Below are 143,658 nucleotides of genomic sequence, written 5' to 3' on the forward strand. Positions count from 1 at the left end.
ACATTAATATTAATGAGACGGAGTTCATGCTATGCCATATCTATCATGGAGCAAAGATACTCTGATTAAGTGTGGTCTGCAGTATCGTGGGGGCTATTAAGCCCTCCGGCACATCTGGACTATATGAGAGGGTCCGAAGTATTGATAGGGATGCGTGGTTGTATAAGCGTGGTGAGGGGACGAGGAAATTGCCGGCCGTTGAGGTGTGGTGTAATTAAATTGCAGGGGGCGCTTGTGGCGCTAGCGGGCTCCTTGCCACATTTCCCATTGACTTTCAACTGGACGAGGAAGGTCACCAGCAAGGTGTTTAGAGCAATCTCCACAAATTGTTGGACTGAGGCTTGATAATCTCCAAGGCTTTAATGGATCTCAGATCTGTTTACCAAGTGAGTGCACCTTACAAAGTCATTTGGCAATTGTTTTACCCTCTAACACAATAATAGAACTGGAATTGGCTTTTTGATCAATGACATCAGTGGTTAAGTTGATATATTCAATAAGCACGACAACCTTGAGCCTCATAGAATTACTGCATTTGTGTTTGTGTGTGTGTGTGCGTTAGTGCCTGGTGGCCTGTTTCCTACTGTACACCTCAACTGTACAGACAAACTTTATATTACTTTTACAGTAAAGGAATTTGTGCTGATTTTTTCTTCAATATCTAATTAAACAGTTTGGAGGATGTTTAACCTGTAGGATATTTGCAAGTAAATATGTAAACATAAACAACTAAGTGCATAATGCGCACTGTCTGTTCAGCTCCACGTGTGTCTCTCAAACTCCCCAGACAGTTTATTATTAGATCGAAAGTTAGAATGATTAAGGAAATAAAAGTGCTGAGCGAACAGGAGTTTAAAATAGTGAGGAGGACGAGGAGTAGGGGGAGGAGGAGGAGGATATGGAGAGCGCTCTGTACTGTCCTGTCATGTGTAAGAATTATTGAATTTTTACCAAGGCTGGGTAAAGGAGGCAGTGAGTTTGAGGAGGAAAGGGACCTTGGACCCGCTGCCTCTGAGTTGATCTGAGGGCTGTAACGTTTCCTCCGGTCTACTCTCAGGCATTAATGGTTGAATGGATAGGATTGGACATGCCTGAAGACTCAACCAGCCTCTAGATTTGCTCCTAGCAAATCTCAACAGCCTGCATCTTAAGCTCAAATAAGCACTATGGTCACTGCCCTCCCAATAATTTGAACAACTCCCAAGTGTAAGAATCCCTCTCTCGTTTGTCGCTCATTTATCAGATAGTTATGCGGTTTGCTAAGGCATAGACAAGCTAGAGGGAGAGGTAGGGAGGGAGGGAGATTTCACTTCTATAGCCACAAGTCTGAAAAAAGTCGGAAATATGAGACTCTAATATACACATTATTTGAGGAGCCAATAGCTAATAGTTACAGATGGTTATTGCCTATATTGCAGGAGTTCAGTCTCTCTGGCTGACATGAGGAGAGGGGGAAGGAGGAATGAGCAATATGGTTTCATAAGTCTTTAACAAGAACTACTTATGACTTGTTACGCCGCATTGCAGCTCAGAAGCAGTTGTGAAATTTCCACCCTTTGGAGCCTATTAAGACAGGATTCTTTTTTTCCGCCATTTCTTTGTCATCTTAATTTCACTGCAGCAATATCCATAATTCACAGTGATTTGCCCGGCCTCTTTGTCTTTCCCATGTGAAAAAAGTTAAGCAATGGATTCCCCCTAAGTTTCATGAAAAAGTGTCAGATTCTTAGGCGAACAATGAGAACACTATTACAAGACTTGGCACAGAAAAGCCTCAAAGGCCTTGGCACAAAAGCCTGTACAAATTGAGAAGATAGAAGTGCAAACTCATTAGCTTACCAGGTTTCCAATCACAGCATTTTTTTTTATATGCTGGATGTCTCAGTCTACAGAGCTCTTATCTGATGAGAGCCGTTTTGCACAACTTCAAAGGATACAGCCCTGCCTTAGAACTTGTGGCTGATGTCTCCAGCACTGATATATTTTGTCAGAACATATGTATATGACGAGATATGCCTCACCTTAAAAACTCCTCTGTTCTTGTTAATGAAATTTGCCCTGAACGCCCGTCGCCAGAGCATGACATCCGGCCTTGTGCTCGGTGAGCACGGAAAATGCTGCATTGTTATGTGCGGCCACTCGCTGTTCTGAGCCTATTTTGTTCTTCTGCTCCAGTGTGACAAACTTCCTTCACCACACTTTCTTCAAGCACTTTTGAGAGTGTGAATCTATCAGCGGCCATCCAATATAGAGCTAAAAGACAGCCAAGTTATTTCCCAAATGGCAAGCAATTCAGTACAGAAACAATACTTGACTTGGTTTTTAGGGGCAGAAGCAATTGGAAACTCATGAATCTGCCAATTTGATCTCCCCTCAACACGCACTGACTGTGAGGTAAATTTGAAAAGGCCAGATGTGTAATAATATCTGCAAAGTGTTTCAGCCTTGTAACAGGTAGAGGGTGTTTTATATTTGACAGGTGAATACCTATATTTCACATGCAAGCCCTATGCAAAACAGAGCAATGTCTGATGGCACAAAAATCACAAATCCTCCTTTAAATATTCTCTTTGTGATGCAAATGAAGCCCTTGTAGACACTTTTGACTCATCGCATGTGAGCACATTTGATATTTGCTGTCGTCCTTGTTTGCTTTCTGTAAAGCCGAATGGATGTCTTTGCTCCCGCCATATCGAGTGTTTAATCTGCAGTTTGAATATTATGATTGCACTCAATCCTGGATTCATTTACGTAAGTGACTGGATTCAAAACTGCAGCCATACGCACATACATTCATTGCACCCCGGCTATCAATGTGCTCCACTTTTAATCATCCCCCTGGGTACACCATATGGGAGATGTTGAAAGATATACTGCTGTCATTCGAGATTCTGTCTTTTTTATATATAAATGTGCTGCCTTGCACAATGATGTTGTAGGTAAGATATTACCCTATTATCCCATTAAGGTCCGTACCTCAGAATCTGCAGCGTTCATTTTCAGACAGCTAGTCTCCTGCACCATTTTCAGCCTGTTCTGAAAGAAGCTTCTCGGCGAAGCTGCACTACCATCTGCTGGGGAACCTACAGGCAGAGTCAGTCGCAGCAAATGTTCACGTCCTCTTCCACCTCTCTCTCTCTCTTTCTCTCTCTCTCTCTCTCTCTCTCTCTCTCTCTCTCTCTCCCTCTCTCTCACTCCCTCTCCCCATAACAGAGATTGATTTCTCTGTCTGTCACTGATGACATTGTACGACTGCTGTATTTAAATTAGCGTTGGCCTGATAAAAGAGTATAAATGAATCAAATATCCCTGAATTTAAAATCTTACAATATGTTGAAGCACTGTAGCGGTTACCAAAGCCACTCTGATATAGCCTAAAACTGACAATGTCCTGTGACAGCTCCCATTTATGATTAGGCTGTTGTCTGGCAGTGCACTAGAGGAGAGTGCTTGACTCTGTGCACAGCAGAGACAGCCAATAGCCACAGCTGCTTGACTCCTCTAAAAGACAGCACAACACATTATGTAATGCAATTATGCATCAACATTAATAGCAGTCAATTGTGCAGGCAACCAGCCAGCTGGGATGGGTTTATATAACTGCCAAAAATTAACGAATAAAATAGAAATGGGCAACCTTTTCCTGTAAGGATCAAATTCAGACTAACACACACACACATACAGGCGCACAATAACCATAAGTTAGCTTTCTGTTCATGCAGGCCCCCTTGAGACAGTTTAACAAATTGCTATGACATAATTGTAATATTGCTTCCAGTATGTCACATTGTTAATCTGTATAGCTTGGCTTACATTCAGGTGCTGCATATCGAGCTCAATCATTGGTGAAAGTGCTCTCACACAAATTCATTGAATTAAGCCTGCATGCATAAAGAAGATGGAGAATAGCTTTGAGCACTTTGTATGTACAACTTGCATAAAGCATTTAATTTTAGTACATCCGTTATTATACCCAAAGGATAGTTCCATCAGCCGACTGCCCACTCTGAGTATAATGTATAACGTGGATAAAGGATCACTAAAACAAATATGTTAACAACAAATGCTACTTAAATTAGCACACATTATCAAAAGCGTGGGTGTATTCTTTAGAGATATGGAGAGGTCACAGCGTCACCTTTATGACAAATACAGGCCAGTGTAATAAACAAAAACAAATATAGCATTATCCTCTCTGAGAGCTGTAAACAGGGCACATTATGGCAGTCATGGTGAGAGGAGCCTGCAGTGTGTGTCTGTGTAAAGCACACATCCGAATTAAGCATTTCCCTCAGCATCTTAATAGTGAGACAGCAATTCTTGTTGAGCGGTTTTGGATGTGGATGCTAAACTGGCTGGTGTAACACATGCACAGAGACACACAGAGCTGAGACTGTTCAAGGTGATGACAGCAGCGTCCTGCTTCGTCTAATAACAGCCACTCTCCGGCTCCAGAGAAGTGTCATATATAAGTAAATATTTCATTCTGCGGGTGTACATTAAACTGAATCGATTCACATATGTCCTGCACTGATATGTTCCCTGGTTAGTGCTGTGAATAGCAATCACAACCCTGGAGAAGATAAACAGTCTCTGCTGCCACCTACAGGTGTTGAGGGCTACTTCAATTTGTCGGTTTATTCGTCATTCTTAAAAACATCACGGATGTTTTCTACTCAAAGACCCGCAGCAAGCAATATCCCCTCCCAGTTTATGGCAGACTAAAGAATATAAAAACCATCTGACGCAGTAAATACAGCCATTCATTCACAATTGCTTCAAAGAGCGAGTAAAACTCAGATTTGAGGTCTCTCACCGGGAGGTTTTATTTTCATCTCCACCAGGCAGATGCAGTGTGTATGCACATGCCATGGGGAAATGACTTGCAATCTAAACAGCTGTAAATTTCAGCTGTAGCACACAGCCGCGGTCTATGTCAAGATTTTATAACTCAGATTGATTGGAATTATATGATGGTTGCTGTGACTGACTGACTCCACTCAACGGATCTGTAAAAAGGCAAAGTCTCATGCAGGAGCTCGAGTTATAAAAAAAAAGCCATAACAGGTAAAGGCAAGTTTACACAGGGCTGAAAGGACCTATACTTTTTTTCTTTTTTTATATATATATATATATTTTTTGCTTTTTGCCTTTATTTGATAGTACACAGTAGAGATAGACAGGAAAGGGGGAGGCAGAGAGAGGGGGAATGACATGCAGGAAGGGGCTGCCCGACGTGGGATTCGAACCGGGGCGCCATGTGTCAAATCTACTGTTTTATAATAGACAGAATATTGTATTGATCATAAATTGACTGTTGTGCTGTAGTTTTTTTGTTAACCTCTTCATTTTTCATTTTTGGGTTTAGTACAGTAAATGAAGGAATTTGATTTTTTTTTTTTGCAAACACTGAACAACCCATCTCAGAGCAGCTATGCAGAATGAACACTGAAAAATCGGCATCATAGCTGCTGTTCATTCATAGATTTGTGAAAATGCAATTTACCAACAGAAGAAATATAGTAAAAAAAAAAAAATCCGCCAAAATAGGTCCTGGCTGATTTAGCAGTAAACAGCTACTGTTTTTGGTCTTGGTTCAGTTTGTGTGCAGAAGATGTTAAAACAAATTTAAAATGTGTTTAAGGTACCAGTATGTATTTTGTGTCATAAGAACAGGAAATGTGTTAATTGTATGGCTGATGTTGTGCTAACTGTGTGAAGAGTTTTGAAAAAGTATTGAAAAACGGGTCATAGCGATCGTAAAAAACTGTATTTCACAATTTATTTCTCAGAGTATGTGTGGCAAATCACCTATATTTTTTGGCCTGCTGGGCCTGTGGAGCTTGTAGTGCAGTAAAAGCGTATTTGTACAGTCTACTTCAGAAATGCCCTGCGACTCATTCACACTTAAACTGCTGGGCAGCAAACTGTGCAATCATAATCTTCTGATGTGGACCACTGAGCACATTTTGGCCAAACACTGGAGGTTAAGAAGGCTGTATTATTCAATTTTCATGAATATGCTGCCGCTCAGGATGAAAGTTGTTTCCTTCGAAGTGTTGTGCAAGTTAATGTAGTGCAGTAAATGGGTATTTGTTAAATGGATTGGAAAGCCAAGTTCTCAAAGGCAGAACACTGGACCCTTATTAGCATCAAACAGCAAGCTCCTCTAATTCAAATAAGTAAACCTGCTGAGAGGAGGCTTTACAAGGTGCTCATCATTAAAGTGCTGTTAACTGGAGGGGTTTTAGGATTTTTTTCACCAAAGGGAGCCAATCAGGACCAAATCCAGCCGTGATGTGTTTACTGAAATAATTCAGTTTTATAAATCTGAACCTTTTTTTCAAGCAGCAAAATTTTTGCCACTGAAATCTACATTAATTTTATTTCCATGAATATTATCATTAAATGGGCCTTAAATGCCAATCATAACTGAAGATTTAGAGAGCACAGTCAACATATTCAACTTAGTCTTTCAGCTTCATTTTAAGAATTTAACCAGTGTCATACAATTCAACAATTGTTATTTTTAATGATGAACGTCTTGAAGTAAATTCAATTATTGAAATTGAATTAATGATAAGAAAAGATCTTCGACCAGCTCATCGGCAGAAGGCTATTACAATGGGCTTTATGCACAGCTCCAGTACTTCCTGAAATAAGCCAGCTCCTTTATTTCCTGTTTTACATTATTGGACCAACTGATTAATCCAGGTGTGTCTGACCTCACAACAATGGTCAGACACACCTGGATTAATCAGTTGGTCCAATAATGTAAAACAGGAAATAAAGGAGCTGGCTTATTTCAGGAAGTACTGGAGCTGTGCATAAAGCCCATTAAGTGATTAACTTGACATGACATTACATTATTTTGAAAAAATTCTCTCGACCGTTTTGACATATTGTATTTCCCAGCATATATGTTGACACTATAAAAATCCAACATTTTAAATGGATGCGCATGAACTGAACTTGTGTGTGTACTCCCACTTAATAGCTGTGTGACAGGTTTTAAATCTCAGGATCCATTTCAAGACGTATTCCCACAATCATTAGTCACCTGAACTGCAGATGGGAAATGTGTTATTATTACTGGTCTGACAGTTGCAGTAAAAGCTGCACTGATTGAGATGCGTACAACATGATGATGTTACTGGAAACCAAACCTGAGAAGTTGGTATGATATAATCATTGCTGACTGATGCTTACACCCGTTAAGTGTATTGAACCTGTTAAATTGACTTGGTGAGTCATTTTGAAAATGTGGGGGAGAGTAAATGGCTTTTTCTGACTGACTGACAGTTTTAAAGGGAACATGAACAACCCAATTAGGCTGACTTGAAAACACCTCTTATACATTTTCCTAATTCTGTCATTAGATTTTCTCAACGTTCCCCTTGATGACCTTGAATAAAGGCAAAACCCACCAAGTTTTTGGTCATACCAGAAGATCATAACCTACAGCTTAATGAAGTTCAGTCCTCCTGCTTCTGTGGCCAAGGCTCAGCTGAAAAAGCTCTTCATTAAATCAACTTCACAACACCCTGCCAAAAGAAAGAGAGATAAAACTGCAGAACTTAATGTTTTGCTTTCTTTTTTTCCACACTGAATGTGTCCTTGATTCTGGAGGTTGAATTACTTTCTTTCACTAAGTTTATCTTGGGGAATAAACAAGTGCATGGCAGAATAAAGAAATTGTGTATACTTAAAGAGTGATTTAAAAACAATTTTAATTCATCTGATTCAGGCAGGCAACTTTATTTATACAGCACTTATGTAAACCCAAAGTGCATAAAATTAAATTGAATATGCAAACATTCCTCCACTTAAATGAGCCTTAACTGAGTTGGGTTAAATTGAAATAATACCGTTGGTGTTGTTTAAATTAATGAGATGGATTTGGAAATGCTGCCGTTGAATATTTCCAACTTTTTTAACTAAAGATGCTCAGATGAAGTACTAAACTGCTGCTCGCAGCCAATTAGCCTAAAGAGTGCCTCTGCTATTATAAGAACATAATGATATGGTCTCATAAACAGCTCTCGCTTTTAATATTCATATGCAATTTCAGTAAAAGGATGCTGTAAATGCAGGGTGATTAGCGTGCCATATCCACATAGAACCACAAGAGGGCAGATGTGTCTCACACATACATTTAAGCAATAAGGACGCCATGGTGGTGAATTAATCTACTGTGCCCCTGAGCTGACTACAGGTTTTAAAAGACAACCAGGTTTACACTATGTAAAGTTATCTTGCATTGTGTTAATGGAAGATGTTACTGCCCCTTTGTCTTGTGCCTTGTCCTGCAGGCCTGTGTAATACTGCTCAGTACCATAAACACTCACACACTTTAGTTCAGCACCATGGACAGCTCCTGGCTGGGACTGGGTGCTGGATGATGCTCTATTCACCTTGGAGCCTGCATATCACATGAAGTGGTATTTTATTAATGGGAAGGCAAGGGGGTCATTGTGGTTGGTTACACCTTGTCACCCAAAAAACTGGACTGCCATCATGGTGGCGTTACTTTTACCTCCTCTTGGGACTACATCCAATGTGCAGATCCATCTCACAGTCTGCCCACCCACAGTCACAGACCCTATGAGACAGGACAAGTCAAGGAGATGTAGCTATCTGGGATTTCCTCTAACTGGGGGAGGAGGAGGGGGGTGATGGGGGGACAAGGAGGATTTCGCAATCACTCGCCCACTACGACTACGATGGCGTCACTGTACATACGTCAGACAGGGGTGGTACTTAACCCTTCATCCGGGCCGCAAATGAGATCAACGCAAGGAAACGTGCAGTATCCATGGACAGCAGAATAAAGTGTGTTAGTGCATGTTGTAGCGGTCTGTGGTTTAGAGCGTGACCTCATGGAATGTTCGATATTCTATCCGAGCGACGTCGTGATTCGATCTGACCTGCACCTCCGCTCTGATTGGCTGTGGGACGTTCGATGCAGTCGTAAAATAATACACGACAAACGCACGAATGGTGACCGCACAGCGTTTCATCTCAATTAGATACGCAATAGTAGAAACCGTGGGATGACGTTCAAGACATTAAAAAAACGTGGGAAACTGAAAAACCCGTCGAGTATACTTAGATTGTTTTACGTTTTGAATATGTGTATTATTGAAAGTACGGTAACTACATGTCTGTTTATCCTTAAATATGATCAATTATTTTTCATTTCCTGGCCAAATAAAAATCAATATTCAGCACAGTCTCATGTAACTCCATGCTAAATGAACCCACCCCATCTCCTCGACCAAATGGTATCACCCTCATATCACACTACGCTCGATGCTCGTAGGTGCTGCTCCAAGCATGTCCGTATTGGCACATTACACATAGGTTGCATGTGGTTTTAAATATCTCCCACCACAAATAGTCAGTGAGACAACTGGCTATTTGAGATTGTTAAAATTAAAAGATGGACTATACTTTAGCTTTCACTATGACATTGGTTTGTTGTGATTATATTTCTTAATGAAAGACAAAAAGTGCAGTTTTCATTGCAATAAAGAGTATTGGTAGCAAAGTTAAATCCAAAATGGAGTCCACAATAACCCATCAGCCAAGTAGGGGCGGGGAAGTCAGTTCTAAAATTATATTAATTGAATAACTATTTAATAAATAGAGATAATAATTTCACACATACTGCCTTCAGTATCCAATTGTGGGACTGTATATGTCCACCAGGGCCTACAACTGGATGTCCATAGGGTACCACTGTGTAGTCACATTTCATCCACATTGAATGGAATGGCCGTTAAATATGGACACTGTGTTGCAGTAGAAAAGAGACTGATGATGCCCTGTGCCCATGTTAAGCTTATTTCCTTACCCTACCAGTTGACATCTAAGGGTGATCAATAGTGGAGGGAGCCAGTGATGGTGGAGCGAGAGAGGAGGGGGAAGGAGGGAGGGAGGGAGGGAGGGGGGGCGTGATAGTCTCAGCCGCACTGTGAAGGGGGCCGTCCCTGTTGGTGGAGATCAGCCCGAGGAAGGCCCACCTAGTGATCATTTGAAGATATCTCCCTTTTAGACGATAGTTTGACTCGGCCGTGCGACAGAATCATAAGGGGACAAGTCGAAGGCTATTTGTAAACAGGTAAGGACTATTTTATTCCCATTGTAATGCTTAATTATTGTTATTTTATAATCATATAGAGGTCACCACCATTTAAGGACCATGCATGTCAGCGTCGTCATGGGAAGACACTGTGTCTGAAATGACTTAACGCTCTTAACCCACATTCCTGTACACATACATCTCTAATAGCCTAAGGATGCTCTTGCCTGAGTTTTTGTCTGGGTTTGATATTTATTCTGAATGTAAGACAATGCAATGACAAAGATATTGAGGCGGGCACGTATGCAAACGTGAGAAATGGTGGATATTGGTGCATGTAGTAATTGAAGGCTTGACCTGCAACATCCAGGATGGGACCGGTGTCTGATGCAAGAATATCATTTCGATCTGATCAGGCTGCAGCCTGGTGTATTTATCAAAACCTTTCCCTGTGTGTGATCGGGCGAGCTCAGATTACATCCACGTATTTCCACGTTAAAACCGCGATGTGTGCAGATTTCATAGTGGACATCGTGCCTCCCTTCCCCCAGCAACACTGTGCAGCTCTTGCAATAAATGCCACCTTCTAGTGTAACATGTTGTACTGTCCCTTGCTCAGGCCTGTGCCTTTTCCCAGGCGCAGTCCTGTCATCTCGCTGCCACCGAGAGTAGCGTTACAGACGAGCAATAATTAATGAGCGCCGTCACAATTAACCATTTCATTGAAATCTTTTTGCCTTTGAATATTTCATGCACTGACGAGGACGTGAAAAGGGCTTTGAATGCACGAGTGAACAGAGGTTTTTACTACAGCCTGATGGCTGGACTGCAGCTTCCAGGATCTGCCACAGGAGGCGATACTGCCTACTCTCACCTAGCACCATAACGTATGATCCTATGTAACTGACATCCACTGAGCCTCTTAGAAATAGACTGATTATAATCCATAAAAGATGCTTTCTGGTGGTGCAACCCATTAAATACCATTCATGCATACAAATAAAAACGACCACATGTGCACACATTGATTGACAGCACCTATGGTCCATCTCTCCACAGAAGCTCGGCCAAGATGGATGTGTTTATGAAGGGTTTGTCTAAAGCAAAAGAGGGGATGGCTGTGGCTGCAGAGAAGACCAAGGAAGGAGTTGCAGTCGCAGCTGAGAAGACTAAAGAAGGAGTCATGTTTGTAGGTAAGATTATCACAAATCTTTTTCAGCAGGTTATTTGCATGCAAATCACACACACATACACAGATATACACACACCATTTAGGCTGCTAATGTTCCTGCTTCATGCAGGAGCAGCAACAAATAAGCAGGGAGAAAATATTATTATTAGCTTAATGCCGCACTTTTCCATATGTCCTGGAACAAATGGTGAAATTATACACTAATTCCCTATAGTGGCTTGATAAGTAACAGAGTCCTCCTTCCCCCACACATGGACAAAACCAGCAGGCTGCATAACCTATTTGTTTAACACCATGATGCAGCTTCCCCTTAATAGCTATATTTATTTTATTGGATTTAATGTCAAAATGAGAGATATTTCACAGTATAGGGTAAGGTAGAGAACAACTGAATGTAATTTGAGTGTAGTTTATCATAGCAGCAGTAATTTGAAGAATTAGTCAGCCTGCCAGTTGATCAATATCTTGTTTTACTAATGCAGGTTGATGCAGTGTATAAATAATCAGTTGTTTTCCTCATCATGTGGAAATCAGTAATCAAGTATTTGTCCCTGTAAATGTTGGTAGTTCTCAAAAGGATACAAGGATTAGAGTTATTTTTTTGTGGATGATGTGACACGAGGCTCTGAATGTCCTTATGCCCCCTCGCCCCACTTGACTGGGCTACAGGCAGAAGACGAGAACAGGGGTGGGGGTGGGGCAGCAGGATGGTGGGAGCAGCTCCTGCTAGATGTCCATGCATTGGATGGCAGCAGATTGTAAAACAGTCCAAACCTGCCTTCGCCTCCCGCAGGCACAGGCTAAAGGCTTTTGGCCTTTTCAGTGCTGTGAAAATTTAAACTACACAGTATTACATCCACACAGATACGTATGTGGCTGAGTATACGTGGCTGAGACTATTGACCCAACCGATACCACTTACTTTAGATCAGAAAAAAACAGCTGGACCAGGATAAATGACACAAACATGACGTCATGTTGTGTTGATAACGTTACAGAAGAGCAAGTTTCACAGTTGTCATTTTCCAGTCCAGTTTCTGTTATGCTTCATTTGTAAAGGCGGTGTTATGCATAATTTAATTATCTGTGTTGCTGGGCAATAGTTCAGGATTATTCTTTAATGGTGTCAAATCATTATGAAATAATTAAAGTTTAATGTCATGATAACCAGTTCTGTTGTCTAAATAATGAATAAGACTGTGAAATCAGATGTTGAGCATAAAACAGAGAACCTGATTTGAGTCTTCTGGTTTTGGTTTTAATATGCAAGCAAGGCAAATTCTAATTATGTATTACTTATAATGTAATTCTCTTGAGTGGTCTCTCTAACATTTGGTTTATAAAATGTAAGAACACTGGGAGAGAGGTGTCAGACATCTTAAGATGGTTTGTTTTATCCACAATGCAAGGATTTACTGTTATATAAGATATAGAAAAGCAGGAAATCCTCATGATTAAGAGGCTGAATGCAGGTGCGGTTTGGCTTGAACAATGCTTGGTAACTACAAAGAAATGATGCTCATCAATGATCTGTTGATCAAAGAAGCCGTTACTTGACTAATCTTTAAGCAATACAATTGTCATGTACACACACAAATGGGTGTAGTGAACATTATGTGCTTTATTGTTTATGGTAAATATTTTCCTCTATATTGGCTGGCTCTTCCTGTTGGTGTGTTAGCGGTGAGTGGGTGGATCGCTGGGGCTCTAGGACTCAGTGGACCCAGAGCTGCTGCTGGTAGCTCCACGGTCACCAGCTTGTTCCATTGATCTGGTGCCTGGATGTAGGGTCCTCCAGGAGAAGTTGTCCGGTGTGTCTGCAAGGAGATGGAATCCAATTACCCCACATATTAAGCACCATCAGCACAGCTAAACGTGTCACAACATTGTGCAGGCTCGTTTTCATCCCGTGCGTGTTGCGCCCCCCATTCGTTTGACTTTTGCCCCTTGCACGCAGAAAGAGAAAGGAGCGTTTCAGTGGCATCTGTGTGCTTCTGCGTGTTGCTTGTTGAGCATGGTGGTGCCCTAGAAAGCTGCGTATGATTCGCTTGAAGGCCCATCTTGGAGGAGGGGTAAGAGCAATCTGATAGGTCTGTGGCCCACCTTTTGACAGCTGCTACTGCTGAAGACCGCCCACCCAGCTGAGCTGAGCAGTCAGCCTGAGTGAGTGAAGAAGAAGAGGCGGATATGAGAAAAGCCTGCTGTACTAGATGCCATTTAATGTCACTCAGCAGTCTCATTCATACAGTATGTACGTATCCTGCTATGACACAGTGGAGTATTTAGACAGTGCTATTTTAAAACCAATGTAATTTATTTTTTGAAACCTTGCAGTGACACCGTATCAGTGTCACTAATATGGCTCCCCATCTTTTCAGTGTAAATCAGGAAATAATCACTTTTACTATATTAATACCATATTATCCAAGCAACAGCAACACACTCAAATTACATTACAAAAAATGACAAGTTTATTATATTGTTTAAATGATAATAATTTAATATATTTAAGAGTGAAAACTGTTTCTTTTTTTGCGTTAATGAGTCAAAAAATCACACCTAAGAACTCGACTTTCTTTGGAAAAGAGATGATACTTTTTGATATTCTGCCAGTTCTTTTGTGAATATTTGAGTTTGAAATACAGTTTCAACAATTATCATTGAATTTACTCTTTGTTCACTGAAGGAAAAACTTAAATTTTGTCACAGGTTTTTTTTAGGGGATGCTTGAAAAGATCAATAGTCATTTGTACTAGTTATATTACTAATGTATTTCAACACCTACAGCCACCATCCATTTGATTCGCAGCACTTCACCACAACCAATGCTTAAATGGATGGATTTCTTAGATGTATGTTTTGCTGTGAGGCTTGACGTTTGTAGAGATGGTTCTGTACTTCATCATCATTTCATCTTTTGTTTGTAGAGATGGTTCTGTACTTCATCATCATTTCATCTCTCCTCAGTTGGCTTTTAAAGGCCCTCAGGGACCAATAAGGCATGTGACTGCTGCACAGTAGGGAGGATGACAAGGCCTGAGTGATCGGTACCAGTGGGCACACAGATTGCCCAAATAGCTCGATGGAGTTCAGTGGAGATGGATGAGATCTGCCAAAAGTCAGAGAACTGAGCAATGCCGTGTTCTGGGTTTAAATGAGCTACAAAGTTCAATAACTCCTCTCAATAAAAGTACATAGTAAACCCCAAGCGGTACATATGACTGCTCTGTTGTGCCAGCAAAGCTATTGCAAGCTATCAAATCAGAAGAGGCTGCAGCTTCCAATGTGGTCAAGTGGTCAAGAGCTCCAAATGTTGTGACATATTTTTTCAAGACTTTTATCAAATCTAATTGGTCTGCAGAGTTCAAAGTTAATTATGTCAGTGAAAAGGAGGCTGCAGTGTTGTAGTGGGGCTGATACTGTTTTCCTTCCTGTTGGCATCAAAGTGTCATCAATCAGGGATCAGTCAGGGACAAAACTGACCTATCAATCATAGACTTTCTGTTACTACCATTCATTCTGAATGAATGGTAGAAACTCTTTGATGATTAGTTAACCTGCACACAAAACTAATCTTGTCATGCAAAATTGACACCTAATTGCAAAAAAACATGAATTTTCTAACTCTTCCCTTTTTTTTTTGCCAATCTAGGTAGCAAGGCCAAAGACAGCGTGGGAACAGGTACGTTTTTTTTTTTTAAACATTAACATTATTACTGTTGCAGTAAGAACCTTAGTTTTCTGACAGTGACAGGAAACTTCTAACTGGAAAGTGGCAAATTCAATATAGTGAAAGGGGAGGTGGGCAATATGTGAATGCTCAATATGTACAATATTCACTTGGGAAAGAGAAGAGAGCTAAGATCATATGTACGCTTTTAATCTGTCTGCAGAGTCACTTGAGATAATGTTACATTGTGATTGCTTGTGTGTGTGTGTGTGTGTGTGTGTGTGTGTGTGATGTTTTTTGTTTCGTGTGACTATGCAGTGGCTGAGAAGACCACTGGCGCTATGGGGAACATCGCTGCTGCCACTGGCCTGGTGAAAAAGGACGAGTTCCCCACTGACATGAATGTATGTACAACATTACAATCATCAGCATGATTAACTCTGTATTAGTACACAATGTTTCATTTTCTGCCTCAGACAAAGTATGAACTGTGCTCACACACAGCTGCTGTGTTGGGTGAGGGTCTGAACTGGGAGGCCATCTTGGTTTGTATCATGATGCATCTGGGTTGCTCCGAAAAACAGACTGCTGAAACTGAAACATGTAAAAAGTTAGGGTACTTAGGTACTTAGGTATAATTAAGTGAGGGTTTACCACCAGAGCCACAACATGTTATATTTTATTACTGATTAAATGATCGAGTAAGATGGAAACGGTAAAATTCTCATATTTTTTGGTGGTAAGCTAATCGGTAAGTTGAGTACCTGTCCCAGGAAAAGTACCAGGATGTTCAGTCCTCTCTGAGTGTACTGTAGGGTTCTGCAACGTACTGCACAATTACAGTTCTGCATCAAAAATACAATTTCAAATTAGAAAACCCATTAAAAAGGCCTCCTTTAAGTTTCAAAATGAAAAAGCTGCACTCACACTATTGAATGTTTCACTACCACAAAGCTGAGTGCTGAGCTTAGTTTATGCGATCATGACACCAGATGATATCATCAGGATTACTAATTCAAACTTTCAGAGCCAGGAGAAACAGTGATGTATGACAAGTAGATTAAACATCATTTCTGCTATCTGGGGATTTTTCATGGCTGCAATAAAATAACTACAGAACCTGCTCAGTGCATGCTTGGTAACAATGCAGCATCTCACTGTTATTCTGGACTGAGTCTATTAATGTTTGTGCACAAAAGTCTAAGAGTGAAAGAGAGAGAGAAACCTCTGTTGCAGATCCCAGGCTCACTTACAGTTGGCAACTTCTTGTAAGTTGCACTCATTAAAGTTCATTTCATCTATTATATTCCTCAGCTGTCAGCCGGCTCATTTACTGCAGCTGAATTTCTCATACGTGAGCAAACACAATCATGGTTCTTTTAGAAAAATCTGAATTAAGTCGACTTTTGGTGGGCAGCTATACACATAAAACTGGGCCAAATAAATAATTATTATGTTTTGTGTGTGTTTGCTTTAAGCATCCTTGAGCATGAATGGATACTTCACACAGTCTGCACTATACACATAGCTGCCTTCACTCTGTAATAAAGCTTCAGTCTGCTTCAATATTCAGGTGGAGGTCTCTCTGTGGGACTATCAGCTGTCTTCAACACACAGCTTTTCCATTACAATACCCTGCCCCCCTGTTGACCTCTGCTAATGTCACTGCTGACGTCAGTTGGTTCAGACTGTGCTCTCTTAGATGTAAGGGAAGATGGTGAAACACATTTGACTTTCCACAAACACAGAGAAAAAACCAACCACCTAATTTTGACTGATGCTCATTTCGGTCACAGTGTTTTCCTCCAGTGCTCCTCACTGTAGAGAAGCCACTCTTCGACCTGTGCTGTCAGCATGTTGACATTTCGTCTATCTCTGTCAGACTGTCAGTGAAACAGGGAGGTCCTTGTGCTGTCGTAAGCCTTCATCCTTCAGAGTTGGACCCTCTCCACTGTCTCGCTAATCTAGTAAATCTGACAGCCCGCTCTAATAGGCTGCTGGAAGCCACTGTCTGAGTCATAAAACTACTCATTTCAACACCCTGACAACAGAACTGAGCTGCTTTATAGTTATAGTCCTTCTCGTTCATCCACTCTGTTTAACTCTGTCCTGCAGATATTTTACCTAAAGAGACAGAATTTTTTACATAAAATTGCACTCACACTATGATATATCTTTTTTCAAAGTTTTTTAAAACAGGATTTAAAATATTGTCTCTACAGTCTGAACTGTGGAGGATTTACTTTTGTTTGAGTCTCAACTGAATTTAATATTGTGACAAATCAGACACAGAATGTCTGTGTCCCCTTTGTTATGATCATATAAAGAGCCATTTTCCATGTTCACTTCTTCTCTGGCAATGATCAGTGTGATTAGGCGCCTCTGTGGTGGTTTCCCACTGTGTAGCGTTTAAGGCAATGCTAATCGTGTTGGTGGGCTTACAGCAATAACACCAGCTCGATACAGCACCAAGGATTATGGTCTGTTCTTCTCTGACCTAATTGACTTGATTAGTGTTGGGTTTAAAAATAAATGTGTGGTGACCCATTAGTTTTGTTTTCAAGGCTCATTGTACTGTAGCAGGTGCAGCAATGATGGAGTGTGGTCTGCTCCCAGATTTATTGAATGATAAGGCAGGTGATGTTCAACATTTTACACATTCTCAAAAAAATCCCTAAAAATACCAGAACCATCCATGAATTAATCAGGTGTTGTGAGTGTCTGATGAAGCTCATTTGTTTAGAGCTTCAGTCATGTCCAGGAGCTATTGAAAACTCATCAGTACAGTGCAACAGTGTTCCTTCAATTACATTGATGCATCGATACCAGTCACAGAAAGAATTATCCTATGTATAGTAGTTCTGTTTGAAAGAGCAATAAACTACAGTGTCCAGCAGGTTTAGCAGATTATTGATCCTTTGGTTGAAAATAAAACCACAGACAGGAAAGGTGTTAAGTACATATATCTCTTTCCTGTTTTCATATTTTCCAGCCCATTTAGCCCATCTTTTGAATTTTTCCTCTTATCTGTTACCATTACATTCATGTCAGAGAGCTAAGAGTCTGATTGAGTGAAATAACCAGTGATTGTGGATGAGGATAAGAGTGTACAGTACGGCCCCTGGTGTGGCTCTGCTTTAGCACAGTGAAGGTTGGAGCTATATACTAACATTACCATGCTAACATACTTTTAACAACAATGCTAATGCACTGATGTTAAGCAGCACATTTTCTTTGTTCACCATCTTATTTTAGCATGTTGTGTCCTGTCTGGCGAGTCCTGCACATATAGCCACAATATCAGAGACAAGTAAAATACGTTCAGAAAATATGTAATTTCTTTTCCTGTGAATCTGCCCTGTCCTCATCTTTCTCTCATTCTCTCTCTCTCTCTCTCTCTCTCTCTCTCTCTTTCTCCCTGTCTCTGCAGCCTGAGGAGTATGGGCAGGAGGCCATGGAGGGCCAGGGAGAGGCAATGCTGGAGGCAGAAGGGGAGACATATGATGAGACCCAGCAGGTAATCAGCCTACACGACACAAAGCGTCTGCTCTCATGTCTCAGTGTTTGACTTAAAACCATATGATAAACTATATGATTTCAGTGTAAACAGCAGTTTGTATATTATGTCAAAAGTTTGTTTAAAAAAAAAGAATATATATATATACTGTACATTAAAGCTGTGGACTACAGGCAGAGATGAATCCATTCACTCACAGTAGATGGAGACTGATCAGTATTCACCAGCTCTGATGGTTACACATTTTAGCTGTATTGCATTTCAATAGCACTCCACACTTGCCCCCACTTCTGCCCTGCACAAACACTACAGCTCACGCTGAGGTAATTCTTCTTGTCTGTAGATATGAAAACAGAGGGTTTAACAAGCCAATTGCCACACGGCAGGAACAGTGAATATAGCACCACCTACCTACACAGTGTTGGGTGTGTGTCGGGGTGTGTGTGTGGAGGAGGGATAGGAGTCTGACACAGATAGTTATTTTTGGAATTTGGCTGTCAGGGGCGAGACAAACTGTGCAGAACCCATTGCTTTGAAAATAAATTTTAAATAGCCCTAATAGTAAGTAAAAATATCACAGAATGCACATAATGTTGGATCATTATATATACATATATATAGCTCATTGCACCAATTATGATTTCAGACAGACACCTGTTTTATTCATGTAGAATATTAAAATATTCTAAATCAACTTCAGTTGAGGGAAGATTTCTTATCATATTTTACATGATTTGTGATAATGTTGAATTCATCCTGTGCATTTGCTCGCATTTTCTCTTCATTCCCACTTACAGCCTCAATCAGCGGATTATTGCATTAATCAGTTGAAGTAATAAAATGGATATATTTCCTGAGATGCAAATTAAAAGTGAATTTCTCAGAGGCAGTAGCAGATATCATGCATGTCCTCCTCCATCTCTCTCCCACTCCTCTGCATCTCTTTCCCCTCCCCCAACCTTTGCTACACCAGCGATGTGCAAGCTCTGTCTGAATGGGTGTGGTGATGACGCTCTCTGCCTCCTTGCATTGTGGGTAATGTCAGGGTCTCCCTGCATTGCTGTAAATATGGAGACTGAGTGCTGCAGAGTGAGCCAAGCCTTCCAGGGGAGGATTTGGAGATAAAAATCTCTCTCAGCCAGTATCACACCAGGTTTTGTGACAGCATCAGATGACCTAAGACTATTGCACTACCCTGGAGGCTGTTTTTTTATTTATTTTTTTATTTTTTATGATCATGTGTGCGGAGGAGGCGTGTGCAGGGTTACAAGGATGATGGGAATGTGCTCACGACTCGCCCTTGAAGCTGGTGCAGGCTTGTGCTGCCCTCTGCAGGCTGCAGAGAGTCACTGAACCAGCAGAGGAGCTCAGCTGAGATGGAGTGACATCATTATCTTCAGCAGAGTGATATCATGTGTTACCATAAGCTCCCTGTCATATACTGTACATTATTCTTAAACTAGTCTAGGTGTATGTGATTAAGTTTCAATTAAAGTCTTAGTGATGAATTTAATCTGGAGGACATGTGACCTTCCTGTCCCTTAAAATCTGTTCTTCTTTCCCCAGGAGAGCCAGGATTACGAGCCAGAAGCATAAAAGCATCATTCCAAGCCACTATCCAACCAGCAGCACAATAATATTTCTAATAATAAAAAGGACAAATGCTGAAACTATTACAATTATACCCCCGTTGCAAAAAAACCACAAAAAGACAAGCATTCCCACTGAAAAATGTTCTTCCTTCAAGACAAATCTTTTATTATTATATATTGTAAATGTCATGTTATTCATGTAATGTGTTGGGTGTAGGTATTTATTGAGATGTAGGAGTTGTCCTCTCAGTCTCATTTCCTTGATTCCCTCCCAATGAAATGAGACCAGAGCCGGGGCTTGTGACTTTGTACTGTGTGTATCTGTATTTAGAAACGTGCAATAGGTGTTAATCATCTTCCAATGAGACATTGGGAGTTGAAAAAATAAACAATGTCCGGTTGCAAGCAGATATGAATACAATAATATTCCCTTAAGTGTCGACAATGCCTGTTTGTGGGTTTTTTGTTTCTTTTTGCATTTTCTTTGGACATTTATTTGAACGTTTTTGAAGTAAGAGTTTTTTACATTGTATCTTTATAGTTGCTTGTGAATCATTCCAGTAAACTATCTGTTAGAAATGAACAGAGTATTCATGTTTGTGTGTGCGTGTGTTTGTGCGTACTGAAGATTTTATCAAATCAATATATTATGTCTTGAAATCATAATGGTTGTCATATCAATATGTGCTTTAAATTGCAGGACTTGTCAATATTAAGGTTTATGTGTTAAGCCAGACATACAAATCCTCTGTAAATAAAAAGTAAAAAAGAAATACTTTGTTAGTGTTGTTTGATAATGTTTAAACTCACTTTTGGCATTGGTCGCTCATTAGACTTTAAACCTCTTGTAACTAGCTGTTTTTCTGCCTGTTGATCTAAATGAGGATTTGTTATGCATCATCCTCACGCGCTTCCCTTTTTGCTCGCTCTTGTCTGGGGTTTGATTACAGGATGTGTAGAATCTGCTGAGTGGGCTCTCTGGCCCCTGGCAGGACGCTGCCATAGCTGGGATGCCAGTCTGATCGCGCCTTTTTGGGCGGGTTTTGTTTGGGTTAATCCGGCTGGAACGTGCCTGCTCTGTGGTGTCGGGCTCAAACAGAGGGTATTAAACAGCCGCTCCTGCTGCCGCTGGCTCAGACTGATGTGTGGACACCGCAGGGACAAAGACAGGAGCCATGGCCTCATTCAAGAAGTCCTTTGAGGGCCTAAAAAGCACAAGCCACACGGCTGCGAAAGGAGTCACAGACACTGCAGGTACAGAACTCCAGCTATGGGATGGCACAGGGTGTGTGTAAGGTCTGGTGGAGGAAAACCATGAAGTTATCACAATCATTTGTCTTGTAAGGAATTATGTTTGTTTTTGTTTTTTTGTTTTTTTTTATCTTTTAAAACTGTTAAAAAATGATGTGTTTTCAGTGCAGGCAGCTCAAGATGCTGTGCAGCAGGTGGCAGACTCCTCCAAAGAAACAGTCAACACAGGTAACGCTTTCACGTCTCTGTCTTTGAAGCCTCATGATGTTACAGTGGGGCATGTCATTTTCTGAGCAGATAAGAGCTTGAGAGCAGAGCCGGGATGTCAGAGGATGAAAAAACTTTGCTCCCAAACTAACTGTTTAATGGATGATGAAATGAGTTTGTGAAAGGGCATGAAAAATGAAGCAAAAAGCCCACTCATCTGTCAGAGCTGAAAATGTGGGAAGAAGTGCACTTGGAATTACTACAGAACTATTTGTCAACTTAGATGAATAAAAAGACCACAAGAAAAAAAAAATCTCTAAGATGTTTCTTGGTTAAAGTCTTACAGAGTCAGTAACAGTCTAAATTGAATATATTGCATATGAGCTTTTTACAGACACATTATACATATACACTTATTGTGCATTGTGCATGAGTTGATAACAAAAGTTTGACAATCTTGCCCAAACTCTGTAATCTGTCATCTGTAACGACTTTCCACAGCCATGTAGTGATTATTTCTCCTCTGCTTCACTCTGACTCTTTAAAGCTGCTCAAGAAGCCGGCAAACAGACTCAAGCAGCCATAGGGAAAGCTGCAGACAAGGCCACGGACACCATCAAGGATTTTGGACAGAAATTGGAGACCAAATGATCCCTGAAATATGGACTATTCTAGCTGAAACACTGGAGCCAACGTGTCGGATCATCCGTGGGTTATAGACAAGAAGGAATGCAGGAATGGAAGCATGTTGGCATCAGAAAAGAAGTGATATAGTATATAGAGTAGCCTATATATCTCCACACAGCTCACATTCCAAATTGTCTTTTTTTAATTTACCCCCTTACCTTTTTCCATTTGTGTTTCTTGCTATTATACATTTCATTATATGTGACTATTTTGGGCAATAAAAACAGATACCAATGTGTTTCTCAGGTTCATAAACTGTGATATTCTGCCACGTACAGTAGGAATAACACTGTTAGTAGTTGTAGAAGCTCTTTGCCTGCGATGCATCCTGTTGTGGCGAGTGCTCATCAATGAATCACCATGGTCATTATTACCAACACATTGCTGAGAAGATGGCCTTTGGCAGGCTGATGGTTCCTGATGAGAATGTGATCATAGCTGTCTACCTTGGCCCAAAGCAGCACACCTCCCTCCATCACAGTATGCGGTTGCTAGGCAACAGAACTCTGTGGTGGCCGGGGATTGGTGGAGGCCTCTGAATTAATGGTGAGAATACTTCTGTCAGTACACGGTGTTCTGGCCAAGCTGCAGCCCACCGCTACAGTACAACCAAGACGGGGAAGATTCAAATATAAAGGAAATAGGATAAACATCCTTGGTCCCACACAATTACTCGAGGCGAGCAGAATTACTGAAGCTCTAGAGGAATGTGTGTCGCAAAGCGGAGAGGATGGAGGGAGGACTGAGTGTGAAAGATGTGGTGGTTTACAAGTGTTTATTTGTGTGGGAGGTGCAGCTCTGCTTCCTCCAGGCTTCTTTAGCTGTTAACCCCTCTTGTCTTTCATGTTCTCTCACTGTTGCAGCAGTAGCCTACTAAATATTGCACAGATTTCCTCCACAAGACCTGAGCTTGCATTGCGTCTCTGGTCCTGTGATGATCTGCCTCCACAAAACTAAATGTGGATGAGAGGAAATGTCTTTTTTTATTAATCATAACAGCTGTTTACTCCAGCTGATCACTGATTTCTGAGTGGTCACACAAATATGGCCTTTTATAGACTCACACATTACTTTCTTATGTAAAGCCATTTTCATGAAGAGAAATCCCTCTTCAGCACACTTCACCCTCCCATCTGAAGCCTTCACACTGACCACCTGTGCTCGCATTAAAGCTTTTGTCACCTATTTATGCCTCATCTAAAAAATCTCTCCAGCAAAGCTAACTCACGGGTTTATTTCTGCACAGAGTTGCCTTTATGTTGCTATGAGAACCTGGAGTTAATTACTATGATTTACTGATGATTAGAGAGTTGAACAGAGATTTTGTCATTACATTATACCACTCACTGCCAGAACCCGACCGTGGTTTCCAGGGAAACTGTGAATGTGAAGCTTTTCAACAGACACAGCCACAGCCACAGCTGAAAGAGCGAGGATTGCCTAAGATAGATTCTTCTAGAGACAAACCTGTAGCCTCTGCAAGCACTATCAATCAACAGGGGAGATGTGCGGACAGATGTGGGTCTCCATCAGCGCTGAGATTTGCGATGTTTGACGTGCTGAGGTATGTCTTTGATTTCCTGCAGAATATTCGATCCTGTTTGTTTTCATAGTTAAAAATTGCACCACTGCTCTGGATTCCTGCATGTGCATGCTTTTGGGTTTGATTTGTGATTGTGGACTAAAACAGATTTTAGATCCGAGCTCTGTGAGTGTATTCTTAGAGCAGAAAGAAATATGAATTATGATCAAGCAGTAAAATATTTTGAAATATATGAAGCACAATGTTTGAAACGCAGTGCAAGTGTTTGAGAATAGTAAATATCCTAGATTACAGGGGGATATGCTGCTAAAATGCATGTGTATAATTTCCAGCAGTAGTAGCAGTGATGTAACTAACATGGCATCGTCTGGATACTTGACATCAGTATCGTATGACAGAATATTTTTATCACAAAAACAGACTGGTTTTATTCCTTGCTATTGCTGGAGCTCGTTGTTGTGGTTACTGAGTTACAAATTGCACAAACAGTGTGTCATCGCTGTGTTATGCCTTGCAGGTACTTGTACCACTTTAATACAGAGACAGAATGGGAAGTATTAAGGACGAGATGAGGAGTCTCAGAGAGGACCACAAGCCTCGTGAGAAGACAGATGATGGAGAGCATCCAGGTGGCTCAGATGGCAGCGTCGTGCCCGAGGGACCTCAGATAAACACGAGTCAAGAGTCAACAACTCAAGGGGACAATCAGCTAAAGCCACAAGTGAATGTCAGCCCTGCTGAGGAGGGAGGCAATAATCCAATATCCAAAGATCCAGCGCTCTCAGGAGGAGAAAGCAACAGTACTGACTCTATACAAATTAAAGACCATGCCATCCCTCCAACGCAACAACCTGAAACAACAACTATTCCCAACAATGTGACAATCTCTAATAAGGTCGCGAATGATGGTGAAGGAGAAGCTGAAATTCAGAGGGAAGAGTCTCAGGATAAAAGCCCAGCTCAGGAAAGAAAGAAAGAAGCAGAAACTGAGACTATCATGGTGCCTGTGCCGTCAACTCCGAACCCCTTCGCCCCATCTTCCCCTGACCCGCGTTCCCCAGCTCCTATGGGACAGCACCACATGCGCACACAGGTGAGCCTGGAGGTGGTCCAGTGTCGCTCTGCAGCCACCAGCCCCATGACTCCCCCCGAGGGCGGCCATTCCTTCTTCTTCCCGAGCTCTTTTGGAAGATCCGAAGGTGTGGGCACTGACACTAAAGATGCTGAGCTACAGGTGGGTCAGCAGGTGGAGTTCTGCTCGGTCGCTACCTCCCCCATGACCCCAAAGACGCCATCGACCACTGCTTTCCCAGAGCTTATCGGGAGGGAGACTGTACGGAAGGAGGAGAGAGTGAAGAAGAGCGGGGATCAGAGAGAGAGTGGCCAGCACGAGAGTTTCCCTGTGACAAAGAGTCTGGCAGAAGCTGAGTCAGAGATAAGTGCAGCTATGAAATTTGGTACATCAAAGGAACTTGCTGAAGGCTCCAGCTCAAATGCATCTCCAGAGGGCTCTGCCAGCTGCCCAGCTGCTGGGTTGATAGAGTCACAAGGAAGTAAAGGGGATAGTAACCAGCAATGTAAGCAGCAGAGGATGGGAAGTATGGATCAGGACATTACAATCCTAGTGACCCACTATAGCAACGGAGAGGAGGAAGATGAAGAGAAGACTGAGTTATCTCTTTATTCCATTGAGCCAGAGATGGTCAAGATAGATGAAGATGAGGAAAGTGTTGCTCCTGATCAGGCACAGGATACCTCAAACACAAACCCCCCACAGAACAAGACTGAAGAATCATCTGTTCCTGCTGGTGAGATAAAGTCTGAAAGTTCAGAGGTGAAAGATGTTTCCATGACGAAACCTCCTGTCCCTGAATCTCCAGCTCCCTTCGGCTGCCACAACATCCGCACACAGGTGAGCCTGGAGGTGGTGCAGTGTCAGTCTGTGGCTACCAGCCCCATGACCCCTCCTGAGGGGGACCATGCCTTCTACTTTCCAAGCTCCTTTGGGAAATCTGGGGCTGCGGATACAGACAGTAAAGACGCTGAGCTGCAAGTGGGTCAACAAGTGGAGTTTCGCTCTGTCGCTACAGCGCCCATGACCCCGAGGACACCCATCACTACAACTTTTCCTGAGATCAGGAAGGAAGCTAGTGTAGAAGAGAAGATAGTAGAGGAAGAGGAAGATGATACAAAGCTGGAGGCTGAGGAGGACAAAGAGGAAGCGCTTATGGAGGAGGAGAAAGTGAATGAAGAGAAAAAAGTGGAGGCAGCTGAAGAGGACACAAAGGAGGCAGTGCACGGTGATGAGACAGACGAGGAGAAATGTGAGGAGCCGGTCCAGGAGGTGAGCTGGGACGAGAAAGGAATGACGTGGGAGGTGTACGGGGCGGTGGTGGAGGTGGCCGTGTTGGGCACAGCCATCCAGAAACACCTGGAGAAACAGGTGAAGAAGCAGAAGAGGCAGGCCTCCTTGCCTCCCCCTCCTCCACTCAACCCCTCTGCCACACCCCTCACCTTAGAGTCCACCCAGGGGGGCTCGTGGTCCGGTAAAGGCCGGGCCGGGAAGAGAGGGGAGACGGATGGGAAGGTGAGCCGACGCAGAAGAAACCCCTTCCGTCTGCTGATGGAGAACGTGCAGCAGCCACATTGCTGCTCCAGAGCTCATACCACCGAGTGACATGAGAATAAAGCACCAGCTGGCTGCAGGTAAAGGAGAGAAAAAAACATCTGTGAAAGTCATATGAGATCTGACATGTGGCTGTGATGCTCACTGATTCACTTCTATGTGACAGGGTCTTGAAAGTGAGAGTAGGCTAAATCACCTCCTCACACAAGACAAAAAAAGCACAAAAGCATTTAATATACAGTTTCTATGGTGGAGCATCTGTCACCGAGAGGCAGCCATAAGGTTGTTTGTTTGTTTTTTGTTCCTTTTTTCTTGGATTTTTGTTTTTCACAAATCTCCTTGGACTTCTCGCTGTACAGACCGACAGAGTAATGGAAAATGAGGGTTATATATCAGTGTCATTTTTAGCTCTTCTCCTTTAATATTTTTCACCCAGACCATTCAACTGTCCAATGAATCATTCTAGCTGTTGATGCTTCTTCTTTTTTAATGCACCTGAGACAATATGAAGCCATGGCAACCAGCTATCCTTCTGCTTGTAGCTTAACACTTAACAGCGTTGAGCAGGAGAGTGGACGGCAGTGACAGTTTCTGCTTAGGATTTATGGCCTGGGTCATTTTGTTTTGAATGTATGGAAGTTTGAATTGATGGAAATGTTGCCTTGATGTGTGTGAAAGGCAAGTCCCTAAAATTAGTGCAGGCTTTTGTATGTCTTATATTCTGCTTTTAGATTTGGCACAATGACTTTTGACGTTTGTATTGTGAAAAGTATAAAAATGTACTAATGACGAGCACAATCATGATTATTTTAGAAAAGTAGTGACTCCTGTCATTACCGTTTTAATGTGTGTGTTTTAATGCCATGATAAGTGATTCAGTTGTAGTTTATGTGATGAAACTTACTTTAAATGTTTTTAATTCAGAGCTTGTTACAGTGTCAGTGATGTTGGTGGTGTTCACACATTAACTCCATGAAAGTGGGCTAAAATCCACATTTTAAAGATAATTATTTTATTCATAGATTGCACTTGTAATACATTCATTTAGATGTCAGTGAACAATGAAATAGTCTTTTCAATCTGCTGCTTGTAGGACGCCGCCACATCACACTGCATGAGTTTTTATTTCAGCAAGTATCTCAAACCCAAAGCAAACACTGACAAATGAAACATGCATTAGGTTAAACATTAAGACTGACATGCTGTTATAAAAAGATTTCATTTGTATGTGACATTATGCAATATTCTCTTGTTTTTCATTTCTGTATCGTAGCATCAGCTGCAACTAAAATTAGCATTGTGTGTTGGCATTTATAATTTATAATACAGTTTATTTAAAAGCAAACCAAGCACTTTTAAACCATTGCTTATTATATGAACAAAATAAAGTGGTTCATGTGCAACAAACAATTGTTTCCATAGATTTTCATTGTCTTGATGGTGTTTATATAAAGAAAGTTTGAACGGATAAAGTGTCAACATTTGCTCCTTGCTTCCTTACCGAGAGTTAGATGACTGGATCAATAGCACTATTCTCTGAACTGTAAAGGTGAAGGTACAGTTATATGAACTTAGCTTTAAAAAGATTATGCAGATTAAAAAATCAAGTTTAACATTACTGAGTTTTGGACAGAACTAGGCTACCAAAGCTAAGCTAATTGTATTGTAGCTGTGGTTTCATTTGCCACGAAAGTGGTATTAATTATCTTATCTAACTCTCAGCAAGAAAATGATAATATATAAATGAAGATAAAGAAATACATTTAAAGAAAAAAACCCCCCACAAAACAACCAAAATAATAGCATGATGTCGTTTTCATTCAAGGAACGTCTCCTATTTTGGTTTTCCTTTTTGTTTTTCCTCAAACTTAATGTCCCTTCAGATGCTTGCACAAAACTCATAGTGGAATTTCAGTAATATTTCATTATTGGTCAGAGCAGAAGGTTATTTGAAACAAGGCCTTCATGCATGATTATGTTTGATTTGTGATTTGGTCAGCCTGATGACAAAGAGGCAACATGTGTCCATCTGAGGCCTCAGCTCAGTCCCTCTCACTTCATTATTTCCGTTACAGGTCTGTGGTGCTGAATGCAGGGTTGTTATAACCCATCAGAGGGTTGTTTTTCTTCTGTCCCCGCTGGGCCAGAGCTGCACCCAGAGGCTCAATGTACTCTGGTGGCGCGTCATCGTCCTCCTCCTCCTGGATCCCCTGCTAATGAGGAGCAGACACATTTTAGTATAGTGAAAATATTCTCTTTTTTTCAATGGATGAATTTAAAATGGATACTCACCATGATAGGTTTTGTGTCCTTTCCACTCGGAGTCACTTCATCAGTGTAGTCAAGTGAGTTGAGGCTTTGATGAAAAAGAAAAAAAGAATCAAAATAATCCTACAGTATGTAGAAATAAACACCACCTTGTCAAACCGACCCGAAATGACTGCTGTCACCGATGGTGGAGAGAGGTCGTCTTTACCTGACTTTGTCCACATCTGAGTCCTCATCCAGGGCGGTTGTGTCGATGTTGAGGTTGAGAACAGGATTCGCTCTGTCACAGAGTAACGACATGCACCCAGTCAGAAAATAAGTCATACTTTACTTTCTATTGCTCATTCATTGGCTTGGATTCTTTGTTTTGGCAGATGCTAATGTCTCCTCACCCCTCCATGGTGTACTTGTTGGTTCCAGGTACCACAGGACCACCTTTCTGGTTGTCAGACGTCACCATAGATGCAGAGTTCATGGCCTTAGCTGCCTTCAGCTTCCTCTTGTAGCTGTGGTATGAAGTGAGTTGATGAGTGCACAGACCCAGTACCTTAGTGTTTTTTAATATTGGCTGTTTGTCTTTACTGGAAAAGGACAATATGTTTTTGTCATGTCCTCTTCACTTACGTTCTGCGAGTGCACAGCAGAGAGGTGGTGAGGACAGCCAGCACGATGATGAGACCTCCCACCATCCCCAGCAGGATGTACTTTAGAGGATCTACGGCCGCTTCCACCACAGGAGCCTTCCCCTGAAACAGAGGTAGGAAATCTGTCTTAGTGTAATGTTGTCTGAAACTATCATTCATGTACTACAATATAAGAAAAATAGAAACATTTCAATAATTATTTTTTATCTCCATTTATGAATGATCAACTTTTGTTAATATTTATTTCGAACATAAAGAGTTATGTGACATTTTGTACTTCTGCAATAATCTCCACTGTCACTAAATTCTGATTCTTTATAATTAATTGCAGCAACAAAGAAATGTGGTTACTTGAGGCTAATAATTGGGAAAAGTATTTAACAGTCCATCATCAGTGGGTGTTGTTGAATTCTAACAACAGATGAGTTATTGCTCAAGATAAACCAAAAAAAAAAAAAAAAAACCTCCTAATGTGTACATATTATTTCAACAAATGTTTCTTATGGGTCATTGCTTTTTGGTCATTTTTTTTGTCATTTCCATGGATCAGTGAACAAAGACAAAAACAACAGGAAACTCGTGCACTGATGTGCTTCTTGTTCTTCTTTAGTTGAACTCATCTTTTTCAGGTACTCACTTTTCCAGAGATAAGCACATCTCACACGGCACAGTGAGAGATTATGCAGCAACATCAGTGGAAGAGGATGTAATGTAAATTGACTCCAAATATTAACATGAGGAACGTAAATGCTACTGTAATTGAGAATTGAGTTTTAAACCTGTTCATACTTACAATGTACATGAGGCCAAGGTCTGCCAGTATGGGATAGTGCTCAGGATCAGAGACCATCTCTTCCACTTCATCAGAGGTCAGAGCTGTCCCGTTGGAGTAGACAAAATATGCCACCATGACAGTGATATCTGTCGCCCTGAGAGAGGAATTCAAAGACATCAAACATATGATAATAATATATTAATATAAAACACCATATAATAAGGCCAAATCAACAATTTAAGCTATTAAATGTAGAATTCACTATCAACTACTATCATCAAATAAATGTTGATAGATGTTTTCAATGGTATGTTTGTTCTCAGGCACACTTGCACCACCTAGTGGATAAAAACGCTAAGTGGAAAAGTGGAAAGCTAAGGATATTTAGTTTCAACCATCAATGATTTGTAATCTGTGAGAAATATTTTGATGTAAGCTGATTTCACCTGAACTTACCTTGATTCTTCAGCTGTGTCGGCCCTGATAGCAACAACCTCAACAGCAGCTTTGGTAGCAGACATTAATGACCTGGATATGTAGAGATCAGAGAAAACACTAAATACTCAATGAGAAGAGATCCACCGAAAAATCCTGTTGACGGATGCAGAATTTACTGACACATGGTGCAGCCTGGAGAAATGTTTACCTGATGATTTTATCACGATTCTGTTCAACATCAGAGACACTTTGTGTAAATTGCAATTCCACTTTATACGACTCATCAACTGTGAAAATCTGCAATATAAGAACAACACAAGTGTCAACAAAGACTGCAGTTTTTACCCCCCCTCCCCACCACCTGGTGTTCACAAAAACACTTCAGTGAATGTCAGTTGGATGACTCCAGTCACTCACGTCCAGTACGGTGCTGCTGTAGAGGCCGCCCTTATCAGTGGCATTTACTGTCACCAAATACTTTCCTTTCAGTGACATGTCGAGCCCTTCAGTAGTTCTGTGGAAAGTTGAAGAAATCATTAAGCCGTGGACAAACAAGGCAACAAAAGGTACAGACACAAATCTTTGTGGTCAGCTTTTGTCTCTTTGTGAGGTGTGGCATGTCTTCACTGTTGTTTTCAGTCATTTACTGTAATGATGGTTAAAGATTTAAAATCATGTGCCTCTCCTGTGTCACTTGGTTGTTTAGTTTCTCTTTTGTTGATGAGTGCTCATATGATGTCGATGTGACTTTGCACTCACTGTATAATCCCGACATAAATGTTGTTTTGCTGTGTGGTCACAGCCTCGAACAGCATCCTCATGTTACTTGTCTGATTGTTGTTGTCTTGAAATTGGACTTTTGTCACTTTAAATTCAATCTGCCGGTTTATTCCAGAGTCACGATCCGTTGCCTGAGAGAAGCATGAGACAAGAGCAGGTACGTTGGTCACACATCTTGTTACTGTTGTTGCTGAAATCATGTCAGTTTTCTTTTCTTTTCATACTCACTGTGACTCCTGCCACCGAGGTCCCTTTACTTGCACTTTCTGACACCACAACTAATGCACACAGACAATAGATCTGTATTAAACTCACAGGATAACAAACTTTGATTTTCAACCATAACAATGACATAGCAGTTCAATGTAACCCCAAAGTTTTATAGTTGTAGTTTTTAAGTTCCAAGGATGCAAAAGTTGGTTGGTACTTATTCAGTATGTTTGTGCTGACAAGGACAATGAATATGCATCTGCACATGATCACATGACATTGTTCAAATTAACTGTGAAAAAGAGGCAGTTTATTTTAGACCTGATGTTAGATGTTTTCAAGTTGTGACAGTGGGTCATGAGTACACAGCATTTAGTTTAAAATGTCACAGATAAGAGCCACACTCAGACATGCAGACACACACTCACCAAAAACAGCATCTGAGGAAATGAATTCTGGAATATTGTCGTTGATGTCTTCAATGTTGATCACCAATTTACCTGAAATTGTTGGGAGGAAAAACACAGTGAGCCCATATGTGTGACTTGTGAATATTTGATGTTCTTTTTCCATCTGAAAAACAAACCAGCTCTGACCTGTTGTAACACTGTTGTTCTCTCCCTTTTCTGTCTTTTCGTCCACAACCTGAGCCTCCACCACGGCCTGATTACATTGTTCATAGTCCAACGTTTCCTCTGTGTTGAGCCTGACTTCCCCTGATGGATCGAGGATAAACCAGTTGCAGGTTGTCAGGGAGCCGTTGCATCTGCACTTGATGGATTCCAGCTCATACACCAGCGAGTGGTTCCCATCTTTGTCCTGTGCTGTGAAACTCCCAATAGTCTCACTGATGCTTGTGTTCTCTTTCACTGTCACAGGCCCTGTTGGCTTGAACTCAGGCCTCTCGTCATTCACGTCCAGCACTTTCACCACCACCATCACTTCAGCTTTCTTCTGCCCCAGATCTGTTGCCTCTACCCGCAGTCTGAACTCTGTGCGGTTGCTCTCATAATCCAACTCAATGTCTGGATCTACAGTGATGTTTCCCCTGTAACCCACTTCATATGGAAAAGTGCGAATGATGAAGCTGCCGAAGCTGCCGTCAATGATGCTGAAAGAAATGCGGTTGAAGTCTGTCGTCTGGTCCAAATCCTCAGCGAAAACAGAACCCACAAATGCACCTGATTTTAATGGAAAAATTAAATTTAAAAAAACAGCCACACAGTTCTGAACACCGGACAGCCACTTTCAAGATGAAACACTGACCTTTTTCTCCCTCTTTAACAGAAAATGTGTAAGACGTGGGTTGAAACTGTGGCGTGTTGTCATTCATATCCTGCACCAAAAAGAAAGCACTGACTGTTATCATCCTCACCTGGGCCCTCATTTATCAACCGTGCGTACGCACAGATCTGTGCGTAATGAGTGCGTAAGAACATTCCCACGCAAAGTATGGAATTTATCAACTTGTACTTGTGCTTAGGAACGTGCGTAAATTTAAGCACAACTCTGACCATGCGTACACACAAAATCTAGTGGTAGAACAGTGAAACTACAAATATAACCCAGTGGAGGAGTCACAGTGTTCAGCAATCTCAAACTTCACACATGTTCCCTGTTTCCTAATTTAAAAAAATGATCAATTAGTAATTTAGCAGACATTTTGAATGATTGGTGTGAGTGACAAGCTATAAAAGTATGCAGGTAGATTTGTGTCGTTATTATTCAATCAAAAAATATATTTTCAATTAAAAAAACAAACACTTTTTTTCTTTGATTGAAAATGTTTTTTTTTTATTATTGAAGTGAATGTTTTTATTGAAAATATATCTTTTGATTGAAGAATAAAGACACAAATCTACCTTCATATAAAAGACAGCTTTTTTTTTTTATTTCTCAGTGATCTTTCCTCTGACCCAACAGAATTAACAGTAGTTGTTACTTTCTCCTATGCAGCATTTTTTTATTTTGTTGGTCACACCTGCATTTAGTGTTCCAAACAGTATTTTTTGGTTTGATTCAACTTCTCCTACAAGTAACTCAATCTCGGTATCAGAGAAACTCCTCTTCTCCGCCCTCTTTGCCATGATTTTGGTGTGGGGAAAAAAATCCATTCACGCATTATTAAAGGGATTGTTGCTACCATATATGGTCAATTGGGGGCGTTTCTGAATGCAAATGACCCTAACCATGGTAGTTAGGAACAGGTGGGATTTATCATCACTGATTACTTACTAGTGTGCGTACGACCGGTGTCCGCATGTTTGATAAATACGGATTTTTTTGTACTTACACACATTCTAAATTTCATTCCTACGACAGAATTTAGAACCTTTTCTACGCACTGTTGATAAATGAGGGCCCAGGAGTGGCAGCATTATTCCCAGTGCAGCATGTACTAGTGAAGTCTTACCTCTACATTGATAAGAACTGGGACCACAGAGGACAAATGAGGAGTTCCCCTGTCAGTAGCAGTTACGTTGACTTCAATCCTCCCATTCAGCTTTGGATCGATATCCTCACGATCCAGCACACCACTGTTTTCCAACACACCGGTGTTTGGGTTGATGGTGAAGTTGCCACTGTACTGGCTTGGCAGGATTCCATACACAATTTGGCTGTTTGGTGTATCAGGCTCATCTGCATCAGTAGCCTGTCCAAGTGAGAAATAAAAGTAACAAACTAGAAAATTTTCTCTGGGAAATTTTGATAGGGCCGCAGGAGCTACTGCCGGGGTTGCCATCTCTGTCAACATGGGAATCAAACCCACGACCTTATGGTCAAGACAGAGCTGATCAGACAGACACATGATCATATTTCTATAAGCACTGATATGGAGGAGCTGTAATCACATTAAGTTACCTGTGTGTGTGGTAGAGGATTGCACGTGCGCCTATACGCTGGTCTCACATTTGGGCTTATTCTGACAAAACGGTAGCTCCTATCAGAAAAAGCAGCAGACCGTGGTTGTCGTAAGGACTTCCTGAATGATTTGATATGCTTTTGGTGTTTCTACAGTAAATGTTTTGGAAACACTTGCAAGTTATAAACAGGAGTCCCTTCTGCTTCTCTCAGAAAATCTTTGTATTGGAGTCGATAAGGAGCACAGAGAGAGATCGCCGCACTGAGAGGCTCAGTGTTTAAATTCTGTAAATCTCTCTGCTTTGATGAACACATTGTTAGAGACAGAACAAGTGTGTCTACAACGTTGGGAAAAACGATAGTTACGAATCGTAACTCCAGATTCTATGAGTATAGGTGCAGCCCTCTAAGGCGATCGCGCAAGGGATAAACCCACTAGCGATAGCCTTAGAGGGCTAAGCCTATACGAATAGAACCATGTGTGTAGAGTGTAAATTGTGGCCGTGAGGAGCGTGGAAAGAGAAAAGTTTCAGACAACTTCTCTCACTCTAGCCGATGATGTCATGCGCTCTGGCTCAAACATTCCATGCAATACACACACCCATTATAATCGCAAAATTTGAGAAAAAAAGTGATCATGTTCATTGAACTGTGACTAATAAAAAAAATAATACCTATCGAAATGTGGATTAATACACCAATATACAAGACTTGTGTCTACAGTTTAAAGTTTAAATGGAGTCTCTAGGTGAAAGTATACCAGAGCACAAGACAGCAGTAGGCAATAGAAAAAAATCCAATGATTTGTTAGTTTTTTGACCTCCACCCATTCATTCTCTATGAGAAGTTTTTCACAGTTTTTTGTGACTTATGTCACGAAAAATTCGGATTCTGCAGAAAAAAGTAATAGCACACCAATCCCGATTAGCCGTAGTACGCAATTTGACACGTAAGAGGAAAAAGAAGAAGAAAAAATCCACAGTATAATAATAGTGCCTCGGTGCCTTTGCCCCGCGGCCCTAATTCCTTTATATCACACTGCAGTGCCATAAGCATGAGGACACCCTATAGGAACACTACTTATCACTGGTGCACTGGTGAACACTGATGTTGGGCAATAATGTCTGGTGCTGGCTTTCAGTTTACCCCAAGGGTTGGATAGGGTTGAGTTCAGGACTCCGTTCAGACCAGTTTTCAATTCACAGTAAAAATGTTCCAAACATTGGATGATCATTCATGTGGAAGCTGGCCGTCAGTTCTTCCAATTATTTCTTTATGCACCTGGTTTCATGCTCAGGGGCATTTCATGTTGAAACAGGAAATAGACCTCCTCTCACATCAAGACTGCATTGCAGTTAAGAATAGTTCATGTAGAGGCGTCGTTTAGCTCAGTTGGTAGAGCACCCGCCCCATGTGTTGAGGCTATAGTCCTCACTGCAGGCAGCCCAGGTTTGAGTCCCGCGCCGAGTGGCCCTGTCCTGCGTGTCATCCCCCCCCCCCCCTCTGCCTCCGGTTTCCTGTCTCTCTCTCTCAACTAACCTGTCTATTAAAGGCGAAAAAGCTTGCATGGAGAGGTGTCGTTTAGCTCAGTTGGTAGAGCAGGCGTCCCATATGACAATCCTCACTGCAGCTAGCCTATATCAAATCCCGACTGAGGTGGCCCTTTGCTGCATGTCATTCCCCCTCTCTTTGTCTCCCATTTCCTGTCTCTCTCTTGACTATACTATATGATTAAAGGCTGTGCTTTTGCTTGGACTTCCCCATATGAATCAGAGATCCTGTTAAATACAGCACCAACACCTATGAAATGGAAATAATTAATGGTTTGACATTTACCTCTATCTTAACTCGACACTCTCCACCTTCTTCCACAAACACCAGGTAAGAGTCTCTGTTGAAGACTGGAGCCTGGTCATTGACGTCAGTCACTGTTATCTCTACCGCTGTGGAGCCGACTTTATTGTCTGTGTCTTTGGCCTGCAGAGTCACCGAATACAGAGATCTGACCTCTCGATCCAACAGAGTTTGGTTTTTCACATAGATTGCTCCCGTCCGTGGAACCACATCAAAGTATGGTAGTCTGGAAATACAGGAAATTTTTATGACAGCACAAAACACACAGGGTCTGCATTCAAATAGGCAGAGTTACTCTGTTTGGTTTGAGTGTAGACGTACATGCTGTCTGGAAGAAGTTTGTAGGTGAGCTTGTCTTGATCCATCGTGTCAGGGTCCTCCGCCTGGGGAAGAGAAACACAATGAGCCATTCAAAAGTACATGACATGTAGGCTTGAGCGGTCTGAGTGAGAAACATGTATGACTCACAGTTATCGTGCCCACTGTCGTCCCATCGGGAGAGTTTTCAGGCACCTGAAGCTTATATGTGTCCTTTTGGAACTTGGGGATGTTGTCATTGGCGTCCCTGATGTCAATAGTAACTGTAGCAGTGGAGCGGAAGGTGGGCTCCTCTTCATCTACAGCGATCACCTGAATTAATGAATTAAATTGATTATTTCGGTCACACAACACCAACATCAAAATCAACCATTTTGCATGAATAATTGAGCCAGCACATATTATACATAATTGCAACCATACATTTCACACACAAAAAAAATCATACAGTGGCAGAAAAGGGAATAGGCTGAAGCCCAAGGCTTATATTTGCCTGTACACTCCATACAATTAGATTACCTATATCAACAGTACAAAATAATAAGACGAAAATAATAATTTCTGTCATTTATAATTATTCATTATTTTACATCTTAAGGCTTTCTTAAAACTCAACAAAGATCTACATAACTTCAAAAATCTGAAAATTTTAATGTACAAGATCTTAGTGTTTCAGTAGGTTCACAATAGCACACTTTGTTTATTATTCTAATTACTCTTTTTTGAAGTTTAATTATAGGGTCTATGTTTGTTTTATATACATTTCCCCAGATCTCAACACAGTATGTCAAATATGGGAATATAAGAGAATAATATAACATATGCAGACATTTCTTATTAAGAAGTCCCTTGTTTTATAAAGAATATCAATAGATTTGGATAATTTTCCAAACTTATTAGACACTGTATAAATATAATTTATATTAAGTATAAATAACTTAGGTCCCAATACCGAGCCTTGTGGAACACCACAGGTTACTCTTCTGAAGTGTGATTTAGTCTTATTAATTTCAACATATTGAAACCTATTACTTAAATAACTTCCTACCCACTGTTGTGTGACACCTCTTATGCCGTTCCAATTTCTGCAGAAGTAAGGAATGATCCATTGTGTCAAAAGCATTACATGAATCAATAAATACACCAACAGTGTGTTGCTTGTATAAAGCCGTAGCTATATTTTCTATGATATCCATCATTGATGACCCTGCAGCTGACCCGTGGGCACCGGAGGAGGTGCGACCGGCAGCAATGCCTAGCAGGCGATTCCATCTCCCTGTAATCACTACTGAAGTTCTGGTAACCCAGTGACTACTGTGAACAGAGCAGGTGGAGTCCAGGGAAGACTGGAGGACAGCCAGGAAAGACTGGATGACGGCAGGGAAAGACCGCACCGGGAGAGGGCGGCTAGTTACCCAACCCACTAGTACCTCAGAGGAGGGACACCCAACCATAACTACGAAGAATCCTAAGAGAATACAACCCGCAGGCCCGAGAGGCGGGATGAAAGATGGGCCTAATAGGATGGACAACTCCATGAAATGAGGAGAAGACCCTCCAGAAGTGTGCATGCAGATGGGAGAAAGTGACCACATTCAAGGGGTTGTGAATCCACCAGAGGAAGCGTAAGTGTGGGAAGGGCCAACAGCAACCTTGCACTGCCCCGGCAGGTGAGACAAGAGGGACCAAAAGCCAGGTCGAAAACCACATAGCCGATGGACCCAATGTTGCAGAAGGCAAAGACGGCACAGAGGAAGAAGGCCCACTGGTGGAGGACGAGCCCCCATGTGAGTGTGACAGTTGACGGTTCCTGTCACTATGCCTCCAATTGATTATGTGCCCTGGCTACTTGGCCAAGGGGATGTCCATTTGGGTGACTGGTAAGCGCGCATGACTCTTACCCAGGAGGTGTGGGTTCAATCCCCGCCCGGGCCCGCTTCACCTTGCCACATTCTTGCGTTGTTGGCAGGATCCATGTAGCACTGGGGGTGGGTGCATGGATTCCTAATGTGTGGCAGCCTGCGCGGAAGCAAGAGGACGTGCTTGTAAAAAAGAGGGGGAGAGATGTGACAGTTGACAGTTCCTATCACTATGCCTCCAATTGATCATGTGCCCTGGCTACTTGGCCAAGGGGATATCCCTTTGGGTGACTGGTTAGCGCGCATGACTCTTACCCGGGAGGTGTGGGTTCAATCCCCGCCCGGGCCCTCTTCACCTTGCCACATGAGCACCAAGACCCAGTCACCACCAACTCACACAGAACAGAGCCAAGAATCCAACTAGAAAGAGCAAACTCAAATGGCCAAAGTCAAGTGAGGCATATGCATGGCATGGCATATGCTAGACACAGACCTGGTCAAGGAACTGGAGGAAATATTGCAAGGAGGTGTGGAAACCAAGCTCACTCAGGTTGGTGACATCCTGTACCAGGTCTGCAAGGACAGGTTTGGCGAGGAGACCTCCAACCAGAGCACCACACAATACAAAGAGAGAAGGGAAGGAGGGAAAAGGAGATTGACCATCTAGTGCGAAGGCGCCGGCAACTCCGTAAGAACTGGAGGAAGGCAACACAGGAAGAGAAAGAGGGCCTGAAAACTCTGTGGGAGAAGGTCAGACAGTGCTAAAATAAATTGGGGGGGCGTCAGATAAATAAGATAAATAAAGAGCATTGCTAACTTCACATCCAGCCAGAGGGGTGTACTGCAAAGCCAGTTTAGTGGGTTAGCAAGGTACCGTAGATGACCAAATAGTCGCCCGCGTGCAAATACGCGCCTGTGCTCTAATAGCCGCCGGGGTCCGAGCCCATTTGGCATAATAAACGCCGGTTCAATTAAACGCCCAGGCAATGAAGTGTTTACCATAGCCTTGCACAGAAAAAAAAAGTTTTTTTTAACAGTGTATCACCGGCTCTCACCTCTTCTGTCAGTCAGCCCCTCCTCTCGCTCTCTCTCTCTCGCATGCAGGCGGACACACACACAGACACACAAACACCGGTGCGCCAGCGGGATAGGTCGCACTGGACTGCTAATAGACAAAGACAAATACATAAATGCGCTATGTTGAAATTACCGCGATCGACCCCCCCTCCCGCTATCGTTCATAACACTGATCTGACCAGCTCCCTGTGTCGCGGTAACAGTCTTTGTATTTATTGTTTTATGTCAATAACGATGTCGGGAGTAGTTTTGTTCCAGTGGTCCTATGGTGACCTCCTTGTTCTTTGGATGATGGTCTGGTGCTGCTCATTGCAAAAATAAATTGTAGCCTGTTGCAAATACGCGCCCGGTTCTTATAAACGCCTGGGCTCCAAGTCGATTTAGCATATTAAACGCCCGGGCTACTAAATGGTCATCTACGGTATGTTGAGTCTAAAGCCGGGCTCTCCTGTACTACAAAGGTGGCTTCGCAGTACACCCCTCAGCTGAGTTTGGCATGACACAGACGGGAGAAGCGTCGTCTCTGTCCACGGCCACTTGCCTGCTGCAGGATTTTTAAGTCAGGTTGCTCCGGCCCAAGCTCCTTTATCCTTTTTTTTTTTTTACTCTAGCGAATGCCTCGTGGAAGGATTATTTCGTAAAGAAACAACTGATTTTTCTTTTGCTGCGGCCGCCATTGTCTCCTGTTTTGTTTTGTTGTCTGTCTGCTCCGTGTGCACACGGGTGCGTCTGTAGCTGTTTGAGTGACAGGCACGTCTCCGACCCAAACGCGCTGATTGGCCACGGGCGCAGAGAGCTGCTGCGAGAATCTTGAAGTAACCAATTAGAGACCAGCATGAAGTCACATGGAAGCCAAAAGTTTAAGAGCCCACATACACACTCATTAGGCCGGCGACCCTCGCTATTGAAATGTATAAAACAACCCAGAATAAACCCAATATGGAATGGAAAGGCTTACAAATTTCAAAATAAAACCCATTGTATGAGTGAACACTGAACAGATATGGTAATTACTTTTTATTATGTTATTTATGTTTACTGTGTCTACACTTTTTTCCTGAAATTTTGATGGGGGTGGCGCCCTAGCGCCCCCTATTGACCGGCCGCCACTGAGGTCAGACAGAGGCTGTGTTCGAAACCGCATACTTCTCCTACTACTCGTACTACTCATACTAACGATTTGAGTATGCAGTATGTTCACACTGCGCAGTATGCGATTTGCAGTAGGCGAGAAGTTCCCGGATGCATACTAGATTCGGCCGAAATGTTGAGTATACATCATGAGGTCACTACTCATACTCAAACTACCCAAGATGCAACGCAACGTGACGTCAAGGACCGCCTCTTCCTTGCCGGGGAAAAAAAAAAAAAAAAAGAACGGAGAAGGAGGAGCACGAGGTCGGTCCAAACGGCGTTGCCAAGCTAGCCACAGTGGGGACAGGTTCACTTCCTGTTTATAAAGTAAGAGCACTGACGTCATTGTAACGGCTTTCTTTATGGTCAATTGCAACGGGTGCTTTATTTTGACACAGAAACCGGAAGTACAGTGCTCACTACGGCTGGTTTTACTAACGCCAGAGAAGTCCGACTTCGTCCGACTAAAATTGTAAATAGGTGTTATTTTGTCATTTTTTCAACACCATGGGGATACGAAGTAGTACTTTCTCGCCTGAAAATGTTTCAAATGTTGCTGAAGTTATATATTTACAGAGTTTAGAGCTTAAGTGAAATCAGCTTCAGGGCGGCTGATTTCGGCTCGGGCAGGAGCGAAATGCATTGTGGGTTATCATAGTACGCAGCAGTGTGAACGCTCTGCATACTGTATGATCGATTAGTATGTAGTATGGAGTATGGAAGTATGCAGTATGGAAGTATGTAGTATGGAGTATGTGGTTTCGAACACAGCCAAAGACTGTCCAGGCTCCGCAGAGCTGAACGTATCCGCAAGCGTAGCAAATGGAAACAAAAAGAACGAGCCAACTTCTTCAAAGACCCCTTTAAGCATGCCAGACAGCTGCTGGAGGAGAAGAAGAGTGGGAAGCTCGAAACCACCAACTGGAACAGCACGTCAGAGAGCAGTACAGTGATCCAGCAAAGAACGTCCCATTAGGAACACCAGGGTACGTGCCCCGGCCTGCACCTCCAGTTACTGAGTTCAACATCATGCCCCCGAAGCTCAGTGAAGTTAGGCAGGTCGTGAGGAAGGCAAGGTCCTCATCAGCACCAGGCCCCAATGGAGTCCCCTACAAGCTATATACGAACTGCCCTAAGGTGCTAGAGTTGCTATGGTACCTTATGAGAGCTGCCTGGAAAAAGCAACGCATTCCATCCGAATGGCAAAGAGCTGTAGCGAACTCCAAAGACATCAGCCAGTTCAGGAACATCGCCCTGCTGAATGTGGAAGGAAAAATATTTTTCTCCGTGCTGGCCAAAAGGATGACCACCTACCTGCTCGAAAATGGCTACATAGACACCAACTGCCAGAAAGCAGAAGTCCCAGGCTTCCCAGGGTGTGTCGAGCACTCCACAATGATCTGGGACCAGATCCAGAAGGCCAAAAAGGAGAAGACGGACCTCCACGTCATCTGGCTTGATCTATCAAATGCATATGGATCAGTCCCGCACCAGCTGATCAACTATGCCGTGGAGTTCTTTCACATGCCCTCCTGCATCTAGAACATGGTTGCATCCTACTTCAACGACCTGCAGATGTGCTTTGCTCTCCAAGATTTCACCACCGGATGGCAACAGTTGGAGGTAGGTATCGCTATGGCCTGTGCCATCTCTCCCATCCTGTTTGTGGCAGCATTTGAGGTGATCCTCATCGGTGCAAGACAGATAATCGGAGGGATCAGGCTCCCAGCTGGGAAGAGACTAGCCCCACTGAGGACGTACATGGACGACGTCACAAGCCTCCTTCAAACTGCAGCATGTACATCAAGACTGCTGAATAGGATGGACGAGCTGATGTCGTGGGCTCGAATGAGGATTAAGCCCTCAAAATCACGGAGCCTGTCTCTCAGAAGAGGAGTCAGAAACGACAGCACCACCTTCATCGTAGGGGAAGAAAAAATCCCACTCCTTTCTGAGCAACCCATAAAAAGCCTTGGGAGGCAGTACACGGCAGAGCTTTCGGACAAACAGATAGGGAGAACCGTGTTGAAACAGCTCTCAGAAGGCCTGGCAGAGATCGACCAAAGACAACTCCCAGGTAAGTACAAAGTCTGGTGCTACCAGTTCACACTCTACAGGAGAGTGATGTGGCCGCTGAAAATGAGTGAGATCCCCTCATCCACCACAAGTAAGATGGATGGAAAGGCCAACTCATTCATCAGAAAGTGGTTGGGGCTGCCACGATGCCTCTCTGAAACGGGCCTGTTCGGAAGGAACACCCTCTAACTTCCGCTCCAATCCATCAGTTTGGGCTACAAGCAGGAAAAGACCAGGCTCGTTCTCGAGTTAAGAGAGTCTACCGACCAGGCTGTAAGGAATGCAAACATCAAGATTCCGACAGGCCGGAAGTGGAATGCCAAAACTGAGGTCGACAGAGCCATCAGTCGCCTGCAACACCAAGAGATTGTCGGCAGAGTCCAGGCAGGAAGGGCAGGCCTAGGGTGGGGAGAAGCACCATGGTTCTGGTCCAAGGCCAACCGTAAAGAGAGGAAGGAGATGGTGGTGGCGGAGGTGACGAGGATGGAGGAAGAGCGCTATAAGATCAAGGCTGTGTCACAGGGCCGACAAGGAAGCTGGACAACCTGGGAAGGAGTCATCAACCGAAACATCAGTTGGACAGACCTTTGGAAGATCCCGCAGGCAAGGCTCAGCTACCTCATTCGTGCAACATATGACACGCTTCCCTGTCCTCGGAACCTTCACCAGTGGTTTGGGAGTGAGGAATGCTGCACACTCTGCAACACCCCTAATGCAAACCTCCAGCACATCCTGTCAGGCTGTAAGATCACACTCTCCCAGGGATGCTACAGGTGGCGCCATGACCAGGTCCTGAGGAAGCTAGCAGAAGTGTTGGAGGGCCGTCGACAGGGCAGCAGAGGGGTACCACCTGCAGAGAACCACAGCTTCATCGGCTTCATCGTGGCGGCACGGTGGCACAGTGGTTAGCGCTGTTGCCTCACAGCAAGAAGGTCCTGGGTTCGAACCCCCGGCCGCCCAGGTCCTTTCTGTGTGGAGTTTGCATGTTCTCCCCGTGTCTGCGTGGGTTTCCTCCGGGTGCTCCGGTTTCCCCCACCACTAAAAACATGCCAGCTAGGTTAATCCTCCAGTCGGCGCCCCTGACCAAAGGCACTGGCTCATAATCTGGAGTTGGTCCCCGGGCGCCGCACCGTGGCTGCCCACTGCTCCTCAGGGATGGGTTAAATGCAGAGAAAGAATTTCACTGTACTAGCTGTATATGTGACAAATAAAGTACCTTTACCTTTACCTTTACCTTTATCATCGGCTTCATCACGGAAGGTGGGGGGAGAAGAGACACCAGGCCAAAAGAAACACCTAGTCCATTCTCCCCTAACCAGGAGTGGAACATGAGAGTCGACCTGGCTGATGACCCTGCAGCTGACCCGTGGGCACCGGAGGAGGTGCGACCGGCAGCAATGCCTAGCAGGCAATTCCATCTCCCTGTAATCACTAGCCTACTTGCTAAGGATGATGAACGAATGCTCCTAAACCCGTATTGATGGTCACTCAGTAGCTCATATTTCTCAATGAAGTTATCAAGTCTATTTACAAATAATTTAGTAAGTAGTAAAGTTACGGGTCTATAATTTGATACCATATGTTTGTCACCATTTTTATAGATTGGAATCACTTTGGTCATTTTCATTTTGTTGGAAAAATGCCTGTTGACAAAGATTTATTACATGTATAAGTAAATGGCTGAAGGACACAATCCATCACTTCTTTTACAAGTGACATATCAATGCTGTTGCCATCAAGATATTTTTTGTTCTTAAAATTTCTAACCATATCACCTTCACAAACTCCACTAAGGAACATTGAATTATACACCATTTAAATTTTTGTCATCATCTGTAGAAAAGTTAATCTGCACATGACACAAGAATGGCACAGATTGGTAAAGCACCTGGACAAATCATGAATTCAAGAAACGATACATGAGTAATACTATGACCACTGCTGTTTTTAACATTTCTTTGTACCTGTAAAACCATTTGCTGTTTTTCCTCAAAGTCCAGCATTTGCGGCTGCTTGACCAGAAGCTGAACGATGCTGTCTGATGTCGCAATTTGAGGATCCACAGAAAACACATCTTTGTCAGCTCCCTCCAGGGTTAGTCTAGTTCTGGGAAACTGTGACAATACAACAATAATTCAAGTTTAATTGTTATTGTCAGTGATGGTAACTTATGGATGGAAATCACACCTTTAAGCTGATAAAATGTCTTTTTTTTCTTTTTTTTTTTTTCTTTTTTTTTTTTTTTACCTCATCACGATCTTTGACTGTCATGTTGATGGAAACGGACCCTAGCGAGTTCTCCTCGACCTCTCCTGTGAAGTGAGTATCTAGAACACACTTTCCAGTTTCTCCACACTTGTAAAACTCGGGTTTGTTGTCATTTATGTCAGTAATGGTGATCTGTACAGTTGCCGTGGCACTGGCTTGTACCCCATTGATGTTTTGTTTAGACTCTGTGGCCTAAAATACAACAGAGCAGAATATTTTACTGCCTCAACATTTTACCAAAATAAATGTAATTTACAACTTGACTATGACTAGCATCGATCTTTTCTAATTCTCAGTAAGACAAAAAAAAGTATATCCCAAATGTTGAACTATTCCTTTGAATATTGATACATAAGCTAAAGGGACAGAAAATGTTAAATATAGAAGCAGAACTTTTGTCATGAGTGAACTGTACTATAGGCTACTATCACAACTTATTCACAACATCATTTGTTAGAAATAGAGGAAAGAACAACTTTACCTTTACAGTCAGAGTAACAGTATCACCAACATCTTCTCTGTCAATTGGTGACGCCACAGTTATGAGACCACTGTCTGGATTGACTGTGAACAGGCCGTCTTCTGTTGAAGCTGTTGAACAATGTGGAAAACACAGAAACATTTCTGACTTGCTCACTGACTATAAACAACAAGCAAATCAACCAAAAATATTGAGGCTGACCTTCAATGCTATAGATGATCTTATCATTGATTCCTGTGTCTTGGTCTATGGCAGTCACTACAAACACAGAGGTTTCCTGGAAATGAAAAAATGTCAGATTTTCTGAAACCTGAGGTAGCTGATGGTCTCGTCACATTCAAAAGCCTGGCAACTGAACGCAGGCTTACTTCTAGATCTGTGTCATGCTACACTATGAATTTGCAGCAGCATTGTCATATTAAACGGACAGAAAGATACATTAAAAGCACTCAGACACATCAGAATTAAAAGCACATGTCACACATAGAAATGTTAAAATGTGTAATAATGACATTGATAAGAGCCTCATCTCCTCTTCATTTTACTCATCAAAAATGAATTTTTCAGCACATTTCCTGATGCGGCATCTTGAATAAAACTTACCACAGGAGAATTCTCCTCAACTCTGGCTTGATAGGGAGGATTGATGAACTGTGGGTCCAGGTCTGCGACATCAGCAACAGTAATGAAGGACAATGCGAAGCTTGTGAAGACATTAGATTCAGTTGAATGACACTTTCCTCCGCCGTCCTGTGATGAAACACACAGTTGTTATTCTAATCCATTTGTCTTAAACCAACTTGTCTTAAAATATTTTAGAATTAAAGACCCATAAAGTCAATATTGTTGAGTCATTATATGACCATTTAAGGATAATAGATTGTCACATCACCCCAGAGATCCTCACATTAAACTTTTCATATTACAGTCAAGATAAAGATACATGTAATAAGCACTTTGTTCCTCATTCTGCTCTTTCTGATGAACGTCAATTCATGACAACTAAATCATAAAGAAATTTGGGGAATGTGTCGCTGCCAACGCTGATACTCGCTGAGAAAGGCTACACGTTCTAAATCATTGATGTAATTCATGTTAACATGACAAGTGATTTTAACTAGAACTTAGACAGAGATTGGCTAGCACTGAAAATATTTCTAATAATGTGTTTTATTGCTCAAGAGTCTATTCTAATATCTTATCAAATATGTCAGGGAATTTTATGCCAATTGTATATTAATTTATTTTCCTCTCTGCAATCAATCACAATGAAGGAATACTTAAAGCAGAAGTGAGTGATCCGGTCGTTTTCGCTAATGCTGCGTTCCAGGCAGGCTTTTGAAATCGTAAATTACAGCTTCAAGTCACAACTTACGACTTTGTAGCGTTCCAGGCAACCCACTCGTGTTTTTCCGACCTGTTTTACCGGTGAAAGTCACTATAACGGCCACTCGTAACTTCCGACCCGTGAACTCGTACCAGATCGAACTGGTACCACTTCACGGTCGGAAAAATACGAGTTTCCTTGAACGCACCATAACAGTCCTCGTCGCTACGTCACCACATTCACGGCGTTCCTTGGCTGCACACACAGCCCTGCATGCCGTTCTCTCTCCTCATTGGATAAAAACTGTAGGATACGATAAATGTTTTCTCTTCGGCTCAGAGCAGAGCAGAGGGACTGAGAGACCCGTGTTTCAGACCAAACACTCTATGTAAGTGATTGCTGTCGGAAGATATAACTATTTAAGACTTATATTAACACAAATATATCACTCACTTCTGCTTTAAACTGAGTTCTGAACCCATTTGGCCCTGCTGGAGATTTCTCTCCCACATAGCTGTTTCCCTCAGTCTTTATGCTAGGCTAAGATAATGGCCTAGTTATATCAGTGAGATATGACTAAGACAATGGCAGCAACCTTGGATCTTCTGATCTCGACCTAATACTTCAGCAGGAAAGCAACTGAATTCCCCCTTAATGTGAAATTATGGCCTGGAAGATTCAATTTAATGAAATTTTAATGAAATTTAATGAAAAATATCTGATACAGGATATAAATCCTTTACATCAGACTCAATAAATAACAACATACAAAAATTAAACACAAATATACCAACTCATACATAATCACTAAAATACATATAACAAAATAATCCCCAACAATCTCAAGAAAACTACAAGAGAAAAACAGCTTTTTTCTCAATGAACCATGAGATTTTATTAAAAGGTATTTGCACAGATGTTTTGAGTTTTCAGAGATGCTTTGGCACTAGTTCCACTTTTCCTTAATAATGATTAGTATCACTAAGGACAAACACATCAAACCCCAACTAAACTAGAAGCATAATACTTACAGTTGCAGTGATATTAAGCCGATAGAAAGTGCTCAGTGATGTATAATTCAGACGTTTCTCCAATTTGACTTCACCAGTTGTACTGATGCTGAAAAAACCTGATCCACTACTTGGAATAACCTAGAAAACAGAGTGCAGTTGAAGCTTTCAACACATTCATGTAACATCAGAATATAATATCAATTACATGATTTATTGAGGAAGCTTACGTCTTCAATTCTGTACTGAATGGCACCAGCAGCTCCAGAGTCTGCATCTGTGGCGTGCACCGTAAACAGAGATGTTCCTGCAGTGGTATTCTGATCAATTAGATGGGGATAAGAACAAAATAAAAAAGAACAAAATAATTAACACTAAAATGTCATGGTGGGGTGGAAAGCTGTTTTTTCTCTCACTGGAGCATGGTAAAAATCCTGCAGGGATGGAAAAAGTGGTTAAGGAAAAGGTAAAGAGAACAATTAACTTGTGTTTGACTTACTTCTGGGACAGTAGCATCATATGAAGACTGCTGAAATAGGGGTCTGTTGTCATTGGCATCCAATAATATGAGAGTTAAGGTGTCTGGTGTCTGAAAGACATTTTTTGACGCAGTCTGTGAGAATATTGATAGATTTGTATGAAATTGGTGACTAACACAGATTACATGTGACTTACACTATTGGGGCCATCAGAAACAACAACTTCAAGCATCATGACGACATCACTCTACAATGAAAAAATAAAAAAAACAGGTAAAAAATTAACTCAATGAAACAAATTGACATATAATCAATATGAAGTTACTGGCTTCTTCTGGCCTTCTACTACACCATACCTCTCTGTCTAGGGGCTGACGGACTGTTACAACCCCAGTGTCTCTGTTAACACTGAAGAAAGCAGCATTAGGCCCAGAGATTGAATAAGTTAGTGGGTCATTTTCTGCATCTGTTGCATTTATCTGAAATGCAGTTCCTCCTGTGAAAACATCAGTAGAACATGCAATGAAAGATGCGCAGGCGGAAAATCACAGAAATGAAATGAAAACAGTCAGTTTTTCACACACATGCATACCTACGGGGATGTCTTCACACAATTGATAAAGACGTTTCAGGATTGCAGGACTGGTATTTGCTGTCAACACAGAATTGAAGTATTAGTTTGTGAAGTAAATACATAAAGACACAACTGCAGACAAATAAAAATAATATAATATTCACCATTAGTTAAACCAATAAGGCACAACAGTAGAATAGTTCCTCTGATCCCCTCCATGCCTGCAAATAAAAAGAAAAATATCAGTATGCTAACGTGCAGCTGTCCAGTCAATTTAATGTTTTTGTTTTAGTTTTGTAAGTATTTTGGGGGCTTTTACACCTTTAATTGATATGACAGTTGGAGAGTGAGGAGACAGATAGGGTGAATGACATGCAGGAAAGGGCCATTGGGGGAATCGAACCGGGGCTGCTGCAACGAAGACTGTGACTGTGACCCCCAGTCGATTTAATGTTTACCATATCTACAATGTTCACCATCTTAGTTCAGCATGTTAAAATGCCAATATATGGTTTCTGTGGGTTGAACATTAACAGAATACTGCATTTATGACCACACCCAGATGAGTAACATCATGGCACGTGGTGAAAACACCTGCTATGACATGACAATACTAAGTGATGTGCTGTAACCTGCTGTAAAGTTTCATTTCTGGAGAAAGCAGAGCTATCTGTGCTGGATATTCCTCATTATTACTGTTCAAGTTAGAGGAACATTACTAGAGATGCATGGTTTAAGCTAACAAGTAATAGATCCAAATCAAGTTATGTGTTATATTTATGATTCAGTTTGACATTTTTAAAGCATTTAAGGACATGTACAAGTCTTCATAAGACTTTTTTTTTTTTTTAGGTTGAAGGATTTTGCCGGTAGTTCTACCTGGACTTATGTTAAGTTTGTGGTTTGCCCTGTGTTAGGTTTTGAATGTTAAGAGTAATTATAAACTTGATGAAACTCCGATTAAGAATAAATATAAATGATAAATATGAGAATAAAGAGTTTTTAATGTTAAGATTTCTGAGGATGAGTCATAACTGCATCTGACAATCACATGTTGTTTTTTACCACATTTGATCGACGAAACACAATGTCAGCACAGCACATTTTGTATGCCGAGAACAGTTTTGTTTTGTTTGTGATTTCATCTGAGCTAACGTTCACTTTAAAAAGCATAAATATTATTTAAAATGAAGAGTCAGACTTACCAGACGGCGTCCACAGGGAAGCTTCTCCTTTACTGATGTCTGAATGAGACCTTTGGTTCTTGTTGATTCAGTTGATTACTGTGACCCTCACAGTCATAAATATGAATGATTAACATGTATACAAACGTTTCACAGCACTCAGACTCCTCCTTTGTATTTGTGCCTTGAACAAAACCCAAAAGTGACCAGAAAATCTCCAGAAACCAGATCCACTTTGCAAAACACCCACCCCTTGAATGCCCTCACACATGGCTGAATTATGCTGTTTACGCATGGGTTGTAATGAGAGACAGGAGCAGCACTCTTCTCACACCATCATTGGCTGGCCGACCCTGTCATCAGCGATACATGGCAGTGTGCCATGCTGGGTCACCAGTGTCCATACCCGAACCCCAGAAGCATGTGAACCACTCTATTGTCCGATTGAGTCTTTTGTTGTCATGGCAACAACAACAACACTCCCACGGGTCAGGACAGAAACTGAGACTATCATGATGACTGCGCCATCAACTCGAAACCCCTCTAATCCACCTTCCCATGAACCATGTTCCCCAGCTCCTATGGGACAGCACCACATAATGCTATCATACGTGATTCAGTTGTAGTTTATGTGATGAAACTTACTTTACATGTTTTTAATTCAGAGCTTGTTACAGTGTCAGTGATGTTGGTGTTCACACATTAACTCCATGAAGGTGAGCTAAAATCTTTTTAAAGATAATTATTTTATTCACAGATTGCACTTTTACATTCATTTAGATGTCAGTAAACAGTGAAATAGTCTTTTCAATCTGCTGCTTGTTGGAGGCCGCTGCCACGTCACACTGCATGAGTTTTTATTTCAGCAACAAGAATCTCAAACCCCAAGCAAACACTGAATCATGCATTAGGTTAAACATTAAGACTGCCATGCTGCTATAAAAAATGATTTCAGTGGAGCGTCATATTGCTCACTGAGTTGAGCAGGCGCCCCATACACAGAGGCTAGGCCCGCTGCAGCCGGCCCCGGTTTGAATCCTAGTGTACCCTTTGCTGTGTGTCATTCTCCCTCCTCTGCCTCCCCATTTCCTGTCTAGATCTACTGTCCTATCAATTAGGCACACTTGGTGTAGCCGATGTCGATCTGGCCCTCTGCGTTGTGAACCCTGAGAGCTCAATGAGCGCTTGGCAGTCTGATTAGCACATCCTTTATGGGTGAGTGAGTGCACCTCGTTACATTGGCATAATTTATAATACAGTTTATTTCAATGCAAAAAACATTAAACCATTGCTTAATATATGAACAAATATTTTCATGTGCAACAAACAGTTGTTTTGCTTGCTTTTCCTGCTTTGGACAGAACTAGACTACCAAAGCTAAGCTAATTGTGTTGCAGTTGTTTAATTTGTCATGAAATAGTATTATTAATCTTAGAAATAGATACATGCTTTTTGGAAAGATAAAAACAAACAATTTTTGGCCAGTATTGGTCAGTACTGGTCAGAACAGAAGGTTATCTGAGAACAAGGCCTTCATGCATGATTATGTTTGATTTGTGATTTGGTCAGCCTGATGACAAAGAGGCAACATGTGTCCATCTGAGGCCTCAGCTCAGTCCCTCTCACTTCATTATTTCCGTTACAGGTCTGTGGCGCCGAAGGCAGGGTTGTTATAACCCATCAGAGGGTTGTTCTTCTTCTGTCCCCGCTGGGCCAGAGCTGCACCCAGAGGCTCAATGTACTCTGGTGGCGCGTCATCGTCCTCCTCCTGGATCCCCTGCTAATGAGGAGCAGACACATTTTTAAAATTAGACTATAGTATAATAAAAAGATTCTATCTTTAAAAATTGGATGGATTTTAAAATGGATACTCACCATGATAGGTTTTGTGTCCTTTCCACTCAGAGTCATTTCATCAGTGTAGTCAAGGGAGTTGATGCTTCAATGAAAAGAAGAAAAAGGCATAAAAAAAAAAAAAATTAAACATCTCTGAAAAATAAGCTTGTTCTTTAAATCTAAGTTTACATTTAACGGCACTGACAGAGGCTGAAAGCCAGCTCTCTGTCACAACATGCTGTAATGCTCTCTGTGACCAAATGTTCAGGTTCAGGTGACTTTATTCATAGATTTGTTTGTCCACCTGGAAACCATCCCAGTTTATCAAGCAGCACTTCTAGGGAGTGGAGCACGAGTTTGTGTGTCACTGTGAGCCACCACCTTATCAAACCGAGCAGAAATGACTGCTGTCACCGATGGTGGAGAGAGGTCGTCTTTACCTGACTTTGTCCACATCTGAGTCCTCATCCAGGGCGGTTGTGTCGATGTTGAGGTTGAGAACAGGATTCGCTCTGTCACAGAGTAACGACATGCACCCAGTCAGAAAATAAGTCATACTTTACTTTCTATTGCTCATTCATTGGCTTAGATTCTTTGTTTTGGTGGATGCTAATGTCTCCTCACCCCTCCATGGTGTACTTGTTGGTTCCAGGTACCACAGGACCACCTTTCTGGTTGTCAGACGTCACCATAGATGCAGAGTTCATGGCCTTAGCTGCCTTCAGCTTCCTCTTGTAGCTGTGGTATGAAGTGAGTTGATGAGTGCACAGACCCAGTACCTTAGTGTTTTTTAATATTGGCTGTTTGTCTTTACTGGAAAAGGACAATATGTTTTTGTCATGTCCTCTTCACTTACGTTCTGCGAGTGCACAGCAGAGAGGTGGTGAGGACAGCCAGCACGATGATGAGACCTCCCACCATCCCCAGCAGGATGTACTTTAGAGGATCTACGGCCGCTTCCACCACAGGAGCCTTCCCCTGAAACAGAGGTAGGAAATCTGTCTTAGTGTAATGTTGTCTGAAACTATCATTCATGTACTACAATATAAGAAAAATAGAAACATTTCAATAATTATTTTTATCTCCATTTATTAATGATCAACTTTTGTTAATTTTATTTAGAACATAAAGAGTTATCTGACATTTTGTACTTCTGCAATAATCTCCACTGTCACTAAATTCTGATTCTTTATAATTAATTGCAGCAACAAAGAAATATGGTTACTTGAAGCTAATAATTGGGAAAAGTATTTAACAGTCCATCAACAGTGGGTGTTGTTGAATTCTAACAACAGATGAGTTATTGCTCAAGATAAACTAAAAAAAACAAAACAAAACCTCCTAATGTGTAAATATTATTTCAACAAATGTTTCTTATGGGTCATTGCTTTTTGGTCATTTTTTTTGTAATTTACATGGATCAGTGAACAAAGACAAAAACAACAGGAAACTCCTGCACTTCACAACACGCTGTATTATTACTTATGTGCTTCTTGCTCTTCTTTAGTTGAACTCATCTTTTTCAGGTACTCACTTTTCCAGAGATGAGCACATCTCACACAGCACAGTGAGAGATTATGCAGCAACGTCAGTGGAAGAGGATGTAATGTAAATTGACTCCAAATATTAATAATGCTACTGTAATTAAGGGGATAATGTGATGAAAAGAAATACAGACGGCGGAAAGGCTGTCGGAGAATTCAGTTTTAAACCTGTTCATACTTACAATGTACATGAGGCCAAGTTCTGCCAGTATGGGATAGTGCTCAGGATCAGAGACCATCTCTTCCACTTCATCAGAGGTCAGAGCTGTCCCGTTGGAGTAGACAAAATATGCCACCATGACAGTGATATCTGTCGCCCTGAGAGAGGAATTCAAAGACATCAAACATATGATAATAATGTATTAATATAAAACACCATAGCCAAATCAACTATTTTAGCTATTAAATGTAGAATCAACTACTATCATCAAATAAATTGTTCTCAATGGTATGTTTGTGCACATGTATTTCAGGGACTGTTTACTGTGTATGTTTCTTTAGAGGTATCACACTATAGGGAGTTGAGTGTTGGTCTGTAAGAAAGCTTTGCAAGTTGATGAGTTAATAAACATAGCTAACGTTGGATCATGTTGCCCATATTATTTTAACAAGTAGCAACTTGTACAGCACCACCTGCTGGACAAAAACTGTAAGTGTAATAAGAGAAAAGCTAGGGATAATTAAATTCAGCCTTGACAGTGCTTTGTAATCTGTGAGAAACATGATGTTATGTTTGATGAATTTACCTTGATTTTTCAGCTGTGGTAGCGACAACCTCAACAGCAGCTTTGGTGGCAGCAGTCAATGACCTGGATATGTAGAGATCAGAGAAAACACTAAGAACTCAATGAGAAGAGATCCACTGAAAAATCCTGTCGACGGATGCAGAATTTACTGACACATGGTGCAGCCTGGAGAAATGTTTACCTGATAATTTTATCACGATTCTGTTCAACGTAAGCAAGACTTTTTTCAAACTGCAATTCCACTTTATACGACTCATCAACTGTGAAAATCTGCAATATAAGACAAGTGTCAACAAAGACTGCAGTTTTTACCCCCCCTCCCCACCACCTGGTGTTCACAAAAACACTTCAGTGAATGTCAGTTGGATGACTCCAGTCACTCACGTCCAGTATGGTGCTGCTGTAGAGGCCGCCCTTATCAGTGGCATTTACTGTCACCAAATACTTTCCTTTCAGTGACGTGTCGAGCCCTTTAGTAGTTCTGTAGAAAGTTGAAGAAATCATGAAGCCATGGACAAACAAAGCAACAAAAGGTACAGACACAAATCTTTGTGGTCAGCTTTTGTCTCTTTGTGAGGTGTGGCATGTCTTCACTGTTGTTTTCAATCATTTACTGTAATGATGGTTAAAGATTTAAAATCATGTGTCTCTCCTGTGTCACTTGGTTGTTTAGTTTCTCTTTTGTTGATGAGTGCTCATATGATGTCGATGTGACTTTGCACTCACTGTATAATCCCAACATAAATGTCGTTTTGCTGTGTGGTCACAGCCTCGAACGGCATCCCCTCGTCACTTGTCTGATCGTTGTTGTCTTGAAATAGGACTTTTGTCACTTCAAATTCAATCTGCCCGTTTATTCCAGAGTCACGATCCGTTGCCTGAGAGAAGTATGAGACACAAGCAGGTACGTTGGTCACACATCTTGTTACTGTTGTTGCTGAAATCATGTCAGTTTTTTGTTTTGTTTTTCATACTTACTGTGACTCCTGCCACCGAGGTCCCTTTACTCGCACTTTCTGACACCACAACTAATGCACACAGACAGAAAAATGTGTATTAATGTCACAGAATAACACAATGTGTGGGGTTTTTTAATGACAGTTCCAAGAGGGGAAAAGTTGATTGCTGATATAAATGACTATGTTTGTGCTGAGTAGGACAATGTCTCTTTAAATCAGTGGTTCCTAACCCTGAGAGTCAAGACACCTGCACATGATCACATGAAAGATGTAAAGACCTGACAGAAACAAATCTAAAGAAAACTATATTTATATTCACCGATAATAACAATGATAATATTTGTAGATGTTACAACACCATTGATTAAATCATACGTCATGTTGAGAAATCTCTAGACACTAATTACGATTATGTGATACAGTTTAAAATGCTGGAGAAAAAGGAGCTTTTAAGTGGACTTTGAATTGACATTGTTGTGCCACGATGATGTAATTTTTCATGTAGTTACTAACAGCTGCACATTTTTTACTGAAATTGTGAAAGAATAAGTGTTTTTTAGTTGTGACAGTGGATCAGGAGAACACAGCATTTAGTTTAAAGTGTCACAAGTAAGAAAAACAGAGCCCTCACTCAGACATGCAGACACACTCACCAAACACGGCATCTGAGGGAATGAATTCTGGAACATTGTCATTGACGTCAGTCACTGTTATCTCTACCGCTGTGGAGCCGACGTTATTGTCTGTGTCTTTGGCCTGCAGAGTCATCGAATAAAAAGATCTGACCTCTCGATCCAACAGAGTTTGGTTTTTCACATAGATTGCTCCCGTCCGTGGAACCACATCAAAGTATGGTAGTCTGGAAATACAGGAAATATTTATGACAGCACAAAACACACAGGGTCTGCATTCAAATAGGCAGAGTTACTCTGTTTGGTTTGAGTGTAGACGTACATGCTGTCTGGAAGAAGTTTGTAGGTGAGCTTGTCTTGATCCATCGTGTCAGGGTCCTCCGCCTGGGGAAGAGAAACACAATGAGCCATTCAAAAGTACATGACATGTAGGCTTGAGCGGTCTGAGTGAGAAACATGTCTGACTCACAGTTATCGTGCCCACTGTCGTCCCAGCGGGAGAGTTTTCAGGCACCTGAAGCTTATATGTGTCATTTTGGAACTTGGGGATGTTGTCATTGACGTCCCTGATGTCAATAGTAACTGTAGCAGTGGAGCGGAAGGTGGGCTCCTCATCATCTACAGCGATCACCTGCACATGACACAAGAATTGCATGAAACACAGATTGGTAAAGCACCTGGACAAATCATAAATTCAAGAAATGATACATGAGTAATACTATGATCACTGCTGTTTTTAACCTTTCTTTGTACCTGTAAAACCATTTGCTGTTTTTTCTCAAAGTCCAGCATTTGCGGCTGCTTAACCAGAAGCTGAACGATGCTGTCTGATGTCGCAATTCGAGGATCCACAGAAAACACATCTTTGTCAGCTCCCTCCAGGGTTAGTCTAGTTCTGGGAAACTGTGACAATACAACAATAATTCAAGTTTAATTGTTATTGTCAGTGATGGTAATTTATGGATGGAAATCACACCTTTAAACTGCTAAAATGACTTTTCTTATTTTTTCTTCTTCTTCTTCTTCTTAATTTATTTTTTACCTCATCAGGATCTTTGACTGTCATGTTGATGGAAACGGACCCAAGCGAGTTCTCCTCGACCTCTCCTGTGAAGTTAGTTTCTAGAACACACTTTCCAGTTTCTCCACACTTGTAAAACTCGGGTTTGTTGTCATTTATGTCAGTAATGGTGATCTGTACAGTTGCCGTGGTGTTGGCTTGTACCCCATTGATGTTTTGTTTAGATTCGGTGGCCTAAAATACAACAGAGCAGAATATTTTACTGCCTCAACATTTTACCAAAATAAATGTAATTTACAACTTGACTATGACTAGCATCGATCTTTTCTAATTCTGCGCACAACTTATTCACAACATCATTTGTTAGAAATAGAGGAAAGAACAACTTTACCTTTACAGTCAGAGTAACAGTATCACCAACATCTTCTCTGTCGATTGGTGACGCCACAGTTATGAGACCACTGTCTGGATTGACTGTGAACAGGCCGTCTTCTGTTGAAGCTGTTGAACAATGTGGAAAACACAGAAACATTTCTGACTTGCTCACTGACTATAAACAACAAACAAATCAACCAAAAATATTGAGGCTGACCTTCAATGCTATAGATGATCTTATCATTGATTCCTGTGTCTGGGTCTATGGCAGTCACTACAAGCACAGAGGTTTCCTGGAAATGAAAAAATGTCAGATTTTCTGAAACCTGAGGTAGCTGATGGTCTCGTCACATTCAAAAGCCTGGCAACTGAACGCAGGCTTACTTCTAGATCTGTGTCATGCTACACTATGAATTTGCAGCAGCATTGTCATATTAAACGGACAGAAAGATACATTAAAAGCACTCAAGGACACGTCAGAATTAAAAGCACATGTCACACATAGAAATGTTAAAATGTGTAATAATGATAAGAGCCTCATCTCCTCTTCATTTCACTCATCAAAAATGAATTTTTCAGCACATTTCCTGATGCGGCATCTTGAATAAAACTTACCACAGGAGAATTCTCCTCAACTCTGGCTTGATAGGGAGGATTGATGAACTGTGGGTCCAGGTCTGCGACATCGCCAACAGTAATGAAGGACAATGCAAAGCTTGTGAAGACATTAGGTTCAGTTGAATGACACTTTCCTCCGCCGTCCTGTGTTGAAACACACAGTTGTTATTCTAATCCATTTGTCTTAAACCAACTTGTCTTAAAATATTTTAGAATTAAAGACCCATAAAGTCAATATTGTTGAGTCATTATATGACCATCTAAGGATAATAGATGATGTCACATCACCCTAGAGATCCTCACATTAAACTTTTCATATTACAGTCAAGATAAAGATAAGCCCTTGGTTCCTCATTCTGCTCTTACTGATGAACGTCAATTCATGACAACTAAATCATAAAGAAATTTGGGGAATATATCGCTGCCAACACCTCTGATACTCGCTGAGAAAGGCTACATGTTCTAAATCACTGATGTAATTCATGTTAACATGACAAGTGATTTTAACTAGAACTTAGACAGAGATTAGCTAGCACTGAAAATATTTATAATAATGTGTTTTATTGCTCCAGAGTCTATTCTAATAAAGTATCTTATCAAACATGCCAGGGAATTTTATGCCAATTGTATATTAATCTATTTTCTTTTCTTTATTTACTTTCCCTCTTCTCCTCTTCTGAACCCATTTGGCCCTGGTGGAGATTTCTCTCCCACATAGCTGTTTCCCTCAGTCTTTATGCTAGGCTAAGATAATGGCCTAGTTAGGATCAGTGAGATATGACTAAGACAATGGCAGCAACCTTGGATCTTCAGATCTCGAGCTATTTCAGCAGGAAAGCAACTGAATTTCCCCTTAATGTGAAATTATGGCCTGGAAGACTCGATGAACCATGAGATTTTATGAAAAGGTATTTGCACAGATGTTTTGAGTTTTCAGAGATGCTTTGGCACTAGTTCCACTTTTCCTTAATAATGATTAGTATCACTAAGGACAAACACATCAAACCCCAACTAAACTAGAAGCATAATACTTACAGTTGCAGTGATATTAAGCCGATAGAAAGTGCTCAGTGATGTATAATTCAGACGTTTCTCCAATTTGACTTCACCAGTTTCACTGATGCTGAAAACACCTGATCCACTACTTGGAATAACCTAGAAAACAGAGTGCAGTTGAAGCTTTCAACATATTAATGTAACATCAGAATATAATATCAATGACATGATTTATTGAGGAAGCTTACGTCTTCAATTTTGTACTGAATGGCACCAGCAGCTCCAGTGTCTGCATCTGTGGCGTGCACCGTAAACAGAGATGTCCCTACAGTGGTATTCTGATCAATTAGATGGGGATAAAAACAAAATAAAAAAGAACAAAATAATTAACACTAAAATGTCATGGTGGGTTGGAAAGCTGTTTCTCTCACTGAAGCATGATAAAAATCCTGCAGGGATGGAAAAAGTGGTTAAGGAGAAGGTAAAGAGAACGATTAACTTGTGTTTGACTTACTTCTGGGACAGTAGCATCATATGAAGACTGCTGAAATAGGGGTCTGTTGTCATTGGCATCCAATAATATGAGAGTTAAGGTGGCTGGTGTCTGAAAGACATTTTATGATGCAGTCTGTGAGAATATTGATAGATTTGTACGAAATTGGTGATTAGCACAGATTACATGTGACTTACACTATTGGGGCCATCAGAAACAACAACTTCAAGCATCATGACGACATTACTCTACAAGGAAAACATAAAAACAGGTAAATAAATAACTCAATGAAACAAATTGACATATAATCAAAATTAAAGCAGAAGTGAGTGATATATTTGTGTTAAGATAAGTCTTAAATAGTTATATCTTCCGACAGCAATCACTTACATAGAGTGTTTGGACTGAAACACGGGTCTCTCGGTCCCTCTGCTCTGCTCTGAGCCGAAGAGAAAACATTTATCGTATCCTACAGTTTTTATCCAATGAGGAGAGAGAACGGCATGCAGGGCTGTGTGTGCAGCCAAGGAACGCCGTGAATGTGGCGACGTAGGGACTAGTGACTGTTATGGTGCGTTCAAGGAAACTCGTATTTTTCCGACCATGAAGTGGTACCAGTTCAATCTGGTACGAGTTCACCGGTCGGAAGTTACGAGTGGCCGTTATAGTGCACTTTCACCGGTAAAACAGGTCGGAAAAACACGAGTGGGTTGCCTGAAACGCTACAAAGTCGTAAGTTGTGACTTGAAGCTGTAATTTACGATTTCAAAAGCCTGCCTGGAACGCAGCATTAGCGAAAACGACCGGACCACTCACTTCTGCTTTAAGTTACTGGTTTTTTCTGGCCTTCTACCACACCATACCTCTCGATCGAGGGGCTGACGGACTGTTACAACCCCAGTGTCTCTGTTAACACTGAAGAAAGCAGCATTGGGCCCAGAGATTGAATAAGTTAGTGGGTCATTTTCTGCATCTGTTGCATTTATCTGAAATGCAATTTCTCCTGTGAAAACATCAGTGCAATGAATGCAATGAAAGATGTGCAGGCAGAAAATCACAAAAGTAAATGAAAACAGTCAGTTTTTCACACACATGCATACCTACGGGGATGTCTTCACACAAATTATAAAGACGATTCAGGATTGTAGGTATGGTATTTGCTGTCAACACAGAATTGAAGTATTAGTTTGTGAAGTAAACACATAAAGACACAACTGCAGACAAATAAAAATGACTGAATATTCACCATTAGTTAAGCCAATAAGGCACAACAGTAGAATAGTTCCTCTGATCCGCTCCATGTCTGCAACTAAAAATAAAGATAATCAGTAAATCCAGGCAATGCTCACGTGCAGCTGTCCAGTAAATTTCATGTTTACCATATCTACAAATTTCACCATCTTAGTTCAGCATATTATAATTTATTAAGTTATACTTAAGTTAGATGAAAACTCAGAGGATCACCAACATCTGGAGCGTTAATGTTTATTAAAGGGACAACAAGGAGTTTGTATTAAAAAGTCTCATATTAATGTGGATGAATCTACATTAACCACACTTGTTAATGGGTCCATTTTCTATAAATATATTGTTTTGTCTGTTATTTTGTTTTTATTATTAGTGGTTGGCTCGCCCAGCCTTTCCTACTATGGGTTTCACGGACGCTGCCCGGCGAGTCATGGGAATAACGCTGCAGAATTGCCGTTTATGGTCAGGACTACGACAGTATCTGATCATCTTCGAACCTCCGACTTTCATTCTTGATCAATGAAAACATTCTTGGCAAATGTTTTCGATTTCGTCCGTCTTGCGCCAGTCCAAGAATTTCGCAGTGCGCGCGGAGGCTCATGGGAAATGTAGTGTGAAAACACTCCGCTTTCCAGAACTCTTCAACACTTCAAAATTAATTCATCCAATTGTTGTTGAGATATTTCAGTGAGCAACTGACAGATCAACATCTGACATTCTGACTTCAAAGCTTCTCTCTTGAAGATCAAAATTGTGATATTTTTACATTTTATTCCAAAACAAATATTAATTAGTTTACGGTGTAAGATGTATTCAGTCTTGTAGCTGTAGTTATCTGTGAATCGCACAGGACAGAAAACTTGCTCTGATTTCTGTGGGTTGAATTTTACAGTGTAGCTACTGCATTTATGACCACACCCGGTAATATCATGGCATATGACAACACTAAATGTGCTGTCACCTGCTGTAAAGTTTCATTTATGGAGAATGCAGAGCAGCTATCTGTGCTGTCTCCCTCATTAGCAAAGGCGTTGCAAAAGGGCAGGCAACCCTGTGTTCCTACGGCCCCGGGCTGGAAGGGGGCCCCTAAGAGACGGCTGACATTGGTCCATATCAGTGACGGATGACATGATGTTGCCAATCGCATAGTACTCACAGTGCTGCCAACGCAAATACTAAGTTCTTCCATTAGCAGTAGAATAATGCATTTGTTGTGAAATGATAACATTGATACCAACATCAGTTTTGCTGTCAGTAGATCGGCTTGTTCAGTCCAAACTGTTACTCATTTGTATTTAGAAGAGGAAGGTATTAAACATCTCCTTGAATTTTCTGGTATATAATTGTTGCACTAAACAATATGTTAACGTGAAGCATTGAAGTTGTTACTGCAAAACTGAGTCATCAGTGGTGATGGCTTACAGGGTGCCTCTTGGGGTTACCAGAGTGTCTAGAAACACCACTGCTTATTAGGAACATGAGATGCACAAGAGATTATCTGTAATGGATCAAAATCAAGTTGTAAATGTGTTTGGTTTCACATTTATGATTCTGTTTGAATTTTTTTTTTTTTTTTTTTACGGATTTAAGGACCCCTTCGCTTACATGATCAGATCTTCATATACATTTTGCCACTGGTTCTACTGCTTCAGCCTGGACTATAACATTTTATGTTCTTCCTTTTGCTATGATAAGAGTAGCCTAATTATAAACTTATTTAAAAAAAAATGTTAATAAAATTGTTTTAATACTTATGAGGATGAGTCATATGTCACCGGCAAAAGCTGGGTCAGAGGCGCTTGGTGATGTGACTGCTACGCGGATCTCTCGACTTGTAGCCGGATCCGGTGCAGTGTCTGCTGCTGTCTGGGACTACATCTTACAATCAAATGTTTTTGTTTTAGCAAGCTTGATCGACGAAACATAATGTCAGCAAATTAAACTCGCAGCACATTTTGTATGCTGTGAACTATTTTGTTTTGTTTGTGATTTTATCTCAGCTAACATTCACTAAAAGCAAGACACTGACATCAAAAAGGTGAAGTGTAATTTAAAATGCAGCAGTCAGACTTACCGGATGGCGTCCACAGGGAAGCTTCTCCTTTACTGACATCTGGATGAGACCTTTGGTTCTTGTTCGTTCAAGCGATTACCGTCACAGAGTCATAAATGTGAATGATTAACAGGTCAACCAAGGATGTAGGCTACATCGACAGTAAATGTTTCTTTCTGATGAAAAATATTCATTTATTTGAGAGAACTGACATTTCAGTTGAGGTGTGTTTTGTCATAGTCACGCTAGAGGCTCTGTGAAGCTGTAGGCAACATGATTTTTGGTATAATGTTCTATGACAAAGGTGTCAGCAAATATCAAAGTCAGATCAGATCAGATCGATTCCAGATCGAAGTTTTTTTGTTTTGTTTTTACAGCTTCTCGAGATCATATGTGTAACTGGTAAATTATGAGGAGATAAACAAACAATTATTCTACACAGGAATATTATCATGTACCCATTCTGTAGGCCTATATATTCCAGAAATCTGTTCCTTAATATTATCCAATTAGACTTCTGGTTTATGACTGACTGTAACTATAAAACATATCACTGCCATTGCTGACCGGGCAATGGAAACGGGTGTGAACATAATAAAACACTGCCATAGCATGCAGTAAACAGAATCTAAATTTAAAAATAGGCTAAGTCAAAATGAATGAGGGTGTTGTCTTTCCACGTAGACATGATGATAAAATAAGTTCTGATTAAGTAATACTGCACACTTTTTTCCCTTTCGTTTGGACTCTTCATATTTTTTTCATTTCAGTACACAAAGGTATTAGCCTTGTTTTTCATCTGGAGGACCTATGGTATGTTGTTTTAGTTGCTTCCTTATGACTGGGGACTTGGCCTTTATAGCTTTTTAAAGGGATAGTTCACCCAAAATTCAAATTTCACTCATTATCTACTCACCCACCTCATGCCGACTAAGGGTTGGGAGAATTTTCAGGGTCCTCCGTGCCTTCTCGGAGTTACGGGGGGTCCGCGCAGCAGTATTTGTCCATATAATGGTTGTGAATGGTGCTCACTTTTCTTTGTCCAAAAAGACACACCAAAAAACATCCAAATACCTCCACACAGCTCGTCTGTAATGTCCCTCTTGTATTGAAGCCCCGGCATGAGAAATTGTTCCATTGTGCATTGTTCCATTCACAACCATTATATGGACAAATACTGCTGCGCGGACCCCCCATAACTCCGAGAAGGCATGGAGGACTCTGAAAATTATCCCAGCCCTTAGTCGACATGAGGGTGAGTAGATAATGAGTGAAATTTGAATTTTGGGTGAACTATCCCTTTAATAGTAAAAAATATCAAATGAAAAGTGGCGGAAAATATATAACTCGGAGTAATCAAGATCCAACATGGGCTAAACTAACTTCTAGTGAAGATATTTTAAAATTTGGTCACCACGCAAGCAAAGAAGAGAAAATCCCAAAAGACACTGTAGAATTTCTCTTTTTGAGCAGGTGTCAAAAAGGCAGCCACTTATTTAAAAAGAAAAAAGAAAGTAAGAAAAAGAAAAAGCAGTGGCATTCCTTTATAAATTTTCCACACAAAAAGAAGGCAAAATGTATCATTGGCTGAAGACACATTGATCTTTAAAGAGACAATTCGTCATATCAAGACATAATCTGTTATGTTGAGGACTATGCTTGTAGTAAATAAGTCTATTTACTTAGATACAAAACCTACACGATGTTGTCTACTACTACTATGGGTTAAACTGCCCAGCAAAGAAGGTAAATTGGCTTTTGGCAAAAGTACAGCCTATGCTATTATGTTTTTTAAATTATAAAATGTAGCCTATCGCCTTCTTAGAACAAAACAATAACAGCAGGCTTATGCAATTTTACCCACGATATGTTAAACAAATGCTGCTGGTAATTCTGCGCTTTCATTGAGTTAGAATTTCGACTGTATGACATTACTACACAAGTCATACTTTTAGTTGATGCAGGACACCGGTTCAGTTTCTCTGTCTAGGATAGCCTACAAACGAACGCTTGTCAAGGCGACTCTGAACTTTCGAGTCGACTTTTTTCTGTCCATTACGGTAAAAATGGCAGCCCAGCGGATGCCCTCCGCTCTGGAAATACGCAGAAATGGGGGTGTAACAGGGAACTGCAGAAACCCAAAACAACAGTGTGGCTGGATTACCAATTTCAAAACCAAAAAGTGGCGATTACGGAAGTAATTCCATGGGTTGTATAGCCACGACGCTGCGCAAGATTTAGACAGCATGTGGTGATAATGCGAGAGTCTAATGTTTAGCACCTTTTTTCGCAGCAGTGGTGAAATCCACGGAATGTTCCACACGGGGACAGCTGACCATAGGATGCCGCACTTAGCCTAACGAGATGTGAACATTACAAGGAAAATATCAATGATCCGATGCTTGCATATTAACAATCAGGTAACTGCACTGCTCCTCTTGTTATTGCTTGGTCTCGGTTGAATTTTGGAGGTTTACGGTGCGTGTTAACGGGAGGTGGTTAGACGGGTGATTAGGGCTGTCATCCTGCTCAACCTCCAGCCCCTCCTTGTTTTGCTGCTACCGAGTGCGATGTTGTAATGTTTACATTTAGTCCATGTTGCATACCCCTGCTCCTCTCATTAGGTAGCTTTGCATTTGGCGCTTACTTTTGGGTCCGTTCAGAAGGCTATATACAACCCAATGCTTCGAAGTGAAGCAGTCAAAACAGACGGAGACATTATTTATTAACTCTTACTGGACAAACTGGGCCTGATAGGTAGCTAAGGCCTAATAAAGCTTGGAAATTCACAAGTGTAGTATCACATCTATGTTGTTTGGTAGTTGCATTTGCTGTCCTGCAAAGATGTGAAGGAGGAATTTCGTATCACAGTTGATGGAAGATGTTTCTCACTTGATCATGCAAGTGCAATATTACATAACCGACTGGGTAGTCTACAGTAGGACACTGTGGCCTCCAGTGGGAGTCAAAACAGAGTGTAGGCCACAGAAGAGTAAAAGACCTACAGCAAAACAGTATATTCTACAAATTAACACTTCGGCTATATGGGCTGAATAATGAATTATAATGAAAAAATGTACTTTTGGTTTAGACTGATCACTAATGTTTTTACTTAAAAGGAGAGATGCTTTGCTTGGAATATTCTTGGAGAGAGTTTTTGAGATAGAGGATGCTCAGATGACTGAATATTAACTCGAGTTCTCTATTTTCAAACAGTTTGACCAATGGATCTTTTCTGACAAGGCACTTGAAGTTTAAAAAGTTAAAGTGCTTATTGTACAGACTGGATCCTGTCAGTGCTACTGAATAACTATTACTGTTATTATTTCTTATGTATAAATGTTGTGGTGGAGCTATACATTGGATTGCTTTATTAATAATAAAGAAAACTTGTATAACAATGCATAGTATTTTTATGAAATGTGCACTGCAGGAAATATACCTGCTTATTTCAACCCTCAACTATTATTTAAAAAGAAAACACAATATAGCTGCCTATGCAATAGGTTACAAAAACCTTGGGACAGAGTAATTATTCAGTTTCATTGGGCTTACCATAAGGTTTATGGCTATTTAACTAACTAATATTTTAGCTAGTTTTGGTGCGTGTAACCTCACAGGAGCTTATTGTTTATAAACTACGAATAACAAGAGGAACTGTTTGTTTAGATACACTGTAGCCAAGACAGTCTGGATGTCTGCTGTCTGTGTTTGCTGCACCCCGATTGGCCGTTGGGGGGAAGGGGGCGTGGTTTCGTCATAACAATGCATTTCAAGGAACATACACGCGCCAAGGAATGTTTTCTGTCGCTTTGTCGTTAACCTCTGTCGTTCTACACATTTGACGGCGTCTCTCCGCTCACGTGAACGTTGCCATTAACAGAAGGACGTTGATTTACGGTTACCATAGAGAACGGATTCCTCATGCCCCAGTTGGAAGTGTTGTGTTAGCTGGTTAGCGTTAGCAAGCTAATAGCAGCTCGGTCGGGGACATTATCAAAAATCTGTCGGAGGAAGGACCTGTCAATTGATAGTCGGTTATCGTCCGTTTCTACCAGATGATGGTGGTCGCTTACACGCAAGGATAACTTCATGGGACACGACGTTTCGGAGACTGAAACACCTGCCATCTCCCCTTCTCATCGAGCCAGCGAACTAGCTCAGAAAGTAAGCTGTGGGCTGTGTTGTTGGCCAACTCGCATAGCTAAACGTGTCCGTACAATGTTGGTGTTTGTCTGTCTGTGGTGTAACATCTCGGCTACATCAGGAGAATACTCAACACTCAACTGATAGCTCAACACACATCTAGCCACATTTAGCATGCTGGCTAAGTTGCCTGCTACTCATCTGCAGCAGAGCCTCGGTCTGTTTGGACAAAGCGTTAGCCTAGCTTGGCTAAACTTAGCAGCTCCCCTTCAACGGGGGACGTCGAATTTGCTTTGGCAGAGAGGAACCAACCAGCGGATGTAACAACGACAAAATAATCTCACTACCACGGCGATGTATGCTGGACTTTGCATAATACTCTTGGTAAACAATGTAATGGTACAGTGGCCTCCTAAACTGCCTGCGAGCGGTGCGCTCGCCTACTACATCTTTTGTTGTTGCTTTGTCTTTTGAGCACATGGCTTTCCATGTTTTTGTTCAGGCAGGCTACAGCGACCCCTATTTATCCTGCCCCTGAACATGCAGTATTAATTACACTGCCACTTTAGTGTTTCTGAGTACGCCTTTTAGTTTCGCTCTACACATGCGACGGTGAAGTGTTTGTAATGTATGTAAAGATGTGACAACCGAATATTTATGACTGAACAGAGACACATCTGTGACTCCTTTCTTCATCTTACATGGTATGAGTTCACTTATAATTGGCCTAGATATAGGCCCTGATTACGCACCTGTAGCTGACAGCATGCCCTTCTTTTTCTTGTTATTGGTGCTGTTTTAATGTGTCAAACTTACATTGTTTTCAATCAATAAAACACTAATTCACAAGACAAATATTTAACTGACTCAACACAACAGCCATCATTGGGGGCAAATGTCAGCTCACAGGATCTCTCCTGGCAATGTAGAATAAAATATTATTCTGATAAATCGTTACAATGTTATAATTTTTGGATATGCAGCTTCCATTGTCAAAAAGCATGTAGGTTTTTCAGAATCACTTATGTTAATGCATGCAGAGAATGCTAGCAAAAGTACAGTGTGTGTGTTAAATAGGTCATTTCGAATAGGATGGGAGAAGCCAGAATAGGGTCAGTGAAATGCAACAGCGAAATGTAGCCTACTGTGTAATATATAATATAAAACACAAGTGACCACAGGCTTCATTTGCTTTAGTGAAATATTAGATCACAGTTTCTCTCACATATATTCTGAATTTTGGGCTATTTGGGATACAGCTGATTCTATGTTTGATTGATTGGATTTGGATCAGAGACCCAATGCCTTATGAGGTCATCACGTAAACACTAATTTAACTTTACTGGTTTTTCAACCCCTGTTTCAATAGCATGTAAATATAATGATTATATATTTCAACATCACATCATGTCCCTCTGGTTTGTATTATAGGAGATCTGAAAATCAGAATCTCTTTCTTTCTTTTTTTTTTAAGTATATTATTTTTGGGGCTTTTTAAGAGAGGAACAGGAAATGGGGGGGGGGGGGCGGGGGGGGGGGGGGGGGTGACATACAGGCAGGAAAGGGCTGCCCGATGCGGGACTCGGACCGGGGCCACCTGCAGTGAGGACTATAGCCTCAACATGGGACGGCAGGTCTACCAAGTGAGCTAAACACCACCCCTGAAAATCTGAATTTCTGATACAGGACATGTACACAACATGTCACTTGTTTGCTGATATATTACTGGGAAAAACATCATTTTTATTTGGTTATCCTCTGTGAAAAAAAAGCTAATCTGTTTGTCAATTTGTTGTTGTTTTTTCAGGGTTAAGACAATCAGAGGCAACATACAAGTGCCTCCACTGTACCATTTCCTTTCCCAGAGTGTGACTCGTCTGCACGACGTCACCAATGCGACCATGGGAAATAGCAGTAAATAGGCTGCCACCAACAGCCCCCTTAAACCCGAGGAGGTTCCTTGGAGAGCCCTGCAACGCGCCAGTGCATCTCAGGAGAAGGTAAAACACATCTTTGCCCAAGAGTTTTGTCTTTTAAATATTGATTTCATTTATTTTGTAGTGTGCACCTATTGAGATTGTGATTTTTAAACACTTTAAAAACTTTTAAAACATTAACCAAAGGTCAGCTTTTTGTGCAACACACCTTTTATTATTCCAATAAGACTTTTTAAAGCACCATAATTAACCCCTGCAAGAAATGCAGACATACTTAACACTCAAAAACATGACCTGCTTGTTTCCCCACAAGATACACAAAATGTTACTGTTCAGGAAAAAATATTTCTATATTTTCTATCAGTAGTATGCTATTAATTAATTACACACTGGTACAGTTTCATTCATTTTTAGTTGGAAAAACATCCAAATATTACAGTGAAGTCAAATCAGTTGTCAGTGCAAAATGACCAAACTCACTTGTCTTTTTTGTATGGCCACTTGCCTTGAAAACAAATTATTTTAACACTTAAACACATTCAAATTAGGAAAAAAAATGCTGTCCATTTACCCCAGAAGTTTGGGGGGTTTGTAGAGATGATGGGTTGAAGTGTGGCAATGTTTAACTTTTGTCTACATGATCTTACAGCCCGCCAGTGAGACGCCAGTGGGGGAGACGAGACAGACCTGTACTGCACACTTCCCTGGTCCAGGATGAAAACTTCCATCATCTGCTTTTCTCCCAGCATCACCAACAGGTTCCTTTAGATGAGTCCAGACAATACAGCCACACCAGCACACCACCACGCATGCTTCACCCTGCTGCTCACCTGCCCCAGCAGAGCCCCATCATGGTGGATCTACATGACCAGGTAAAGGAACCAGTACAACCTGATGGGGAAAAAGGTTATAACATTTCCTGAGTATAATGTTCTTTCTGCCATGACCAGATGTCATAGTAATGTGCAGATTTAATGTGGTGTAGTTGTATGTATTAAGTTGTTTTTGGCAGACATGCTTCTGTTTAGGCAGATTGAGGAGTCACCACATGTCTCCCCCCCCCCACTTCTTTTCTCAAAAGATGCACCAGGGATCAGTTCCAATATCATACACTGTTACGACGGTGACGACCCATGGATTTCCCATCCACACCGGGCAGCCCCTTCCAGGGTGCAACACTCAGCAGCTCCCAGCATGCTCGGTAATGTTCAGCGGACAGCTCTCTCTGCTCTGCTGCCTTCCTCCTCCTGTGAGTTTAAAAAGGAAGAGCCCAAATGTCAGTGGCATCCATGTAGCACACCATACCAGCCATGCAACCTGTCACTGTTCATGACTAACAAATAAGCTGCTGCTGTTAGTGTGCAGGGTTTGTAATATAGTCCTGATGTTGGCACGATTGCGCCCCAAAAAATTCTGTTGTACATTTAGTTTGTTTGTTTGGCAATATTGTCAGTGCTGTGGTTTTAAGTAATACATCACCTCTGTTCACTACACGCTTTACATGCTTTCATTGTAACTGCCGTACTGTGAATCTAAGGAGTTTGTTTACTTTGGTTAGGTGGAGGCTGCTTCAAAGTGTTCGCATAATCAAATATCCTAAATTGTGGTGGACTGTCATAAATCTATGTCCCTTCTTGTGTTTTTTCTCCTCTCTTCAGCTCATACAGGCATGTACCATGCAGCATATGCCAGTGTCTTATCAAGCCTTTCCACCCCTGATCTCCAGCGAACATTTTGTATTGCACCCAACCCCATCTGTACCCCCCCACCAGCCGCCGCACCTTACTCCTTTGAGCCAGTTTGTCCCTTTACAGCCTCAGCACCCACGCATGGTGAGTAGTTGACATTGTACATGTTTATCAATGAAGACACAATACAGTGCATGTAGGGTGTAATCACTAGTTTGTTCACTTGCATGCCTATTTTGAGTCTAATAGCAGTGTTTCCTTTCTTCTCTTAGCCTCTACAGAGGGTAGAGAATGAAGTTGACCTAAGAGGGGACCAGCACCCATTAGGGACCTTCTCCTACCCTCCCTCTCATCACCCACCAGCGCTGCCTCCTTCTCTACCCCTGCAGTATCTTCCTCAAGAGCCTCTGCATCAGGAGCTTCCCTTCGGAGTGGTAAGACAACCAGAAACATTTTTAGCCAGTTATTTCACAGGGATATTGACAAAGGACAGTCCAGTACACAGGACATCTGATTATTAGAAAGTTTGAATTTATTTTATCTTATTACTATTTTTGTAATTTATACAAGTCTTGAACAGTTCTGTCTACTATATGCAGACAGATGCAACTGTAAGCAACAATAGCTAGGATGCACAGTCATCATACATACTATGCGTAAGTGTATTTGCGTACTTGATGAACCCCACAGGAACCCTGAGTTAAATTTATACCATTGACCACCAACCAGAAGAAAACTTAAAGTTATGTAGACCCTTTTCACAGCAGCAAAGGTGTAACTTAAAACGTCAGTTGCTGCATTGCAGACTATGGAAACTGTCAAACTGCAGAAAATACAAAGATACAGATCAGTAACTTCAATCACAGACTTCAAATTTACGTAAATTCACGGATCTGTGTTTCTCCACAGCCATATCCCCACATGTTGCCCCGGCGAGTGAGTGGACAGAGATACCGCTTGCAGCAACCACTCCCCCCTCCTCCACCCCCTCCATCTTACTACCCAGGCTTCCTCCCTTACTTCCTGTGAGTGTCTGCCATTATTTCTTTGATTTTAAAGTGCCAGATGATACCAAGTTACAGGCTTCAGTGATCAACTGGTCTACTATTATTTATTAGAATACTGCAGCTGGGTGAGTGTGCTGCCTCTAGGATTTTCATCTGTGCCATCCAGAAATGAACAGCAAAGTAGCAGAAACAGTTATTAAGTTAGCATTCATCAATGGTATTTGAAGGACCAGTGTTGCTTGTGATCACAGTGAAAGCTTGCTCAGTAGTTCATGTCTCTCCTCCTCTGCTCAGGTCGATGCTTCCTGTGCCTCCAACAGCAGTGGGCCCAGCCATCAGTCTAGATCTGGATGTGGATGACGTGGAGATGGAGAACTATGAGGTTAGAATTTGGTGGATTGAACCCAAAATATGGTTGCAAACTCCCCTTTGTTGTTGAATATTGATACTGACATCAATCTGTGTTGCACTCATTTCAGAGTAGGACTGTCATTGCAACCAGTGTTCTGTTGTCATGCACAAGATTTAAGATTTAGCCTGTGCTCCCTAGAAAATAACAACAAACACTTTTAATGGAAGGTTTCTTCTTTCCTTTCTGGATTGTTTGATATCTGAAAGGTTAAAGCTGGGACAATATATTTGCTTTCTCTCTGTAGGCATTACTGAATCTGGCAGAGAGGCTTGGTGAAGCGAAACCACGTGGACTCACAAAAGCAGATATAGAGCAACTTCCGTCCTACAGATTCAACTCAGAGAATCATCTATCTGAGCAAACGCTGTAAGCCCACTCCTCACCTTATTAATGAGTCTCACCAGTTAGATTCAGTCCTTATAGATGCATCTTCATCCTGCTCATTTCCCCCTTTTCTCTTCCAGGTGTGTTGTATGCTTTAGTGACTTTGAGTGTAGGCAGCTACTTCGGGTATTACCTTGTAACCACGAATTCCACGCCAAGTGTGTGGATAAATGGTTAAAGGTAAGTTGATGCCAATTTCAAATTTGATTATTTTACCCTTTTGTTCCATTGTTTTGTGTGAGTACTGTCATAACCAGTGGCTGGTGTTCTTATACTTGGATGTTGTTTGCACTTCCAGACCAATCGCACTTGTCCTATCTGCCGAGCCGATGCCTCGGACGTACACCGGGAGGTGGAGTGAGAACTGTCTCTGAGTGCTGAACTGGAAAGCTGTACACACCAGAGTTTGTCCCAAAGCTGGGGACACCTGCCACCTAACCTGCGTCCTCCAGTAAATATAGCTTACCAACCCACTACTTCTGCCCCCTTCCTAAATAATAAGCAATCCAGGATTGTTTCTGGAGCCTGTTGTACCTCTGCTGTGCTTCATGGTCTGAGTCTCATGAAACCCACTGCCTATTGCAGCCTATAGCCAGAGTCCTGGGATCGCCAGCCAGTTCTTTCTCTGCCCCCTCGTTGCAGATTCCAAAGATTTTCCCTACAATGCATTATTTGCTGCTTTTGTTTACAGGGTTTCATTTTTCTTTAATGGATTTGGTTGTGGTGTTCATGAGTAGTGCGCTTCTTGCGTTGGAAGAGGTGAGCTGGGAGCCTGGAGGATCATAGGCTGGACACCTTGTGCAGTTAGCAGAAAAATAATAGGAATACTTCAACATGGGTATCTGTGTTTGGAGGCGACGCCTGACCATCATAGATGCATGTTTCTGTAGGTGTTGGGCAAAGTGACTTGTTAATAATGTATGTTCTGCAATAATGTATTGATAATTTCAACAGTTTTACCCCTTATTTGTTTTAGATTTTGCCAATGCTATTGTGACAGTGTGACTTGCTGTGGTTACATGCAGATTCTGTTAAGCCTGAGGTTATGGGACATGCAACTGTGGGGTATCTTCTACCCCAGATAATCCACTCTGGAACACAGATCTGTACAAAAGCAGTCATGGATTAATGGACTGCATCTTTTCGAGGTCATCTGGCATAACTGCACAAGTGCTACATCCACCCTCCACGTCAGCATTGTTCCTCTGGCAAGTGTGTACGCGCGTGTGCATATTGTGTGTGTATGTTTGTCCTGTTCACAGACCCAATGCATTGTGTAACCACTGGATACAGGGCAGCATGCTAGGATTTGCATGAACTGTTGATTCAGACTAGCAATATTTTAATCAAGCATTGCCACCAAAATTATCAAATTTAAGAAAAAGAAGAGACAAAGAAGCATACTAAAAGAACTGCTTGCTTATTCAGAAAGCGCCATGAGGGAAGACTAGCATGTGGTTCCAACCCGACTGCGTTAAAGGATGGGAGTCCTCGTCTGAAGGCTATGCTGATGCCATAGACCTCCGGAGGCCTGTGCAGAAAGCAATATGTGCAGTGAGTGGCGAGTTTTAAATGAACATTTTCTTGCCCTTTTAGGAAGACTGGGCTTTTTATTTCTTTGTGAGCCAAATCCAATATACAGATATAGCCTACTGTTCAAGATTTCAGATCTGCCTTCTTATGACCTTGACAAGCACAAACCTATTACTAATCCTGAAAATACTTTGTCATTTCCACTTGTTTTAAAGGTATGCCGTTTTTTTTTTAGAAAAAAGAAAAAGGTTTATTTATTGGTTTTATCTTCTAGAGAAAATACATTGAAGGAAACAGTTGGAGCACTAACAATGTTTGTGTATGGTATGTGTTATATTCTGGTAACTTGGTCAGGTCATTGTCTTAGGCCATGGTAATGGTGTTGTAAAAGAGCAACTGTATGTATAGCTTCAGTGTGAATGCTTTTAGATAAACGTTTGAAGACAGAAGAATGTTTAAAACCATTGTAGAAGTCACTGGTGACACTCCCTGTTATGCCAGCTGTCTGCATCCCACAGTGATCAAGACGGCCTTCAGATGACACAGAGCTGGAGTGTTCAGTAGTGTAGAAACACTGTTAGACTTCTAGTTCCCTGCTTGTGTTCACTAAAAAAAACAGGATATATTTGGGGTGGGAGGGAGAAGAGCAACAAATGAACTTTTGCTTTGGATTCACTCTTATCTCTTAACTGCCCCAGTAAGCACTAACAGGCAGTTGTAACCTTTGCTTTTATGTGTAAAGGGATCTTGCCTTTTTCTTTACTTTTGTTTCTTAAGTGAATGTGAGTCTTTGATGTGTGTGCCACCTTCAAGAGAAAAAAAGAAGCCATTTAATGAGTTAAACCCACAGCTCTGAGAATTAACCTATGTGTACATATCTATTCGCTGGCATATATTGTAAGTTAAAAAAAATCACTCAGGGCCTCTCGGTATATAAAAAATAAAGGAGAACAGTCCATTTCAAATGGAAAGGATGCCATGAAAAGGGTATATCTGAATTTAGTTTGGTCGTTTTCCTCAGACCATAAATAATTTAATGTAATCAATTATAATATTCTGTTTTGTCTGAAATAGTAGATATTACATCATTTAAAGACAGGCATGCAAGAAAAAAAGATCAGTAAATATGTTATTGATATTCACTGAAAAGAGGCAATGTACACTGCAACTCATTACAAGTGTATTATTCAAACCTGTTTGGTTTTTGTTCTTGTACTCAAACCATATGTTGAAACATAGCGGTTGTGATCCCATTTCTAAATGTGCGGCGGTGCACACTATCCTACCTAATTCACTCCCAAATCTACTTCAGAGGTGTTTTGCATGACTTAAAAAAAAGTTAAACAAGTGTGTTATAGTGGAGGATATCTCAAAATCTGGTGGGGACCTATTTAATGGTGCACAATATGCATGCTTGTCAACCAGATCCCAACTGATTTTTAGCTCTAGTTGGCTTTGGGTTCTGGGGGTTTGGATCTTAACGCTCAGCTGATAACTGCCATGCATTGTACTGCACACATTTGTAATAGAACTGAATGACTACAAGATTTTATTGCGCTAACTTCATTTTATAGAAAAAAAAAAAAAACTGGTCTTGATTCCAGAAATTCTTACATACATTGTGTTACTGTTATTGCCCTAACGACTGAAAATAACATGCTCTGAAACTACTGTAGTTTATCAAAAGCCATAGTGAAAAGGTGCTAGATGTTCTGCTTTTAGGTATGAAAACTCACTTGCGTGAATGCAATAGTTTGTCATGGATCCCATGTATTCTTAAAGCATGTTATACTAATACCCCTAAAACAATGTCAGTGAAAATCAATATAGTTTAAGGGATTATTAAAAAAGAATAAAGTGTTGTCATACTTATTTCAGTGTAGTACTGTACCTGCCTATCAGGCTCTTCCTCTCAGTGTATCAATATCTTCAAATGTATTGTTCACATATAGATACCTTAATTCATGTTGATGTTAGCACTATTATTTTTGGAGTAAATATCTAATTGACAATATCCAGCTACCCTGTCAAATGAAAAGAGAAACTCCCATTAACGCCTAGGTAATGAGGTAATTTTTAACGACAACTGAGAATAGAGTCTTGTAGTCTTTCTGTTAAGAGTTATTGAATAATCTCACAGCTTGTGTGGTGCAAAAATGTGTTCCAATAAGCAGCTAAAATTTATTTAGGATTTGTGATTGATTGCTCCGTAGATGCCATTTATTGTTTACCAATGATTTTTGCTGTGGTGGGATAGTGGTTTACTGTTCTTACTCTCCCTGGCCTCTAGGGGTCCTTGCCTGAACACCAGACTACCCACCCGCCAACAGAGCCAGGGGCATGTGTTCTGTGTTAGGCAGATATTTTGCTTTGGTACTTGCACATTTACAGTTACCTCATTTTTTCCATGTTTGTATTGGGGGGTGGGGGATGGGGGAGAAAACGACTAATATATATTATATATAGGAAATGGTTCTTATTAATGTTATAATTTTTCATTCCATTGGAATCATATTGTTTGTAGCATTTAACATAACTAGTTAGTGTATTATATATACATCTGTATACTGTTTGAAATTTTTAAGATTTGTACTTTTTTTAAATGAAAGTTGCTAGTTATGCTTTACCAAGTAGTGCAATCATATTTTTTTTTAATTGTTGTGGCTGATCTGAGAGGGTTGTTCACTAATAAATGTATGATGTATACCAATATCACACTTGTTGCAGTTGACTTCAAGAAAATAAAAGGATAAAGCTGCAGTACTTTAAATAAAGTTGACCCTCAGTGGACTTTCAATGTGATTCTAGCAAAAACAAACTTTAAAAACTACCTAAAATCTTCCACTTATCAAAATGAAAGCTTCTCTTCTAGTTGTTTCCCCACAGACAAAAGAAGTGATTATTCAATGCATTTTGTTACAACAAGCAAGTCGTACATTCGCCATAAACCTGCGTTTTTAAAATGTTTTTAATTTATAGTTGGAAAATTACATCTTTACATGAGCCCATTTAGATGTTACAGGCAAAACAGGCATCTATGAGTTACCACAGGCACACTATGGGCAGACTTGTACTAGACTAGGTACAGCCACATGTAAAAGCTGTGGCCTCTGTTAAATATCATCTTTTTAAACTTCATGAGCTTGAGGCAGTCTGCTTGACATAGTAACCAACCTGCATTTGGTCATTTTATGACACATGAGTCAAAAAAAAAAAAAAAAGAAGTTCGGTAAATTTGAAGGTTTTAAATATCTAACTTATGTACAGGTCATGGCTCATTTATAACAGGGTTCCCATATTTCCTTTTTGTCCAAATCCATCAACCTGCTCCCTGAAGTAATACATTTGCTCTCCACACCACATGGATAAACCACAACAGCAGCACCATTCCAAAATAAGACCACCTCTGTGCTCGTCTCTCACTGTGGAGGAAGCATGTGTAAACTTAAGGCAAAAAAGGGTGTTGAATTAGGACAAATGGAACAAACATCAAGTCTGACAAAAAAAAAAAAAAATAGGCAAGGCATTCACACCATCATGGAGATCCATACGTCTCCATGCTTTATCCTGTGTGTATCAGTAGGTATTAAGACAACCTGCCTTCCTCAGTTGCCCAGTTGTCATTAAAGTAATTTGGGATATGGTTCTGGTTTTGCACAAAGCTATGCTACTGTTTCAGTATATTTCAGTAGATGATTAATCCTTTGATGCAACAATTACTGGTGAGGAAGGACAAGAATTAACAGGTAACTAGTACAGACAATGGAAAACAAACTTCTTTCTCCACACCGATACAAAGATGAGCTCAAGGAAGGACTTCAAGAAATATTTATTTGATAAAATTCAAGACTTTCCAGGCTACTGGGAACCCTGTAAACACAACTGAACAAGGACTGAATGCAAGGTGGATTTACTCTTTCCAAGTCAGGATTTTATCTCAATGATCCCCTTGTGCATAATGGCCATTCAACAAAAGAAGAAAAAGGACAAAAAAAAAGGGGAGGAACAGGGAGGGAGGGCATCAAGGGAAAATGTGTTTCCATGTAGAGGAGGCATGTCATCTATTAATCGTCCGTAAGGTCCTGAACAAAAAGGACCTCGGAGCGGCTGAGTCCTGCCTCTTTCAGTGTGGGTGGGTTGGGCTGCTCCTCAGTCGGGAGGCAGGGCAAGACTCGGCGAGGGAAGTTTGTAACTATCTGAAACTTCTCTGGGGTTTCTTTCAGTGAGAAAAGGAAGTCGTATATTACCTGTGGAAGGAAAACAGGCAAGTGAATGGGCATGTAATTAATTTCTGAAGCAACAAAAGTATTCACCAAGGAGACATTCTTCCAATTATGGGTGTCAAACCATGTGGTGTTGACTGCATGCTTCAGCGTGCATGATTTTGTTCCAACCCAAGACTAACATTATTATATGTGGTGGTGTTTGGCTGGAATGAAAATCTTGTGTTGCTTCACTGTACATGGTATCATGCAGTGATAAAAATTAATTCTACGTAGCTTCGACAAAACCTGAGTTCCTTGTCAAACCTACTGAAAACCTCTGGTTAAGAGAAATCCACCTGGATACTCACCGTCAGAGACTGCCCGAAGAGGAACCGTCTCTCTACTCGCGTGTCATTCGGCAGTTTAAACACTATTTTGACGCTCTCTGGGTCATCTGCAGGCGGCTCTGGAGGAAGACATTCTGACTTCCTCTCCTTCTCCTCCTCGAGTGTCTGGAAGTCACAGCAAAAAGTGACAACATTAGGGAAAAAACGACTTGTATTGAAAATAATTATTGGATGAGGTCTCCCCCCTGTGCAAATTTGGCATTCACAACATGAATGGAAAATGAGACTCACTCTTCGTCTCCGTTCCTCAGCAAGAGCACTTTGTCGGACCTTCTCCTCCTCTTGCCTGCGCTGCTCCTGTTCCTCCCGTTTCTTTCTGTCCTTCTCCTGGTCGGCACGGAGGGAGGCCAGATAGGCCTCATCCTGCTGCTGCCTTAGCACTTGGGTCTGGTTCCTCTCCTCCCTGACACAAACACATTATTCTTTAGTTGTACACTAGTTCCTATTGTGGCACATTGGCAGATTGCGGCATTAAACACAGAGCTGCTTTTCAACGGTAACCTCGACAGTCATACCTTAGAACACATGACTTTCACTTTTCCTTTCTTTAAGTGACTTGATTTATTCCTCATACCGTTCAAGGCGCTCTGACATCAGATATGTTTGGTTGGCATCCATGATGAAAGTAAGCTGATTGATGAGGTCCTCTGGCTGAATGAGGCCCTCGAGCCTTCCCACCACCGTCATCTTGCGGTCCTTCAGCATTATCATGGCCAGGAATGGATAGGTGTTCTCCCGCAATGCCTGAGAAACTGAAACACACCCAAGTATTAAACAGTAATATCACTGCGTTACACAGTGCTGCTACCCAAGCACACAAAAATACATGCACAAAACAAATCATATCCCAGTTTAGCTCTGTGGTAGCCCACAAGCAAAACATTTCTATCAATCGCTCATAAACATATTTTTTCATGATTACAGTAACCCATGTTACACTGACAGCTAATTCACGACAAATGGTGTATTCAACAACAGTGAATGTGCATACCTCTGTAGCCCTCAGGTTTGCTGGTTGAGCATGCCCAAAAAAGCATTCGTGTGTTGAGGAAAGTTATGACCTCTTCTGTACATAACGTGGAGCTATGAGATACAAACAAAAAACCAACAATTTGAAAGACAATATCTTTTTTTTCTGCGCAAATGTTTACAAGAAACAAAGTTATATAAAACATTTAGCTATAATAGTTTTCTAACCATGTGGGAAAATCCCAGTAGACTTCACAAAACAAATTCTAGCAACTGTACAAAACTTGGCTGGCAATCGTAGAAATCAGCTGTGTTACCGGCAAAACTCGTCAGTGTCTTGATGATCATCCCCATGAAGGTACACTAATAGGTAGCGGAGTTCCCGTTTGGCATCATTCAGCGCCTACACGTGTCAAGAGTAAACAAAAGCAATACAGGATGTTGTCCATTTACCTTGTTGGGGCAGAAACAAGATACATATTCCTTTTCCTAATCGTATGTTTGCACATGTCTTTAACTTACCTGGCTGTATGTTCCCTGGTAAAATACAGGGTGTGCCTGCCCATACTTCTCCTCAAAACTATGAATGAAGGACACAACATCTCCGACAGGGTCTGTCACACGACCACGAGGATCTGGCCTGATGAACCGCAGGGCAAACCTTGAAGAAGAAAACATTGTAGCGATTACATTACATTCCTCTGTGTAGCGTAAGTAGCAACTACAGTTTAAAATCAATGTGCTCAAATTACCTGAATATGTCCAGGAGTGTGTAATATGTAAATCTGAATGGCAGCATTATCAAGTAGTAACTCCATCCTAGTAATCCCTGAAAAGAAGAACCAACAGCCTATAATATATATATTATAAACACATAAAAACATTATAATCACACAGTCATCTAAGTTTCAGTATCCGTATCTGAGTGACACCGTACCAATGAAAATATTGACTAAGAAAGAATAGGCAGAATGTCCCAAGTGTCAAGCCTGAACAACAGTTACGTCAACTATTAAGACTGAACAGGAACCATGTATACTTTTTGGTGTGAAAATAGTCAACATCGAAGCAGAGATATTATCCTAAAAACCAATACATGAAAGTGTGCTGACCTACCCTGGGTTGTGGCCTTGACACGATGTAACTATATACTCTATGGTCTGCTGTATTGACCTGCAATGGTCTGGATGGTGGAGGGTTAAACACACTGGGCACTCCTTCCTGCTCATTAAGTCTGTCTTGTACTGCAGCCTGAAATGGACAGAGTTAAGCCCATCACACTCAAGTCAAGTCCTTCATTGAACTGAGGGAATGACAACTCAATAAGAGACACACAACACATTTCACATAATTAATTTAGAAATTAAAGCATTAAGAGTCATCAAAAAACAACAACTGATGGTTAATCCTCAGAGACGACAAAAAACACTTTAAATTACCTCTATGTTCCAGTTATGCTGCTCTAATGTGCGACGACATTGGTCCATAGACTCCAGTCCAGTTAGGTCCTGTTGAAGAAATACAATCAGATTGAAGGCCTCAGGTGCATCAGACCTGCAGGAAGGTACGTTTGAACACCCACAACCAGGGCTTCCCCCCCGTAGCTCATCTACTACAGCTTCACCATGTCAAGTTCCTCATGAAAAATGTTAGCAGGAAGAAACCACAAAATAACTGCGGTCAGCCGAGTCAGGATCACATTATTAATATGGCAGATTAACTACCATTTAGTTACACAGCTAACTAACGTCAACATGAACAGGGAAAAAAATCGTTTATCCCAATGCAGGCTGACGTTAAAGCATAGCTAGCTCTCAAAACATCAAGATAACACTTTTACTAGCTAGCCCTTTCACTGACAGACTGAGATCACACAACAGGCCTTGACACGAAGGATGGGGATAACTGCATTACTCTCATCGTTATAATAATTACCGATTCCGCTTAATTTCGCCCCAAAACAAACAATTGTGTCGCTGAGAAACTTCAGTGACAGCTCGATCATGACTGTTGTGCTAATGTTAACTCAGCAAGTGTTGGAGGGAGCGTCGGGAGAAACCCCCGTCAGTCAGCCAACTGCACGGAAAGTCAACATTTACATCGGGAGAGCGAGCCACGAGTGATTTGGATGAACACAGTTGAACCGGGTATACGCCTGCTAGTGCAACAAAACCATCGTTATGATGTGTAAGTCCACCCATTGGCCCTTGAAGTAAGCTAACTTGCTAGCTGGGCTAATGTTAGCTGTGGTTGCTAACGTTAGCTGTGGCTCCAGTTGACGGCAACATTAAGGGGAAACGGTCCCGAAGTTGACTGTGCGAAAAACGCTTCAAGTCGCGCGGTTTCCTCTTTTTTACAACGAGTTAGTAACAACAGCAGCGTAAAAGAGTATGAGGTTTCACACAGAAGCATGTTAGCGGTGTATTTGAGCTGTCCCCTGACCTGAAACTGGAGGAGTTTTTCGGTCTGCGCCTGGGATAATTCTGGCTCCTCTGGCGCCGCCATCTTACCTCGCCAATCATCTAGCAAGGCGTATCAACGTCCACCGTCTTTTCCCGGTGCGAGGCAGCCGGGCGCCCGCAGCCTCCGCGGGCTACCGCCACCTGGCGGTCTGGATGTCCCCACGTCGGCTGCTCAAAACACTGCACTTCTGTTTCAGACAGAGACCGCATGAAAATGAGACTGAGGAAATACCCACTATGCTCCACCGAAATTCACCCGTTTTTCTTTTGTTGGTTTGCAGTTCTCCTTTTTTTTTTCCATAATTCCTAATCATAGTGTTGCACGCTAAGCAGCCCCAACCTGAGTTTCATCAGTCTACAAAACATTTCCCAGATGTGATGTAGGCTACAGAGTCACTGCTCTCTTGAGTCGAGGAGATGATTGTCCTGGAGAGCAACAGCTTCCTCCTGCTCTGAGCTCTGTGATCTGTGAATGCCGGACTCATGAACAGAGATGTAAACCAGCTCCGAAGATTCATTTAAAATCATCTTGGCCTAAATTATATTAATCAGAAAAGAAGACTCTCAATCTGTAGGCTAAGCCTGAAGGACTTAATATTGCCCCCCATCTTCTCCTTCAGCTGCACAACAGCATTGTTCAACCAGTCCTGCTCTACTGCTCCACCTGCTTCTTTTTTTTGTGATCAAATGTTTATTTAACAAGAATACAAGTTACAACCAAGAAACATGACTCATTAATTGACAATAGAGACAGTACAAAATTGACTGTAACAACTAAATCACAAAATAATAATAGTGACAGTGTAACCTTGCACTTCAATAAGGTGCAAGAAAAACCAAAACAAATGTGCATAAAAATGATTTAAAAAAAATATATATATAGCCTATATATATATATATATTTAAAAAAAAAAAAAAAGGACAGAGAAAAAGACAAGGAAAAGGAAAATGGGCACCACCCCCCACCCCAACAGCACACTCACAGTGGTACGCTCTCTAGAACCCTGATGGAGTGTCCACCTGCTTCTTCAGTATGCTTTCTGTCACAAAGCAGGTCCTAAACTCACAAATTTAACTTATTTCACTGCCAAGATAATTGGTCTCCCAGCACCCAATTTAACTTATTTTACTGCCAATATAATTGGTCTCACAGCACCCAATCTCTCAGAGCTCAACAGTGAGGCCATCATACAGACAAACCTTACTGCCCTCTGGGAGCAGGTCCAGGTCCCGAGGGTTCAATAAATAAAGTTGCACTTTGGCAAAAGCCTGGTACCCAAGCCCATAGCAGCCCTAAACGAGGTGCCTCAGTGACAGAACCAAGTCTTGACATGCTGTATGTATTGTTTTAACCTTCTGTCATAGGTATGGTCCAATGCAGGGGAAAATAATTCCCCCATGGGACGATTTATCTAGTAACTAATCTAGCATTACTTTTTGGGGCAACAACTTGGTGTGATGTAACCTTCTGTGAAAGAGGTGTTTTTCTGTGAGGCAATGAGGATGTTTCATGTGAACAGCAAACTCAAAATACTGTGGTGTTCTTTTATGAGTCAAAGTTACACTATCCCACGCCTCCCGTCTGGTTCCATCAAGCCCTTCTCAGCTTTCTCATACACACATCTCATAAACCACACACATCTTGTACTATGTGAGTGAAAATGCATTTATTTGGCCATTGGTGTTTTGAGTTCCACATGACTGATCCAACAGAAAAGGAAAATCCAGATGATTATGAGAATGTAAAAGTTGAACTTGTAAAAATATCCCCCCCAGGTTGAATTGTCACTGTGGTAGTGTATGTATACCAAAAAACAAACCAGACAGGATAATTTCCGTTTCATATTATAACATCAAGAAGGGATATCAGAAAATCATCAGTTTCACAAAACAGCGAACTGTTGAAAAAAATGAAAAGCGAACTGTTGAATTGAAATGTGTCCTGATTTCAAATGTTGAGTCACTCCGCATCACTTTTTTCCTTCTACCATAATGATGTGGTAGCCAAACTTAGTCTTGACTGGAGGGTCAGTGTAGACAGGTTTATCCATGGAGCTGGTAGGTAGGGCAAATGCTGCATCCTGGAAAGGTCCAACCATTGATCCCCGAGTCATCCACCCCAGATCACCCTGTCATCAATATAACAGTCATGGTCACCCAAGCAGAAAAATAGTGAGTCAGCATGAGCAACACAAGTTTAATTGTAAGAAAAGTCCCTGACACCCCAAAGTTTTCCAGTGCACAAGAATACACTAGTGTAGGTGCTGTGATGACATGCAGGTGTGAATAAGCAGGTACAATTACACACTGTACTTATTTAGTAATGACTTGAGGACTCATTATGAGTTTTAGGCCTGTATATTATATGACATCTCCAAATCCAAATTGAAAGACGCTAATGCCTGCATTCAGATGCAACTTCTGACTGCAGCCATGTGCTGGGTTTTCCATGCTTTAGGGCACTGATGTAACCAAAAAGTCAGTTTCATCATCATCAGATCCTACTGATCATTGGACGGGTTCAACTCCCTTGTGTATAAATCTCAAGAATGATGGTGTCCAAAATAGGGCAAAATACAAATAATGGGGAAGGATTTGAATCAAGCAATACAGAAGTAATGGAGCTGAACCTGACCAAAACTGATTATATCTGAATGATATCTGAATATGAGAACATGCTCTTACTCCTTGTCTGGCTTTGTCTTCACTGTACTGTGATGCTACTTCACTGAAGCGGACACCAGATTTCAGTTTCTCCATCGCCTCCATGCATTTGCCATGTTTTTCACAGAGGATATGTCGAACCTGGGGGAACACAGAACATGAAAGCACAGTTTGACTTCCAGGAGTAAACAACAGTGAAGCCCTGCAATTATACACTCACTGAGCACTTAATTGAGACCTTGCTTGTTACAGTTTTTCTCGATTGCTAAGACACATTTTTCGAAAGCTTCTCTCATTTTCTCTAAACTGTGAACACAAACCCCAATTTTCAAGCTACATTCACAAAACCTCAGACTCTTCTTGCAAAACCAAACTTTCACCTCAAAACAGTTCAATCTGTGCCCAAAAATCGTGCCCCAAGTCAATCAAAATTAAAAACACTACTGAGCAGTCACTAAACACTACATAGAAAAATAGAAAACACAACACTCAGCACATGAAGCTGTAGAAATAAATGTTTATTGTTCACTGTAGGCTAAATGCATGTTGCAAAACAAAAAGCCTGTGCATTTACTGTAGCACTTCTCTCCTTCCCTTTCTTTCACCCTCCTCCCTCCCTCCCCACATCCATTTCATCCCCTTTTCCTTCCTTATTCTCTTTTCTTCCCAGTTCATCCCTCCCTCCCTCCCTCATCCTTTCTTCCTTCACCCTGTCGTCTCTCATCTTCTCTTGCAAAACAAAAAACCTGTGCATTTAGCACTTGTACATAGTACAGTAAAAAAAAAAGTATAAAAACCAGAAATCCTGTGCATTTTACACGTAGCACTTGTACAGTACAAAAACAAACAGAAATCTTGTGCATTTAGCACTTGTATGCAGTAAACCTACATAAAAATAAAGTACAAAAATATAGAAATGAGAAGTGCACACTCAGCCACAGCATCATTTCTCTGTACTGGATCAGGCCACAGGACTTCATCCTGAACTAGCTTACAGTATATGTGCCCTCACATCATTGGACACAAGTGTGATCAATTTTGAGTTGTTGTGTTCAACCGGTGAAACTTGTGCTTTAGTTGTGTTTGACTTTTGCCACCTGTGCTCAGCATTTTGCAACACAGGTGCATCACAATGAAAATGTGTTGGTAAGATGTGTCTAAACAGGTGAAAAGTGCTGATGGTTTTGCCATAAGAGTGACTGATTCAATCAGTAGGTTCAGGCAACTGAGAATTTGGTTCAGACAACAGGGTTTATTGTTTTAGCAATCGAGAAAAACTGTAATACATGCAGGCCAGAGTTTCAAAGGAATTTCCTAAACGATGACCAGCTGAAAGGGTTGGGGGTTAGCCATGGTTCATTTCTTCTTAACTCGTCTATCTATGGACGGGAAATTTTATATGGTGCACACTTTTCTTGTAGATGCCAGCGAGGTGCTAAAGTTCAACTCAACCACATAGTCACACCATCTTCAAGATCATCATCACCACAATCATTAACATCATCATCATCATTAGGCTATAACAGCCAGCTCACACAGTGACGCTGTGGGGGAAGGACTGACAGCGGCATGCGTGGTCAAACTTCCCCTGCAGCACCGCACTTGACCTCAGCGGAAAACTATGGATGAGTGGGCTATTACCTTTACAGCTGTGCCGCCTTTGGGTGTTTTCTCTTTCTTATCGGCGTCTGCACTTCCTGAAGCGGCTCCTGCACAGAACGAACCGAGTGTCACAACACAACAAGAGTAGACCTAATGTACTATAATGTTACAGTAAAAACAAGCAGCACAGCACTACCCGACGACCACAATCACCACTGTCACAGTAAAAACATGTAAGTTAGGCTACTGCAGTTCAATGCTACAGACTAAAAGCTCAGAAATACGCAATACAGGACAAACAGGACATAGCTGGCAGTCACTGACCTTTACCACCCTTGCCACCTTTACCCTTGGGTGGCATTTTTTTGATTAAAGTAAACTGCAATTCAAGAAAGAATTAAAACAGGAAATTTAACAGCACGCGCTCATGCTCTGTTGTGATTAGCCGTGACGTCACACCGCTCTTCTTCTTTAGATAGTTATTGGCAGATTGCAGGTAGTTAATTCTCCACACCGCCACCTAGTGTAGTGACCCGACATGACACCTTATAAATGTGTTTTATCTGTCAAGGTTTGACTGTGTATAATATAATACATCCATGCTGTGTATGTGTATGCATGTGTGAGCGGGTGTAGCTATGAAAATAGTGCTGGGCTGGTAGGGGAAACACTGGTGTTAGTTATTAAATATGTGTTAGCCTATCATCAGTTCAGTTATTCCATCAGCTCATGTTTAAAGTTAAGGTAAAGAAAAACACTATGCCTATATAGGTCAAAGTCATCCTCTCTGTTTATTTGTCAGAAGGATTATCTAGCCCATCTTGTGACATGAGGTGGTGATGATGCTGCAGCAGTAGCACACTTGCTCTTTGTGGGTGTTTCTCAAACTATAGCCTAATTAATCAGCTGTTATAGCACACTTTTCTCATCAAAGCCAGCGAAGTGCTAATGATGAGATTAACTCAAACCACATTGTCACACCATCAACACCATCATCATTAGGCTATAACAGCCAGCTCACTCAGTTGACGCTGTAGGAAAGATTGATAGTGGCCTGTGTGGTCAAACCCGCATCCTGTACACAAACTGCTGTCGCAGTACTTATGAGTCATCATTTATCATAAAATATGCTGATGATTCAGTGATCCTCAGTCTCCTGCAGGACCATGAGATGGGCCATGGTCCTGTTTTGGATAATTTTGCTGACTGGTGTGAGGAGTCATTTTTGCAACTAAATGTTAGCAAGACAAAAAATATACGGTTTGACTTCCGTAGAAACTGTCCTACCATGCCACTAATGACTATAAAAGGGTCCCCAGTCGAGACAGTCAGCCAGTATAAATATCTTGGGACTATCCTGGACGAAAGGCTGACATTTGAGCCCAATATGGACAGAATCTGTAAGAAGGCCAATCAAAGACTGTTTTATTTGAGAAAGTTGAGGACTTTCCAGGTAGAGAGGTCCCTCATGAGAATGTTTTATTCATCCTTTGTCAAGTCTGTATTCACTTTTTCTATGATCTGCTGGTTTGGTAACCTCAGTCTAGCTAACAAAAACAGGCTAAGCAGTATCATTAAACAATGCCGAAAGATCATTGGCACTGACCTTGATGATCTACAGTAGGTCAGATATATCAAGTCAGGTGTGTTCATAGGGCAAAGGCCATACTGGCAGATCCTGATCATCCTCTGAACAAGGAGTTCAGATTGTTACCCTCAGGAAGGAGGATGTCTTTTACTAGGAAGGCCAGGTCAAACAGATACTTGAGATCATTCGTCCCGTTAGCTGTTAAATATTTGAACCAGCTGTAGCTGATGATTTGATGTGACTTGTAGGCTCGGTAATAATTTTTATGATGTATCCTGGTATTTCTATTTCTTGTACCGTTATGTATTACAGTAATATATGATGTATTTCTATCTATTTATTGCTACTTTATGTGTTGTATCCGGTGTGTTTATTGTGCCAACTGCACACTGAATTGCCCCCTTGGGGATATTACATAAAGTAGCCTAAATCAATCAATCAACCTTCCCTATAGCACCGTACTTAACCTCAGCGGAGTACGCTATTACCTTCACAGCTGTACCCACAAAAGCCACTGCCATCACATATTTTTGGCCTGTGCTATCTTTTTCATGCCATTAGCCTACTTATGTAGCCTACACATTTGTTTTATTTAGCTATCTAGCTAGCTAGATTTTTAATTATCATTCACACCATGAAACATGCAGAAAGAGATGCAGCTACTCAGGTCTCAGTAGCCTACTTAAGTAATAAAATAAATAAACAATAAATAAGAACTAACATACTAAAGTAGAAAAGGTCTATATAAGTAAAAGTGAATAAAAATATTTTTAGATGTATCAGAAAGTAGATGTAAGTTCAGAGGTGTGGCTTTGAGGAGCGTTTGCCAGGATCCTGTGGGCAGACATTAGCCTACTTTCTACCACATGTACAAACTCAATAAAAGTGTCAATCTAAGTGCAATAGAAGATACTGTAAGTATCCGAATGTGTTTGGATATGTGTTGGAATATTATTAGCATGTCAAGTAGCTATTTAGCCAACACATAAAGTAATTTAAGCTTCCAATTGAGAAAAGCCACGAGGGGAAATGGCCGGGTGAACGCAGCTTGGTGGAAAAGTTTCAGTAGTTTAAGGTAATGTTATAATATTACTGTAAACTTGCTGATTAATTAGGCTTTCTATAGTTTGAGTAACACCCACAAAGAGCGTACGTGCTGCAGCATCATCACCACCTCATGTCACAAAGATGAGCTCAGAGTCATTACAGTCATTTACATCATAAAGTTTACACCAAAAGGGACATTAATTAGCAATAAGACATTCAGGTATTCTGTTATAGATCATTTCAGTTTTTTGTTTTTTACAATAGGCTACTGTAGATAGATAGATAGATAGATAGATAGATAGATAGATAGATAGATAGATAGATAGATAGATAGATAGATAGATAGATAGATAGATAGATAGATAGATAGATAGATAGTGTGGTATATTGATGTGTTGATGAAAATAAGGGATCGCCGCCGACACGTCTTCACTTGTATTCAAAATAGTAGGCTAGTTTATTACTGTAACAAGAAGAAGAACAGCGTACAAAAAAATGTCGAATCTTGGAGCATCTCATGGTGCCAATGTGAGATCTCTCCCTATGGAGATTACTGATAAATCATTTTAGCTCGCTTAGAGGGGAGCAAATGTAAAACAAAAATGTCTCACTTTACCCCACTCTCCCCTACTAAACACTTTCTTTCAGTTCCAAGAAAAACAGAAGAACATAATGCACGATGTTACAGTTTTTCTCAGTCGCTTTGGTGCTATTCTCAGATCAGAATGAAAGTTCTCATAACTATTAGTTCAACCTCCACAACATGTAGTCATTTGTCCACATCATAGTAGCAGTTTCTCCTTCCTCTGAACAAATTGCAAATGCTTTTGGGCATGTATCAGTTGCTCTCATACAATTCTCTGCTGTTTTACAACATTATCATTTGTTTATGTCATGTCAGTCAAAATGAACTATACTTTTGAACGCTGAATAGTCTTTCCCTATAAAACTAATAGTCCTCATTTCATTGCTTGAGTCATTACATACAAAATTGTTGAACTAGTTTTCAAAATCTGTCAAACTAATTTTAAATGTTGGGAGAAGCACTGTGAATTCAATTATTCAAACATTTCAGTAAGGAACAACAGGTATGTATGGTAACAATCTGCACTGCTGTCATTGTGTCAGGCATTAAGATACAGTGGGACAAGAACATTTTTACATTTACATTTAGACTCACAGCTTCACTAGAGAACAGATTTACTGTATTGTAATGTATTACAGCAACCACAGTAAAGATTTCCCATCTTTACAGTACGGTACTGTACTACAGCATTTTACAAGTAGGAAGCACTTTTACAGTATTGTACACTACAGTAATAATGGTTGATGCAGTACATGTACTGTACATTACTGTAATTTTACTCTGCATCACATAGGATTACAAGACAACCTCACAGAGCTGGAAGAGACTGAGCCCATTACAAACAATGGCATAAGGTTGAAAGAGATGCAATGTAAGGATGACATTACTGTATCTTTGGGAATATTGAATCTGTTTCAATCGCTACAGTTGACAGAGTGATGTAGATGAAAATGTGACTGGAACGTGTGGATGTGCAGGAATGATTTACAGTACTCTGTAGGTTCAGTTACTATATGTACTGCAACATTGTTTACGTAAAGTTGTACCCAAAGAGTGTTTCTTATGTTTGTTGTAGATGACTGTAGTGTATTTTTCCTTTGCACAACGCTGTGAACAAATCAGAATTGCAAAGAGCATATGCAGTAGAAATGTGAAACACATTCAGTATCTCCACTAAATACAGTAATGTGTAACTTTACTGTAGTTTTCACATGGCTGTACTAGTAGTGTATAGTGCTGTCTGGAGCATTTTCAGGTATCATCACTTTCTGCATTGGAAAACACTTAGAGAATAAAGTGTCCTAATGAAAACATGACGAAGCCATTTGACCATCTTGTTCATAAACGATGGTGACAGGACTTCTCATTTTGACGACACTGACAGTTTCATTGACATGAGTACTTGCTTTTGAGGGATGGACAATCCATTTTGAGCAAGTGACGCGCTTTTGCAGGTCATCCACTAGGTTTTCCAGTTTGTGATAATTGTTCTGAGAAATGCACTAACTGTTGTGCAAATGTTAAGAGTGATGTGAGAAAAGCACCAAAGCGACTGAGAAAAACTTGTAAAGCAAAAAGTTCAGGTGGATAATACACTACAATAGATAGATAGATAGATAGATAGATAGATAGATAGATAGATAGATAGATAGATATATAGATAGATAGATAGATAGATAGATAGGCCTAGATAGATAGATAGGCCTAGATAGATAGATAGATAGATAGATAGATAGATAGATAGATAGATAGATAGATAGATAGATAGATAGATAGTCCTGCTGACAAATAAACAGTCAAGAGATGATCGATTAACACAGTGGTTTTCAACTGGTGGGTCGGGACCCAAAAGTGGGTCGCGGACGGCTGGTCAAAAAAGTGAATAATATTTAATGCACACCTGATGTTGGACATGTCTTTTATTTTGAAAAATAACTTATATTGAAAGGCACGCGTCACGTGAACACATGCAGTTGTAATGGTCCTCCTCAGTTTCTTATTATTTGCTCTGAATGCAAAGATATCAGTTTCTTATTAATGTGGCCTGAATGCAATCTTGTTTTGTTTTGTGGGTCTTTATTTTGTGCAATTTGATATTTATTCACTTTTGTGAATATGCTCTGAATGCAGATGCATTAAGAAGTCAAATATATCATTTTGTTGGTCTCCATTTTGTGCAGTTTGATATTTTTTTATTCACTTCCGTACACGCAGTTGTCATGGTCCTCCTCAGTTTCATTCATGTGCTCTGAAATAGGCTACACTTTGCTCAATAAAGAGCTATATTAGTTTTTAAAGGCTTAAAAAAAAAATCTTGGTTTGAATTCTATAAAAGTGGGTCGCGACTTAATGACAATGGGAGAATGTGGGTCCCAGAGTGAGACCAGTTGAGAACCCCTGGATTAACATACATTTAGCCTAGCCTAACTAACCATAGATATACAAACGTTTCTATATCTATGTAACTAACACCAATTATACAACAAGTAGTTCCGACCAAGCAATCTGATTGGTCAATAAGACATTTAGAACGTGCTCAAATCAGCATTACAGCACGGCTGACACATCACTGAAAATATTACTTCGCCATGTCATGTTGTTTACACATCTCCATGGCAACATGGACTTTTCCCCCTTTTATTTTGAAAAACGTCATTTATTACTCGTTTAAATAAATCACAAACTACATTGACCTCCTGTAGGTTGTTCCTTACAGCTGCCAAAGTCACATTTATAGAACAATTATGTTATTTTATTTTTTGTTAATATATTGTAAACTTCCCCGTTACAGCCGAGAGGATTGTCTCCCTCCCATGTGTGTAACGTTACAAAGTCGGAGAGACACGAGTTGTGATCGCGGTGAATATGTTTTTTTAAAATATGGCCTGGAGCTGAATATTTCATTGGATAAAACGGAGGTGATTACCTGTATGTTTTTCTCTCTCCCTCTCTCTTGCTTGCGCCTTTTGGGCTTTTAAATAATCTGGAGCAGAGCGTTAGATATATCGCTCTGATATGGAGTAATCGTTTGGCTTTCTCTATCAGCTGTGTCGGCGACACGGCGCTATAACTTCATTTACATGCAGAGTTTGCGGTTGTAGAAGCTACATCTGTGAAAGGAAAAAAACGGCATCTTTGTTATAACTTGGGCGAGTTTGTGCAGTGTTGATTTAGTTCGGGAAAGTCCGAGACCGCGTTAAAACATGAACGTCAGCTCAGAGTTCACTCATCTGGGACTAGAAAATCATTTCTGTTGCTAGGTCGTTACTAAGGTTCGGACTATTTGCTGTAGAGGTGAACAAGGTTCCATTACACATAGGAGTCTACTGACGTGACTGATTGTGTTTCAGTTATTAGTCAGACCCCATTTATTTCCATGGAAACGGGAAGCACACTCGCAAAAAACTTTACATTTTGAGAGCAAAATGTCCATCAACATGAATATTTATTTAATTATACGCTTTATTTTGTTGGTAATTGTTGTATAATCGCAATATTACCCTCGAGGGTGTGCTTAAACGTAATTTGAGCACTTCGGTGATGCTTGCGGACCTCGGCGCAAGCGCCTCGGTCCTGACCGCATCACCGTCGTGCTCAAATGACGTTAAAGCACACCCTCTCGGGTAATATTGCTTAAAGGGACAACGAGGAGTTTCTATTCGGTTATAAAAAAGTCTCACGTTAATGTGGATGAATCTCCGCTACTCACACTTGTTAATGGCTCCATTTTCGCTAAATATATCGATCTGTCTCTATCGTTATTTTGTTATTATTAGTGGTGGCGGAAATGCTGGTCGAGCCGACCAGCGTTTCCTTCATGGCGAGTTATGAGAATAACGCCGCAGAATCGCCGTTTATGGTCGGAACTACGATGGTATGTGAACCTCTTTGAACCTCTGACTTTAATTTTTGATGAATGAAAACATGAGTCCGTCTTGCGCCGGGTCAAAGAAATGTACGGTGCGCGCGGAGGCTCATAAATGTAGTGTGAAAACGCTTCGCTTTTCCAAAACTCCTCGTTGTCCCTTTAAGTGAACCACAGCACACAGCTGATTCCCTGCGGCGCTGTTGTGCAGTGGTTACCATGACGACAACACTGAACACACACCGACCGTGCGACCGTGCGGTAGCTATATGTCTTGTGTGGCGGCGAGAAGAAGCTGTTTTTGAACTTTGCTTCAGTTCAAAGCATGGAGATGTACGATAAGGTGCTGTGTCTGGGTCGGGGGGGAGCGGCAGACGTGTTCCTGATGAGGCATGTGGAGCGGAAGAGCCTGCACGCCGTGAAGAGGGTGAAAGTGGAGGAGGCACGGTCAGCGAGATCACGGAGGGCTGTTCTCCAAGAGGCGGAAATCATCAGGAGGCTAGAGCATCCTCACATAGTCACATGCAGCGATGCCTTTGTAAACCCGGATGACGGCTTTATTTACATTGTGATGAACTACTGTGACGGTGGGACTTTGGATGACGAAGTGAAACAGAGGACACCAGGGGAGTTTTTCACAGAGGACACCGTGATGGGGTGGTTTGTGCAGGTGGCTATGGCTGTCAATTACATACACACTGCTAAAATACTGCACAGGGACATCAAAACGTCTAATGTGCTGCTAACAAAGCAAGGTGTGGTGAAGTTAGGGGACTTTGGGATATCCAAAGTAATGACCAACACAGCTGATATGGCATCCACATGTGTTGGGACACCCAGCTACCTTAGTCCCGAGCTTTGCCAGGATGTCCCATACAGCTCCAAGTCCGACATCTGGGCCCTTGGCTGTCTGCTTTACGAGATCTGTGCTCTCAGAGCCCCATTTACAGCCACAAACCTCCTCAGTCTGTTGTACAAGATCACCAAAGGGGAGTACGATCCCGTGCCTGACACATACTCAGACAATATCTCATCTTTGGTAAAGAGGATGCTCTGCCTCAACCCAGAAGAGAGGCCAAGTGCGGCCTGCATACTGAGCAGTGCACATGTGCAGGATCACCTAAGGAACATCACAAGCACAGAGACTGACTGTGCTCCAGTGGCTGAATCTAAAGGGGAGAGCTGTGACACTGATATAGAAGAATGCAACACAGGGCCACATGCTCTCGGTCAATCTCACTTGTTGAAAGAGAAAATTCACACTATGCAGGACAGTCTGAGCAATGAGGAGGAGGAAGATTGTGATGCTCTGTGTGTTGGAGGACACACCCAGTGTGACTGCTGCTATCCCGAAGACTTTGATGAGGATGAGACGTTGTCCTCTGGAGAGGAGCACATTGAACACTGCAGGTCTCCAATGAGGAGTGATTCAGCTGAACACACTGGTAAAATTGAGCTGAAAAAAAAAAAAAAAAAAAAAAAAAAAAAAAAAAAATATATATATATATATATATATATATATATATATATATATATATATATATATATATATATATATATATATATATATATATATATATACAGTATATATACAGTATATATATATAAACAAGCATCTTAAAAAAAAAAGGTTCAGGGGGAATCACATCTGTGAAAGCACCAGTGCCATCAACAAAAAGTGCATTCAAATGTATGCTAAAGAAAGAGCACACTTTTTTTTACACTTTTGTTAAGTGGTTCCCCTACCAGGATCTGACGCCTCCAGAAGGTCATAAGATAAATTGGGAGGTTGTGAGATGATGTTGTAGAAGAAAAATTAAACAAAGTGAACTTTAATATGACCACTTTGAGTCTTGAAATAAAATTTTGGTCAGAAAAAACAAGCAATTAGAGACTGTCTGACTCTGGCCCGACTCATAGTTTTGACTCATAGTTTTTGACTCATAGTTTTTACTGAACATAATAATGAAAAAAATGTAAATATATAGCCTAACCAAAATATTATGCACGCCACAAGCTTTTTGTATGTAAATTATGATAGTAACCTTTTTTAGCATTCTGGTGATAATTTGGTAGACAATATGAGCTTGTAAAAATAGAAATTGTTTAATGGCAAAAATAAAATAAAATATAGGCCCTAAATTCTTGTAAACTTTTCTGAGATCACTCAACAGACTTGTTTGGTGTTTCAGAACAAGATGATTATCCAGACGACTTTGAGGAAGATGAGGAGAGGGAAGATGATGACAGTGAAGCAGACTTTGTCGACACTGATGCTCTTCAACAGCCACATGACGAGGATGACTTGGAGGAAGTGTTTCAGCTCCGTGATGCTGGAGGATTGAGTGTTACACTGAAAGCACTGAAGGAAAAGGGTTAAAAACATTTAAAGAGCCCCAAAACCTGAACATTGCAGTGGACCATAATCTTTGGAGATGGACCAGTTGAATATCTGTCAAGTAAAATAAATGCCTCACTGTTCATTTAATAGACACCATGAGACATTGTAAGGCTGATATTATTCAAAGAAAATTGCACCCAGATTAAAAACTACACTGAAAAATGTAATTTGTTGACTTTAAAAATGTTTTTAAACCGATCGCCTCAGAATGAACATGTTAAGTACATCATTAATTCTAAATTGTTTAAGCTAAAAATAACTGTGTTTAGACAACTCATGCCAGCCATTTAAATTACATTCAAATTCAAAGACTTTATTGTCATTGTGCAGTACGCAACTAAATTTACTTGTGGAGCCTCTATAAATAATACTCACATTCACAAAGTGAATGAATGAGGCAGCACTTGAAATCTACTCATTCGCAGTTCAGGGGGCAAGGCAAGGCAAGGCAAGGCAATTTTATTTGTATAGCCCGTTTTTACAAACAGTTTGTCTCAAAGGGCTTTACATGGCATCGTAACAACATCCTCTGTCCTTAGACCCTCACATCGACTGAGGAAAAACTCCATGGAAACCCTTTTAACAGGGAAAAACAGGAGAAACCTCAGGGTGAGCAACAGAGGAGGGATCCCTCACCCAGGACGGACAGACGTGCAATAGATGTTGTTACAGACAAGAAAACAGTTTACAGTTTGTCACAGAATGTGCGGAATATGGAAATGTTAGCAGGGGTTGATGAAGGCAGTCTCTGGTGAGGGGAGGGGGGGGGCAGGGAGAGCCGGTCAGCTCGATGGGAGGACTGGGTGGCAGACTGGTCCATGGGAAGGGAGGGGAGGCCGGTCTAACGGCAGGGGAAGGGGTGAATCTATAATAATCTAAATACCTCGTGGCTTCTACCTCTGCCTGTGACAGGAAACAGTATGAAAGAATGTGAATTAACTGATTTTTTAGAGTGCAAGTGTGGATTGCAGACAGAGGAGCCGGGACTCAAACCATCGGCCTTCTGGTTAGTAATCGACCCGCTCTACCTCCTGAGCCAGGCATGTTTCTCAACAGAAGGTTGTATTAAGTAAGTGTAAGATAGGAGAGTCAACAAACTAAGCATACATTACTCAAGATCAATCTTTATTTTAAGTAAGGATCAAAATTACATTTCACAGTGATGACTTGCATATACCAGGGTTTCATTGTATCAGTTTCTCCTGTCCGTTTCTTTTCCCACCTTTGTTTTTGTCTTTGTTACACAACATTGTGGTTAAACATTTGAAATGAAGCAACTGAGTTTTTATCTCTGACTCAAAATGAGATTAAGTCAAGAATATGCACGCAGCTACCGTATGTCCCCAAAGGAAGTATGTGGTATAAGCAGCTTTCCACAAAGATATTATTTCATCACACCTAGAATAAGAGGCACATTCAGAAACAGACACTGTAAATTAATAAAATATTAGTCCCCAAGGTGTGTCTAAGAGCACAAAAATAAAATAAATCTGACAGACTTAATGTTTTGGCCTGAGATGGTGCATTTCAGTGTCTGTGCTGTTGAGTATGGACATTGTGTTGTCATCAATCACACCTTTCAAAACTAATATGCAATTGATCCTAATTTGGTCTTAAGGAGACACAATCTAAACAGCTATAACTAGTTTTGATGGGAATCTGTACGTTTGCCTCCATGAGCAGGCGGAACTAGGATATGATCAGTAAGTGAGCGGGACTAATAGCTCAGCTATGGTAACTGGTGGCTGGAAAAACTCAACATTGCAAAATGGAAATTTTCTTGTTTATAATTTCCCAGTACAACTGGAGCAACTAGCTCCCTCCAGATTGTAGTTTACACCCTGGGACCAGAAGTGAGCAATTCTCCATTGACCCCCCATGTTAAAATAGCCAACTTAAAAAGTCATAAAGTCATAGTTAAATTAGGGGGTGAATTTTTTTGTACCACAACTGTTTTAGTGTTATTTAGGCTTAAAATTCATCCGTAAATTGAGGCGTAAATTGATTTTGGGTGAAGTATCCCTTTAAGCCTGATGCGTCCGTTTTTTCCCCTGTAATTTCACAAACATTGTTCAGTTATGTGGAGATACGGACAAGTGAAAAATAAACATTGCTAACAAAAAATGTTTTCTATCACTGGTTGTTTTTTTGCCCATAGCGATCTATCACGAGCTAACCTCTAGAGTCAACACCACAGCTGTCATTAAGAAGGCCCAACAACGACTTCACTCTCTGAAAAAGGTCGACCTTCCTGTACCTGCCCTGACCATGTTTTACAGAGGCACCATCGAGACTGTTCTCACATACTGCATCACATCCTGGTTTGGCAGCAGCACAGCAGAAGAGAGGCACAACCTAAATAGGGTAGTGAGAACAGCAGAGTAAATCATTGGTGTGCCACTGCCACATCTGCCGGACATCCACAGAGTCCGTTGTGTGCGCAGAGCAGAGGACATCTTAAAGGACCCCACACATCCCTCTCACAGCATGTTCACAATCTTGCAGTTAGGAAGAAGGTACAGAAGCATCAAAGCATGAACCACTCGCCTGAACAGCTTCTTCCCCACAGTGATCAGACTCCTTAACAAAAGAATGTGAATTAACTGATTTTTTAGAGTGTTTATCTAATGATAACTTTTATTCTCTTTTATTTATGATAATTCATTTTAGGTGTTGTTTTTAATTATACATGTTTTACTTATTTATTGTTGAAATTAATGCACTGATCTTGATCTCGAACGGTGGATGTGTGAAACATAATTTCGTTTTTATGTGACGCATAAGAATGACAAATAAAACCTATCTATCACCGTGAATGTTAGAAAATTACTACTTTGTAATTCATGACTAACTGTGATTAACTTACCAACCTATGGTTTACAACTTGACCATGGCTTTTGTCTCCAGGGGGCAACGATACAATCTATAATAATCTAAATACCTCGTGGCTTCTACCTCTGCCTGTGACAGGAAACAGTATTTTGTGGTACGTAATATACAATTACATAATTTTAATCCTTTTCTGCTCTTTCTTTTCTTTAACAAACTATTCATCATTTGAAGTTGTTATCCTTAACAGTTACGGTGAATAGAAAATGTTGGCTTTTAAAACAAATACAGTATGTACTCAGATTGTTGATTTGTCATGACAGGTAAGGTGTGAAGAAGGGCTTTACAGGAATCATGTTTTAACATTAACATATTTACAGTAGTGCAGTTTCTGGGTACACAGCTTTAAAATCCAGTAATGATGTGGAAATGTTAAGCTTTGAATGTGGCAAGCTCAACGTTCAGTGTTCTCAGCGGAAATGTAAGATTCATGTTTTATCAACACACGATCTCTCATGAGTTGACCGAAGTTTTTCCACACTAAGCAGTCAGCAGTCTCAGGTTCACCCACATTACATTTACTTGCAATACATCATACACTGAGACACACTGAGACACAACAAATTTCCATTAGCCAATACTGATGTATCGGCAAAGATTTTTTCCCTCATTAATGGGTGAAGAATGATTCCCCATATGGTTCCCCATATGAGCAGAAAATCCAACTACGTGAACCATCAGCGATCCGTTTGGGATGGTGATATCACATATCAGGCAAGCACCTGTTTTGTCCACAGGCATCGTCATGGATGGATTAAGAAATGGGGGCAAGAGGTCACAGGACCCCTAAAGCCGGGGCAGCTGTGGCTCTGGGCGTAGAGAAAGTTATCTGCTGATTGAGAACTTTGGAGGAGAATCGAAAGGTTTAGTCGAAACTAATTTTGCTGGAAATTTTCACTTTGAAGACGTCACAACAACAAAACCATTATGAACTGTGTCTGCCTGTGGTGTGGGGTCAGGGTTAGGGTAGGACAGACCCCCTGTCCTACCCTTCAAGGCATCAGTGCCTAGAAACTGTTTATGGCCGTCGAAATAAGTCAGACACTGATACTCCTGAACAGCCGGATTCAAAACCTTGGTAATTCCCCTGCTGTGTACACAATGATGTTGCTCTAAATCATCCACAAATTCACACCTGCACACTCATTTAGCATCCATTGATGGTGTTAACAGACAAAAGCAGCCCAAGTAACTTCCATGATGACAACTGTTGCAACCACATCCACACTAGACAGTATGAGTCACAATCTGCATGTGAGGTGCTTCAGGTAACCTTTGGAAGAAACTTGGTAATTTTTATATACTTTAAGAAATTGGGTGTAATCAAATTACACTGTGGTCTTTGCTTGTGATGATATATTTTCTCATCTCTCTGCTTACAACAGCACTTACCTGAAGTCATTTTAAGCTGTGTGAGCTTCTTCGGGAAATAAGGCTTTCACATGAAAAAGGACCAAACTTGAGAATATATACAGCACTTTGTATGTTTGGAAATTAATTTCAATGGCAATGCACTTGACTGACTCATTGTGAGTCCCAAAGTTGCACAAGGAAATTGGACTTTTGTCTCACTCAGTTTCGCTAAGATAAGTTTCACTGATCCTCATCTATTTTGCTCTACTTTCAGAGAAGTTCTAGATATATAATTAAACATTTAGTCACTCTTCAGGGTTACTCTTTGGAATTCCCCTGAGGATGTGGACATAAATGTAGGACAACACTGTGATAAAAGAAATGAAAGAATAGGGAATAAAAAAAAGAGATAAAAACACCAGACGAAATATACCACGGGAGACAGATACAAGCACAGGATTAAAACACAAACACTACAAATGCGTGTCTGGAGAGGAGGGATTTTAGTTACTCTCAAGCTTTGTGGGACAAAACAAGGTGCAAAGTGTGCCCACCCTTATGTGTAGGCCCAGATGCGTGTTGCTTGAAATCAAATGACCCATTAGATTCAGAAATTCGGAAGCAAGATTACACCTCATGTCATATGGAGATTAAAATCTCCAACAATACAGAACTTGTTCAATTTTACAATTAATAATTTAAAAATTAGATAGGAGAGGTGAGGCCTGACCTATTGACCCCACCTCCATGACTGATGGTTCAGTGTCAAGCACGTGGAGAGCTGTGGACAGGTGGAAGGGTCCTATTAAACAGCACCCAGGAGGTTAACACTCAGGCCTTGTTCAGCACAAATCCTTAGTATTTTTTGGCAAATCTGATCAGGATCAATAAACTGCTAATTGCACGAAAGCAACAGAAATGGAGGCAACTGCTGAGCTGTGCCGCCTGCTGCAATCACCGCTGGAATGACGGAGTTTGGTGCAGGCCGACCAGCGATGTCTTCTGTCTCTCCGGAATTAAATTGTGTCGCGCTGCAAGTGACACAACACCGTTCACATTGAATCGGATCTCTATGAATTTGATCAGTATCAAATTTGAAACCACCTCTGTATGCAGTTTGAATCCGTTTAGGAAAATCGCATTTTGGTTTTTCAAAAAAATCAAACTAGATATAATCTGGATATGACAAAAATCTGATTTGGAGTGGCAGTGTGAACAAGGCCTTAGACAGGTCAGGTGATCGTTTCGACAAAGGCAGATCTGGAAAATCATAGCTGAGAGGTTGTAGTTAAAGTTATGTAAGATAAGATAAGATAAGATATTTAAGATAAGATAAGATAAGATATTTAAGATAAAAAAATGAAATTCATTGTTGGCTCACCCTCATGCTGATGAATACTCCGGAGTAGTTTTTTATTCCTCAAAGTGCATCTGGAGACCCCGGAGAGGGGTTCGTAGTCCAACGAAAACTTTATATGAGAATAATAGCACCAGACACAAAAACGTCCATAAAACTACACAAAAACCTAGTAATATTCCTCCATACTCCTCGTCCACTGCAATCCAAGTGTCCTGAAGGGATATAATCCAGAGTTTACTCGAAACGACGTAATTTAGGACATTTTTACAGCCTTAACAGTCCTGTATTGAATTTGCCTTGGGCGCGCTCTCACGTTCACACGATTCACGCGTGCATCGTGCCCAACACAAAGAGGTCAATAAAACTACACAAAAACCCTCTAATATTCCTCCACATTGCTCGGTTGCTGCAATCAAAGTGTCCTGAAGGGATATAGTCCAGAGTTTACCCGAAACAACATCATTTAGGCAAGTCCGGCCTTCAACGTGTCCTTGCCATCGTGGGGAGGGTACGTGACACGTGTTAGTAATATTGCCAGTGCTTATGGGAAAGTGTAACTGTTAATTTTGCTGAATTTTCATAACAAGGGCTAGAATAGGTCTGTCACCGACTGGCTGACTCACTGCATGATGAAATTAAAGCAGTGGCGGCCAAATCTATCTATCTATCTATCTATCTATCTATCTATCTATCTATCTATCTATCTATCTATCTATCTATCTATCTATCTATCTATCTATCTATCTATCTATCTATCTATCTATCTATCTATCTATCTATCTATCTATCTATCTATCTATCTATCTATCTATCTATCCATCCATCCATCCATCCATCCATCCATCCATCCACCCACCCACCCACCCACCCACCCACCCACCTACCTACCTACCTACCTACCTACCTACCTACCTACCTACCTACCTACCTACCTACCTACCTACCTACCTACCTACCTACCTGGTCTCTGTCATTTCTGTTAGTGGAGTTACGTAATTGCTAAATCTTCAGGGACTGTGGTCAGAGAATCTCCCCCACCTCTACAGATTACAGTAACAAGAAATTATAGGTGGCATACTTTGCCTGCATTGTGAAACTATGAAACAGAAACTATTACAGTGACCACAATCTATATTTATACTGCATCATCGTCTGTCGTCATTAAAAATTTTCAGTGAGAAGGACAGAGGAAAAAAGCAAAAGAGTCCATCTGAGTGCTTCCTTCTACTCTAAAACGGTGCAGTATTTTGGACTTGATTGTGTGTCCCCTCATGTGCAGAGCAGACAACCAGTTTGTAGCGGTGGGCAGGTATCATTTGTATCCAGTTTATTATTTACAGTGTTGTTTTGTATGTTTTGCATGAAACCTGACAATACTGACCTAATTTGATCAGTCCAAGCACTAAGTGATGCATAAGAGCTGTGAGATGCTAGATTTCATTCTATTCCCAGGATTCTCCGAGGTACTGTATAGTAAGTTTGTGCATTTTGATTGAGACAAGGTGTTCAATGATTCCCCTTCATGCATTCAGTAGCTGCACACTACCAACATTTCACAAACTTATAAAAATCAACAAGGCTGCTAATGATATCACTTGTGCAATGTGCATGCACAACACCTCATTCATCAGTGTTAGAGCAGTGGAGCTTCTGCTGTGTTTAGATTGCAGGCAACAAAGATGTATACTAGTGATGTTTCAATTGTTTTAAAATAAAAACATCTGCACAAGCATTGACAATATTAAAAAAAAAAAAAAAAAAAAAATCCTCTCACTGTATTTCAGTGGCCCATGAGATTAGAAGTGTTTAAAAAAAAACAAAAAAAAAAAAAAACACCTTCTCTAGCCGCTGACAGAAACTATGAAGTCACCCTGGTTACGTTGTAGCGTGATGCAACCATGGGCTGTTCTTCCCTGACATGCAGTGAGTCATTTACCTCAAAATAGATACATAGATTTAAACAGTATCACACAATAAACTGTATATTTACGACTACTTATTTGTTGTTTATTTGTGAATACATCTCTTGTGTTCTTTTGGCAATAGACTACCTATCACCAGCCCACTACTATTTTGGTAAAGGATATCATATTACAAAATGCTGTGAAACAGGTTTGTTAGCAGTCATTCATAAAACAGGTGAGGTTAAAAAATCAGCAGCAGTACACTACAGCAAAGAAAGACAAAAAGAAAACAAATGATTTTAAAAATGACTTAATTTGTCTCAACTTTTACAGTAAATCTATACTGTATTACACTGCAAAAAAAAGGTGTGAGTGACGACGGTGAGTTTCCTCTTTTTGGTGACGGCCTACGTATATATAAAGATAGCGATCACATCAGTAGTCACACTTAAGACAACAAACAAGAAGCTGTTAAGGAAGAAAGAGCAACACAAGACTGCAGCATGATGAAGCGCGTATTTTCCCTTGTTGTGCTGTTGCATCTCTGCAACACTATGCCCTTAGACTTAGACTTAAACATGAACAAGGAGATTATTGCCAGCCTGCACACGCTGACCAAACTCTATAAAGAGAACCAAATCAATATCTCGTCTGTGAGTATAATGTGTTGATACCCTCACGCTTTATTTTGTTTCACGCTCTTGTGTATTTGCTTCACCATCGACCAACGACTTTTAATGTCAGGCATTAAAATGTTTATTTTGTCCCTACAGCCAGACACACTGAGAGTGCCATCAAAGCAAATGTGCAACCACGCCGTAAGTATACTCTTAGCACCCTCTGCCCTCTGGATGATCTACATACAACTTTCTTCCCTGTGCCGTATTTCGATGCTCTATGCTTCATTTAGGATGGTATGTACTGTATGTTATTTGATGCAATAGCCTGATAATTCCCATTCATCCCTCCACTCTAGGTTTGCTGTGTTGAGGACTTTAAGAGAGAGCTGAACACCCTGCTCACAGATCACGTAAAGCACAATGACGAAGACTTGATCTCAGAGACTCTTGAGGAACTTACGGGGAACTTGGAAGCTCTGCAAGTTAATAAGGTAAGCTGACAAATATGACTGTGTGGTTTCTCAAAATACACCAACCTCTGACTGTCTACGTTTTGACTGTTGCATCAGTTGTAGGTTTCCAGATGCGACATAGGATAATAACTCTGTTCCTTTCCCAGGCTCTCTGCCAGACTGTCCACCAGACTGTCCACCAGACTGTCCACCTCTGCCAAATGACCAACAGAACCAAACCTTCGGATGTTTTCAACCACTATGCAAATTTCCTCAAAGCACTCAACAACAAGGCAGTGAGATAACTGAAGATACTCACCTGTTCTCTGTTTTTTGCAGTGCAGTTTTACATGATATGAAATGACCATTGAATGTATGGGATAAATGTTTTTTGTGTATGTGATAGACGGTTTTTTTTACAGTTTTTTACACAAATATTTAATTTTTCAAAAAAAGGTTTTCTGTATTTATTACAACTATTTAAAAGTATTTATTTTTATTTATTAATTTATTTGCATTTGTTAATTTACTTGTGATACCAGCAATATGTGAAGAACCATTTAGGCCAGAAATATTGTGCTGCTGTCTTAATAAATAAATTCACTATTTTAATGATACATCATCTCTGAGTTGAAATCCTACTGAATTGTTACTGCGCTTTATTTGGATGCAAAAAATGAATCCACTCAGCATGACATATGCTAACCCTGACACTGTTATAGAGAGGTATCTTACCATGTTACATGAACTAAATTCAGTATTGAAATTTCCCAAAGCATCTGCTGATACTTACATATTGTACTGCCATGGTGGGTGAAGAGGAGGGGGAAGAAGTGTCGCAGGCGAAGAGGACACAATTAGCAAAGGCTCAAAGTTCCCCACCTTCTGTCTGACCCAGAAGTGCGAGGCGTTCTGTGAAAGTATGAGAGAGGTGGCTTTACATGCAAGAGCCAAACAGGAACAGGCAGACACACTGAGCTAAATCAGCGTCAGTGAGAATCAGTCTCTCTTTTATCTATTCTACCCATCTGGGGGAGAGGGAGAGTTGACTCGTTTGCATGGCAGCCCACAAAGACATACATCAACTCTGATGAACCTGCACGAATATACAGGAAGAACATGCAGCGGCACAGAAAAGGGATTAAGCTTTCAAGCATTTTGGCTACCAAAGCAGCATGTCTTGCTTATCATTGTCTTAATCGTAACAGTTATGAATGTGTGTTTATGCTGCTGCCTATTTTCCCACATCAGACAAAACCAACACTCAGGTATTTCTGTCATGACTTGAATGGCTATGCTCAAGAGCAAGTGATGACTTATGGATTACTTGAAAAAATGTTTATGTTGCTTTGTCTGTTGCTCATATCTCACTGTCTAAGTAGTGAAAGTGACTCATTATATTGTAACAAAACAGAGTCAGAGGATCTGATAATCATCGTGTTTGGGGAAACAGGAGCTCAGAGTTCATGCAGCACAAGCAGCAGCAGGGACAGTGTGGCACGAGAGCCTTTGATCTGCATGGGACATGAGAGGAACCGCAGCTGCATCTTTGAACACAACTAGCAGAGCTGGAGGCAGGTGTAGAGAGTCACGCTGAAGAAGGTCCACAATGCACTGCAGCGTCCCTCTCTATCCCTGGTCTCACCTCTGACCTTTTCACTCTGCCAGGTCTTTTATGTCCTCGAAGCAAGGCAGCAGTCAGAGTTTGAGTCATATAAAAGCAGCAAGGAAAAGGGACAACATGAGGCACATAATCAGAATCAAACACAGGGAGGAAAAGATGCTCATTATGGACTATCTTGCCCGTTTTTGGCCCAGATTTAAATGGTTTCAGGAGGAAAGCGGTAAGCAGAGCTCAGACGCCAACAAACTGACAAATTAAATTATATTACTAGTAATCAGTTAACCATTTGGGAGATACACTCACCAGGAGCTAGAATGAAATATGACATTTTACATGATAATATGTGGCATTTAAAGGTGATGTAAACAGAATCAAATCATGTCTCTTAGTCGTTTATGGCTGCAAATAATCTTCATGTTAATTTGCATTTAATTTTGTTTTAACGCACATGTTCACAACATATAATCTATTTTTATGGATCATGAAATTGATCATTAATAATAATAATGATAATAATAACAGTAATAAAAACATTAGCTTAAACCCTTCTATTAGAGTGGATGTTTGTGAAGGAAAAGGGTGAAAGCTGTTTCTTTTCCTCCTGTCAGAAGTACTTACATCACTGTAAGGTGACAGCTGGCATGTCACGATTGTTTCTGCATTCCATGATGCTCTGCATGCAAGATACCGGCTTCAACTAAATAAAACAACCAGGGTTATATGCTGACAGATATTGTCAGGGTTTTTACAAGCAGTGCACAATTTATCGGTTGAGCAGACAGAAATTATGAAGGTGACACTTGTCCACACATGAAGATTCTGGCACTGGTGGGTGAAGTATGTAAGTTCCTGTCTGGGCATAAACCTGTCTTTCAGGAAATCTATATTTCATTTGTTAAAACTCCTAGACAGAAGTGAGACCTATTTTGTCTCCTTCCCAGCTTTGGTTCTCTCCACTGATGTAATTATTCTCTTTCTCCATTAGGTGGCCCCAGTAACACATTGCCCCTGTGTTTGGCCCGTGCCCTGATTCAGTTTTATAACGTGCTTCTTGATTTCATTAAACTACACCACAGTGCAGATTTAACTAGGTCAAATTAAGAGAAAGCACTGCTGATGACAGACCGGTTTAATCGGCACCATCGTCCTTTTTTTTTTCAACCTCTAATCTCTGGAGAGGAGGTCACTTGAGCCAAGTCAAGAGTTGCCTTCTGTGTCACACTGTATAGGCTACACGAGGCAATATAGGAGAACCGGTCGCCAAAGGGTCGCATTCACATGCTTTCATCCCTTCTTCTTTCTCTTGAATGGGACAACGTCAGAGCGCCGGTGTGAAACTGGACCACCGGAGCGCGCGGTCTCCGGCCGCAGACGCGCACTGGGAGGCAGCAGGAGTCAGAGCTCAGCAGCAGCAGCAGCAGCAGCAGCGGTGATGGCTGAGTGACATTTGAATCCTGCTCATTTATTGATGCACAACAGGCAGCGACGCGGACACCATCGGGGACATAGTCGGACTGTTCTTTGGCTTGTGTTTTGCCGGACATGGATGCTGGAATGCCCTTTGAAAGGAGTTTGCCCTGTGAAGTTGTTATTGACGCGATGGGACGTTTATTTTGAATTATTTTTTATTTTTATTTTTTTTAATCGGGCTTCAGCTCACCGGAGGTCTGTGAGTTTAGGAGGTGAGTGTGATGATACAGATTGGGGGAAAAAACGGCATTTAGAGTATGTAATGTACATAAGGAGGTGTGACTCTTGATTTGAGGCATGCCTTAATAATTACAATGCGCTTATGGGGAAATGCTCTAACAGTTAAAAGCAATTAGATTTTTAAATCAGATCATTGGCACTACACAGCGCAGTAGCCTATGCATATGAACAGTGTTTACATAAACAAGAAACCAAAATATAACTGAAATATTTTAAACACCAGCATTTCTATGACAGCTATGAATACAGATAAGCTTTCGTCACACGTTATATAATTCATTTCTTTAATCCACAGGGCTGCTGGTGACTTTAGTAAACAGACAGCATTCCTAAAATTACAGCTGTTTGGGACCAACAAACAGGGCAGACAGAAGAACCCCATTCATTACACCAAGGAATTAAGTTACCAGTAACTATTGGAGCACTGCGGCTCAAATGATGTCAAACCTAATTCACAAAGCCGGACCAAATGTCCAGGACATAGAGGGTTTGACTCAAACATCTAATCCTTCATCATACATCAGAGGACACAATGATGGAGATTTTTTTTGCCTGGTTGCAGCGCAGGAGCCTCCTAGATTGTAATCCGGTGGATAAAATGTAGCTCGACTTTTCAGTATGACTTAAATGAACACTCTCCAACCCACACATGTCCAGGGATGGATCCCAAGAACTTTACAACTGTCATCGACAGTGGGTTCTTGGACGAGGCATCATCGGGCCGTGTCCTAACCGGCTGTTTCCTCTCGCTGCTCATCCTGACCACCTTGCTGGGCAACACTCTGGTTTGCGCGGCTGTCACCAAATTCCGACATCTTCGCTCCAAAGTGACCAACTTTTTTGTGATCTCACTGGCTGTGTCAGACCTCTTGGTCGCCATCTTGGTGATGCCGTGGAAGGCGGTGACAGAGATTGCGGGATTCTGGCCATTTGGCTCCTTTTGTGACACCTGGGTGGCTTTTGACATTATGTGCTCCACAGCATCCATTTTGAACCTTTGTGTGATAAGCCTGGACCGGTACTGGGCCATCTCCAGCCCCTTTCGCTATGAGAGGAAGATGACACCTAAAGTGGCCTATGTGATGATCAGTGTAGCCTGGACACTGTCCGTCCTAATTTCCTTCATTCCGGTGCAGCTCAACTGGCACAAAGCCCAAACTAAATCTTACACCCCTCTCAAAGGGTCATCTGGCTCTTCAGGTTTAAATGCTACATCTTACCACAGCCCAGAGAACTGTGACTCGAGCCTGAACAGGACCTATGCCATCTCCACATCTCTGATAAGCTTTTACATTCCTGTGGTCATCATGGTGGCCACTTACACCCAGATCTACCGCATTGCCCACAGGCAAATCAGGAGGATCTCTGCCCTAGAGCGAGCGGCCGAAAGTGCAAAGAACAGACACGACAGCATGAGCGGAGGGTCCAGCATCGCAGAATCTGAGAGCTCTTTCAAAATGACTTTCAAGAGGGAGACCAAAGTGCTGAAAACGCTGTCGGTTATCATGGGGGTGTTTGTCTGCTGCTGGCTCCCATTCTTCATCCTCAACTGCATGGTGCCCTTCTGCGAGCAGTCAAGCGGAAGGGAGGCTTTCCCCTGCATCAGCCCTACCACGTTTGACGTGTTCGTGTGGTTTGGCTGGGCTAATTCTTCCCTCAACCCCATCATCTATGCCTTCAATGCAGATTTCCGCAAGGCCTTCTCCATCCTGCTGGGCTGCCACAGACTGTATCCAGGAGGCCACAACATAGAGACGGTCAGTCTAAACAAGAAATGACTCATGACTCTCTCACAGCACTGAGTCATCCGTAATGCTAAGAGTACAAGCGTTCCTGTTGAGGCCGGTCTGATCGACTTCAAACAAGGACGCTGCTCACTGTGCTAACTCTCAGTGTGACTGAAGGATACGGTGACCCTATATGTACCCGTGTCCGGGCGAGTGGCCTGCCTGTGTGCAGACTGTCAGAGCGAGCTTGTCGTGCGCCATGGTCACTACACACTCTCTTTGGATGGAAGAAAGTCCTGAAAGAGGGGAGGGAATATTGGGGATTGAGATTAAGACTCTCCGCTGCTGTGCCAGAGAACTGGGAGTGCAGCGGTGCTGACACGCCTCTGGGATAGATAATCCCATGACTGGGCAGCACAGTCCCTAATGCTGTCAGACACTGCTCTCTTCAATACCATCACACACTCGTACACAAACACAGACACTGTCAAAACATGCCTCTCTAAATACAGTGTAGTTGCAGCACCCAGCATGCACACTACAACAAATTACATGACAGCACATAGAAATACCGTTACTCATTACGTTAACATACTGGGCTCTGCAAGGAATTCTTGCAGTAATGCGTCAAACCAAATCATGCTTCTACATAGATAAACAAGTCCATCCACAAGCAACTCTTATATTAAAGCTAGATCGAGAGCAGATTTGATTTGATGTTTTACGGGAGACCTCTGGACACTAATGAAAATGCGACACTGAGAAAGCAGCTTGTCAGTCTGCAGGTTGAAATGTCAAACCTTTTACAACTTTAAACCAAATTTACTCAACAGATGCCTCATATATTATTTGTTTCACTGCTTGAAAGTGTTTTATGGATGAGTGTCTCATATTACTTTGTGTGTCCTGTGTTTTTCATAAACAGCAGCTGATGACCTCTTTTAAGGGAAAGGCAAAGATCTTAAAGGTTTTGAATAGCTTGTGGTGTCTTTACATGTTCTGCTTGTTTTGGAGCTGAAACAGGATTGTAATTGACTGAGTCATGTTTGAGTAAATCTGTTTTAATTTGATCTTTAAAGTCAATTATTAAAGGTGAATGTGGGTTTATTACAACTTGGATCTTATTTGTACAGGTTTAGCTATGATTCCTATTTATTATAATAACATTGTTCTCCACAAAAGTAATTGCTGAGGAAATCTGGGAAACACTGACATCACCACGATGAAATCCGACAAGACAAGAAACACGAGTAGTCAAACGCTCAGTCAAGAAGTAAACCAGCCCACAGCTTGGGCAGATTGCTGAAGCCAATTTATTTGAAAGCAAACTGGAAAGTGAGCACACACGCGATGTCACTACTAGTGATTGTCTTGAAAATAAGACAAGGAACAAACACATTAAGGGTTTGAATTGACAATCACACAATTTAAACAATAGCTTTACATTTAACCTTGATTTTTCAAAATCCAAATTGCTTCCTCACAATTTGACTCACTGTGCACACATATGGTGTGAGTAAAAATAACAACATAGTAATAGGAGTAATAAGACATGCATTGTAGATGCATTTTATCCTGCACATACAAACTGTGAATTTTTACTTCAAATCAATAGTTTCACTTTTCAGTTTGGATCGTAGTTTAAATTTGAAACAAAGACTGAAAGTCTTGGAGCACGATACAAAAGTAAGAATGAAGCAGGCAGTCAGTAAACTGTGATGAGAGTGTGTCTACTCTTTAATTTATCCCATGTCTTTTTTGATTATAATTTTAAAACCTCTGATCTGATTATCTGACTGCTGGCACTTCATCTCGTCAGATGTCATTGTGGAGTTGTCTCTGTGTTTCCAGATGAAGACATGTTTCTAACATTTTGGCAAATACACCTGGTAGCTTTCTCCCTGTAGGGCCTGGGAACCACACAGTAACAAGGCTCCAGGACTTCATTAAAACCACAGCTTGGTGTTGATCTTTTCAGGTGCTGGTATGCTTTTTAATACACATTTGGACAGAGCTGGACTAACTGTTTCCCTGTTACCAATGTTAATTCTAAGCTAAGCTACACATCTCCTTGAAAGGCCCTTAACGTTGCTCTCACCAAGATCATCAGATTTCAGCTTGAAAAGAAGCACTGAACTCCGGAGCATGGCCTTCTTCATTAGCAGTTATCTCTGGCTTGGTGTATTGCATTGTTTTTGAAGTGCTAACCTGCTTCAGGTAGCTAGAGTGAACATTCATGGCACAAACAAAAGCTGTACTGTAGGTGTGTACTTAGCTATAAGCAACCTCTCTCTAGAATATACAGTTGTTATGAAAGTGTGAGACCATTGCATAGATGTTATGTCACATTCATAACAGTGTCACACATAGGAAGAAACAGTGCAGTGTCTGTTTCAATTGTGGAAAAATCTCAGTGCTCAGTGAAATAAAAGTGTATTTGTGCATTTTCATGAAATGTATGTATGTGTGTGTGCGTGTGTGCGTATGTGTGTGTGTGAGTATGTGTGTGCGTGCGTGTGTGTGATTGGCTGTACAGCTCTGACCTCCACACAACAAACTTCCTGAAGCGCATTTCACACCAGAAAGGGTAAAACTTGACGAGACCAGCTGTGTCTCACATCCAAAATTTCACTCTCACATAATTCTGGTGTCCATGTGTGTGTTCAGTCTGGCGACATCATTAGAAAAGTGAAAGTTAGTTTCTGGAGTTGTGAATAATAACAAAGTAGAGCAACCACTGTGATACCTCTTTGTCCCGACTGTTGGATTTGTTTCTGTAATTGTTGCATTAAAGATGTAGCAGCCTCTGATGAGTGACTGGACTCTTTAAACTACACGTGAATCTTGGGTAATAACTGAAACATGTAGACGTGTGTAAATGTAAATTTTAGTTTTCAGTAGCTCAGGAACTTTTTGTTCACATCAGAATTTACCCTATTCTCTTCAGCGGAACCAATATTAGACTTAACTCACAGGGCGACTTGTCTTATGGACTGTCACACAAAATGACACATGACAAAGTTGACTCAATCAATCACACTCAGGTGGTCATCATGCGCTGACCCTTTAACCTCTCAGCTGGCTCTTATGTGACACTTAAACACATGGAGCAAGGGGCACCAGCCTGTTGATCACAAGATCAGTTTCTAAGAGTTACTTTCTAAAAATCCTGAAAATCATAAAATAAATAATTGTAATCACCGGCTGCACAAGCAACTTTACAAGCTTTAGTGAATAAGCATAACAGTTAACAAAGGTAATTAATATGATTTTTTACTGCAAATGTGGACTTTATTTGTGTACCAATGTTGTCTCATACAAAAGCATGATCCACCACATGCCTTTATTTTTGTTGTTGTAATGAAAATCAATATTTGTTTGGAAGTGAAAGTTACATTGTATTTTTAGTTGTGTTTATTTGAAAAATAGACTAATGCACTTTGTGGAGAACAAATAATTATCACAAATAAACAGGCCTCAATTTGGAAATACACTCCAGAATTTCTTTTTGTATTAATGATAATTAATAATTTATTTGGAGTGACACCAAATCAATACGTTATATCCTTAATCTTTTCTGTGAAAGGAGAGCAGCGACAAGGACATGTGATGGATTTAATTCTGTTACTGTAAGATGCAGTTAAACATTTACCCACTGATCAGCTGTTTCTGACAGTGGATGAACGTCTCTATAAATGTGTCTGATATTCCACAACCATACAAATCTCAAGTTGATGTATTTTGATGTGAATAACTACGTTGCACTTGTCGGATTAACATTTTAAAATGATTGGAGAGTCATAAGTGTCTCTTATTTAACAGCTGGGTTTAGAGGATGGCTCTTTTAATCAAATTAACTTCATGTTCATTAGAAGTATAAAAAAACTGTAAATACCCAAATGAGAAGTCTTTATTTTTCCATTTCGTGCACGCACGCACACACACACACACACACACACACACACACAGAGACACACACAGTTGTCCTTTAAAGCCCGCTTTCTCTGGGCCTCGCACTGTCCTTGCCTCTGTGAAACCTCCTCAAGCGTGCCACGGGAAGGGAACAGCAATTAATTTGACTGACATCATTCAGAGTGATGGCTGAGGTGGCGACAAGACAGGGAGTGTGTGCATGTGTCGGTGGATGTGTGTGTGTGTGGTGCAGCAGCGTAACTATCACCTGCTCCAGTGCTAAACCCGGGGTCCCTGCAATGTCAACTGCACTCTGAAAACACACAGAATGAATTCCCTTTTTCCCAAGTCAAGTCTGTGAGATTCTCAAAGTGATACTGTCTTTTTAGATTGGCACATCGAAGAAGTGAAATTAGACATGGCAACTTCAGATGATGCTAATGACTGGCCCTTAGGAAATGATTTGCTGAGACAGAGAGAGCAAAGGGGGCAAAGAGAGACAGAGTCTTATGTAAGTATCAAGCAATGGCAACTTAAAAAAGAGACTCGCAGGATGCTCTCTAAATATCACATAGTCCAAGAGTAGCACCAAAGTCAGACTGCTGTCACATCTATAATGAAGCATCCTCTGTGGCCACATGCTGTCTGCTTATGAACAGGCACACCTGGTCATATTAAAGTAGGTCTTTATGCAATCACAAAAAGAGTTTGCAAAAAAAATTACTCTCCATGAAATATGTATTATTCACAACAGCGTTATCATAATTGCAACAGAGTCTAATGCATTTTTAATACCTCACATGACACAAGCATAACTGAGAGTGAGTGCGTTGGTAGTTCTAAAGTGCGTCAATACGGTCACATGCTGACAGACATGAATGCACTTTGCATGTTGAAAAAATGCCATCCCTCTGTTTGTCTGCGTCTAGCCTCCTCGGTGGGGTAAACAGATGCTCCATATTCATTTTCAACTGACAAGACATGCATGCATCTGGGCGCTGCTAAAACACACTTACTCATTGAGGGGAAATTTGTTCATGTGAGGGCAAAGACAGTGGTAACCCGTAAAAATAAATTCAAAAAGTATGCAACACATATCTGATGTAACCAACAGGCCATTTCATCCACAACTTCAAAATAAATATGCGGTACATAAGCCTCTGCTGGAGACAACCCTGCATATCTTTTGACCTTTAGTGCGTCAAGTCCCTCCATTCCTCCTCCTCGTTTACTCTTGTTTTTCATTCCTCTTTATTATCACACCCCTCTCTGCGCTCTTCCTCCTCCCTCGCTCTATTTACTGTATGTGCTGCGGGCCACTGGCAATGCTAACCCATTCGTCTCTCCAACTGCCTCCAATGGGGCTATTTGGAGAGACACATGGACTTCCGTTACTATCTGCAGTTGGCAGGACGCAAGTGTGTGAAAGAGAAAGAGGATGCTGTCGCACATTAAGGTGGAGCAGAGGTGGATCACATTCACAAGGCAGCGAATTAGCTCTGACGTCACGCTGAGGGTGGGAAGCCTCTTAAGCCACTTTGATATCTCCGAGTTAATCCTGTGGGAGAATGGAGTGACTGAAAAACATTAATTATTTACCCCGAGTTTCATTCGGCCAAATAAATTAATGGGTGAATGAACTTGTAAAGATCCCCAAAAGTATTAAGAGGAAGAAAAAAAAGACAGCAACTTAACTGAATCTTAAACCCACACTGGAAACATTGATTTTCATTTTCATTACAACAGCGATCGGGAAGTGGTGAAACAATGATTTATCAGATTCACAACACTATGTGTGTCTGACAAAGCCCTGTTCTCACTGTTATGAGATGAACTCAGAAACTGCTAAGTAAACATCTCCATTAATCCACTAAGCTAACAGCCACTTTCACATCTGACTGCACTCTCTCTTTTATAATCAGAGGTCACTGCCCCTTCTTCTGTTTTTTCCCCCCACATTTCAGAAATCATCACTCACTCTCATAACACATACAATGCCTGTGTTACATGTCAGAGTCACTATGCAAGACTGGTCGCTTTCCCGCTGTTTTGCTAACCCTCCGCCTGGCCATGTGCATTTGTTTTTAATGAAGCCAGCGAAAAATCAATCCATGGAGCGGTGGATAACGTTATATAACATATACGATGTTACAACGTGTATATTTGTGAAGTCTTAACTGTCATGAACAAAAGATTGCGGGTTTGTGTCGCGGTGTGCAGAGACGAGAGCTGGGATACCGAGGCGGCGGCCAAGTACTGACTACACTGATGTTGCAAGGTTGGTTTTCAGCCATGAGACGCCAGGTGGAGGGCAGAGAGCAACAAGTTAACAAGTTACAACAGTATGTTGACAGAAAATGTCAATGACTTGAGAGGCATATTTCTGCTGGCATGTGAATTTTTTGTAGGCTATTATATTTTGTTTCATATACACCACATGTTGATTTATTCAAATGAGTTAAAGGATAATTACAGTTTTTTACAATCTGGACCTTATTTCTAGCATAAAATACGATCGTTTACTCTCCCAGATAACTTTGGTGTCATTACAAGTCGGTCCGACAAAATTAGATCCAGCCGAGAGCCGCGTATATCCATATAGTGCGAGTACACGGGGCAGCGCAATGCAGCCTCCAACTCCAACTTGCATTATACATATACGCGGCTCTCGGCTGGATCTAATTTCGTCAGAATGACTTGTAATGACACCAAAGTTATCTAGGTGAGTAAATGATCGTATTTTTTGCTAGAAATAAGGTCCAGATTGTAAAAAACGGTAATTATCCTTTAAATTAGTATAATGAGCATAAGTAGATGCTAAAGCTACTTTTTTTCTGCTGTAGTTTGTTCAAAATACTGCCAGGCTGAACTGCATGTAGTTTTACAAGCTACGCTTGCAAAGTAGCTTCGCCAACACTGCCTCTAATGGGCCGAAAATGGAGTTGACCTGGGTTTTTGCGAAATTCGGCCTGATCAGATCCTCCAGAGAAAAAATGACAGATCTGATGTATTGGCCACCTAATTGCTCATATCACCGTCATCTCTGGCCAATAACAGACTGTCAGTGAGGCGCAGCTGAAACATCAGTGAGGCATGTTAAATGAGTACGAAGCCAAGTCAGTGAATGCAGACCAAATTATACAATGAATAATGAGTTGGATGCAGATGAGGCTGTACTGATGAATGGTGTTTTCAATAGGGGTGATGTCCACTCGAGCCACGCTCCGCAGCTTAGCTGGAGAGAGGTGCTGTCTGGCAGAGACACTCGAAGAGGAGATCATGCTGTTAATGATGCCAATGTTAATGCTTATGCTGGTAGGATGCCCCCTGGGCGAATTGCAGTGATGGTAATGCTAATCAGCTAGCTTGTGTGTGTCGGAAGGGGGCGGGGGGGGGCAGATGTGTCTTATCTCTTCAAGAGCACAACATTAGCAGCAGGAACTGACAGAGACAGAGAGAGCAGCAGAGTGATTACTGAAACTGTGCAGGGAAACTGAGAGACAGTTGTCCCCTCCACCTGGGCGGAAGATGGGTGATGGCGGCTGTGTGTCTGTCTGGCCTGAGCCTGTTGGTAAACAGAGCTGATCCTAAGGACAGGACCTCGTGCGCCAACCCGTGTTCATGCAAAACTCATATTCTTACGTTTTGAACATACACTCTACGAAAAACAGTTTCTGAATGAATATTACAGGAACAAAATGTGTAGCTCTGTATTACTCTACTTTCACTTCTCAGTGAAACACCCACATCAGGCAGTGATTCATGCAATTTCTTAAAACCTAACCAATTTTAACGACTCAAGTTACTGTAATCTAGTAAAATCCCGCCTATGTATTTTCACAGTATGTCTTGAAATGAGCTCATCAGAGAACTATATGTGGCAGCTGAGAGGAAAACGTCTGATTGTCAAACAAGATCTCACAAAACTGCAAACAAAACTGCACTGGTGAGTTATTAGGACAGCGTACTGTATCTCTGGCTTTATGCTCTAGTGCTGTTGCACAATTACATAGACGCTGCGGTGGATTAGTGATTTAATCAAAAAGGAAAAGTGTTTTTCCTACAACACAACCTGTGAGAAAAGTTGTATATGAACTGTATGTCTATTAAAACACAACCCCGGGTTCAGTGAAAGATGCCATTAAAATGAATGATGGTATATGAAAGAGCAAATGTTATAACCCAACTTAGCCCAAATTTATGTGAGCCCAATAATTAATCACTGGGGTATCATTCAAGTAAACACCAACAGACCAGTATATGCTGGACACTATTGGAACACTATGTGAATGACTGTAAACCTCAGCTTTTCATATTATCTGTACATTTCAATACATGATTAATAACAAAAGATTAACTGTTGTAAATGTAGTGAATATGAGATGTGAGAAGTGAACCGTATCTTGCAGGACGTGGGGACCAGAGAGGGAGGGGAGAGCAAAAACTAACTACAATCACTGATGGCAAGTCCGGGGAGAATATAAGAGCCTGGCGAAAACAGAGCGGGAGGATAGTATAGAGAAGACCACTCAGCAACAGACATCCCACTCAAGCGATGGCACGGTGACAAGCTGAACAAACATCTCCAACAGAGACACAGAAAGAGCAGGAAGGAGAGGAGGGGAGAGGAGGGAGATAAGGAAGGCGGGCTGGAAAGATTGTTTCTGAGAGTTTAGAGCGAAAGTGGAAAAAGACGGTGACAAGGCGTATGATAAGAAAAGGCTCTAAAGCAGTTGCAGTCCACTCTCTCGCTGAAGGAACACTGAATCTAAAGAAAGGCATGAAAAACTTATATTTTGTTCATCTGTGTTAATTTGAGATAATGAAATTACATATTTTAGAGGGACTATAATCATTGTGGAGAGAAATTGTGGTTTTGATGGCCTCTGAGTCAAAGAGAGTATGAGAGATAACAATGCTGATGCTCTGCTTTATCTATTACTGGAGGATCAGTCTTTTGGATGATCTGATCTGAATAAAAATACACTTTGGCAAAAACAGTGAAATGAGTGAAATAGTTGTACTGTACCACAGCAGTTTAACAGAGGTGAGTGGGAGGCCAAATCTCCAGGTTGCTTCTTTTGCCTGTCATGTGTGAAATCATGAACTTCAACTGTACTTTTAGAGGAGAACAAAGTTGGAGATGATGAGTGCAGAAATATATCACCTACTATGTCATATCAACTCTGGGAGTTGTTATATACCTAAGAATCAAAAACAATTTGACTCAAAGATCTTTCAGACAGACTTATAAAGACGGAAATGTTTGACAAAGATCTTTCAGACAGACTTACTACTCAGGTCAATGTGTGTCCTTGTGTTGGTTGGAATTAGCAGAGAGATGCAGAGAGGACTGATATTTGATGTAATGAGTCAGTCATAGTGATAGGAAGAGGAAAAGACGTGACCAGAGAGGAGAGTCAGGACAGCGCAGCTTCACTCAGACACTCCAGGAATAGAAACATCTCCGACATTCGTTACTAGCAGCAGGACGGTGCTGTGGCTGTGCATTTGTGTTTGGTTTTTTTTTTTTTTTCAATTCCATAGGAGGGAAGCAGACAGCAGACACAATTTGGTCTATTTTGGGAAGGGGCTTGTCAAACAGGAGCACAGCAGGAGCCCGTTTTACCCTCTGGAAAGTTCAGATGGGACCACGCGAGCACGAGCAAACGCAAACGTGTCCACATGCACGCTCACGGACACACACACATGAGACACAGCTGCGAGACTGTGGGAAAAAGGACTTTGGGTCCTTCATTTGGTCACAGTCTGAGAACCACGAAAATAAAACCAAAAAATGGTATCTTCTGTTTCTAGCATAGAACTGTTTAATTAAGCGTCCCACTCCAAGCAGACCTTTTCCTTCACCTTTAATATCACTGAGAGGAAATGTCAGACAAGAGAGGACAGCATGACCGATTGTCTGTGGCCTCTACCTGACAGGTTGATCTTATTAAAGTTAAACACTGCTTAATAATGAACAACAGACCAGGAGAGGAGTCAGTGCAGCCATCTGTTTCTCTACACTTTAATATTACAGCTACATGACAGGAAACGCAGCAGACAAAAGAAAAAAAGAATAAAAAAAACTCAGTTTTCCAGCTGACCAAATGCTCCTATAACCCGTATAACCTGCTGTAAGCCACTTACTGCTCACTGTGAATGTAACAAAGTAATATGACTCCCATAGGACAAATCTCTTTTTCCCTGCTGTTCCTTCACACAGGGGTCAAAGGTTGGGGTTGTCTGCAGAACGGGCTGTAGTTCCCCCGGTGGGGAATCAGTGTGTGTTGCTCAAGGACACAACAGCAGGGTGGATGCTTGTGGGCTTGTACCCAGCGCTCTATCACGCCGCCCTGCTGTCAATTTACCAGTGCGACCGCTGTACTGCATGGTAAGAGGAGCTTTCTAGGAAAACTCGTTCAGAGTCCGACTGTGAGGGCTTTGCTACTGTGTGATTTAATGGGGTAAGACACACAGCCCAGACACTGACACACTCATCATGACAATGTTTAGATGCTGCTTTTTAGCGGGTTTGATGTATACCTTGTTCAGTATATGTGTTTAGTGTGTTAACATGCTAACGGTAACGGCTGATTAGTATAACAAAAGGTAAAGATGAGGTTGATGGGAAAGTCAGGAGTTATGAGTGAGTTAATCAAAATTATGGGACAGATTAGGCTGTAACTAAGATTTCATGAAACGGCAGTAGTTACTATGAAAGATGCTGATCTTGAGCAATTTGGGGTGTCGTGCCCATTTAAACATGTGCATCCTATCCTGTCAGTATAAAAAAATGTGCCCATCCATTTTTTGTGGATTATGCAGGATGTGGTGAAAACCTTGACCTGCGAGTAGAGAGCGAGTCGGCAACATTCACCCATTGCCAAACTGGCGAGAGCCACTTCGCGAACATGGGGTTAAAGGAAACATGTTGAGCTGTAGCCCTCTATTTAAAAATGATTTATATTCAAAGGGTTTACATCAACACCGTGGAGACGGAGCACAGGAGAGGAAGTGGAGATGGACGGTTTTTCTGAGGGTTATGTTAATCTTCTTTAATTGTCCCATCTGGAAGTCTGCTCCCCTGCTTAACCCCACCTTCTGTGTATCAATAATTCAATATGTGACCAGTCAGGGGGGCAAGCTCACTTTGCTGAACTGTATGCCTCCCAAGAACAAGACATAATTAAATCTGGGAAATATGTATATTTTTATTGAGAATTGGTCTCACAGTCCTTTCATACGGGTCAAAATAACTTCTTCCAGCTGGAGATAAAGAACACAATCACAGACACATCGTAGACAGAGCAAGCAGCCTAAATTTAGTTAATCTAAACATCTCTGGAGATGAACTTAAATGGCACGGGTGATGAATTGTGCAGCAACACTTTCCCAAACAAAAATGGAAATGTGGTCATAGCTTCTGCTCTTTCCCATTTACCAGAACTCAAATTTCACTGTTCAGAACATCTGAGGTATATAATCTCTGGTGCGGCCGTCTGTGTGGATCAGTCTTCACATTTCTGAATATCTGGGTGCATATCTCATGTCAGGGAGTGCGTTCTGAAGTTACCAAAGAGCGTTGGAGGGCTAGGTCTCCTTCAGTACAATAGAGGCCATAGGGGAGATTGATGACTCATAGGATTTCAGGAGAGAGAGCGGACACACAGATCTGTGAGGAGACAATAGTGAAGGCTACAGATGGTACTGCTCTGAAAAGGCTGGGACAGGGGGTCTAAACCTCCCACAGGGCAACGTATATGGATGTCACTGCAAGACGCTAATTCAGATGATATTAGCGTGCCCTATCCGGGAGAGTTATTTCAGAATGAAAGAGATCTTAATCTTAAAATGATGGTACTTTGCAGTTTTACTAATCTGGAGGAAAGGGGGCAGTGCGTACTGAATGTATAGTATAACAGTAACCAACATGTAACTTCATGCTGTTCTTTAGTCTCAGGGGTCAACAGCAATACTCAGCCCTGATGTGTTTGTCTTCAGAAGAGCATCGAGACACCACAGGAGAAGACACACATACAATCACGTCAGAGCACAAAACACTGGGTCTGTGCTTTGTAGGGGGTGAGAACACATTCCTACAATAACACCCTTGGAAATAAAAACATAGAAAAATCCACAGGGGTTGAGAGTTGAAGACACAGACAGCAAAACACACAGGGTGAGAGACAGAGAGAGTGCAAAATGTGTGTGTTTCAAGGCTTTTAACACTAGAAAGAAGTATATATAGGAAAACAGATGATATCCAAAGTGTGTTGTTAGGGTTGTTGTTCTGTGATGACTTCTTCCCTTTGTAGCCATCAGTGGCCCAGATCTGCAAATAAAACAGCCATGACCCCAGAGGAAGCTTTCTGTCTTATAACCTCAAAGCCAAAGCTTTTAGGTGTGTCTTTATGTTTAAATAGGTCACGTTTTTTGATTGAGGGAAACATCTCTTGAAAACCAGTTGAAAGAACTAAACAAAAGACAGAAACTGCTAGAGGTGGGATTACTCTGAGCATAGAGGCTGAGGACTGCCTGTGAGTGTGTGCGTGCATGTGTCTGCGCACATGCATGTGTGTTTGAGCATGCGTGTTTCAGTAAAGATCAAGTTCTCTCCGAAAGGAATGTGTCAACTTTCTACTGGAGCTACGTGCACAACAGTTTGAGCAGGCCACCCCTTTTGTCATTATGATCAGCTCATAAATTGAATTAACAGCAAAGTGGTGAAGGATGACTGTGACTAATTGGATTACGGTTGTTAATACCTTTTTGCCTTTCATGTCACATAAGGAGACAGAATGAGACAGAAAAGTAGAGGAGAAAAAGAGAAAGAATGTGAAAATCCACAGCCACGATGTACTGTAGGATAGAGCTGGGATTGTTCAGTTAAAACACACCTGCTCCACAGCTTTGAAGACAAGATGAAAGCATCTGCTCTAATAACAGCACTTTGAAACAACACAAATGTCAATGCCTTGCTCCTCTGGCCTTCGAGGTGTGTGGAGTAACAAAAAAAAGAAAAAAGAAAATCCGCTCTCACACAACCCCACCCCTCTTTTGTTTGTCATATCTCACATTACTGCCACACTTGTGCAGAAGTGAGCCTCAAATGTGTGTATGTTTTTTTTTTTTTGCTGTGCGATGAAGCACGTACTGTATCTCCAATTTGCTCCTGCGTGCAGTTAGATGGCGAAATGCATTTCAGGTTTGCCTAACAGGCAGGGACAGGAGAGGAGAGGGCCGCAGTGAGAAATCCCAAGCAGGCCCCTTCTTCTCATTTAACACAGTGGCTATGGATGCTTTGTTTAGCTTTAAATGCATTTTTAACAATTAAATAGATTCATAAATCATGTGCGGCCATGTTTAATGAAATGCCAGTCTGATAGAATTAATTAGATGGCTGCATATTAAGAATACTGTGAATATCTGTCGCTGGCACAATAAAAAAAGACTCTCAATCAGGTCCCTGCTTATTGTCAATCTGTGCTGAAATGATGCATGTATAAGGACCTAAATGATTCAGTCCCTGCAACACTGCTCTCTAGAAATCCCCAGTCCCCAAACTCGTGCCATTTACCACCAACACAATGGAGCAATGCATAAGAATTTCATCTTTTATTCACCAGGGTACTCATAATAAATTACACAGACATTATCTAAGAGCCTGTATAGCTGTGGGTTAGATAACATGTAAATTTCTATCTGAGATGATTTGTTGTAGCTTAAACTGTGCTGATCTGTCTTTTAAATGCCAAGAATAAGTCTATTAATATGAGAGTAGGGTTGAACAGCAACAGTTGGGAAGCTGCTACATCTTGTGGAGTTATGACAGAACTGCAAGACCTTCTCATTAGGAACAAGGCTGGTATGTCCTGATGTTGGTGATACCTCTTTGAAGTCTCATTTTGAGGCAGACCAGGTCATTGGGTTCACATTTTTTCACTTCTAACGTCCATGGAGATTAACAGACATGTTGGTTGTCACTCTTGTTTTATTTGGCTCTAAATGGAAAGTAAGAAATAGGGAATTAAATCCACTGTCCTCTACTCTAGCATTTTTTCACAGGACAACAACTGTGTATTTTGACTGAGAAGGAGTTATTGCAACCAAACGCTGTTTCAGTTGCCATCCTTAACACTTCTGTTGGCTCTTCTGGATGAAGAGAGTACAAAGCTTGCATGAGACTGTCTGAGAAACTCAGTTTAAAAGACACTTCTCCAAGTGCATGTCCATAAAAATTATGTTGTTTTTTTGTCAAATATGCACATCAATTTTGTGTGATTTTGGTTAATTGTACACATATTCATATTTATGTATTTAATCACTGTAAGAACCAACCTATCTTTGTACCTAACAGGGGTCAGCTGTTCTACTTTTGGCTGTGATTATTTCCTCTACTAAGGTTTCACAATGAAAATATCTGAAACTGGAGGCTGGGACTATGGGGCAATCAAAGCTATTAAATACCTCACTATCAGCCTAATGCTGGGTTTAATTTCAAAATGGAGGGAAGCAAATGGACTGTGAAATATGTGCTAATGGTAACAAGCTTTCTCTAAGTTTACAGAAGGAGACAGAAAGAGAGGAAGAGAGAGACCGTATAATGCCCCATTCTGTTATCTCTGAGTCTACACATATAATTTCAGTGTTGTGGACCCAGAATTAAGTGACAAGCACAATTAAACCGCTGACTGCAAAGGGACAGGCTGGTGTAATGCTGTGTTACAAAGTTCACAGAGAAACCAAGTTCACTGAAAGTATACAGTTTAAAAATACAGCCCACCACACCAGACAAACAAATCTCAGTGCTATCAAAGAGCTATGAAATCACGTTTGCACTTCAGATTATGTTAAATGTGCTATTTAGAGAAAACATCCATTTTAACATAATTTTCCTTAGAGGAAATTTGGCTTGATAAACATTAAACAATAGTGCAGCACCTCTTCACTCGGGCCACCCACCCATCTCGGTATACATGCAGTGGTGCCTGACTTATATGTGAGGTGTACACAGTATTATACCATGTTACCAGTCTCTTGTGTAAAGCTCTAAAGCAGATTAGTAAGCTAAATAGTTCAGTGGTTGGACTAATATGTTTTGGTACGCCATGCACAACTTCATTACTTCAAAGCTTCTTTGATTAATGAAGAGAGAAACTGCACGTAAAGTTTCAAAAGGAAACCAACTTCAACGCCCAGATGAGAAATGGAGCCGTGATGTGTGAGTCGTTTTCCTCAAAGCAAATGATGTGTTATTGTTTTATAAAGACAAAGCCGCCAGGGAACAGTTGAAAGCACAATCACAGAGCAACCCCATGTTAAGCATTTAAGATAGCTACACTGTTGTTAGGCCCAAATGGTTTCCTGTTGTAGTGTGGCCAACTAATCAGCTTACATAATTTAAAATACAATTTTTTTTTTCATAAAATTAGTATGACTCAGCTAACGCTCTAATCTCAAAAACTAAAAGTTTTGCATACCTCATTGGGCAATAAATCTAAACAAGGGCAGGAGGGTCAGAAAAATTGCTCTTGGATCTGGACCATTTTAAGACAAGAGTTAGAAAAACAGTTTTCTGTGTCGGTCTTTTTTAGATGGCATTCTAACATGTAACTGCAGGAAAACGAACAAAAGTATAATCAATAAATTTAATGTTACTCTGTCAGGGCTTACTAAGTGTTATTTGTGACATCTGTGCTGTTTCAACTATGACACATTGAAATGTTATGAAAAGGACCTAGTGAGTTAACTCTGTTGTAAAAAATGTTTTGGGATATGAAATCCCAAATACTTGTCTAGTGATGTATCTTGGGAATATTGAGAAGGTTGTAATGAAAGAAGATCTGTACTTGACTAAAGTATTACTTGCAGCAAGCAAGAAAGCGGTCACAAGAAACTGGCTCAATGTGAACGCTCCAAACCAGGAGCAGTGGCTGGGAATTGTCCAGGAAATCCATGTTATGGAAAAATTGACATACCTGCTGAGACTCAAAGTGAACGTATTTGAAAGGAACTGGGAAAAATGGAACATTTACATGAGACATGACACCAACTGAACGAACGCTAAATGGAATAGTGGACTGAACAGTAGCATCTCCAGACAGTATGTTAGTGTTATTATTGTTACTCTAACTTGTACCTTGTTTGTTGTATTGTTTTTCGCCTATATGTGAAAACTCAATAAAAATCTAAGTGATAAAAAAAAAGAAAGAAAAGGACCTAGTGAACAGAAAGATCATGGAAAATCATGCTTTATGTTGCATTTCCAATGGGGATCCATACCACTAAATGTCAACACAAACTATCCTGGTTGAGTTCACAGCACGGTGAACTACTTACAGAAGACCGCAGAGACAAGAGATCTCAAATATGCCTGTTTGTCACGTTCGTTTGGTGAAGCGATTTTCTGGGAACTTTAGTGCGAGATGGCGTTAACCATCCTGAGTATTTCTGGAAAATCACGCAGAACGAGGTGAGAACGGTAGGGATTTGCTCTTGTCTCCTATATGTGCGTATCCCACAAACAAGCAAAGACAATAAAATAGAGGGTTGAATAAAAGCTTTGTTTTAATGTCAAAACACAGAGAATATACAACTTTTTAAAATGTAGATATGCATCATGAAGCATATTAATCCAAAGCCTATCATAAATAAATATGAGTCACTTGGGAATAATCTGGCTTTCATGCAAGCAAGTGCTTCATCTGACCATAACACCATTGTCCAACTCCAGCCTTTCACCTTTCTCAAAGGAGGATAAAATATCCCTGTATATTCAAGGCTAACAAGCGGAAAATAACCACCCAGGAAATATAAAAAAAGACATATCAAAAGGCTACACTATATGCAATCTGGTATTCAGAACAATAATCACATATGCTCTAATCAATATTCCATTCATTGTCAGTGCTGAGACAGCATTAACGAGCATCAAAGCAGGATCACTGGATGCTGTATCCTCCTTGCCCCTCCATATATGTTTCATAATGTCAAAGGACATTTACAAATTCTCCTTGATCAAGAAGCTCCTGCTCGAGCTCAGATCCTTTGTAGTCAAGTCTCTCGTAAGGTGCAGAACTTAATGACATGCTTTTGTCATTGCTTTTTACACCCACCCAGTTCTTTGTATAATGCTACTTCCTCTCAGGAGAGCTGGAACAGGCCATAGCCGACCTGTGAGGCGTACATGGCCAGATGTGCAGCAGGGAGGATGGGGCTGCGGCTGTATGAGCAGCAGAGTGCTGCCGAGCCAGCCTGCAGGTTAACACTGAGGGGGAAATTTAAGGACGAGAAGCCTGGGTGCAATACAGTCTTGTGTCCTACAACAGCTGCTATTTTGAGTTTCTCCACCTCGGCCTCTTGAAGCCTCTTGGCCTTAGCTCGTCGGTTCTGGAACCAGATCTTGACCTGAGTCTCGGACAGTGACAGGGAGGAAGAGAACTCGGCCCGCTCAGCGATGGACAGGTACTGCTTCTGACGAAACTTCCTCTCCAGGGCCAGGAGCTGCGTGGTGGTGAAGGGAGTGCGAGGTTTGCGGTTGGTTTTGTGTTTCCTCAAGGAGCAGACTGCTGGACTGAGCTGCCCTGGAGGACATGAGGAAAATGAGGCAGAGTTGGATGTACAGTTAAATAATGTATCTAAAAGGGGGTAATATTTAGAAAACGAAATAAACTGATTCAAAAGCAGAATTAAACAATTATCAATTAATTAGTCTATCAATAAAATGCTGCTTCTCAAATTGTTTGCTGCTGTTTTGCAATTCATATCAACTAAACCTGGTTGGTTTATATTATAACAATATTGTTTAAAGTATTACTTTTTATCTTAAGAAAAAAAATGCTAGCAAAAACGACTTAAAACTTTGAACTTCAACAAGCCTACTATAAATAGTTTATTATTGGCCTGTTATATATTTATGTTACTGGAATCATAATTTAATATGTACATTGATTTATAGGCAACGTTTATTAGAATCGTGTTTATTTCCTGAAATTTCACAGCTGTAAACCTAGAACCAGATGTGAACAGAGAATTTGCTCCAGCTTTTCACATCCAAACCGTGACAGATTAGATCCAGTGTGATAGCCTATAAGGCCCCAAAGGTATAAAACGATTATATAAACCAGTATTTAAATTTGCTCTGATAAATTATTTAAGAAAAACCCCGGGGCACTTACGGGGTGGTGTGGACATCGGCATGGGTCGGGATATCCAAGACGCACTGTCCCCTTGTTCAGATGGTTCGGATTTGATAGATACAAACTTTTGAGAAAAGTCGTCCGGCCTTTTCGCCTCGTCATTAATCAAAGCGTCGTCTCCCTTTTCTCTGTCCATCGCACTCAGCGGTCTCCTGTCCGACATGAGCGCCTCGACGCTGAAGGACAGGGAGGACACCTGCGCCGCGCGCTTCTTCGGCCGCGGTGCTTGTACATCCTCATCTGCAGAAAACTCATCTCTCCAGTCTCCGGGGGAATCCATGCTTTCTTTGTCGGAATCGATATCTAATTCCAGTCCAGGAGGCACATCACTTTCTGTCTCGAAGTACAAACATACGGAGTCCGCACGGAGTGAAACTGGCTGTAACTTGTCCCAAGTTGTTGTAAAGTCGACAAAGTTGGGAGCTGCGGAAAAACTTTGGGAGGCAGTCGGGACTTTGAGCCAATGATGTGTCCCGATGCCCGGGGTTGGGGGAGGACTTGTGATTGGACGGTGTGTTTGGGGTGCTCTGGAGGGGATTCCTGTGGTGCCACACCCCCAACCAGACGGCAGATCAGCTACACATCAGCCTCATTTAGCAGTAATTACACAGGGGGACGATTGTTTCTTGAAAATAGCTCACTATGTTTTATCACAATTACTGACAGTGACAAACTGTATTTTATATTCTCTGCAAACGTTTGACACTAAAATCACAGGAAAATAGGTTTGATGCCCTGGATGAAACCGAGGCCAGGTATTTCAAGCTGTTTTCTGATAAACTACAATTAGTCTGGTGGATAGGCTTGGCTGTGTGTCAGAGCAGCAGCAGCAGTGAAAAGCATCAGTGTGACATCAGAGGAGCTGTGTTTGCCCTTAACAAAAGGCTGACAGAGCTCCTAACTCAAGCCCTGACTCGCAGCAGCAATTGTGGTAGTAATCACAATGGTAATCAATAAGCATCATGGTGCTTTTTAACTCTCAGACATCACTGTATGGCAAGCACACACTTAAATGTGCCAGTCAGTTGAGAGATGGATTAGGGTTTCGGGCAGGCCTTAAAATGACTGTCATTACATTGTTATTATTAACACCTTGTAATTAGGTCTGTGGAATCCGGTTCTTTTAACCAGGATTTAACGGTAATGACAGAAGATTGCTACCTTCCTGAGGTGTGTGGCGCCCGCTGCGATTAGTCCCAGTCTCTGCTCTGTCGGTGGAGACAGGGGCGTCTCGTGCCTGTTTGAAGCTCATACCTGTAGGGCTCTGCAGTATTAGGAAACATCAAGTGGAGCAGGGAGCAGCTCTACCCAAACACTGCCTCTAACGACTCACTGATGGGAGTCATCACCGGGAGCAGTGCGGTGCCGTGAACGCCAGACAAAAAGTGCATGGATGTTACATGAACAGTAGAAGGTTTTAATGTCATTCTGAGTGAGATTTGGTGTTCACTCAGCCAAAGAGAGACATGCACTGATGCAAAATTAATGTGCTCATTGCATGTGATGTCCTATACTCCCCTGTCTCTATGTTTCTCTCATGTACTGATGCCCACACGCACAAAGGCCACCTGTGAAGCGACTGGAGAGTGCTGTCCAGAGCTCTGTGATCAGCCCTCAGAGAGACTGTGCACTCTCTGTAATCAGCAGGATTACAGTGGCAACGGGGGCTCCACTCCCCAGCCCTCCACATCATTAGTCTCCATATGAACCAAAGTGTTCGCACACCATGAGCTCACTTTCATGTAAACACATGCAAATCAATTAAGGGGCCTCTCTGTCATTTCACCGTGCTCCCTACAGATAGGTTTATGGAGAGCACGGACACATGCAGCGCTGCAACCTGAGCGTGTATATGTTTGACATTTAAAAGTTAGGATTTCATGAGATCAAGACTCACTGGCAACATTTACGTAGCTGTGAGCTGAACAACTGCAACAACAGAGCATTTCTGAATAATATAGTTTGCTGGAAAATCTCTGAGTTTATACATAAATGGGTTGAAATTGATGAAATTGTAAATAATTGTGGGTTGTTTTTATTGTTTGTTTTTTCAGATTTCTATTTTTTGGTCTGTTTAAAGCAGAAGTAAGCGATCCGGTCGTTTTGGCTAACTTCTTGTCAGCCGATGGAGTTAGCAGTCCCCGCCCTCGTCCCTACGTCACCACATTCACGCGCATCCCTTGGCTGCACACACAGAGAGGACCGCCCCTTTATGCCGTTCTCTCTCCTCATTGGATAAAGGTTGTAGGATACAAGGAAAGTTTTCTCCTCGGCTTACAGCAGAGCAGAGTGACTGACAGACCCGTGTTTCGGACCAAACACTCTATATAAGTGATTGCTGTCGGAAGATATAACTATTTAAGACTTATATTAACACAAACATTCTGCTTACTTCTGCTTTAACTTATGATTTTGTATTTGTTCACTAATAAAAAAGAAAAAAATGCATTGACTTCTTATTCTGAAGTAGAGCATACAGTATCATTGCATGTTACCACTAAATGGTGAGACAGACTGTGGAGAAATATGACAAAAAAAAAAAAATTTGCAAAATTAATGTTTTGCTTAAATGAATACAGTACATGTAATTCAGAGCCATATAAGATAATTGACATGTTTGTGTATTAACTACCACCGTTGCAAATAACCAGGGATGGCCTCAATTTTAAATTATGAGAGGTCAGAGCCAACAGTACATAACAAGCTCTCTATAATCTGTTGGTGCTGCTGGTGCAACCTGACCAGCCAACCAAAGGTACCTAAGTCAGTGTGTCCAGATGGGGCAGAGCAGCAGAGGACCTGAGCTAACATCCTCGGCTCCAAACACTAATTAGCTCTGCTTTTTCTTTCAGCTTGACTTCACCTGCATTAGTTCTGCTGTAACAGTGGAGTTGTATAATACACACATATTCATAAATGTGCTTAAAATGTTGCTACCGTCGAAGTCAAAACAAAGCCCACAAATACTTCATGGTCTAACTCTGGGAGAAGACTTGTTTGAAATCATTCAATCAAAATCCATCATGTGTCATGGTTCTTAAATAGGGAGTGGTCGCATGAGGCAAAAACAATGCATTTTAAAACGGGAAGCTTGCTTCCACTTCAGCCATGCCATTGTCTCCAGGACATGCAGCATCATGATGACAACCCAACGAAGCACACACACAACAACCCACAGACTTTTTCACTGTAGCCATCACAGGCCAATCAAGAGCGAATCAATATTTCATCTGGAGACAGTCAAAATAAACTACCCATAAAAAAAAAGACAGGCACAACCGCGGACAACTTCAAGATAACTGATGTTTAATGTCGTTGTAAGTATAGGGTAGGGTGGATTACAGTGAAAAGTAAAATGAGCTCTTAAGATGTTTTTCCCAAATCTAAGGAGAGGAGTTTATTTGGGGTGCATTTTGGCTTGCATGCCTTCAAATGAGTCCTGTGTTATAAAGCTGACACCCACCACTCCCAGAACTGTTTGTTTACTGAAGCACAGTGGTTACAGAGCACTCTCTTAAAGTGCAGTCCTGCTCTACATATTAACACATGTGACCGTACTTTGCATCAAACCTCACGACAGTATAAACCATCATTAAATCAACTACAGATGACACTGTTGATATGACTTTAGGTTTAATTAATATTACAATTTGTATTCTGTTGGTGATTTATGACGGGAACTAATTAGGCTTTTCTAAAAGTAATTTTGCCATAACAAGAAATGAAAATTGAAAGACGGGGCTTTGGCACTATCGCCGTGAAACAGAGGTAATATATGCACAGTATGACAAAGTCTAATTGTGCTATTTGTTTTGATTTTGACGCAATTCAGCATAACATGGTTATTAAATGCAAGTATAATGTATGCATAAGACATTACATCTTGCCATTAGTGAGGATAAAGGGGAACCTGCTTCAATCTAAAAGGGTAATTATATTCTGGGATGCTGGAGGTAGTCAGATGTGTTTTCTCATTATTGCTACTTCAAGCCCTTCAGTCAATGCAATCATTGCTTCATGGGTAGTTGAATCTTTGAGCAGGTGCATTGTTTTTCCACACACTGTTGTTTGTAGCAAGTCTCTTCATTATATTAAAAAACATAACAACAAATAAGACTAAACCCCTGACTCATGAAAGCATTGGAGGTATATTAGACCCCAATCTCACCACAGCAAATTAGTTATGCTAATGTACAATGTAGCCTACATGTGATACAGTGGTAGACTGTTTGGTATAAGCTGGTAGTTCAACTTTGACTCACAGTTACAGCAAACGGAAACCATGAAAACACTCAGTGATATGATACCACAAACTTCTCTGCAATATTTTCCCTGAAAAGCAGCTGAAAAGTCACACCTCAGTTACACTTCAGAACCAGGGTCTGCAGTTTCAGGAACAAAGTTATTCATGACCCTCCGACTAACTTTCATTTAGGAGAATCGTGTATTACTCAACACAACAGTCCTGCAACTGCAGCAACATAACACTGCCCAATCTTACTAAATTACAGTGGTGCATAAATTTGTATTAAATCACAACTACCCAACCTCAGTATTTGGGTGGAACAAACATTTAAGATCGATTTTTACAAATCTTAAAATTAGCCTTAAGTGAGTTATCTATGTTTAGAAACAGTAGCTGAGGATGGGAGCAGGCATTTGTTTATTTATTTGTTTATTTTGGACATGTCAGTTAGATCAATCATCATCACACATCATCTTAGTTTAAATCATACAATACACATGGCTGAAAGGGAAAGCGGGAGAAGCAAAAGCTTATCTAGTCCCGGCATACTGGTTCATAAGAGACACAGTATTTTATTTTTTATTTTTATTTTATCGTTGTTGTTGGAGTGGGGTGGGATTGAACCACAAAGGTGTCTGTGGGGTTGAATGGAAATAATAATAAAAAAGAATTTAAACACATAAAAGACACAGTATTAATTAACATATAATTACAACCATCAATGGAATAGCTATATTCATCAAGTATATGTGGTCTCCTCTGTCTGTCCATGCAGTTCCTAAAATTGTTAAAAATATAAGCCGAGCACTTAGTGCATCTCTTTACATGTTTCTAAAGAATGAACTGCAATATAGCCGAAACTTATCACATATCGCCCACACACCTACTGAGACTGAGACATCTGAGGCAGAGCAGTGGACTGACTGACTGAACGTCACTATACACCCACAACCCTCTGGTAGCATGACTAAGGATAGTTTAAAGAAAATCACTAAAGAGTTAGCTATATTACCATGTATTACATTTTCAAGTCTATAGGTCAGTCCAATTGGTGAACATATCATATTCTTTGCAGATGCCTGCAGATGCCGCCAGTACTAAAGAGACACATTAGTCTAAGATCTCAGAGTAAGTTTGCTCTTGGCTTGCAAAGGGATGGTGCCTGTTTACGCAATTAAGGCTGATGAAACTCTGTGACAGTGTTTGTTTTCCTGCAGATTTTAACACCCAGAACTCTGCCTGGCTGTGAATATAATTCAGTGCTTCTGGGGAGTCTGTATCTACCGTATATAAAATATATGAGGTATCAAAATCACATCGTGGTTTAACTAATGTCATGGTGCCAATTAAAAAGAAAGGGAAAGATTGAAAGTATGGTGTTAAATGCTCTCAAGCGTGATACTTAATATGTGGTTGCTTCACCTCACAAACACTTACATCAGAGTAGGGGAAGTGAACAAATTGCAATATCTTATGTTAAACGTTTACAAAGAAGGGTTTATATGTAAGGCATCTCCATTAACCATGCCAACCTAACAGCTAAAGGGGTTTTGAGTGGATGGATTTCAGTGTTTTAAGTCATGATGATTGGACTGTCAATGAGTCAACTATTTTGGTCAAGATTGAAACATCTCACCTATTTACATTGTCACGACATATTGCGCAAACACTTCCAGAGAATGAATCCTAATGACATTGCTGAGCATGTTATCATCCTGTTATTAGTCTGGCTACTAAATACTGTTAGCATGTAGCTCAATGCACCAGCATACTAATGTATAGTCTGAAGTAGGGATGTACATGATTAACTACTGCGCTCTGCAGCCGGTTCACCTGCAGCTCCACAGACGAGCTGTTCTTCTCTCTTTAGCCTGGTGTTTGGCTGCACTTTGTAGCCATAAAAACAGTTCAACATTGGACTATCTAGTCGCCATCTGAGCACGACCAGCTGAGCCAGAGCACAGTGGACGTGGGGCTGCACAGCTGTTGGAGCACATGTGTGTGTGTTTTATAAGGGCAAAAAAAACAAAAAAAAACATTGTTGATAGCCCGAGCACAAGCCTAGTCTCAGACACCCAATAGAGTTAACGGTTATTCGGTTAATAATCGGTTAATGAGCGTCGGTTATCGGTCAGAAGGAGTGGCTAGCGAGGCTATAGCCAAAAGATGATAGTCAAAGTGTGTAATGTACTAGCAGCAGCAAACTGAGTTTTTCATCCTGGTACTCTTTTTACTTAGCTTTCTGGAGCATTTTGGTGTCTTTTGATTTATTGTTTTGGTGTTCATCATATCACCAGCTTTACAGTTTTTACTGTTCTGTTGTTATCACTCTGAAAAGGTGTGCTACGGTCCAGCACTAAGGCTAGCCAATAAACATAATGGAGCATTTAGAAGCAGAAAATTCACTCAGGAATTTGTAAAAACCAAAGCAGTGCATAAATGTGAGTGAAAACTGGACTTTTGTTATTCCATAACAACTTTACAAGGAGATAATACATGAGTGTTGCATTAATAAATTTGTTGAAACACTCCATAGTAGCCAAAAAATACAAGATCATTTTCCTGTTAACTCGTAACTGTGGGACTACGAACTAAACTATAAAAGGGTCCAACACAGCACAGCACTTCTGGCTAAGGTGGAGCGTTATCAACACCATAGCCTGTTATTTTACTTTCAGTTCTACTAAAAATGTTTTTTGAGCTTCCATGCTGAGCTTCAGAGTAGCAATACAGCTTTCAACTGTGCTGCTGACATTACCAAGTTCTGTTTCACACTGATCCTCATCAGTCAGGATGTGGTCGAGTACTGTAGGTGTTAATACATAATGTGAGAAGCACCATCTGGGTTGCCAACATTTAAATAAGCCCAACATACAATCTAAGCTCAGAAAGCTGCTTAGAGTCCAAACAGAGGCTTTGCATTTTAGAGTTGCAACAACAAAGATGACTTTATGTAAACACAAACTGACAGCTAAGCCCGTACCACACACAACATATTTATTGCTTTACATAACGTTTCACAGCTCAGTGCCTTTTATCAATCTCTCTCCGACACAACACCAGTTTCTGCTCACTACCTTATTTTCCAAACAGGTCCTGAACAACAAAACCAGCTCGTTTCAAACTGCACAACATCCTGGGGCCTCTGTCCATGTAAACAATGCAGCAAACCGCCGGTCGACAGGCCCAGCAGAGGTACAGTTGCTACAGTCTGCCAGTCTCCTTGCAGACCGCAGCTCTGATTAAAAGGCCTGTTTAACTGCTAATCACCACCCCAACAGTCATTTATCCTCAATGCTGCAGAGACACTTGCAATGAACTGCCTGTTTACATGTTCAAAACCACCAGCTCAGCTTGCTGCAGAACAAATCAGCCTGTGAAGCTTGAAGACGTTTTTCTGACACAGAGAATTTTCTGCACTCACACAAGATGAACGTAGCATGATATACTGTAATTGCATTCCTCCGTGCATCCAAACTGCATTTCGCTAAGGCAACTGATAGCATTACAATTCTAATGCACCTGCAAAGTTTTTGCAACAGGAACTTTTACAGTATACAGCAAGCAAGTAGTTTATGAGTGCAATAGTCGTCAAACTTTTCAAAAGATAAGCTGCTCTTTTAGATGAAAAATGTTTGATTACATCTAGTGTCATGGTTTGAGACCAAGATTAAGTTAAGCAGACCGCAAATATACCAGGATAACACTTAATCATCTGATAAATACGTACATATACAGTACATATACATAGAAATTCAAATGCTACAACAAATATATTCTAAAACGCTAAAATACTTGCAGCTGTAGTAAATATCGGTGGTACACCATCTAATGACATCAAGCGCTCTACGTTATAGCACATATTGTAACTACAGAGGCAACACTTCTGTGAACTTTAGTGAGAACTCTGATAAGGCTGCCATGTTGTGTTCAGGGTAGAAAAGGGTAAAACAACTGGCCTCTAAACACAGAGGCAATGAGGCTCATCAATCAAAACATTAAGAAACTGCAGAACAATTTAAAGTAAATTGTCCATGGTTTAACAACAATTATTTTACAGTTAAAATAATCACAGCCATATGCTGCCCGCTGGTTGATTTTCTAATATAAATCCCGATAAAAAGAGGAAACTTGAAACCTCTGGTGGCAGATTCATCACTGAAACCTCTGGTGAACAAGTTAGGGTCAGTGCTATTATTTTATATTTATTATTTACCACTTTTTTTTAAATTATTATTTTATTAATGAAACATTTTGTAATATACTGAATGATGACAACAAATTACATTTTTTTTTTATTTTTATCAATGAACAGCAGTTGCTTTAAAAAAGTCTTTGTCCAGGTGATTGTACAATGACAATAAAGCTCTTGAATCGTAATTGTTTATCAATGACGTTTGATGATTGTAATGACTGTTTACATTTGCCCAAATAGTGACTGCAGCTTGACACCTTCAAAATTATCATCACTTTGGTAAAAGAAGCTCAGACAGCAGCAGCTTTTAAGCACATCAGCTGCCATGTGTGTTTTTAACACACTTTGCACTCAACTTCCTGATCTTAGGGAATTATTCTCCCATTCCGTGAAACACATTTGGTACTAACACGATGCTTCATTAATACCGCAGACAGATATTTATTCATGCATGGTATACTGTTATCATAAATTGGCCTCTGATATTTTAGTGAGAGGGAGACACTGATACCAGAGTAAGTGCTGCCCTCTGGTGGATAATCACAGGACTTTTCTCTGTGACAATCTATTGGTAATTCCTGTGCCTTGGTGTACTTTGGATGGCCTTAGTATATTCACAGATAAACCATTAAATCTTATGCCACACAAGTTTACAACTTTTGAGGAAGTTGTAATGTTAATATATGGTTAATGTGTGCACACTACTGTGTTTTTCCATTGTTGTTGTGAGATATAGATGAAAAACATTACACACGATACCATAGTGTGTAGGTTTTGGGTTGCTGGTCCCACTGGACTCCCTCTCAGCTGCTTCCCTTGTAAAAGCTTTACCAGTTTAATACCTCAAAATTTCAAATAAATTAGTGCAAAGATTTGAGTATGGACTGTTTTAATACGATAACACTGTAAATTGAACCTTGTGTAAAATACTATTCGTCCAGTTGTTTACAGTCTCTGAACATTGCCACTAAGAACAAACACAGATAAACCATCAAACTGTGTCTTACTGTAACATTGGTTTATCAACACTGCATGCTTAAAGAACTTAATGTCCACTAATCCAAACAATGATAATATATTTTAGATGGAGTACTGCTAACTGACCAGCTGTTCCAGATAGTGCAGCATCATTGGGCCTGGCTGAGAGCGATGAGTCTCTGTCTGATAAAGTGGTTCTCCTCCAGCATCTTGGCGATGGTCCTAAGAACTGTCAGCTTCACCTGTCCACAAAAGGTGTTACAACCCCCGGGAAAAAATGAGAGGTTGGAATAAAAAAGCTTTTTCGTCTAATTTATGACTTGATGGCAGTTTGCACACTGTGTGTCTGTGTGGTGGATGAGGAGGTGCAGATTTAGTGGTTTTATCAATAGGCCTCATTCGAAGCCAACAATTTGACATGTCATAAATAGTAGGAGGAGCACAGGTGTTACTGATAATATTAAAACTGGCTCTGCTCTATTCAAATATCCCAGTAAGTCAAGGCAGTGTGCTGCAGTGAAGTCAGCCATTAAGACTTATTCACACCTGTGTTCTTCCCACTGTGACTTATTTAAATGTCTTTGATAAAAAAAAAATCAATATTTCCAGACTTTTCACTTGACAGAACACACGTTCATTTTGACTTGTACTGGGCAATATTAAAGTATCAGTATTCACCGTATCTAAACAAGATGAATATTTACATAATGAAATCTTATCCAAACAAGTATGTTAAAATAAACAACTAAATATAACACAAATACCATCCAGAAAAAACCAAGTGTACTCTAAACAGTTTTTGACTGAGACTGGTATGTAAACTTAAATGCAGCTGTGGCACTAATGGTTAACGTGTACATCCAAGATGCTGTAAGATGGTGCAATATGCAGTACAGATGGCTTTTTGTCATCCAAACACTTCAAAATAATCTCCATTGGCATTACGAACGCATAGTGATGAGTTGTTATTTCTGGGGGGTTTGATGTGCAGCGGGGTCGAAAGGAACGGACATGTTGTTACCATGTTGGATTTTCTTCTTTTATTTTCCAAACCCAAAATCAACAATCAACAAAATATTTTCAGGTATACAGTTCAATTGTTTAGTATTTTCTCGTGTTGCTCAATATGCTACACTTCAGTATAACATGAACAGGGCCTACCTTTTTCTTCTGGTCTGCTGCTTTGCTAGTGGGTGTCTGGGACAAAAAGAAAGCATCGATGTCTGTGCCAGCACCTGAGGACAGAAATATGAATGTAAATTTTAGTAATTTTAGGCCTGTCTGGCCTCTAAAAATTGGTATTTTTACTAATCTTAACCAGCTCCTTTCTTCATTGCCTAATGGGACAATTCCACTTCTCACTCAAAGTCACAACTTAACATCTCACTCAAAAACAGGCAAAAATCTGCAAAGTCACAACTCCACTTCCAGGTATGGGACCAAAAATTGCGGGTAACATAGGGATGACCCCCGAAAAGGGTGAAGACTCAGGACAGTGTTTTTCTCTTTCTCTTTTTACAGTCTATGGTTTTTCCTCAGTAGACTGTTTTTTTTTTTTTTTTTTTATCTTGGTGAGTTTTTGATGACTATAGAGGTAAAATTTGATGGTTGTTCACATAATTCAACCACTGGTAGTCGGATTACACAGCCATTAAGATAACACTGAACGTTTTTGAAGGGTTCAATAATCATCTGGCACTGATTCACCTGGTTTCTGTTGCACTAACTTCTAGGCTAACTAACTTGCTTGGTTTGAAAAAAACTGTTCATTAGAGAAAGCAGGGAATAAACAAACAAACAAACAAACAAAAACTTCTAGGCTAACTCTGGCTAGCCGCTACAGCTAATTACCCTGGGAGTCTCCTGCCCCGGCCACAGGGGCCACAGGTGTCCTGGGTTTAGGCCGACTTGCTGCGGGCTCCAACACCCGTCCTCCCGGTGTTTTGCCGTCGCTTTTCGTCGCTTTCTTTTTAGACAGTTTGTGAGCGCTGAATTGTGGTAGTTTGACTTTTAAAGGGGACTGGAGGTTTTCGCCTCTTGCCCGCTTGTTGGCGCGCTTTTCCTTCTTCCGGCACCGAGAGGCGGACTCGACCCGGTCCACGGTCTGGCTCGGACTCGGTTGTGGTTCATCATCTCTTTGACTGGAACCAAACCGAGGAACATACGCTGTCTTGACTGGAGACATCTCCCCCCTCTCAAACTACGCACCACTATATATTCCTAAATCAAATAGCCAAACTCAGTAAATTAGCTAACTGTAGTTTTCTCTCCTGGAGTTTGGCTGTAGCGCTGTCAGCCAGCAGGTGGCAGTGTTACCCGGATGTCACCCGCTACATCAGTAAATTAAATAATTATTTACTTACCGGTAGCCTATGTAAATATAACCCAGTAATGTGTTGAGATAAGCTTCAGGTTGGTTTATGGCCCGTCAACCTACAACACATATTCTAGGACCCATAGAGCCAGTTGAGAGTTGAGTAAAAGTAGGCTATATTACTGCACAGCTTTTCAAAGTCTAATATACAGAAAATGAATGAGTGCTATAATAGGCTACTATTAGATTATTGCACTGTGGATTCTGTAATAGTAGTCTATTTAGAGGGGGAGCTAACTGTAATAATCGGGTGTACAGTAAGAAAAATGCATGCATCACATTTTTGAGGATAATTATACACTATGAATGTAATATCTTCATTTGTAATGTACCTTGTAGTTCAGGCAAATATAGTGGACTGAAAACATCTTAGGCCTATTGATTATTACCAATAAAATGAAATTAAAATGCTTAAGTACAGCTTTCTTGGGGTAAACCATTAGGCCTACCTCTAAAACCAACTTATCTTTTGTTAGGCCTAGTGTCATATATTTTTCATATATTTTCAGGGCTGTAAAATCTGACACAACCTAATGACATTTTGTTGCGTTCGTGTATTCTCTTCACAGATAAAATACAGGGCTTTAGTAGACCAGAAGGTTTGCCGAGACAAAAGACAGGAGGTCTGGGTGAACTAAAATAGCACCCAGTAAGGCCTGAAATAAGCCTCAGTCTATAAATACCTCTGACCTGATTCAACCTAACCAACCAGATGTGCCTAAAAAAAAACGCCATCTCACAACAATGGCATCAGGTATGAAGAGGCAGGTCAATTAACACAAGCCTCACAGGAAATACTTAAGTAAGTGAAGAGCCTTCATTGTTTGTGAATCAACATTAAGGGGCATATTTCTTCCTCACAGCTGTTTTATTCGTTCAACATCTCACATTACAAATACTTCAAATGTATGCATACAGTTACAAACAGTTGGCAGCAAATGAATATATGACATTAGATCTTTGTTTTACTTCAATACTACAAACCAACTATAAAAACTGACGTCTTGTATTGTAGCGTAAATTAATCAGGAAGAAAATATAAAAATTGGAACTTACGTATAAATGTCAAATGACTTAATAAAAATCAAAATATCAGGTAAAAAAAAAAAAGTTAATAAATATAACCTTCCCAGCATACAATTAAAAACTATTGAAATTTTTGCAATCAAGTAATACTAACAGACATAATATTCTTTTCATCTGAAAATGTGGAGCACAATACAGCAATTAGAAAAACTAGACACATCAACGAGTTTAACACATCACCCAAAAAATATAACAAAAATCTGATCAAAATGATAGTTATACATTTCAATTGAAAATATAGCAAATGCTAAATACATTATCGACCTAGTATATACAATGTTTTCAATCACAGTAGCATGGTAGTAGCAAAATAAGTAAATAAGCAAAAAACTAAAGTTTAAAAATAAATTCAGGTATAAATTATTTTTTTTCTTGCAGACATCAGTATGAACAATAGGAAACAAATAATGTGTAAATGACTGCATGATTTATATGGATTAAATGACTTACACTGCGGAGATTTGTTTCTGGAAAGAATAAGTATTGCACATAATGGCTCAAAGTTAACTTGCAACATTAAATCACATTCAGGTTATGTCCCAAAGCATGCCACATCACAAAGGGGGGTCAAGTGATCAAGTCTCCTCATCTATGTCCTACTGAGTGTCCTCTACATTACAAAACGCATCCAAAGTGTTGTCACTGTGTAGATTGCATAAACATCATGTCTGTGTAAGGAAGGCAGACTCCATCATGTTAAAGAGAGGCTACAAGAGAGGTGATCTCAAAGAGATAAGGAAAAGAAAGTTGAAAAGGAAAAAGGAGATCTAGTGCATCACATTAGGTCCTGCATTAACACTAGCCATTTTATTTCTGTATTATATTATGCATGCCAAGAATAAGTAGAACTTACAGGCAGTCCCAGAAAGATGATCTAAATATTCAAACAGCTGATATCCACTCCGGTGTTAGAAGGGAACATTTCACATTGACCAAAGCCAAAACATTTGCCCTAATCATAATCTTATTGACTACACCTAGGAGTGAAATATCAGAATATATTTTCAAGACTATCAAAATCAGTTTAGAAAGGTCTTGTCATGCCTGTAATTATGTTTATTAGGACAGAGGAGAATCCATATATGACTGGCTAATGATAGCCTTATTATTATTTTTTTTATTTTTTTATCTACAGAATCACACCAATGCACCAGACAATTTTCAGATTTACCAGCACTTAAATATATAAAAGCTAATTGAAAATTATATTAATATCATTCATTTTCTTTTTAAATTAAGTTTACCATAAATGCAGATCTCTTAGTAACAAAGGTACAAAATTATTTTTCACCAAGTGAAAAAAATGAGGTATTGCAAAAGGAGTTCTCCCATCTGTGAAAAATGTGCCTAAAATGACTATTGAAAAAAATATTTAGAAAAGTAGTGCATAATAAATGTATATATGTTCATGACAAAATAATCAGCTATAAAACACTGTACAAAAATCAGCAGGCCATGTATAAAATAATATCTTTATCTCTGTGACAGCAAATTCTAGCTACTACCATATCCAACCACAACACTTGTGATAGAAGCTCCAGTCATGGTAGAGCGTGCAGTGGTACACCATGAGGACAGCTCAGGGAGACTGGACTGTGCATTCCCATTAGTTTGTACTACATTAGCATGTTAGCTTCCAGTGCTAATATCCCTGACAATATAAAGTGAGCAAATACTACTGCCAATACCTGAGCCCTGAGGGCTGTGTCTTTATTAGCTGAAACCCACAAACTGAAACTCCAAACAACTCCAGCCTTTCATCTGTCATATGACAAGAGGACACAACATTATCCTGAAAACCCTCAGATCAATGTCTGCTTTTGATGATGCGTTTTAGGCCAATCTTTGGTTTGCCCTTTCTGGTTACAAAGTATCCACTTTTAAACCAAGACCTAAAAACTCATGCCAGCAATCCTAACACATGCGCCAGACTGAGGGGAGATTTTGTTTTTTGACATGGCCAGATGCTTCACACTGAGCTGCTTGTAAAACTCAGTCGTCCACCCATCTGAGACTGTGTTCCTCCTCTTTCCAACCCAACCATTTGTACTCAACCTTTGGTAAATGGTACAGTTGTTCTCTAATCCTGCAAGCAAAAAGTAAGAAAATGCACCCTTCTTAAACTCATCTTCCATAGTTAGTATACTGATTTAGGTATGATGAACCTCACTTAAATTTTATGTTAATCTTGACAACAAATGTAAGCAGCTTTGCCAGCTAACACGAAAAGAAAGTACAGTCAAGTCAGAAAACGTCTAAATCCAAATCTAATGCATCCATATGCTCATGCACACTCAAAGTCAAAACATAAATGGGATTTCACTCTCTTCTTAGCATTTACTTCTTTTAGAAGGCCCAATTAAAAAATAAAATAAAATAAAAAATAAATTATGTTTTTTTAACTTAAAAGAAAAGTGCATTTATTTTTCATATCATAGCCCGTACCCCTTCCCTAACTACCCCTTTCTCAGTCTCCCTCCCTTGCCCTCTCGCCTCAGTTCCAGCGGAAGGAGATGTGTCGTGGTCGGTCCCCTCCCTCTTTCACCAGCGGCTTGTGGAACTCGCGACCGGCCCGGGAGTGGATGGCTGCCCAGCAGTACTCGCAGTAGTACTGCAGACAGGTCACATTGGCGCAGAAGAAAGGAGCGAACTTCCCCCCACAGCGAGTGCCCTGACACTCATCACACAGCTGGTCATCCAAGACATATGGCTTCACTTCCACCTGAGATGGAGAGGATGGACGACAGGAAAACTGTTAAAATGGAGGTCGAGAAATATATGAATGCATGCACAGCGGCGCGCTGGCTAGGTGGAAATGAATATTTAACAACGTCCATCCTTCATTTTTAGGACCTGAACAGGAAGCTGCTCACCCGTTTATCAATCTCCCCATGCTGCAGCTGAACAAATCGGGCACTAATGGCTGCAATGTAGCTCTGCTGATTGGAGAAGGCCACTCGTCCCGCCCCTTTTGGATACTTGAGTTCAGGGTCTGTGTCAATTCCTGCGTAACACACTCCCCCATACAGACGATCCATGATCATAGCGAGCTCCACTGGAACGGCAATACAGAGTATAAGTTGGTGGAATCTCGACAATTCCAGTCATAGTAGTGTAGATCTGCTAGAGGTCACCGCACACAAACGCACACATAACATACGCACCTGCACGTAGGGGACGAGGGACACCTCCTACAAAGATAGTCTTCCTTGGGTCCAATGGTTGAGAGCCATCCATTACAAAGTCACTGTCATTTAGGTTCCAGGGTCGAATCTGGACCTAAAAACAAACAAACAAAAACTGTTATTTTCTCAAACTCAAGCTCTACCACAGTGATCATTGGTGGGTTGTTGCTACAGAGCCAGAGTATTTGTTAACAAAACAAACTGTACTGAACTTGGACAGAAATATCAGACACTGGTGCCAGTCTATAATATTCACATTTGTGTCAGTTTTGCACTTGTGCAGCAAGATGGCTAACAAGCAGCATGACAGAATATCACACTCACTGGCTTGTCTTTGATGGTGGGGCTGGAGACACACAGGTAAAGCTTGCCATCCTCCTGAATGCAGGCATCAATCAGAGCCTGAACAGAGCTCTCGTCTTGAAACAGCA

At 41.0% G+C, this 143,658-nt stretch overlaps 12 protein-coding genes across 23 annotated transcripts in view; 6 read left to right on the forward strand and 6 right to left on the reverse strand.

Moving 5' to 3' along the window:
- Positions 1-11,156: 11,156 nt before the first annotated feature.
- On the forward strand, positions 11,157-20,059 carry sncb (synuclein, beta; the record flags this gene model as incomplete). The annotated part of the gene is made up of 5 exons (XM_083981334.1): positions 11,157-11,277; positions 14,929-14,958; positions 15,265-15,350; positions 18,377-18,463; positions 20,030-20,059. 5 exons carry the CDS (start codon positions 11,157-11,159, stop codon positions 20,057-20,059), a joined length of 354 nt encoding a protein of 117 aa, XP_083837460.1.
- Positions 20,060-21,230: 1,171 nt separating this feature from the next.
- Positions 21,231-22,164, forward strand: adirf (adipogenesis regulatory factor; the record flags this gene model as incomplete). The annotated part of the gene is made up of 3 exons (XM_083980281.1): positions 21,231-21,309; positions 21,472-21,534; positions 22,061-22,164. The coding sequence occupies 3 exons, from the start codon at positions 21,231-21,233 to the stop codon at positions 22,162-22,164; spliced, it is 246 nt and encodes an 81-aa protein (XP_083836407.1).
- A 2,126-nt stretch (positions 22,165-24,290) lies between these two features.
- Positions 24,291-26,420, forward strand: gprin1 (G protein regulated inducer of neurite outgrowth 1; the record flags this gene model as incomplete). The annotated part of the gene is made up of 1 exon (XM_083980283.1): positions 24,291-26,420. One exon carries the CDS (start codon positions 24,291-24,293, stop codon positions 26,418-26,420), a length of 2,130 nt encoding a protein of 709 aa, XP_083836409.1.
- Positions 26,421-28,438: 2,018 nt separating this feature from the next.
- On the reverse strand, positions 28,439-50,391 carry cdhr2 (cadherin related family member 2; the record flags this gene model as incomplete). Its single annotated transcript, XM_083980284.1, has 29 exons — positions 28,439-28,582; positions 28,662-28,725; positions 28,846-28,917; positions 29,030-29,143; positions 29,262-29,383; positions 30,075-30,210; positions 30,513-30,584; positions 30,703-30,791; positions 30,912-31,008; positions 31,254-31,405; positions 31,503-31,552; positions 31,913-31,984; positions 32,081-32,665; positions 32,751-32,820; positions 33,898-34,137; positions 36,183-36,426; positions 36,522-36,583; positions 36,669-36,830; positions 44,629-44,778; positions 44,912-45,124; positions 45,414-45,523; positions 45,615-45,690; positions 46,017-46,163; positions 47,772-47,891; positions 47,981-48,070; positions 48,250-48,339; positions 48,426-48,476; positions 48,586-48,725; positions 50,382-50,391. 29 exons carry the CDS (start codon positions 50,389-50,391, stop codon positions 28,439-28,441), a joined length of 3,744 nt encoding a protein of 1,247 aa, XP_083836410.1.
- A 346-nt stretch (positions 50,392-50,737) lies between these two features.
- LOC310992696 (cadherin-related family member 2-like) lies at positions 50,738-65,138 on the reverse strand. Of its 3 annotated transcripts, XM_083980840.1 has the most exons (28): positions 64,790-65,138; positions 62,530-62,587; positions 60,454-60,516; positions 60,308-60,367; positions 60,071-60,210; positions 59,405-59,455; positions 59,229-59,318; positions 58,963-59,052; positions 58,754-58,873; positions 57,716-57,862; positions 57,318-57,393; positions 57,117-57,226; positions 56,747-56,959; positions 56,458-56,607; positions 56,174-56,335; positions 56,027-56,088; positions 55,726-55,931; positions 55,092-55,141; positions 54,840-54,991; positions 54,498-54,594; positions 54,295-54,383; positions 54,114-54,176; positions 53,550-53,685; positions 52,680-52,801; positions 52,448-52,561; positions 52,264-52,335; positions 51,863-51,926; positions 50,738-51,767 (listed from the first exon to the last, which is right to left on the reverse strand). In XM_083980840.1, the coding sequence occupies exons 3-28, from the start codon at positions 60,506-60,508 to the stop codon at positions 51,627-51,629; spliced, it is 2,832 nt and encodes a 943-aa protein (XP_083836966.1). In that variant the 5' UTR covers positions 60,509-60,516; positions 62,530-62,587; positions 64,790-65,138; the 3' UTR covers positions 50,738-51,626. The 3 variants fall into 3 exon arrangements, with proteins under 3 accessions (XP_083836966.1, XP_083836965.1, XP_083836964.1); XM_083980839.1 differs by lacking the exon at positions 62,530-62,587 and having other exon boundaries at positions 57,117-57,199; XM_083980838.1 differs by lacking the exon at positions 62,530-62,587.
- Positions 64,605-76,332, forward strand: rnf44 (ring finger protein 44). 8 transcript variants are annotated; one of them, XR_014595710.1, is made up of 12 exons: positions 68,183-68,297; positions 68,462-68,654; positions 69,241-69,463; positions 69,673-69,840; positions 70,250-70,423; positions 70,552-70,713; positions 71,189-71,304; positions 71,581-71,668; positions 71,943-72,064; positions 72,163-72,262; positions 72,381-73,636; positions 75,906-76,332. XR_014595710.1 is itself a non-coding variant. In XM_083980843.1 (11 exons), exons 2-11 carry the CDS (start codon positions 68,548-68,550, stop codon positions 72,441-72,443), a joined length of 1,323 nt encoding a protein of 440 aa, XP_083836969.1. In that variant the 5' UTR covers positions 64,605-64,928; positions 68,462-68,547; the 3' UTR covers positions 72,444-76,332. The 8 variants fall into 8 exon arrangements, 4 of the variants coding, with proteins under 4 accessions (XP_083836969.1, XP_083836968.1, XP_083836967.1 ...); XR_014595711.1 differs by having other exon boundaries at positions 72,381-73,294; positions 73,511-76,332; XR_014595712.1 differs by having other exon boundaries at positions 72,381-73,294; positions 73,515-76,332.
- A 268-nt stretch (positions 76,333-76,600) lies between these two features.
- Positions 76,601-81,721, reverse strand: faf2 (Fas associated factor family member 2). Its single transcript, XM_083980655.1, has 11 exons — positions 81,639-81,721; positions 80,636-80,704; positions 80,313-80,447; positions 79,949-80,025; positions 79,719-79,857; positions 79,514-79,599; positions 79,219-79,310; positions 78,802-78,979; positions 78,459-78,630; positions 78,189-78,332; positions 76,601-77,862 (listed from the first exon to the last, which is right to left on the reverse strand). The coding sequence occupies exons 1-11, from the start codon at positions 81,699-81,701 to the stop codon at positions 77,680-77,682; spliced, it is 1,338 nt and encodes a 445-aa protein (XP_083836781.1). The 5' UTR covers positions 81,702-81,721; the 3' UTR covers positions 76,601-77,679.
- A 1,597-nt stretch (positions 81,722-83,318) lies between these two features.
- Positions 83,319-86,395, reverse strand: pin4 (protein (peptidylprolyl cis/trans isomerase) NIMA-interacting, 4 (parvulin)). The gene is made up of 4 exons (XM_083980523.1): positions 86,249-86,395; positions 85,964-86,031; positions 84,344-84,463; positions 83,319-83,787 (listed from the first exon to the last, which is right to left on the reverse strand). Exons 1-4 carry the CDS (start codon positions 86,283-86,285, stop codon positions 83,629-83,631), a joined length of 384 nt encoding a protein of 127 aa, XP_083836649.1. The 5' UTR covers positions 86,286-86,395; the 3' UTR covers positions 83,319-83,628.
- Positions 86,396-93,335: 6,940 nt separating this feature from the next.
- nek12 (NIMA-related kinase 12) lies at positions 93,336-95,390 on the forward strand (the record flags this gene model as incomplete). Its single annotated transcript, XM_083980285.1, has 2 exons — positions 93,336-94,455; positions 95,203-95,390. The coding sequence occupies 2 exons, from the start codon at positions 93,336-93,338 to the stop codon at positions 95,388-95,390; spliced, it is 1,308 nt and encodes a 435-aa protein (XP_083836411.1).
- A 12,553-nt stretch (positions 95,391-107,943) lies between these two features.
- On the forward strand, positions 107,944-109,101 carry drd1a (dopamine receptor D1a; the record flags this gene model as incomplete). Its single annotated transcript, XM_083980617.1, has 1 exon — positions 107,944-109,101. The coding sequence occupies exon 1, from the start codon at positions 107,983-107,985 to the stop codon at positions 109,099-109,101; it is 1,119 nt and encodes a 372-aa protein (XP_083836743.1). The 5' UTR covers positions 107,944-107,982.
- A 17,007-nt stretch (positions 109,102-126,108) lies between these two features.
- On the reverse strand, positions 126,109-127,443 carry LOC310993130 (homeobox protein MSX-2-like; the record flags this gene model as incomplete). Its single annotated transcript, XM_083981436.1, has 2 exons — positions 126,109-126,548; positions 127,143-127,443. 2 exons carry the CDS (start codon positions 127,441-127,443, stop codon positions 126,109-126,111), a joined length of 741 nt encoding a protein of 246 aa, XP_083837562.1.
- A 12,368-nt stretch (positions 127,444-139,811) lies between these two features.
- The window catches only part of LOC310992117 (cytoplasmic polyadenylation element-binding protein 4-like), a 9,635-nt gene continuing 5,788 nt past the window's right edge, over positions 139,812-143,658 (reverse strand). For all 3 annotated transcript variants that reach the window (XM_083980111.1, XM_083980109.1, XM_083980110.1), the window contains exons 9-12: positions 143,552-143,658; positions 143,207-143,321; positions 142,916-143,097; positions 139,812-142,764 (exon numbers count right to left, since the gene is read on the reverse strand). The exon at positions 143,552-143,658 is cut by the window's right edge and continues 12 nt beyond it. In XM_083980111.1, the coding sequence (XP_083836237.1) occupies positions 142,537-142,764; positions 142,916-143,097; positions 143,207-143,321; positions 143,552-143,658 (632 nt within the window). In that variant the 3' untranslated portion in view covers positions 139,812-142,536. The remainder of the gene's footprint in view (positions 142,765-142,915; positions 143,098-143,206; positions 143,322-143,551) is intronic.

Source organism: Trachurus trachurus (genome assembly GCF_905171665.1).
Source record: "Trachurus trachurus genome assembly, chromosome: 10".
NCBI classification, from domain to species: Eukaryota; Metazoa; Chordata; class Actinopteri; order Carangiformes; family Carangidae; genus Trachurus; species Trachurus trachurus.

Bases quoted from the DNA above. Each gene is read 5' to 3' on its own strand.
- pin4 (XM_083980523.1), bottom strand. From the start codon at position 86,285: ATGCCACCCAAGGGTAAAGGTGGCAAGGGTGGTAAAG. The intron at 86,032-86,248 runs GTCAGTGACTGC...CGTTCTGTGCAG, and splicing joins AGGTGGCAAGGGTGGTAAAG to GAGCCGCTTCAGGAAGTGCA. The intron at 84,464-85,963 runs GTAATAGCCCAC...GTGTTCCCCCAG, and splicing joins AAGGCGGCACAGCTGTAAAG to GTTCGACATATCCTCTGTGA.
- rnf44 (XM_083980843.1), top strand. From the start codon at position 68,548: ATGCGACCATGGGAAATAGCAGTAAATAGGCTGCCACCAACAGCCCCC. The intron at 69,464-69,672 runs GTAAAGGAACCA...TTTTCTCAAAAG, and splicing joins TGGTGGATCTACATGACCAG to ATGCACCAGGGATCAGTTCC. The intron at 71,669-71,942 runs GTTAGAATTTGG...TTCTCTCTGTAG, and splicing joins TGGAGATGGAGAACTATGAG to GCATTACTGAATCTGGCAGA.
- LOC310992696 (XM_083980838.1), bottom strand. From the start codon at position 64,847: ATGGTCAGCTGTCCCCGTGTGGAACATTCCGTGGATTTCACCACTGCT. The intron at 57,227-57,317 runs GTCAGCCTCAAT...ATTGTTCAACAG, and splicing joins GATCATCTATAGCATTGAAG to CTTCAACAGAAGACGGCCTG. The intron at 51,768-51,862 runs GTGAGTATCCAT...GCTCCTCATTAG, and splicing joins AGGACACAAAACCTATCATG to CAGGGGATCCAGGAGGAGGA.
- faf2 (XM_083980655.1), bottom strand. From the start codon at position 81,701: ATGGCGGCGCCAGAGGAGCCAGAATTATCCCAGGCGCAGACCGAAAAA. The intron at 80,026-80,312 runs GTAGGTCAGCAC...TCTTCTTTTCAG, and splicing joins TGTCAAGGCCACAACCCAGG to GGATTACTAGGATGGAGTTA. The intron at 78,333-78,458 runs GTGAGTCTCATT...TGTGACTTCCAG, and splicing joins CTGAGGAACGGAGACGAAGA to ACACTCGAGGAGGAGAAGGA.